Genomic DNA, 122,967 nt, shown 5'->3' with positions numbered 1-122,967 from the left:
GCAAATTAACGTGCATCGCTCGTCGAGCAGTCTACACGGCAGTCAGACACGAGTCAGTTTGACTTTTGGCTCTTGTCATTTGCCAGAAGATTGTTTTCCTTCACGCACCGCCAAATGAAACACGCTGGAAACCGTCACATGATAAGGTCCACGATGTATATCTGCCTACAGCATCCATTCTGGACTGATGAGTTGTCGCCGATCGCTTCGGAATTACCAGCATCGTCTTGTTTTTGAATACAACCGGATAATTGATATCGTTTTTAGAATAACGTTGCACATCTTGACATCAAACGCACTTACTTCAAGACGTCCGCCCAAACTACCACTGTCGACCACATCAGCTCGTTTTGTATGACTCTTCGAATACCCTGATTGGCCGCTAAAGATTGCCACAAACGGTTGACGAAATTTAAATGATGACTTTAGCAGAATGATTTATACGCAGATTTGAATATCCGTTTAATAGTTCCTACCGTTGCAATAAAACGTATCTTCCGGTCCTCATGATGGACTGTTTCCTGATCCTGACCTGGTACCGCGCGGCACCAGGATGCATTATTTTTCTTTCGCATCCGTTTTCAGGTTCCATTATTCCATTATCATCACTTTGTTTGGAGAGTCATAATTATGAGCCTACGACTGGAATGGAAAGGAAAAGCTATTTAGGACTTTACCATATCGAATAGCTACGATTGCGTATGATTTTGCCAGAGTTTGTCGATAAAATATATTCTTTAAAGATTATTATATTTGGCTTATCTTAAGATCAGTGTATAGCATAAACTTTGAGTCATCTTCCGTGTCTCAAACTGGCTGGAAGCAAGCTAGAATTTCTAAATCAGTTTTCGTACTACACTCCTAAAGAGAGGGTTGAATCCATAAGTCTTGGTGTCGGTTTTCTGGCCCGTGCAAAATGTGCCAAAACAATACGAGCCATTGCCGGTAACGCGAGAAAGAATTCGTTCTCCACGGTGCTTCAGGTTCTCCTTGCAAACGATCCAATTTAAGGTGTACAAAACACTTGCCAGCGCAGTGAAAAGCATCGACGTTGCACTCCGACCATTGCGCGAAGGAGTGCAGCAGTGCATTGTGCATTGATTACTCTCCTAAGCATTCAATCACGGCTCCAGCTCCTGGACCTGGACGCTTGGCTTGCGCTGGTGGCGCGTGAAATAGCATCCCAGGCGGAGGCATTACAAGCAATTCTCACCCGGTAACCGATACAAATTACAGCCTTCCAGCTTGCGCCTGGATGGCGAAGGCTAATGCAATTGGGAAGCTCTGTGTGTATGTCCGGACTTTCTCTCGCCTCCATTCGCGCGTCCTGTTTAAGAAGAAGCCAGCAGACAGGCAAATTGACACGACAGGCGCTGAAAGATCCGACCAAATCCGGCTCAAAACGGCATTCGTCGGACGCAGCAGTAGCCAAGATGCAAGATTCGGAACCACTGGCGACCACCATTCTTTGCCTTTGCCACTCACACTCACAGCCGGGAACGGGACGAATGCAAAACGAACTTGAGCAATGGAGTGGCGCTGAAAATGTACTGTTGATTGGAACGTAATTGTAGTACACGAAATTGGAATTGATTTTACGGAGCGGGTTGCCGTTGATGGCTCGAGACCAGGCGTTCGCCAGTGAGCGCAGTGTATACAGCACTTTACACACCTGGTGCAGAGTCGCCAAGTATGTTCGCCAAGGTGAAGACGCTAGCACCAACCGGCGGCATGGAAATTTGTAGTTTGCGAAACGCACACGGTGAATATCACCGAGCCAAATGATTCTTCAAAAACCGACGCCAGTTTAACTATACGTGAATCCAGGTGAAAAAAATCGGAACAAAATGTTGCAAATGACATGGAGGAAATATTCGTGAAAAATACGACAGAACCTTTTTTCCACGTCTTTGGCAAAACGAGCGAAGTTGAAACATACTCGTACACAGAAATAAAAAAAAAAATATCTTACAAAATCATTAGCAATGATTTTATCAGGAAGATATTATCAGGAGTTTCATAGCGCTATGTTCCTTCAGCTCAGTCTGCTGACCCTAAGATTAATAGACTTCAGAACGCTGCAATCAATTATGCCCGATGCAGAGATTTGATTGTTAATTTGTTAGTACCTCAGCCAAAACGCCATTGATTCTGCAAACAAAATCATAAAACATATCAAACAAATTGAAACGATCTATTTAACATTTTCTGCCTCAGAAAAACAGTACTTAGGGATAAAATGGCAGGGTTCCACCATAAGTAAATAAAAACAAATAAATAAATAAACAAATAAATGATAAAATATGACACTTAAATATCACACACATGTTTGTTTATCATATAACTATTATATTTTATGCGCCGTCTTTTTTCTGGTCAACTTTCTTCTGCTTCAACATCTCACGGCCAACATATTCGGTGTCGAACAACCTTCAATGTATCGCCCTAAGCTGGAACCACCGAACCACGACCTGGCCGCCCGGTATTTGGGTGGCCAAACTTTCGTAATAATCATGTCAGTAACGCTCATTTACAGACCTTCATACGTCCGCGGAGGCCAGGTCTCCACAGCTCCAGCTAACTGGTAATCAATTTTAACATTCATTTGCTTTCCATCAGGACAACCGTTCGAGCGTACGATGAGATACGCACGAATTGGCGGGCACCACATGCGGCGGTGTGTATCGCAGACACGTTTTGGCATGCCGGAAGGAAGGATTTTTGTGGTTTGCGCCTAAATGTGCTGAGCCCAATCGGGGACAAACGTCTCTTTGAACCTACTGGGGGGGGGCACACAAGGCCAGGCCCATAGCGACAGTGCGGAAATGGTTTAGTAGTGAGTTTGCCCTGAAGTTTAGTGAAATTGCCCTGAACTTGTCCTGGAATCTGTATTGTTCAGAAAGGGGATCACGATGGAGTTATCCAAAGAGACAGAGAGAGTCACACTTGGTGATTAATATTCCATTTAATTCAATTTAATTAATTTAAGACATGCCACCATAAAAAATCACGTTCAAAGGAGCAAACTCTGACAAAGTTGACAAAGTTGAGAGAAACAAAGTTGAGAAACTGTCCAGTATGTTAAAAATCCACTTGTAAGAAGCTAGCTAGAAGTTCACAAACTCCTATCGATTTCAATTAGCATTATGCGTAATCGTCAACAAATTGTTGGCACAAAGGCTTTGTTGGATAATGCTTCGGGCCTTTTAAGGAAGTCCTTCCCATATGAAACGGTAAAGAGATCGATCGAGATACACGGAGGATACTGTCGGAGATACGGAGTTTGGTTCGTTTACTCCACGATTAGTATAAACCGAAGGTAAATCAATTCTTTCCATTCGTTTCAAATTACCTCACACAATAGCTCAGGCATAGCTTCCCGCGTAATTATTCACTAACCCGATTCTCGTTTTGCTTACAGTAGACCCATTCCGTCGAAGCTAATGCACGATTCCGCACCGTGATGATCAATCACGCCAGCTGACAAGTGTTCGGCAACACACACACACACACCCGGTGTGGTAACTATTTTTTACTTCGACACCCTGCGTAAAAGGCCAGGCCCCAGGCAAAAACCCATCGTACCTATTCGAAGGTTTTGGAGCATTTCCAACAAAACCCCAATTAACGTCTCGTGTAATCCATTCAGCGCACCCTCCATCAATGCCAATTCAAAAATTCACTCCACAGCTCCAAAATCGATACAATCTCCGACCGACCGGGGTCGGTCGGGGCCTGGAGCCCTTGCCAATCGCACGTCCCAAAGGGCCACGGGCAATGCGGGCCCTCCTAGGAAGGGCCAACCCACACGTCACAGCCGCTGCAGGTGCAGGCGCCGAAGAAAGAGGATTTGATTATTCATTCCGTTTGCATCCTTGCGCCACACACCGCTGGGCTGGGTGTGTCAGGTGCTCTACGGTGCCGGGAGACACCGTGGCCCCAAATTTTGATTCCACAACACCAATTAACAGCGACAAGGCCAACGTTTATTTATACCTCCACGCTGTGTACTCCACCGGGTCGGACCGGGAAGACTTTCGGCAAAGGGCTATCATTCGCGACGTCACCCGGGTCATCCGGGGGTCACCCGGTACGGGGGGACCAACCACTCGACGGCTCATTTCCACGGCACCGGCACCGGCATCCGGTGTTAATTGCTGAACTGTCCGACCTCGCGGTGGCCATTTTGCCCGCGCCCGCGTACAATTTTGATCAGATGAATTGTCCGTTCATTCCGGTGCCACCGGATCTCCGCGGGCCGAACAATTACCGGAATTGCATTCCGGATTTAAGCAGCACTAGCCACTAGCCTCCGGCAGCTCACTAGGACTGGAGGGGACGATCGATGGCGCTTTTTTGGCTGCCACCACTGCCGGCGCTGCTGTCGCTGGGACCTGGGGCGGCCCCCGCCCGGGTCAGCGTTTCGACCAACACAACACATGCACACAGTCAAGATTGATGGGCTGCTTGTTTAATGGCCCAAAACTGTCGTCCGATCACAAATCTTCACCGACGTGGCATGTGCCGATGTTGGGGCCGTTGTTAACTCGTCAGAAGATTTGCCACTTATGCACGCAGGTGATGCCTGATGCCGTTCGCATTGATTATTTAGACGTTCCCGAGACTAGCGTTTCGATTTTCATCTCACCCAATCCGACACACAGATGTCCGATCACACAATTTTCGCCTTGTTGATCACCAGGTCCTCCGTCTAGGGCAAGGAATGCGTCAGGTAATAGTCAGGTTGTTCAATAAGTTTTGCGGTTCAATAACAGAGGGCGCTGCTGCTACCAACCCTAATTTATTATGTTTTATTGGTACACTCTTCATATGAAAGTATGTGAAATTTAGCTTAAATTTGTCAATTCATTCTTTGTTCGCAAGCCATTTAGTACCGATGTTTCACAGTATTTTATTACAACTGAAAAACTCAAGTATCGTGCAGTGATTGAATTTTAATTTATGAGCGAATGTTGAAAGTACGAGGGCTGATCAAAAACTTTCGCGACATTTGAATTTCCGCGGGCTACGTATATCCGATTTTCGTTATTTGTGGCGTTAGGTTGCTACACATGTCAGTGACTTATGGTAAAAAATTCACCCATTTTAAGTAACCAGTCAATTTTTTACAACCGTTTTGCTTGGACAAAATTTGGCTCATCGTCAATACCGTCTTTATCTCCTAAATCGTATCGTACAGTCGTCCCTTCATGTTCCCCTTCAGTTTCCGGAACAAGAAAAAGTCACAAGAGGACAGATCTGCACAATACGGTGGCTTTGGCATCACTAGAGTATTTTTTTTAATCTTAGAAGAACGGACTGGGCCGTATTTATTAAATTTAGTTAATAGTTATCTTAATCTAACTTAACAAGATTATCTTTGTAGCGACCTCGTCGTAGTGTTATCGAGCAGTCGAGCAGCACCGTCGAGCAGCGTTAACGAGTATCGTCAAGTATTCATTGACCAGTTTTCTCCGCACAATCGAAGATTAGTTAAAACACTTTCTTTGTGACACTCAACGATATCGGACGTGCTAATCTACATCTCCCGATCTCAAATATAAAAATAAAGAAATTTCAAGATTTCTACATCTTAATCAATAATCACTAGAGTGTTGTTTAGGCCAAAAATTCGGGCAGAATCCACGATGTGTTAGCAGGAGCGCAACAGCCAATTTTTGGTTTCCCACAAATCCGGGCATTTGTGAAGGATTGCTTCGGGCGAATTGCTCATAACTTGCAGGAAATATTTTTTAATGGACCGTTCTATCCTTTGGCAACAACTCATGATGCACCACGACCCTGCAATCGAAAAAAACTGTAAGCAAAACTGTTTACATTCGGCCAAACTTGGCACATCTCGGCCCTCTGAAAAACTTTTGAACCACCTAAAGGAGCTGCTTTTTGTCTTAAAAGCTTCGCCATAAGCCACAGATAACATTTCAATTGCGTCCGAGCTCTTAATTTCGTTTTTCACACAAAATTTCATTAAGATTCTTTGCCATCCTTTTTTTGGAAGAGACAAAACTCGACGATGAGCCAAGACAAGTCCAAACAAACCAGCTGTCAAAAAATTACTGATTACTCAAAATGGCTAAACTTTTTACCATAAGTCACTGACATGTGTAACCACCTAACGTCAAAAAATATCAAAAATCATATATACGTAGCCCACGGAAATTCAAATGTCGCGAAAATGTTTGATCAGCCCTCGTATTTAAGGACTCTTCGCCTTCAATTATTTCAGTAGAAAGATGTGTTGCTGAAGTTAGACGTGGTCGCACAAGCGTCGAAGACCACCCACGTCAAGGACATCCAAAAACAGTAACAACACCTGGAAATACAGGATATCGTCGAGTGACTGAAAGAGATTTAGTAGAAACCATCGTCATCTCATCATTGGGCAGTGTGAGCAATATTTTGACTGAAGTATTGGGTTCCAGAAAGCTGTGTCCACAATGGGTGCCACATTCGCTAACATTGAAACATTCGAATGCCATTTTGGAGCGTTTTCGAAAGCATTAAGTGGATTTTGTGCGTCGACACATCACTAAGGTTAAGACTTGGGTCTATCAGCACGGTCCTGTTATAATAAAACGTGAACTCTTCCGACTTCCGACGATGGCACGACGTCTGTTAAACCATGAGTGTTGCACGTCAAACTTTACGTTCAGCCTACGAAAAATTACAATCGAATTCAACTGCTGCATAGAAGAGTGACCACGCATCACTTAACTCCGAGCTTCCGACTGTCACGGCTTCACGGCTGTTGTATGGACGTTCACCGTTCACCGCACAGGAACGTTCCGTGGCCGACGTTCCGCAAAGGAGGATTAACGCGACGCGCCGTGCTTTGTACACGCCGCTTGCCGCTACACCGCATTCTCGCTTCAAATTGAATTCGTTGTGCCGCAAATCCTTATCGTATCAATATTGGCTTTCCCTTCCGTAAGCAATCCGTTTCCAATCGTCTTCCGTCTTCCTTCACCGGTCCCGGCAGCCCGCGGATCTGGTGCCACGCACTCACTTATTTTCACCCGGTTTGCCGTTTCCGCCCCGGGCTTTCCGCCACGTGGCAGCGTAACGGTTCCGGCAACGCCCGAGCGCGCCGTTGAATTTGCACGTAGCCTACCCGAGTACTTCCGGTAAAGCGGTAAGCGGAAGCGAATTCAATTCACGAACATAATGAACGCTCTCGCGCACTGCTACCGCCCGGAGCTGGCCGACCGGCTTGTTCCGGGTGGCAATTTATCTTCATTAATAGTGAAAGTAAGTGGAAAGTCGTAGATCATCAGCGCGATGAGCAGTGCACCGCCGCCACCGGTGTACATCGGTTTGTGGCGAATCTCGGGCGCAGTTGTGTTTCACAGTTTGTGTCTCACTTCCGTTTCCGAATCGCTGCGAAGCCGAACGTTTTATGCCGAACATCGGGACCCGTTTCTTGGCCGTTCGGGGCAGGTTTCGTTTCGAGGTTAGCGTTCCAAAAATTTAACGAACTGCCGAAAACAGCTTAGCAGATGCTCCTTTGCAAGCGATAGGTCAGTAGAAAGAACCCATTCGGAAACCATTAATCAAACCACTGATCGTGATACGATTTCATTATTTGCACGCAATTTGGATTCAAAGGGGACGATAAAGTAATGACATATTCCCCATATTGAATATTTTTGTCTGTACGGCAAAGTAATAGTAATAAACAGGCATACTTCTGTCGTTCTTAGTACCAAATTCATGACAAACAGACGTAGGTCGATCGAAACCTTCGGACAAACTCAAAATGCATCCTTTACAGATAAACGTTTTACGTTACAGATGCACCTATAACGTAAAACGTTTATCTCTTTTCGATATGTTTTCAATGTCGATATGTTCAGGCTGTTCAATCAGTATTCCGGTACGATACGAGAAACACAATTTTATGGTTTTAAATAAACTTTATTATTATGTACGGTCACCCTGAACATCCATACACTTATTCCAACGAGATTCCAATTTATGAATTCCATCCCTGAAGTGAGAATCTGGGAGGTCTTCAAAATACGTTTCCACAGCTCTTATGACCTCATAATTAATTGAAAAACGCTTTCCATGCATGATTTTTTTTTAGGTCTGGAAACAGATGGAAGTCGCTAGCGGCCAAATCTGATGAATATGGTAGAATGCTCCAACAATTTGAACTTTAATTCATGGATTTTTGTCTTTATACACTCTTATTTTTTAATTTTTAATAAATTCAACCGAGTTGTGCCGAGTGCCGAGCGGCCGAGTTTGCCGAGTGCCGAGTTTGTGACGTACCTCAAACTGTGGTTTGGTACGAACTCCGGAATCCATCGGCTGCTGGGCATAAAGTATATACCAAACCAAAGAATCGGTTCGGGGGGGCTCTCTTAGATCCTGATCCAAACATCAACACGACATGCCGCTTCATAAGCAAGGGCAAGTTAATAGTAAAAACGGCACCATTCGCTTGCTCTAATCCTCTTCATTCGATCCGGCGAAGGCGTTGCGAAGCTTTCCCGGGGCTAATCTTCAGCAAAGCCTTTCCGAGGAAACTTTCCGAGGCCCCGCTTCACGCGGCCAGCAAACTTCACCGAAGCGTGACCGTTAATAAATGTATCGAAAGTAATGTCGAAAGGTTCGAAAATGTTTTTGTGGCAGTTCGTCGGATTACGATTCAATTAAACGCTTGCGATTTCGTCACACTCTTCTGCCGCACTCTGATCACTTTCATAACATTCTGGCCGGGCGGCTGGCCCCGAACCCAACTCGGTGTCTGTCGTCTTTACGCAAAATGCCACAGAATCAATCACGCAAGCGGAGGTATTTCCGGTGGGGCCGCCTTTTTTGGTTGTGGCGTCGTGCGGTCTCCAGTCTCCAGTGTGTGATGGGTGTGGCCAACATTAATGCAAAACAATGATCAGTTCCAGTTTGGCCAATTAATTCTCATTCACAATTCCGCGGTTTGCCTGCTGCGGTCACATGTTCTATCAATTAGCTGACTGCTGATTTGGCTATCTTCTGATTTAGTGCATCCTTGGCAGGGGTTTGAAATCGTGATTGCACACACAAATTGTAACGCCCCCTCCGGACCTTATTTGCAATGTGGCCAAGTTTGTTGTCCCAACAACCGACCAGCGACACAAATGGTCAAGTAGGTGATGCAGAGTGAAATTGTCTATCGGGAAATGGTCCCATTTTAAGTGTGAAAATTAATTTGCAAAATACCAAACCTTCAAACACAGTATGTTTTAATTTATGATTTTGCCTTGCTGTGCTTGTTTTTGTTTTGGTACGTTCTGTATGGGGGCGATTTAGATATCACATTTCGTAACATGGCTACTAAAGTTACTACAAGACTTCGCTACCTAGCCAATACCTGGCAAATACCGGATCCGGCTGCCGAAGTTAGCTTTCAAAAATAAATTGGAGTGGTCATTACACCGAAAACATAAGTTGTTCCTTTATGGACTTTGATTCAGTTTGGTCTCGATTTTGGACGCATTTTGATACATAATTCAGCACGTTAGTTTCTTTCTATGTTCTGTTCTCAAATAAGTCAAGTTCTGTAAGTCTGTTCTCAAATGCGAATAGGTGTGAAAAACCTTTCACAAACACCTTCTTCGTTCCGAGCAAAGGTACCAGAAAAAGACACACTTGGTAAAGTTTTCGTAACGGATGAAATTGTAACACGGAGATGTGGGGCTCGCTGGGGCAACTCAGTGACGCTGCGTTGTAGAGGCGAACGTGCTAGGTTTGTTTTGTTTGCATTCGAACCCTAATGTCCCGGACCGCACTGCAAATTAAGCGCCGTAAAGGTACGGTCGAAACAACTGCCCCATTTAGCTAATGAAGTTGCGTCAAAGCGTAATATGAAGAGCATCCCCATATCGACGGCTCCTGCGCCCGAAACGTGGCCCGAGTCGAGTGGCTGGCAGTGGATCGAATGGAGCTGTTTCGATTGTGCGCCAACGTTGGCATGCCGGAACCGGAAAGAGTGGTACCCGAATCGATTTCGTCCGCTCGCCCACTATTTGCCCGGAGTAAATACACCCGATGCAACTGGCACCGGACGGCGGCAAGCAGCACCGTGAGACCCTGGAGCACACCTCGATCGCTTTTAATGTGTTATTTATTTGTGCACACGGAACCCATCGAACACACCAAGAAACTCGAACAGCGGCGGATGACTTGGAACCGGATTCCTTAGGGTACATTAGGGTAAGGCTACCGCTGATTACAGTACATTGATTGGCCCGCTCTGAGTTGATCAGGCCAAATTCATTTAAAACCATCACCCGAAACGCACCGCTCGTCGTCACTCATTGGCGAGCAGCGGGTAAACGATGGTGCTTGAAAATCGTGTTCGAACGCCCAGCAATCGGACCGAGAAGGGCATCCTATGCAATCGAAGTGTTTTACTTACTTTGCCTAAAACGGTATAAGTAACTGTTTCATGGAGAGGTAAGCGACAAATGGACCAATTCATCCAAACTTAGCAAAACTGACCATACTGAAGTGGAAACTCGAACTCTCAACGAAATGCGGTTATGGTTGTCGAAGAGCATAAACTATCACACGATGTGGTCTACTTGCCGGTATCCGGCAAGTATCCAGCGATCAAAGTGCTAAGACAGCGCTAAGAATAACCGCCATTAAGTTGGGATTTCCAATACCCCAAGCTGAAGATATGTTTGCAAACTATATCATCAAAGTGTTCAATTCAAAGATGCCAACGTTAACCTCACGTTAACATTTCGCTTCGTACGGACCTGAGCTACGACGTCAGCAAAGGCGAAAGTTTTGTTCTATTGTAAACCGAGGACGAATGTCTACGAAGTAGTTCCACCCTTTTGAGTATCCTGCTGAGAAAATGTTGAGAAATGTTTCATGCTTTCCAAAGGTTCCTCCACAGCAACGCATGTTTTGGAACTCTACGTTATTATATGAAAGATTTTCCGACATTCGTGAAAACACATTACGTTCTGAACGCCATTCCCTAACCAAATGAACGAAACATTCTTGTACTCAACCATTTTCATTATTACTTACTATTCACTATTCAGTGTTTAAAGAGCTATCGTTAAACTTAAATCCAAAGCATGGACTTACCATATGTTGCAAAACAATCACAGAATATTGTAGTGAAAAATTCACACTTTGCCCGGGCTACAAGAAATGAAAAACCTTTCCTTTTAATTTCCAACGGTTACCGACCACTGGTTCCAAAGCGGGGGGAAATTGAATGACAAATATTGCACCAGTGTCGCAAATAATCAAAAGTTTACCGTGGCAATCTTGCTGTTTGCAGTTGCCATATATCGATATCGCCATCAAAAGACCAATCGATAGTAAACGCAAATAGCAAATAAGCACGATCTGCACAAGACCGAGCACCTCGAAACGTGGGGTTTCGGTAGGATGGAATTACAACTGAACTCGCATGGAACGAAATCTTCATCAGTGGTTTTCGATTTATCATTACGTTCCAAACCAACCAAAAATACTCGACAGTTCGAAGCACTGGTAATTGAAATTCAGAAAAATAAGGAAACAACAAGAAAATATTACTACAGCTCTACTTCAACTAAATTTCCTAAGTTCCCTATCGTCTGAAATTAATCATGCAATCTTAATTAATATTATGAAACAGCCTTTTTTGGACTTTTTCTTAGTCCCTGAAAAGGGTGAACTAGTCGAGTTCGAAGTTGGCGTTTTCCTTACGAGCCCAGAATCAATATAATTGCTATAAAAGCTTCAGTCGCTGGAGCTTTTCATCGCGTTCAGTACCCAAGAAACAAACTAAACGCTAAGGACACTCATTTCTGAGCTTTTATGGGGTAGGTGAAAATATCATCAAATTTCTGGATGCCTAGAAAATAGCATGGCCTTGATGTAGCTTATTCGCTCTCAACAGGTTAAACGGCGAGTTCGCCGTTCTTATGAAACAACATTCAAACAGTCTGAATGCGACTGACGCTAGCAAATATATTTTTGTAAGCAAAATATCAATGAAGGAAAAGCCACTTAAAGCTGAAAAGCAGGATAGCCTTTTACATGCTTTACTCGCCAATTTTCTAGAGCGGTTCAGAGTTCCAAATGTTGTCTAAGCTTTACAGCTGCATTAGAGAATAACAAAAAAACCAAAAGGGCACTCAATGTTCCGGAATAAAGTAAAATATGTGTAATAAATTAGAAAAACACTAGGAGAGTCGGATAAGGAAATTCTTCAGAGTAGAAAGCACCCAAGCGCCGAAATGACCCACATTAGGTAACCCCACAATTAAGCGATGCGGAAATTGATTCAATACTAAACTTATCACAAATAAAGATATAATAAACGATAGAAGATGGATGCAATGTATTTTAAAGCGTTACCTTCGTCCGGCTTGACGTGTTTGTCCATTGTCTACCCTCGTCGGGGAAGCCGAAATTGAATACCGTTCGGTAACATCTCACCATATGGATCACATTATTTGTTTTTTTATTGATTCCGATAGTTCAAACATATTTAAATTTATTTTTAATTTATTGTAGCATGTAGTAAGTGTGTTTTGCCTGTCGGTGTGTGTGTGTGTGTAGTTGAATGCGTGTAAGTGTTTGAGTTTTATTCTCTTGCCCTACTTCTTTCTGTACGAAAACCCCTTGCTCAGAGCCCTGTGTTAGTATCCTGTTCAATCGTATCCATTCAACTCTCGTCTATACTGAAGGCGGAAGGTTCAAGCGAGGAAAATCAGTTTAAAGCTATGGCTTTGGAAATGTGGCATGAGAAATTCAAGCGCCCAGTTTTCTGCCTCTGTTTTCACAACCGAACCGGGACTTAGATAGAACTCATGTGTGAACCACAAAAAAGCGGAAACATCCACGGTTGAAAGTCGTCATTACCTAAAATAAAATAAATACAGAAGCTTACAAGTGACAATCATGCCGCGTTTCTTCGCTAATGCCCGGGGTACACTGAATCCAACCAAGCACCACCACCGCCTTCGCAAAAAAGTCTAGTTCGAGCACTATCATAACGCGTATGTTTTGTTTCTCGTCGTTCCCCTTTCACGTTTATCATGCCCTATAGATCCAATTTTTCATCCCTTCGATTTTACGTCAAAGTATGAGTTCCTTCCCTGTGCTTCTCACGCCATTCAATGTGACTAGTAACGGCAGTAAGCTAGTGTTAGCTCAAAACTTCAGGATTTCTTCAACCTTCACATCCAAGCCTCAAGAACCTCAAGTAATCGTTCGCGCATTGAGTCGAGAACTGGAGGTCGTATTCCATTCTTCTAAACTAATTCTCTTTTCTTCTGTTGCTGTGTATGTGTGCATTTTTATTCTGCCTGTTGTTTATGTATTTCAGTTGCTTCGTCGTTCCAGTAGCAGCAGCTGCAGTGGGTATAGTTTTATATTTTTTCCATAATTTGTTTGTTTTTTTTCTAGTTATAATATAACAGATACAAATTACATTCCTGCCAGACGGTCCCCGTCTCCTTTCGATTAATAGCAAGCACAAAAAGACAAAAACTACTAACTACAGAGAAAGTCAGTTCCCTTCTTTTTTTCCTTGCTAGATGTCGGTGTCGCTCAAATCCACAACGTTGCCCGGTGCCTTTTACGTGCCCCTCATCTACTGAACTGAAAATTCCCATTATCTACTGCCAATATCGTTATCAACTCGCATCATGCTCTAGCCAGCGGCGACCGGTTTTCTGCACCACCCGTGCAAGGGGGGTTCCCGACGAGTGCTTCAAATGTAGCTTTTCTGCTCCTGTTAACTGGCGCACGACTGTCCATCGCCGGTACCACCCGGACCCGGACGGTCTTTCTTCGCCAGTGTCGTCGACGTCGCTGAGACTGACGAAGACGAAGAGGAGTTCGCCGGCGACGAAGAGGAGGATGACGGCGAAGGTTCAGAGGCTGCCGGTGCCACTGACCCCGTCGCTACTGTCGCTAATGATGATGAGGTATTTGCCGCGACCAACGGCGGTGCCTTGATTCCTTCTCTGTTCTCGGGTGTGCTTCCATCAGTGTTAATATCAATACTGGACATCACCGCAGTGAGTTGCTTTATGCCTGAACCGGTCAGTTTCTCTCCGCCAGTTCCACTCACAACGCCACTCGACGGTCCATTTTGATTATCAACGTCTTGACGATACCTGGTATCGCTCTCCGTTAAGAACCTCCGCGTCACGGAGGGGTTCGGTGCGAACCTATCACGAGCGCTTTTCACGACGGTTCGCGGCATAGAAGAGGAGGCAGGATCAGCGCCAACGGTGGAAACTACTGCAACCAATGGTGCCAGGGAGGACACCGAAGAGGAAGAAGGTTGTTTTTGTGAGGCCTCGATTTCTACCGCAGACGATGGTTCACCCCGATCACCCAGAGGGTTGAAATCATTCCCATCCGGGCCCGTTGTCGCGGCAGGTTGCTGTTCCGCAGACGCTTCTGACTCATGGACCTGGGGTAAAAAAAGAACAGCGCAGAATGAAGGTAGATATTCTCTGAAAACATCAACAAACATTCCAAGAGCATACCTCTGGTTCCGGACACAAATCAAACGCCATCTGCAGAATATCCCGAACGGACTGTGATTTTTCCAGCAAAAAGCCATTGGTATTCTCGTTACTTTGGGCGGGCGGTGACCAGGAATTGTAGTTGTACTGACTGTTGCCGGTCGTGCGATGCTTTTCCAGCTCCTCCTGCAACCACTCGATGGCCAGCGTCCACTGTTTGGCTAGCGGGGCGCACGTATGTAGCTTGTTGAGTGCTACTGAGCTTTTCGTAAACAGATGCACCATGCATTTGATGCACTGGTAGGCACGTTTCTGGTAGTTCAGCTTGCTGCGCCTTATAATCTCCAACAACCCGTCCCTGTCATGGTCGACACCTAATGGTGGTCGGGACAAACGGCGGGAAATGAAATGTTTTGATTACAGCACGCAACAACGTACTCTGGTAAGACTCTGTTACCTACCCAACAAAGCGTTCATGATTCGATGTCCCTGCCACGAGTCTTCGATCAGCAGAATGTGCAGCAGCAGATCGGTGTAGTGTTTCATGTCGTGCCAGTACACGTAATCGCACTGGTACAGCAGCTCCATTAGTATGATGCCAGAAAAATGGGGATTCTCCCAGCAGCTGTACTGCAGCAGCTTGAAGCTTTCCTCGCCAATATGCACATCTTCCAGCAATCGTTTCACGTAACTAAAAGGGCCGTACATCGTTAAAATCGTTCTAAAGCGACGAGCTTTGTTTGTGAAAACAACAAAAAAAAGAGGTTCTTACCCAGTTCGATTATACAGGTAATCAATACACTCTTCCGGCATGGGAATCAACGTACATTTCCTGGCTCCTTCCTCCACGAACCGGTGCTCGCCGTACTTGTTTGGTAGTGGTGGCGATCCATTAATTGCACTGCGGCATCGTGACGAAATGTCCATCGAGCGTACCAGCAACGACACGACGTGGTGCAGTTTACTCAGATCCGGATACTGATACTTTATTGTCGGACCGGTTCCATCGTCCATCGCTATCCGCATAAACAGCACGGGGACGTTCAGCTGCAAAACGGAAACAGAAGTTGTTCAATATTGATGTCCCTGTGTGCTCGCCTCCGTTTCGTCCGCACCTTGATTAGCTGGCACTTTTCGCGATAGCCCAGGCCGGCATACATTGAAAATAGGCTGAAATAGTGCGGTAAATGCTTGCCGTGCTCCGGCACGTCCGATTTCAGCAAGGCAAGCACGGCGATTAGCACCTGCTCGCAAAGATTAGAACCTTCAAAGTCGGGCAGCGGCTCATCCTTGGCCGAATAATGACAGAACGAGACAATCAACTTGGCGAAACAGGAACGTATATCGGGAAGTGGAGCAGCCAACAGATACTCGCACAGTCGGCTTGGAGGATCGAGCAGAACGTTCCGTGCGAACCACTGTCTTATAACAGCCGTTTCTTCCAGGTGATCGCGAAATATTTCGTACCTATTCGAAAATGGCGACGAAACGAAATGGATTAAGCGGGAATGGTCAGTCGAATTACATTATGAGTAGGGCAAACCATAGACAAGTAAAACGAATGAAATGAGAGGTGCCGAGACATTAATTGAACACTAAAGAGAAGAATGCTTATTATCATACATTTAGCACCAAACAAAATTATCAAAACGGAATAAATCGAAGAAAAACATTAAATGCCCAATGTCTCACTCACCAATCCATCACTTGTCCCCGAATAGTCTTCTTCGTTTTGAAGCCGGAGTGAAAGAGAAACTGCGATGCTAGCTGCACTTTGAGTAAGCATATTTCGTCCCACTTGTTGTCCTTCGTCAACTAAAAAATAAAATTTGCAACAAAAATATGTATACTTAAGGTGTGACTAAGATCGTTTATATTTATTAAACGTATATACAGTGGATGGCGAAAAGAAGTTTAGCTCCTGAACACTTGAATAATATGTGAAAATGTGAGTACATCTTCTATTTGAATGGCTCTTTTGAGACGTTGAATATTAGATTTAGGTTCTAAAACCAAAACTTGGACGATAAAACGACATTCAGATGTAATCTAGTAGACTGGTGCGGCCATTTGTGGGCATAGGTCAATTTGAGCACGGCAAAAACAACCTTCGTTTAAGTTGGAAGCTTGAAGTTTTCAGTTTTTCACCACAATTTCCTTCGTTTTGCTAGAACCCTTTAAATATCCCAAGTTAACCAATTAATAACGTAAATTAGTTATTAATTTGAGTATTAGTGGTAACAATGATAGGGATTTTGCACGAATTTTCGACAAAAGCGAGCAAGCAATCGGCAGCAATAATCAAGCTGTATGAAAATGAAGGTCGTGTTCATCATATTAAAGTTTGTGGCCGCAAGCAATCAACACCAAAACGAGTTAATAAACGTATACTGAATATCTCTTCCACAAACCATTTACAATCCGCCTAAAATATTGGCCAAAAACGAAAAACAGAAGGTATCCAACTTCCTTCCGTACATATCATTCGACGTAGGCTATACATGTTGACAAATTTGGCCTTGTTTTCAACAAAATTCCGCACCTAACCATGGCCAATACAAAAAAGAACGGTATTTTACTATCTGCATGCTTTGAAACCTCCTTTATTGTGAGAAAAGCTGTTTTGGAGTGATGAATCTTTGGTATGATTCACCTCTCATTATAACGAGTTGAAATTTTCTGCTATAAGGGACATGAATCATTATTAGGAAACAAATTACAACAGCATTATGTTCGAGGGATGCATTATTTACATGAAACATACAAGTTAGTGACCCTTCCTGGTCATGGTGACTCGAAAACTGGTCAAAAATCGACGAAAGAAAAATCATTCAAGAAGGAACAAGTCTTATAGGTGAAGATTTCCCCGCTCCACAGTATAGTGCGGCAATCCACAAGCCAGAAGTAGTCATGCAGTATGATAATATCAAAGTTTTAAGGTATTAACATCTTTGTCCAGAGCGGCCAACCACTGAAAACATGTGGTTATTCATGAACTTTGGAGTGTACTTTAAGATCCCACTCAATTTAACAGAATTTTCCAAGTTAATCAACACAATCTGTACCAAAAAAATACCTGAGGATTGTAGAAAAGGCCACATAACAAAACCAGGGTGTTTGGCTACACTGTTTGGCCGGAATATTATGTATTGCGGATACTAAACTTGTTTTCGCCGAAGAGAAATTTAGCTTGTTCTAAATATGTTTGGCTAAAGTTTTTCTCTTGTATCAATCATCCCTAAATACACTAAAACTAACATTTACACATCTTATTTAATGTTTTTGATTCATTTTTGATTGACTAAAGCAAATTTTTCATCCTCGTTTTGCCTAAAATATTTGGTGTTCGGAAACTTAACTTCTTTTCGCCATCCACTGTATATGTTTAGGGCTTTAATGTTGCCGAACAGAATCAACTTACCTTCGGCAACCAATTGGGAAGCGTTCTTCTCGTTGTGTCGGGGAACTCGGTGAGCTTTTTCATGAAGGTGAAAAATTCAGCCGAAAACAGCATTCTCGAGTGAAGAAATCGCAAGTTTTGGCTCCTGGATGATGTGGACGAGAAATGTGTACAAATCATTAGTAGAGCAACTTACGCCGCTTCCGCGTACTTGGCATACTAAGAGCTAGGCTGTACTTTGCTTTTCCGAACTTACCGAACACTGCGTTCAATGCCTACTGCCATGTCAAAGCAGTAGTGCTCGCTCTGCGCATAGGAAAGCGATTCCACAATCGGGCTCTGCTGCAACCAGGAAAATGCCGGGGGCTTGCGCCACCAAAACGCATTCTTTGGCGGTTTAGCGTAATAGACATCGTTTCGCGTGTAGAACAACATGTACGCATTCCACCAGCGCTTCTGCCGTCGGTACTGCATGCGCTTCAGATTGTTGTCGTATACCTCGCCCATGTAATCACCACCGAAACACTGCGCTTTCATCTCCTCGTCGTCGTCCATCTTGCATTCCGTTACCTCACCGTCGTCAAATTTGTACCACCTTTTCTTTCCACTGGCATAATCCCTGCACAAGACACAGAAAAAAAAATCGTGAGCACCTCTGCGCCCCATGACCCGCGCGCCTCCCTTACTTGTGCAGAATGTAGCTATAGTAGTGGCCCCCTGATGCTTGTCCGCTATGCACAACAATGCCCGTCAAATGGTACCGGGTGGAACCTTGATCTTCTTGCTTTGGTTCAACGTTGATCACCTCACCTTCCAGCTTAGCTAAACCAGATACTGGGAAGCGCAAGAAGAACGATCGTTACTCCGATTGTGGCTATGACGACTTCGGTCGGGGGTCGAACTCACCTGTGTACGGTTCCATGTCGAGTACACGCGGGAACTCGAAGTAATCGTTATATTTGATAGCACACACCCGTTCATAATCATATTCGAACCGCTTCAACTGTATTGCTAATACGGGCGGCAGTTTGCTTACGCACAGCCGCTTTACTGTTACGACCTGAATTACGAGAATGGAAATTATTCGAGTATTGAGAGAACGAGTGGAAGCGTTTAGAGAATACTAATTCACAGTTACGTACCTTTTTATCACATTTATCACAGTGGTACGCATCGGCACCTTCCAGTATCTCGCCCCGAACGTACTGTTCTAGCGAGTCCGTTAGCGAGCTATGATTTCTAATATCAACACTAAGTACACTAAACGGTTCATCTTTGCTGTACCGGTGCGGACAGTCTTGACAGATTTTCTGATCGCTAAAGCACCCACCAAGCGTGGCCGCCATCAGTTGCTTGCAGTTCAGCGCTTTCAGACCCTCGTCTATGCTTTCAAAAAGTGACATAAAAAACTCGACCGCGTCCTGCTGCTCGCGCAGATTTACTGGTTCTCCTTGCAACCTAGAACGAACGGACACAAAAGTCATGCAACCATGTCGGCCGGTTACGGACTGCCATTCGGTGCTCACTTGAAATGTTTCCATAATCCTCTAGGTACGTAATACTGCAATGCGCTATGACCAAGATAGCCAAAAATCACCATCACATACTTCAGAATTCCAATATGATAGTTTTTGCCTCCGTCATCCTCTTTGTGTGCAACGGCCTGGAAAAAGAATACCAAACCACGAAGGTATGTTACACCAACGTTTAACGGCATCCAGCGTAGTGCATCTTACCATCGACTGTCCATCTTGCTCTTCGTTGAAATCTTCATTCTCATTCGTAACCGCATTGTGCACGATCACCAGTCCGTTGCGCAGAGCCGGTACCATGTACAGCTGTTGGAGGACCGAATTCATGTAGCACGTAGCACCGGCATTCTTTAGCCCGCAGAATCCGTGCGCCGCCCGAGGAGCATCCGGAGGAAGATATTCCCATTCTCGCACGGGCTCGATATCGCCAAAAAACATATCGTTCAGTTTCTCGGCCACGATGCGCGTAAATTCGATCGACCCATGCGACAGCTCCACCAGGAGCTCCAGGGCCGCCGAAATCGTTTTGGGATTGCGACACACGGGCGGCGTTTCGGTGAAGTTGATGATCTTTTGGCGCCGGAAATCGATGTACTGAAATGACGCCTTAAACACAAACTCCTGCAGCAGATCCTGTAACCGAAAGACCGGCGATCGTTAAATCTGCTCATCGAGGTTCACGAAAACCCGGGACAGTCTTACCTTCAGTAGTGGCACTAGCAGCGGTCTCCTTCGCTGTTCCTCCGTGTAGACGAGGGCTCGCGTCAAACAGAGGTGCCCCTCCAGGATGTCCTCGTGCACGAAGGTTTTCCCGTGCTTGGCCACATTGCCCTTCACCCAGTACAGCCACTTGATCTCGTCGTGCAGCAGCGAACTGTTGCTGACGATCGGAAACATCGGATGGCGGCTGTTGTACTGCACCAGCTTCGCAAACAGCTGCAGGAAATCGGCATTCGTTTCCGCGTTATGATCCAACTGTTCCCAGATGGTGCGCATCTTGGCGATCGTCTTTTCGCTCAACACAATGTGATCGCCATCGGTCAACATGGTCAGCAGCTGTTCGTGGGCGATCGAGCGAATCCTAGCGCACGGGTTCACCACCAAGAGGGACAGCAAAAAGCTGTCCCACAGATTGGTTTCGGCCACAAGCTTCACCATCGCACTGTCGTTGAGGGTGAACGCAAGCGCCAACACCTCCAGCGCCATCTGACACACCTCGTAGCTGACCGGGGACGATTCGATTACAGCGGCCACAGGGGCTGGCTGCTGCAACGGTGTCACTCCATTGCTGCCCGGCTTGTTCATCACGGCACTGCTGCTCTCGCTGCTATTGGTGCTGCTACCGCCGCTACTATTGCTGCTGCAGCTTCCGACGCTACTATTGCTGTTCCGTCGTTTGCTTCCTTCGCCCGTTTCTTGCCCTTCCGGAGCTGGTACTACCGCTGCCTCTACGCCTTCGCCACTTATCTTACAATTAGTGCCTGCCTCCGCCGAACAGGGCCCCGACGGATCAACGACGCTCTTTTCCGTCGCCGTCGTCGTCGCCGGTTCCATTTCGCCGGGTAGGGCTTCCGTCTTCACTTCCGACCCTCGCACCTTCGGAATCTGAACATTCCACGGATCGGCGTCGCTCGTCGCACACCAACCGTTGGCGGCACGTAACGCCACTTCCATGATGCTTTTCATGCTCTCAACCTCCGGATACCGCCACTCGTTGTAGAACATTTCATCGAACAACGCGTACCCGCTACCGTCCGGTCCATCGACCGCCTCCCAGATGTAGGTGGAGAGCCGCTTTGCAAACGCCTTCAGAGTCTGCTCGCCGCCCCACAGCGCACCGTGCAGCCCTTTGAAGCGTCGCAGCAAATAGAACGTCTGGATGTTGCGCAAATAGCCGAGCGTGTACAGCAAAAATCGCACCAACCGCACCACACACCGGAAGATGGCACGCTTTGTGTGACTATCGGTGCCGCCCAGGCTGAGAAACGCCGGTTCCGTCAGTAGTCCCACCACCTCGTACGCCACGCCACTCCCGATCCAAGCGTACTGAAACTCCAGCAAAGCCATCAACTTTGCGGCATCCACTCCCGGCCCGGGGGTTCCGGTTCCGGTCGTGGTTCCGTCGCTACCAGTCGAGTTGGCGTTCGGGACAGCAGTTCCTGCGCCGGTGGCACTGCCACCAACCTCTCCGTGGTTGCCCACGTACTTTTCTAGAGCGAATTCTCCACCAAATGGCACTCCGTCATCGACGGCCGGCGGCGGGACGACCGTGGCAGGTAGCAGCATCGCTTCCAGCACTTCCAGATTGTACAGGATTCGCGCCGGTGGCGGACTGATGAAGAGTGCCCCGAAAGCTTCCTTCATCGGAGACGTACCAGCGGAAGGAGTGCCCTCCAGGGGTGCCTCAACGGTGGCAGAACCCAGAACAACCACACGCTCTGGGCGCGTCAGATCCTTGTGCAGTGGTCCCTCTTTCGCCTCTTGCCGTTTCACCGTAGCCAGCAGCTCGTACAGGGTGGCCATCGTTTGGCGGTCCAGCGGCAAAAGATGAAGCAGCAAGCGGACACTGTCCAGCACACGGCCACCGTCCTTCAGCTCGCTCGCCAGCTGGTACAGCTTGAGGAAAAAGTCGATATACTGTGGCTTTTGAGCGATCAGAACACCCGGTAGCATATCTTCCGGTTCCGAGGCCGGATGCAAGAATAGGTGCGAATGGAAGGCTTGTCCTTGCTGTGGCTGCAACGTTCCTGGCTGCTGCTGCTGCTGTGGTCCGGCATAGTTCGGATGCAGCTGCGGGTGCACCGTTGGATGCTGCTGCGGAACCAATCCGGGATGACCGAGTTGCTGTTGCTTCACCGCATCGACATAGTTCCGGGGCGGTGAGCCGGAACTGCTCTCGCTCGAACTATCCGGCGATCCGGTGGTCATCAAACCGGAGGTAATGGGTGTTAGCTTCGCACTGAGTGACATTTTGTCCCGTATGCCATAGAACGCCAACGTTTGCTGCTCGTCGGGCACCACCACCAGCTCGCCGGTCACGTTGTCGTACAGATCGACGCGAATTTCGTTCGCCTTCAGTGCCTTTATGCGGCGCAACAGATTGCGCTTCAGCGAGTGCATCGTTTCGTTGCTGTGGCTAAGCACCTCCACGTCGTCCAGCTGGCGCCCGGGTGTTTGGAACTTTATCAGCAGCTCGATGTGTCGTCCGCGAACGAACTGACCGAGCGGCAGATCGTACCGATCGCTCACGAACTTTCGGTCGCACTCGCGAACGTACTCGTACAGCGTTCGTACGATGCGACACATCTGCTCCGCAAGGGCCATTTTCTTGCGCTCGATGTCACCCTGGCCGTGTTCTTCCACCGGTGCCTGTTCCACGGCAGAGAACTGGGCAAGCAGCTCGATGCTCTGATGGGTGGCGCGTAGCTTCTCGCAGCATTCCTCGATGAAGGTTTCGTGATAATCCTGCAAATCGCTCACGGTCGTTCGTGGTCCGACGGCAGTGACCATTTCGTTCAATATACCAATCGACCGGTTTGCGATCTGCTCCGGTGCGTTGGTAATCACGCGCCACAGATAATCCTTGCCGATAAGCTCTTCGCCGAACCCGCAGGACGAACCCCGCTGGTGTTGGTGATGGTGTGCGTGTGCGTGAACTTTGGCCATAGGCATCAACCGATCTTCCCGCGTGTTGACGGCACGGAAGAAACGCTCGAAACACTTGACACCCCCCTCGGTCAGCAGCACGGGGTCAAGTTTTAGGAGATTGTTTTCAAAAAAGTCCCGATTGATGCCCGGATCCAGATCGGGGTTTTCGCCCATCAGCTTGCTAAACCACCGGAAACATTCCTCGCGATCACTGACGAAAGCCGCGTGCACGGCCAGTGCATTCCAGATCTGCTTTGCCTGATCCGCGCACAACCACAGGTGGCCGTCCTTGAGGAGAAACTTCAAAAAGTCCAACCGTTCCTGCAACTGCTGCGGATGCGCGTACCGGCCATCCAGCCGAAGCTTGGCCGGTTTCAGTGCAGGATCGGCGGCGACCAGCTCGCGGACACGCGTCATGTACCCCGTCAGGCTGTTCGTCACCAGAATGACCAGCTTGTGTTCGTTCTGCAGCTGATCGATGATCTTCTGCCGGTTCATGGTGTGATGCATACGCGGCGTGTGATTTGGCGTCGTATCGTACAGTGAGCAAATGTCTCGGATCAACCGCAACGCCGGCAGAACCCATTCGTCACGGCCTTGCAACTCTTCCACGCACTTCACCAGCCAAATGCCCTTCTGCGCGTCACGTTCCTGCGAGCAGCTGTAGTCAAGAATTTTTACGTGCGACTGAAGGGCCTGCTCAAGCACTTCGAGCGGCGTGTCCGGGCTGTGTGCCAGGTTCCAGAACATGTTCAGCACCTTCTGCGCCATCATACCGTTCTTGTCGTCCTCCGCCAGCCGGCGGTTTAGCTCCAGCAGCCGTTCACGCTGCTTCCGGTTCCCGGACCGCTGCATGCTTGTCTGGAAGCACCGGAACAAATGATCCAGCTGGTCGGCACTGAAATCCCACGCCAGTTTGGCCAGCAGATCGTGCACGTTCTTGGCGATCGCTTCGTGCTTGCCCTCCTGCGCGCTCCACACCGCGTCCAGATCGTCGAACGTGAGTGCCTTCTCTTTGATCAGAAAGCGCAAGATTTTCTCCAGCTTCTCCACGTACTGCGACTGGTGCAGCGAGTCCTTCAGCACGATCGCCAGCACCCGATTGGTGCGTATCCATTGCGCCATCCGGCTGGCACTGAGCAGATCGCCGCCTTCCTCTTCGGCGATCAGCCCGCGGTGCGGGTAGATCGAAACGTAGCTTAGCACGCGGTTTATCTCGTTCAGGGCATTCATCTTGCCGTTGAAGCTCGATATCTGCAGCACGCGCAATATGATCTTCAGCCGCGCCATTTCCAGCTCATTCAGCAGGCTCTCCTGGCCGGGGATGCGGCTCAACAGGGCACGGGCAAACTTCACGATGCCCGTGATGAAATCGTTTTTACCCTCAAACACCACCTCCCGCTTCAGTTCCACGTCCGTCAGCCCCTCCAGTACGCTCAGCACGAACCGACAACCGGGCAGCAGGAACCGTTCGATCGTCTCCGAGGCCAGATACTCGGCGCACAGCCCGAAAGGGCGCAACAGAGCGTACAGCAGTTGCAACGACATTCGGCCACTCCGCTCCGCATCACCTCCGCTATCCGCCGACTCGGTTGTGTGTCGTTGTGGTTGAGGCACCAGCTGCTGCTGCTCGATGGCCACCGTGAGGCGTTTGAGCAGATTGTCGAACCCACCGTGAACTCCGAATTGATTGATAAAGTTCAGAAGCCATCCGCGCGGACTTTTCGTTTCACCCGCGGGCAGTTTCGCAAAGCAAACCATCACCTCTTCCTGCTGCTGCTGCTTGCCGCCGCCGGCAGCGACCGGCGGCACCGGTGCGCTGGTACTACTGGCGGTGGTCACGCCAGTAGCACTGCTGTTATCACTGCTATCGGGCAGTGACGAGGACGAGGAAGAAGACGACGATGACGACGACGAAGAAGTGGTAACCGGATTCACCAACGTGTTGTTGACCAACGAGGGCTGTGCGGGCGATGCGACCACCGTCAGATTTTCCGGTTGCCGTGCAATGTTGTGCACGTGGAACTTGTTCTCCGGATCGAACACGATCGCCAACAGCTCCAGCAGTGGCTGATTATCACGCTCGATGTGCAGTGACGCGAGACGCAGGAATTTGCAGCACGATTTAAAGATGCACACGTGTATGTTGTTCTTCCACGACATGACCGCCTCGTCCGTGAGGATGTTGATGAAGGAGGTGGCCAGCTCATTCTGGTAGAACCGCACGCACGGTTCGCTGTCCCCATCGAGACCTAAACCGAATCGAAACCAGAAGAAAAGGGATCGATCAGCACCGAGGATCGGCATGTCGAGGATGGCTCCCGTGACTTGACTTACCGGCAATCGATAACTGGATCGCTGCATCGAGCAGACAGTCCAACTCCTGGGACGGTAGCACGGGCACCACCCAGCGGGAGTTGGAAATTTTTGCATTCAACGAAGCAAGCTTTTCCACCGGGAAGCTGCTGAGCAGTGTTGCTTTCATGTTGCCATTGTTACTATTGTGTCTGCAGATGTGAAAACAGATTGATCAGCGCACTTCTCCGATGCCACTTCTTTACACCCCGAATACCTACGCATTTTCATTCTGTTCTGTGGCGTTGTTGCTGTTGCTGTTCTGGGGTTCGTTCACTCTTGCCGCTGTTTCGACATCCTGCTCCATTGCTTTCCCATTGGCCCGATCCACAGATTGATTCACGGTGTCGAATGTCATAGTCGTGTAACAGAACGAAGCCGTGAATCCGTTACGACCCTTCTAAGAGTCGGTTTGCACTTCGGTCAGAGAGGTTACAATGCTGCTGTTTTTTGTTACTCTGCTCTGCTGTTTTGTCCTTGGTAGCCCTTGGCCTACCGAGAAAATATGAAGAAAAAAGACGATGAACCGAAGCTTCAAATAGCTTCAGCTTATGTAAATCATGCAGTAGGCAATGTAGAGTGTACAGCATCATTCATCGTTATTTTAATAAATCAAAGCAGGCCCCCGTCATAGGTGTGTATGTAACACCCTTCGTAAAATTCTTCGCGCCTGTACATGTTTTACACCAAACTAATTACATTTGCCGATTACGAGCGCGGAATTTGTGCAAAATGATTGTGCAATTTCCAAAAATATACATTCCATCGGAAGGTTATTTCACTGGTAAAGTTCTTTTACTACCAGCACTATTTTTAATTTCAATCGTGTCGTCAATGAGTTTTTTTTTGCACAATCGTACCGCACCTTTCAGGCGCGCGTCATTTTCGTTCATTTTCAAAGAAAATAGTTGGCCAAGATAAGGAAAACGATTTGCGTTTTCAAGTACCGTCAAAGATCGCTATCTCGAGATCACTTGCCACTATTTTGCCAAGGAACACACAGATCACGGCACGCGCCACGCAGCCACGAACAGATGATTAACACTCAAATGTTGCGTGTATATCGTAAGCCGATATGACCGAAAAATCGATAGAACACACAATATGCTTAGCCCACGTTCAAAGCGAGGCACCACCTGAGTGCGGCGGCGGCGGCGGCGGCGGCGGCTGTCCCTTTGCCAAATCTCAGCCTACTTTTACATTCCAGCCAAGTAAACAAATAACCTTCCAACGACTAGCACACACGGGGACAGGTCGAACTATCGCCGATGCCGTTCGATGCCCAGTTGCATTTCTGATTACGATGCAATACACCGCCGTCGCACCACATCGTTCGTCAATACCCGGTCTGGGGGTCGAATCACTTTTGCTCACGGCTCGGTGTCTTTCTGTACACAACCAACCAACACCACCACTCTCGTTGCACATTCGTATCGTTTCATGAAGTCATCGTACACACACTCAATCGCGTTCCACTTCCAAACACATTCTCTTCGGCTATCTCGCTTTCATACTGGTTGTTTCTCTTTCCCTCTCACTACCTTCGTCTCCGTCATTTCTTCTTGTGATCCTTCTCTTTCACTCTAGCTCTCTCCGTGCAGCCTCATGTGAAAACGGAGACCGGTCAAAATGGCCGACTGAAAATTTACGATTTTTCTTCACTTGCACTGGAGAGGTTTGGATGTTTATCAAAAATTGCTCGAAGGAGAGTGCATGTCACGAAGATGCACATTCATATGCTACGGGTACGAAGAATTCGAAGCTCACACATGTATTATGCGGCTCTACACCAACTATACCCACGAACAACCATTACTTGGTCAGTTTCGTGGCACTTTCGACGGATCGAGGTAGGTTCTGCATGGCCAAAAACATGAACGGTTGTAAGCAGGTCCCGTAACTCCCAATCGGTCAATGCACCACACCACACATCGTTCTGCCTTACAACGATTTGGCAAACTGGTCGTCTAATGTGCTTTTTTCGCCTCGAACTCTACACGCACGACCTACACTCGCGACACACACTCCCGCGCTGCAAACAAGCACACAATGAAAACCGACTAGAACCATACATCACTACAATCACGCACTTGGCACCAACATCCTCCAACCAAACATATGACACACTTGGGTGCAGCAAACTCCTTCGACCCATCCAACGAACGAAAAGTCGTAACCGAACTCTTTTCTATCTTTACCCTTTTTCATCTACCGTACACTCTTCGTCTAGCCGGGCAGCTAATGGAGCAATCCGTCGCACACTTCTTTTGCAATGTCGCTTAAAGGCGTAAAGTTCAAGAATGAACGAAACCAAACGTTCCTCAGTCAAACACATCCACTAATCCGAATACTTACAGGATAATGGTATGCTAGCGGGGAAACTGCTTGCAGCGCTATCAAATGAAGTCACAGCCCCGTATTAGAAAAGCTTAAAATCAACGAAATGCGTCTGAATTATCTTCATTGTTCGTAGGAGTCCTTTTTTTTAATATTTTCCCGATGCGGGAACCATCCTGTTTCTCCCCCTTACCCCTTACCACATACACAAGCCGCGGATATAAGCGTATAAACATTCTCAGCTCCGCTACGAGAAGCTGTCAGTCCGTCGCGATCCGCTCTTGCTCTTCACAGCCGGTTGATAGGAACAAACGGTACCGGTGGTGAACCCATGTGGGGCTACCCTCATGGACGTCGTCGGGTTGGTAGTCTTTGAGATGGTAGTCCAGCCGGATATATACGACATGTACTGCAATCTGCATTGGGCGGTGGCAGTACTCAACAATAGGCGGTTCAATGGTCATCGAGAAACTGCACAGGACCTGCTGCAGCAGTACGTAACCAAGCATAACGAGTTGTTTAGAGCGAGTTGTAAGTACCATCACATCGGCGAGCATGTGAAGGATGAGGTGGAATTGTTCGGCCCGTTGCCGCACATTTCCACCAACCCGGCCGAACGGGAACTAAGTATTCTCAAAGAAGTCGTTGATGGTACAAAGAGCGGTACACCGGTGGAACAGGTGGCAACGGGCCTGCTGCTGCGGGAACGAGCAGCAACGAGCAAAAGACGCCGCTTCCCTTACCGCACCGTAAAAGGAGCCAAAGTTCGACGGAATTTTATGTTGGCAAACACTGCATCGGATAGCTGGTTTCTCTGCTCGGATGGCAAAGTCGTGAAATTCGTGAAGGTGAAATCAAGCGATCCTTTTGTGGTGTATGGCAAACCGCTGGTGCAGCAAAATTCGTATAGAACTGATCCTATTGGCCTGAACGCGTGGTGGACAACGAACAACGAGGATCTGAACGAGGAACGTCAATATGATATAAAGGACATGATTTGTAAGTTATGTATGGTTAACATGCCTAATTTCACATCCTTTGTGCCTCTCCCAGAATCCTTTGAGTAGTGTTAATGTGTTAACATCGGTGGAAATACATGTACAAAAATGTAAATAATAAAATAAAAATACAAATACAAAATCAGAATAGTGTTCATCATCTTCATGGTTTAGAGTTAAGTTAATTCCTTCCATTTTCTCTTTATTACTTTAGTTTTAACTTTTGATTAATGATTATTATTTTGGGTGTTGCAAAGCCCCTATTAATTTTGCGTCAAATTGTTTACGTTCATAATTGATGCATTTGTTGCTGCTGCGTCTATTGGTGCTATTCATGGAGATGACCAGTCTTCTTCTTCGATGTCCGACAGATCATCTACGGTATAATAAACCCGAGTTATTTCTGTTGCTGTGGATGTTGTTTCTGTTGCGGATGTTGTTTCTGTTGCGGATGTTGTTTCTGTTGTGGATGTTGTTTCTGTTTCTTCTGTTGTTTCAGGCTGCCCAGGCAGCCTCAGCCTGCACAGTGCAAGGAATCCCGGCCACCAAACGCCATTGCTCCACCAGCCCAGGCCAGTTTTCAACTAAAATTTAAAAAAATCATTAGACTTATTTCGAGTAAGTAATATAATAAGTAAGTTATATATATATAACGTACATTTGTGTTCGGGGATTGCTCGGCCTGAATCCTTTTGAGCATCCGCTTCTCTTTCCGTACAATCAGCTGTTTTAGCCGCGCTTTTTCCCTTTTTTTTAAATTCTGGTATTCGCTAATCTGCTCTCGCCGAAGCATCATTTTTTCCTTGTTTCGTTCTCTATACTGTTTTTTGTAATTTGCAATTTTCTCCCTATTTTCTAAATAATGTTGTTTTGCATAATTTGCCATTTTCTCTCTATTTAACTTTGCTTTTGCTCCTCGAGCGCTTTCGATGCTTAGTTGATCATCATCCATGGTAAATGTTCATTAAATACTACAAACGATTACACACAGAAATATGATACAGAAATATGATAATGACAATAAATACAGCGGTCAGAAAGGATCCCAAACGTTGATGATGATAGGTGCTGAGGAGGATAAACGTGAAATATGAGTTCGCGTTTGACCTACCGTACCGCCCCGCCCCCGCTCCCCCCTTACCTGTCCGATTCCGCCACACGGAAAGGATCGAATGATCTTCGATCGATCGATCGATCTGATTTGCAATGAATGAACAATGAACACCGAATCGAACACGACAACACACAACACAATACAGAAATAGTAGATAGTAATATAGTAGAGAATACAGCAGGAAGATTACGCCAGTTACTGGTTACTAGTACAGCGCGCAACAGTACCCTGGTACTATTCGCAGTCGCTGATCGCAATGAATGAACACCAAATCGAACACAAACAACACAATACAGAAATATGATACAGAATACAGAATAATACAGAAATAGTACGAATAATTAGGAATTTAGGCTCGAGGTTCGAGAACACAAAACACATACGATACGATTTGAACAAGTTTGAACAGGAATTTTGCGTGCGTTTTTGACATTTGACATTGCATCGGTTTCGCCTCTTCGCCTATTTCAATTCGCCATTTCGCTCGCTTATTCAAATAAAATCCGTTAGTAAATAAATTTTATTAATTAAAGTAAATTTGAATTTAGGTGATTTTAATTCGTTATTCGTTTACTTATTAGTGATTAGTTACTGATAAGTTGTAAGAAAACATAAACATTTTACAATATAATAATTTTTTTATAAAACAATCCGTTTTCAACCAATTCTTAACTGACGTTGGGCGTCCGATGAAAATGCTACAGGCCTATTCAGTGCGAAAAGCCTTTTCAAAACAAAACACACTTCTATACAAACCTTAACTTTCAAATGTGACTGTGATGGGATGTTAAGAAAATAAGCTAACGAACATGACATTTTATAGTTATTATTTCCATGGGCAAAAAAAGAGAAAATTGGATACATTTTACAGTTTTTCTTTGATAAAGACGAAAATTCAAGCTAGGCCGTTGAAATTGTGCATGGCGTTTGTGGTGCCGATACACTAGCTAATAACGTGCAATTTTGGTTTCGTCGACTTCGGTCGGTTCAGTTATTTTTTATGTTAAGCTTAGGCAGATCCGTCGTCGAAAATTTCGATAAAATTACAAAACTAATCACAGTTGATCGGCATGTTAGTAAACGTAGCATCGCCCAGGAACTAAAGAATAACCATATAACAGTTTAAAGTCATTTGCGCAAAGCTGGATTCACAAAGAAGCCCGATGTTTGGGTGCCACACCAACCTAATCACAAAAAAACATGATGGAAAATGGCATACATACGACAGTATTGTGCGAAAACGATCGGTCTAAGCGTGGTGAAGGAACATCAACCGGTCGCCTAACCAGGACTAACGCCCAGGAAGGTCCTAATGGGGATATTGTGGGACTTGAAAGTAATCATTTATTATGTGTTCCTTTCGTGTGGACAAACACCAAATTCCGGAAGACTAGATTTAGGAAATTTTAATGCACCGGCGTAAATCTGTTCATCGGAAACATCTTAAATAGTTTTGAAATTGTCGCAAAAATAATGGATTCTTGTTCAGCTAACCTTATATCGTCAGTATAGAACAGTAAGTCATTCAGTGTTAACAAATTCAGTGCTAACAAACGAAGAAATAAACAAAACCAAGTTAAGTAGGATCAAACTAAGAAAAACTTTGGCGACCCTTCGTTCGATCACGGACCACCGATTGAATAAAGCTAACTGATACACATAGTTCGTGATAGATTTATACAAGGTAAAAGAATAGGACATCAGGAAACAATCCAAACATTTTCCAAAAAACGATCGAAAATGCCAAACATTGTCAAATGTATCGTTGTCTTTCGGATGAGAACATCCCGTTTTGTTTATTCATTGCTGGTTTATTGTTCGAATCATCTATTTTTTCATCACTAGAACAACGTTATATATATATAATATATATATAATATATAATTCTTATAATTCTCTTGTGTATATGTTCATCTTTATGATTGGATGCATACATCCGGTATTGTTGTTGCGATCATCGCATTCTAAGCCATAGTTTAGCGTTGATAGTTTCATAGATAACGAAAATCATGTGAAAACAGAGAGACTTGCTTTAACACTCACCATTCCAACACACCGTGCACATATGTTTCCTTTGCCTTTTACTGTGCCAAGCAATTGGGATGTAATTAACTTCTACTTTCATCGATGTGATAAATTTTTACTAAAGCATATTTTTACTCGCCCAGCCTCTCTCACTATTTAGTGCATCATTATGGCGTGTGACTAATGCAGCCAAAAACACAAAATTTTCAACAAGAATGCACCTTCCCAACCTTTACTACGAATACATCGAAATGCGCCAGATATTTGGGGCATTTTCATCGGCATTTTCATCAGATTTTAGTACATGCATATGGTACCCAATACATTCGTCCACGGTAAGTACACGTGCTTAATCCCTACGTTATCTGCCGTTTTTTTTCAAGCTGAACAATCGATTTTCGGGATAACAGTGAGGAAGAAAACACAACATGTTACATTCTACTACTACACGATAAGCCGTTCTTCGTTTTGGCAAAGTACGATGTATTCATATATAACTTGCGCTACTAGCCTGCCACGTGCACTGAGTGCATTGGCCCTGCTGGATTATTAATCGTATGTGTGTACAACAGTATTAATATTACTACATTTTGCCTCATCATTATGTATAAATACATGCACACGGAACTCTTGATTGGTGGATGGGTTTTTCATTTTCGTTCACCTGCGAAAGCATCCCCATTAACATGTTTTCCCTAAAATAATATTTGCACTTCATTGCGGGGTTACGAGAGATAATTAAGATGTACCCTACTCATGTCTTCTCCTTATTCGATAGCTTGGATAGTGCTGGTATTGTCGTGCAAGATCATGCAGGTTGAAGCCTGAATATTTTCCATTTGTTTGGAACATTCAGCAGCTAGCGCTTATCTTGCATGGAACAGCTTTCGTGAGTCCGATCAGCATGAAGAGGTGAAAGCATCCGATACGTTAGTGCTGTAAAGCATGTACAACAACTAAAAAAATATTGCAGTAGCACTCCTTTCATGACTATCAACGAGCAATTATCTAGTCTTCCATTCTTTTCAACATAATTTACAATTCGTTCATCATTACTTCTATTTCTCTACTGATATTTCTTTACCTATCACCACACACTGAAAGTAAGTTAATCCTTTCGGGATCTCTGTCCCACGCACTTCGCAAACGGGAATGATTCGAAGCTACTAGTATAACATGTCGAAACGCCAGTTCGACTATCTTTGCCAAATATGCGTACCAGAGTTTGGTAGCATAAAAAAACGTTTCACCACGGTGTTCCGGGTGGTCGGTGATTTTTTTGCAGTTGCTATTTGGAATGCATTCATTCTACCAACTGTTAATACCACGAGGAAAAGCTCGAATGCTTAGGTTTTAAAGTAGCACTTTGATCACATTTTGACCAACTTGTGAAGCATTCGTGCAATCAACAAGCGGACGAAGTCACTCGGATGGACGCTACCCACAACTGGCGGCGACACTGGGCATTTGGCAAGGTACCAAAGAGAAAAGAGTCACTCTTGTCGTTTGCTTTTGATTGTACTCACAAAATGGTTGAATCTTTTGAGTCAAAGGGAAGCAATCATATCCATTACTTTTCGACGATTGCGCATCGTTTCTGGGTCCTGCCAAGTCTAATCGGTATAGTCGAGTCGAGAGTTTAATGATTATATAAGTTTAACATTTTTATACATTTATACTTCACAATATAACATAATGGGAGCGCTTACGTTTTTTTCTTTACACTCGAATGTTCTTAGATTGAAATAATTTAAAACGTACCGCGCCGAACCCATCGCTTCCTGTACGCTCGCAATGCAATCATCGTATCAGCGGTAGTAAATATATGTTTTGTGTTTTCAACATATGGTAAGCTTATAGTATCGGTAGCTACATTATATTCATCATTATTATCCCTTTGCTAACGAGCTTGGTTTCTTGCATTTTACGTTGCTCTAGTGAATCGATCGGTCCATTCAGATTCATGACTAATTCATGTTCAGTACGAGTAAGAGTATGGATTCGTGACAGCCCAAGGGTGGACCGTCAGATTGGATCAGTTTTGGGTCTGCGAGCACAAAATTTACAGGGCTCCGAATGGATCAAGTTGAATGTTTGCACCTCCAGCGGTTTTCGGTGCCATACCCGATGCCGACTGTTGTGCCGCTCCTTGCATATGAAGCGGCTGTTGACTAGTGAGAACCGCCGCCTGGGTCGGAATGCCAGGAGCACCCATGGCAGGAGCCATACCGGGTGTTGCACCAGCCATTGTTGCACCCATCATGGGCCTTATCTGGGTCATGCCTTGCTGTAAAGTACAAATGGAAACAAAGATCGAAACCAAATTTAACTAACTTCAAATATACGTGTGTACGAATTAGCAAATGCTGTTTTCAGCATCACTTGCACGTTTATCGGACCCTAAAATTTGTCGGTAAAGCATAAGTTTACCTTATTGCAAGTGTGATTTGATAATAACACTCATCACAGTCTAAAGACGAAACGTAGTTGCTTACATTCTGATGTATCGAGTAATCGCTAGCCATTTAAAATCCTTTAAAGACATATATAGTTTCGGGAGTTACGCAAGAAATTAGCCACCTAGTCATGCATTAATTTACATCATACTCTGTCGGAGTAAATTATGCTAGAAGCATATTCGAAACCACATTTCTCCAGATCTGCATAACATAATTTAAGTACACAACGAAAACGATCGCAGAAATTCGTTAGCCAAACATGAATAAACAGCGATAGAGAGGAAATGTGAACAGGGTAACTAGCATTAGTCCAAATGGTTAAAAAACAACAAATAAGAAATAATATGCTTACCTGAATGTAAAATGCTGGCACTACGGGAAGGGAAGTGTGCGTAGTGGGATGTATTGTGCTAGGAACTGGAAAAACGGTCATACCTTGTGCCTGTACAGGATAACCCACATCCACCGAGTAAACAACAAGAAACACGCACACGCGAAAACATACACACATACACGCGTACATACATACAAGCAGACATACGGACCACAATAAGATAAGGACCATAGGTGAGGCGGCAGGTGCCACGCGCAATGATTAACAATAATCATACGTGAGAAAGTTGTTACAGATAATCAATTCAGAAATCCACCGAAAAAAGAAAAAAGAACAAAAATAAAAATGTAATTTATGTATGTAAACTATAAAATAATAAAAGCTGTTACATCATTATACATCATACATAGTATTTTTCATTTTGGTTCTTCACAACTTCAAACATGTTGAGTTCAGTGTGGCCACTACTATGGCCATCTCCTATCACGAATCTAGAGTAGCTCAAAAAAGAAAATGTATCTATCCACACATCCGACGGCCGTCGTTGTTACATGTTCGAAAACTTATTCTACGACGGCTTTGAAATGAAGAAAACCATCGGAAAAATATCACTGGACTTCTAAATATTCTAAATCCTTAATAAAGAGTTATGAATAGGAGAAATTCAGTTCATTACGTTAGCATACGGAAGGTTACAAATGTAGTTATGTGTTTGCTCACAACGGTTCCATTATTTTACTATGCATAATATGCAAATATTTAGAAACATTGGTATTGGATTGTATGTGAACACTCCCGCGGTTGAATATTACGACAACATTGTTACGAACTGAGCTGAAAATCACTGATAACACGTGACTTACCATTGGTTTATAACCACTCTGATTAGTAGCCGGTTGCGGCTGTGGTGACCACCCTGCGGAACCAGTTTTAGCCGAAGTTTTCGGTGAACTCCACTGAACGTTTCTGTGTAACGACAACAATCAACGATTATCTACTGTTTCAAACGATCAGTGGGCAATGTCACCAAACGAAATACCTACTTCCCACAGTTAGATTTATTAATGGTGAGACTTTCAGCTAACGATGCCAATGAACTGTCCAAATCTCCTGTCAACACCTTGCCTGATTGAACCGTGCTTGCGGCGGGTGCATTGGAACCTGCAAAATAAAAGGAGTATTTTGAAGGAATACGCACAAAAGTGACAGAGAAATCAGTTTTTACGTTGTTTCTTACCGTTTTGTTCAAGACCACCGAATACAGAAGTAAAATTGTTATCCGAAACGAAGGTATCTCCGCCTGTGACTGACTGACCGGCAGTCAGACTACCCATTCCGGAAACCGGTGCCCCAGTCATGGTTCCATTGAAACCTAACCCCGGATAAAATCAGTAACATTAAAACATTCAAGCACCAGCCGTATGTTAAACTCTATTTACCCCCATTGCCCATCCACGCAGTATTGGCGAACGCATTTTGCCCTGCAACCGGTGCGGAACTAGGGACGGTAGGGGCTGGAGTTGCGAAAACATCTGCAAACGGATTCCCGAGTTGTAGCAAATCGTCCGAAGCCTTAGAAGATGCGGCAGCAGCCTGCTGATCTGCAGCATGCTTGGGTGCTTCAAACAAATCGACGATATTATTCTGACTAGCCGTCGGTGACGACAGGAACGGATTGGTTAATGCGGTCGCCGTTGTTGGGGACGATACCTTCGACTGCGTACAAATACAAAACAAACGGTATGCGATTATTGTAAGAAATAGGAAATGCTCCTAGCTTTCAATCGTACCTTGTACTGGTTCATCGCAGCCTCTTCTTCGGCAAGAACTTGGGCCTTTAAGCTTTCATCGATCATACCATTTGTGGGGCTGTCGAATTTGCTCGATTCAGCTACAGTCCCGAAAGACGAGCTGGTGGTCGATAGTGCATTAACACCACTTTTTACATTCTTTTGATTGCTGTAAAAAGTCGAAAATTTTGCACATTTTAGATGCGTTCCAGGATGACGTCGGAAACACGGTGAAACTTACCTTGCCGTTTGAGTAGGAGTATTCGCCGCGGAACCCTTCTTACCCTCCAGAGCGAGTAGATGCTGTTCAAGAGCATCAAGCAACGAGCTCGGTGCTTTGGTTAAATCGGGAAGATCGCCTTTATCAATGCCAACATTCTAGAAAACGGATCGTCGAACATGTTGTCGGTTGTTTGTAACAAATCAACTGTAACATACGACACTCACCTCAGCCACCTTTAGAAACTCTCCTACACGGTCCATGCGGGTAAGAAACTTTTTGTACAGATCCAATGCGTCGCGGCACTGCTTCTTGTTCATATCGAAATACTTCTCCAACAAGTTAATAATGCCATCATTGTAGCAGGCAAATAGCCGTATCAGGTCGCGGAACAACAACATGAAACACATGTTGATAACTCCTAAAGCGTAAGAAAACAGTACATGCAGATGATTACGAACAGGGTTTGGTTTTGGGGTACTCCCGTGCTCTTACCGTTGGTGAGATCGTTCGCAGTGCAATCGAACTCCAACAGGGAGTCGAGCTGAGCCTGCAGTATAGGCAGCGTTTTCAGCAGCTTATCGGCATGCATGACCCTTAGCGAGCCTTCCTCCTTGCCACGTTTCATTTTGCAGAAATCGAAGGCCACCGTGCGGTACGATAGAGCCTTCTCGTTCAGATATTTTGCGTATCGCCGTATGAACGGTGACATGTCGTAGCCTTTATTTTGTAAAAGAACATGAAAGCAATTAATAAAGTAACGCACTACACTACTAGCTACTTTATTTTAATTAACAGATTTCCAATACTTTTTACCAGTTATTTCTTCATAACTGTTGTTTGCTCTGATAGTAAAAACAATCTTTGTATACATAATGCATGATCATGGTGACGCATGTTAAGCTTCAAATTTAATAACTACAGCTACTAAAGCATAACTATGGCTAAGCATCCTTTTCGCAATGGCGTATATGTTTTCTAATCGAATGAATGCCTTGCGGTTCTGAGGAACAAATAAATGAAACGAAATGCATTTGTGGGCATGCTAACTGTATCAAAAGTTCTCGCTTTCAACCTAAATTATAAACATGTACCGTTCAAATATTTTAATCGTGAAATAATTCCATGTGACTGTTTTTTCAATAACTCTAAAAAGCATTCCGATCGCTTGCTGTTGCTGATAAAACATAAGACCATTCGAAATCAAAGAAAGTAATGTTCAATATTCGCAGTAATTGATGGATTTGACGAATGCTTATATGAAGAAAATGGAAAGATGGTCAGAATGAGGATGAAAGTGAAAAGAAATAGGAGCTACTACTTACCCATACGAGCACCCACGGCACCTACGGTATCTCATCGCGCAACGGACAACGAAGGTAAAGACGGTTAGTTTCGGGAAAGAGATGTTTGGTCATAGGATTTGTTAGAAAGATGTTTGTCTTTTTGTTGTGCAGTAAAGGGGCGTAAAGTCGAGTAAATCCGCATGGCATTTTAGTCAACTAATCCATTGGGGCAAGCCAATTTATTGAAGTTAAAGCTAAGATATTAGTCGTTATTGGATTATAGTGAATTTAGTAAAAGTAGTGGTAGTATTACTGGTAAACGTATTGTGTGACTGTGGGAATGTGTTTATTCTACTCGGTCGCGTCGGCTAATTAATAGCTACCTTGCACACCGCCTTTGTCGAGAAAATTATTCAACTGGAAGGACGAGTTGCTGGACGCCAAGTATTGGATGAATCGCTAAAATTACAGAAAGATCCAAAAAGAAGCAAACCAAACGCCAGTTTCCGTTACGATAGGTTCACGTTTCTTTTGCCGACAATCATTTACCTCATTCCCGTAGGCCAGCATGTGGTGAGTTGTGATGAGTGCTTTGTAAACCACAACCCAGTTGGCGTTCTGGGATCGCTCGATGAGCAATGTAGCCAAGTGAGGAATCGATACGTTCGGCTCGTTAGTGCAGTGTACCAAATCTTGGCGTGTCATGGAAGGAAAGAGAAATAAATCACATTGAACAACGCTGCACTGGAAATTGTGTATCCCATTTTGAAAATGTTCTACTGGCCGAATATCTACTCGTAAAAACGTAGATAACTATGCAGCCATACGCCATGTCAGACAATCGGGCTGCTGCTGGTAACAAACGTAAAAAGCCAACATCCGAGCAAAGCCCCATTTGTTTTGCATCGTTATCATTCGGAGGGAGGATGTACGGAGTCAATGCCAACTGTGTATGTGCTGAGTACGAGTGCGACATTATCTTTCATGTTTCTTTTCCTCCTTGTATCAACGCATGTGTCGAATCCGCGCTGTAACAAAACAAAATCGTACATCGTCAACATGTGAACAAGGCGTTCGAAGCGCATTCGAAGCAGAAATGAAAAAATCCCTTTTTTCTGCCGTCCCCGGAGTCCTTGCAGCGATTATTCAACCGAATGTCTTGCGCTAAGCGTCCGTGGCGGAGAGAAATGGAGAGTAGTACCACGTTTTGTTGTCTGGCATGACAGATTTTTCCAGACCTAATCTCTGGGCGCGCGCGGAGAGGCCGCGACGGACGGCCGCGGCGGGATCATGGAGTTCGAGGGCACCAAATGTCAATAAGGCCAAAAACCCGAATTTATTGCAGACGACATAATAAACCAGCCATTTCGCAGCATGACTAGTCGCCGTACTTCCCGCTGACCCACACACTGTGCCCAGTATCTACAGTGCCATCCACTTACAGTCGAGATGTTTCTTCTTGGGGCCAATCATTTCCTCTGTAGTTGCCTTGCAGACGGATTTTGCTAGTCCTTGCCCAGCGAGACTGTGCCGCGCAGCCAACAACCTGTCATTGATCGTCTGGCCAGCCATGTTGCGCACGTTATCCTTTGGCCTGCAATCAATTCACACGTACTCGTACTCAATTCAGCAATGGTTCCTCAGTTTTCTTATTTCTTTCGCTTTATCACGTTTGGCTTTTACAACCACGGCACACTGCACTCGATAACGCTACTCACGCACAGCTCCAAAATTGCGACACACACGACACACGCGCAACGGCACGCACACTCGCATTGACGTTTAAAGTCTTTGCCTTGAAATTCTCACCGCAATTCAATCACCTGCCGAAATATTGGACTTGCAACGTACACGCGTTAACACACAGAGGAACACGATTAATCATCGAATTGTGCAACGCTGGCGAAGGTTGGGTCCGCTTTCTTTGCACAACAGTGCGTATACCAGCCGACAACGATGCGACTTCGTGTCGTAATGCTCACGATGATTCTCCTGGTCAACACAATCTTCTACACACAGAACGCATAGATGGAGTCTCTCCAATTTAGAGAATGAATTTTTCGAACTAGCAGGAATCCGCAGAATGCAAGACACGGCTTATGGCCAGAAATCACAAGAATCGCGTTTTTATCCACTTTGACCACCAATACATTTAACGTACGCACTCGCAGTTAGCCTTTAGTTGAATACACACTTTACAATCCAATTTGTTCTCTCAATTCTAAACCATTAGAAAAAAAAAGTGAAAGAAAGAAGAGAGAAGAGAGAGAATGAGTGTAATGACGTCCGAAGCTGGCCAGTTTGTATCGACCCAGAATTTCAGTTCGCGAACATTTGACATTTGAATCAAACCTCGACCTCGACGTTTTTTAGGTGATTCTATTTTGCTTTAAACTTTGTACATTTAGAAGTATCGACTAGTTTCATAACCGCAATATAGTAACACGTAAGAAAAGCTAAATATTTTGGTAAAGACTTCTCACCAACATACCTTCATTCAATTACCTTGGGCAGCATTGCTCGGTGACATTTCGTAGACGTTTTGGAATGTTTATGTTTTTTTTTCGGCTCGTGTTGCAACCAAAGAACATTTAAAGTGTCAACATAGCAAGTTAGAAGCCTAAAATGGCTCATTTTTACAAGAAACTGTTGTCGGAAAAGGTACGCATTGTTCCAATTTGAGGCATGTTTCATTGTATAATTGTTTCTTCCGTTCTCTAGGCTTGCAGATTGTTTGAAACGCATGTCCAAATACCAATGTCAGCACTGAATTTCTCATATAATCGAGACCGTCGAAAAACAGAACTGTATATACCGGCGCAGTATTTTGGACAAACTATAAACGAAGGAGTGGTTCGTGATATTTACCGCAACCAGGGGAATAACCAATTATTTAGTAGTGCTGCGATACATAGCCAATCCGGCAAACAATGGGTGCAGCTTTCGCTTGATCCTAAGAAGTTAGCTGAAACGGTTTTAGGACTGAAAGCTCAGCAACGCACGCCTGTTGCCGACGACTGCCAAACGATCGTTGTAGAGTTCAGTTCTCCGAATATAGCAAAACCATTTCACGCTGGACATCTTCGGTCAACCATCATTGGAAATTTCATTTCAAACGTGAACGAGTTTTTTGGCAACAGAGTAGTGCGACTCAACTATCTTGGCGATTGGGGTACACAGTTCGGATATTTGGCTCTGGGGGTTCGACTGAAGGAACTCTCCCCGGTGGAAATCAAACAAAATCCCATGCAGTGTTTGTACGAAGCGTACGTTCATGCGCATAGTTTAGCGGAAAATGATGCAAAAATACATGAAGCTGCTAAGGATATCTTCGCGCAAATGGAGCATGGAGCAATCGACGAACTCCAGCACTGGAGGGAGTACCGGGAGCATACGGTCAATGAATTAGAGGCACTTTACCACCGACTGGGAGTGAGGTTCAACAGCTACGAATGGGAGTCACAGTACAGAATGAGAAATATAACAGAGGTTGTGAACACACTTAAACAGAATGATGTACTACAAGACCAATCGGATGGGCGTCAAGTAGTGCAACTAAACAACCGTACTGTTCCCTTAATTAAAAGCGACGGTTCGGGAATGTATCTTTTGAGAGATATAGCCGCACTAATAGATCGTCATAAGCGGTACAGCTTTCACAGATCGCTGTATGTCGTCGAAAATGGCCAAAATGACCATTTCACTTCACTAAACGAAATTGCCGGCCTGCTCCAACTTCCTAACGCCCCAGTCATTGAACACATCAAATTTGGCCGCATACATGGCATGAGTACCAGACGTGGAAAGGTGGTATTTTTGAAAGATATCCTCCTCGAGGCTCAACAGCTAGTGCAAGAAAAGCAACGCAAGTCGCCCAACACTAAAAAGCACGTCATTGACGATCCGAATGTGTGCGAAATACTTGGAGCCAGCGCCGTAATTATCAACGATCTAAAACAGCGTCGACTGAAGGATTATGATTTCGAGTGGTCAAGAATACTACAAATGGATGGTGATTCCGGTATAAAGTTACAATACACGCATTGCCGATTGTCAAGCCTTTTAAGCACCCAAATCGTTCAAGAGGGTTTACCATCGATAATGTATGATAGTCAGTGGATTCCGGAACCGGAAGCAGCCGAACTAATTTGCCATATACTTAATTTTGAGCCCGCGTGCTCTCAAGCGCAACAGTCTTTGGAGGCATGCGTTTTAGTGAACTATTTATTTCGGTTATGGTAAGTAGGATGTGGTTCTTTTAGCTAATTAACTGTAATTGATTTTCTTTTTCTCTTTAACGACAGCAAATCGGTAAATCTCGCTTTAAAAGCGTTACCAATAAAACATGAACCTAGCCCACAGAAACGGATGCAAAGGATTCTTCTGTTTTCTCAAGCCCAAAATGTGCTACGTACTGCGATGGAATTGTTGGGCCTAAAACCGTTAGATGAAATGTAAGACTTGCCGTTACTGATTAGCGAAACAATAAATTTTTGTAATCTTCGAAGAACAGACGGACGGACGGTACAAATTTGTGAATGATTGTAAACTTTTTACACAATCATTTATGAGTACTTTCAGTCGCGGTTTCGAATAAGGTATTAGTATTTGAAGTATCGCTTCATGTGCGTTTCTTTACTGTGCAGCACTGTGCCCTAATTGAATTTGGCATCAATGCGCAAACTCAAGAACTGTGATTTACAGAACATCGAGATGCTGCGAAGCTGAGCATTCATCTTGCCAGTAGCTGAGCCGTAGTGCGTTTGTTATGTAGTGTTTATGGATTGAGCTTTTGCTATTGTTATCTTTTTGACGAAACAGACGTGTGACGCCTCCCAAAACCTGTTTTTTGAGTAAAACTAGCGTTGCAAAATATGGCTGTCGGAGGTAAGAGTATTTAAAATGGCAAGGAAGAAATAGCATACGCTAGTGGCTCAGGGCTGCATTTAAAAAATGTATGCAATTCTTATGCTCTTCTCTTACTCCTCTCGCATCTGTTTAGGGCGTGTTACCGGCCGTCTTGGGTACGGCAATGGATACTCAGACGGTGAGTTAAGGATTGTCTTTCTCGTTGAATAATGCCATCATTTCGTTCCTTTGCATCCCATTACAGGGCGTTCTTATGCAGGTATCAACGAGGAAATTATGTACGTTAGCATAGGAATGGGAATAATTATCGCTATTCTCATTTGCATCGCGTTGTGTTACATTGCACGCGAAAATTGTAAAAACAAGCGGGAATACTATATTACTGCCTAAATATGTGAGCTATGCAGATGCTAGTGCCGGCCTAATGTTAGTAGCGGTTTGTTTTAATATAATAGTTTATTTACCGTTAGTCTTGTGCTTTGCTAATTAGCACCAGCGAAACAAATAAGGAAACAAAAAAGTAGCAATCACCATGGAGACTGTGTTGGCTCCTGGTTTACATTAATGTTAACGTAAGAGTCTGTTTATTCCCAACAATAAGTAAATAACGTGTATCGGTTCCTTTTATATATTATACACGGCAAAGGAATGTGTTTTGTGAAAATCTTTTTCGAATAGTTCATATAAGACATATACAACGGGATGAATTGTAATCAGCGAAGGATTATAAAATACGACTAACGGTATATTGTGAAATATATAGGAATGTATATCAATAAAACAGTACGTTGAACACGAACTTCTGAAATTTAAAAGTGCCAATCCGATGCCAAGGAATCATCCGCGGCTCTCTTTGATCTTTGATTGTAATTATCAACATTTATTGTTAATAAACAGCTTATTTTCGACAAAGGTAATTTCAGATCAGTTGAGATATTTATTGAAATAAAGGTTTTCAGTGTTTTCTGTGCTTTTATTTCAGGAATTAAATTTTCAAATGCGAAGACATTCAATTCCTGATTGACAGCTCTGTGCTAGAGAGTATGAGTATGAGTAACACATCGTTCAATAAGTCCCGAGACTAGCGTAGAGATGGCACTGATAACGCCTTTTTTATACCGACGTTCGGAAGTACCATGAGGTGTGTCAAAATGTGATGTAATTCGAAGCATAACCAAGAAAGCTATAGTGGTAAAAGTGACGCTACTTTTGCAATGGTGAAAAATGGACCAAAACGAGTTTCGTGTATTGATAAAACATTGTTTTCTAATGGGGAAAAAACACTGTTCAAGCTCAGCAAGGGCTTGAAAAACGTTATCCGGACTCTACTCCGTCGAAACTGGTCAACTGGTAGTGCATTTACTATTTTGCACCAAAAATTGGCTATGAAAAAGATTTTTTTCAAAGGGGTTTCGCGTTTGCTCACAATGGAACAAAAGCCACCATGGCACAATTCTATCAAAACGATGACCAAATTCAACGAATTATTCTTCCAACTGCTTCCTCATCCTCCGTACTCGTCGGATCTTTCCCCTAGCGACTACTGGCTCTTTACGGATCTCAAAAAGATGCTCCAGGAAAAAAGATTTGGCTCGAATGAGGAGGTGATCGCTGCTACTGAGGCTCATTTTGAGTCAAAAGACAAATCGTTCTACAAACATGGCATTGAAAAGTTAGAGAAGCGTTGGAATGATTGTATTACACTTGAAGGAGATTATGTTGATGAATAATAAAGAATTTTGCCGATAAAATGTTGTTTTCATAGTTAATCTCGGGAATTATTGACCGATGTGTTAGGAGAGAGTATGGGAGTAGAGAGAGAGTTTCGCCGTACAAGAGATGACAGCAGAGCAGTAGAAGAGAGAACGTCGAACGAAGAGGTCGTTCGCGGAGTTCGCCTTCGATGGCTTTGGTTTCTCAGAACGATAGCGCTTCAAGGCGTTTTAAGCAGAAAATGTGAATTTAGTTCAGCTTGGAAGCGTTTGCTATTTTACCGATGTTTCGCTGTGCCAATAAATAAACTTAGTGGTCGCAAAATGTGCACGGGAAAACGAATGTCCCAATGAATTCTTTTTGTACACTTGTTGCGTGTTCAAATGCCTGTTGTATGATTTTTTAAAAAGAACTATTAATCGTTAAGTGAACATATCGTGCAGAAGCAAAAGTACAACGTAGAAACAGATCAATGTGCTAAGTTCAACCATTGTTCAGGAAATTTACATTGAAGTTCGTTACCAGATTCGTGAAAATTGGAAGAAAACAAATTCTCGGAATTTTGCCGCAGCTAGCACTCACACATCTGAAAGGAAACGTTCGTAGGTAAGGTTTGGCTGTGTTTGAAGGAAAGTGCCGCTGAGCGCGGAGAATGTATTCGCACGACGAAAGGCCGCATCAAATAAGAATACACGCTAGGAAGCGTACCTACACAGGCGAAGATTGACAGTAAAAACACTCGACACTACGTGGTGTGAGTGGATGCGTAGCATTGCACTGGGTTGATTTTGTTTTGATTCGAGGAAACCGAAGACCCCGCACCTGGCTGCCCCCCTGCACCAGAGAGACTGCGATGCTTAGTCGCGGCTACTTAGTTCGACAAAAAACTATCAAACATATAAACAACACAGCCGCTTTCGTTTAGTGGCAAAGTTTAATTTTTTTAATATAGATATGATAACGACAACCATCGTCATGCAGTAGTTTCGTGGTGGTGAAAGCTGTTTTGTGTTTTAATGGGTTTCAACGAACTAAGGATACACCAGTAGGAATTCCCTGGTCTTTCTAAAGCGAAGGTGGTGCAGATTGTTCCCTGGAAAGAACATGGAACCGTAAAAACATGTTTACTCTCCGTTCTTTTCTTTCCATTCCGCTGGTCGCGCATAGCACTCTTTTGTTCATGAAGAGAGCGGTGGAATAACTTTCCCTAAAACTTCTTTTTTGCCCACCAACGGTTGCTTGATACGGTTAGGCGTGGACACATGTTTCACAGGAAATGTATCGCATTTTGCGTATCCGTTCCGGCTAAGCCAATTGCACGGATCGTATGGCACAGCTGCGTGAAGAATCGAAGTCCTAAAAGTATTATGAATGCCTCCAGTCCCCGAACGTCTCACCCAGCACCAAAGCGCAAAGAATTGGTACACGTTTTCTGAGAATTTTAAAGCGATAAACCGATCCTACAGCGAGCGGCTGGTTGGCTTTTTCTTGTCTCGGTTTGCTTGGTTCCTACGTCATGCCTCGTTAACCTGCGATAAGCGAACACATTTCTGAAATATATTTTCCTACATTCCTTTGATGTTTACAATTGCCTCTGTTTCTGAAGGTTAAAACTTGATCTAGCGCTTAGTTTATACTTGTTTCAATTGTATTGCGTAAGTATTTCTCCTCTTTGCGCTTGCACATGATTATCCCAAAACGAATTACATGCTGATAACTCTGTTACAGTTTATTAACATTTAAATCAAATGTTATTTAAAAATGTCGCTTGGTAGTGGTAGTTTGGTTAACAGGACGTTCTTCATGGAATATCTGAACTGTAAAACACCGAGACTTTTAGATTTAAACCAAGCATTCATCTCTCCGAGTTTTGTAAACCAACAAAAGAATCCATCTCCTTGCGACACTTTTTTTCATGTAAATCATTTCCTTCATTAGCACTTGGGTTTTGACTTGCACTTCTACAATGGACCCAAAAGACAAAGAGATTCAAGGAATCTAATGATATACGCGTGATTGATTATTGGTATTGTGTCGACTGAACGGAAATACCGTTGAAATTTTGAGTAACCGTCATTTCTGTAGAAATGGATTCTTAGAAATGTGTAAAAGATTGTTGGTATCTAAAGATAACAAAGAAACAAAATTGATGCCTTTCCGTTTTTTATCAACTAATCAAATTTCTGATAGGAGTTTGGCTTTTCCAAAATCTTTGTCATGAGGTCATAATTGTTCAAACCACTTGCGAGGAAGCTTTCACGATTTGTAATATATTTAATTCACAAAACTACTTTCTCATTTAAGGACGACCATGGCTAGAACATTAGCGGTAATATTGATATGGTGGTTATGCAGTTTCAGCGAAGTTTCGAGTTTGGGTTGTAAGTATCGGCGCATTAGTTGAAACTATTGTGTTCTGAGACAGTTGTTTCGTTCCTCTGGTTGATTGTCTTTCACAGGGATCTTTCCCCAGGAGCCAATATACCGCGAAGTGAATGAATCGTTTCGATTGCAGTGCACCCTCAATGTGCACTCCCGTGACGCCCGCGGATCTGACAGCAGTAATCTAATGTTTTACCGGGCAGACGAACCGGTGCCTAGGGAACAAGTGAGGGTGAGTATTATTCGCCAATTTGTGTTACGCGTGGCGCGCGTTGTTCTCATTGCAATTCATTCATTTCTCACGCGCCGCCACCCGACAGATCATCAACACGACCACCATCGAGCTGACGGTGGACCGAGCGGTGCCCTCGAATGATTACGCGTACACCTGCAAACTGAACGACACGAAAGGTGTTGCCATACGCAGCGTCTACATCGGACACAAGCCGCAGCTGGTGCAGGACTTCCAATGCCGGGCGCCTCTGTGGAGTCATCAGATGAATTGCACCTTCACGCCCGATCCCAACTCCGTGCAGACGACGTATGACCTGGTGTTTCACTTCGAGCCAATTATCCAGAACTTTTCCTGTGCGTTGCGATCGGTCGAACACACGCATCTTAAAGAGTGCATCATCGATAGCAGTAACGGCTACCGGCACGTTAACGAGCACTATTACTTCACGTTGACCGCCACGAACAAGCTTGGTACGCTAAGTCAGCGCTTTGATATCAATCACTTTGACGTTGTAGTCCCGCACGAACCGAACTGGTGTACGATCGACAATTCTTCCATCACATCGGATAGCGCTGTAGCACACTGGCGCATTTGGTACAAGTATGCTTCGTTCAGACGAAATTTCACGTTCGAAGTGAAGCTACTATCGATCTTCCACGATGGTGTGTGGCAAGAAATAAGCACCGACGGACTGAGGCGTTCTCAGCTCGAGTACACTCTACCGTTGCTACGCTTGCCGTACGCCGACACGTTGTATGACGTGCGTATCAGAATGCGCACAGATTCTCCGGTCAAAGGGGAGGATATGTGGTCAAACTACACAAGCTGTTTCTTCAACACCATGTCCCGCCGACCGGACATGCCGCCCGACGTGGCCTATGGTATCTTTGAGAATGCGAATGATCATTTGTTTTTATACTGGCGAGAACTGCACAAATGGCAACATAATGCCCGAAATGGTTTCTACTACAACATCACGAAGCTCGGCCCGGATGGAAGGGTGATGTAAGTATGAGTCGTAACAGAACCAGGCGCGTACTGAGCGTCATAAACCAAGTAAAAGAATGATAATTGATTCCGATAGTTCCGATAGTTGAGAATGATTTGTGCTTGTTTTTTGTTTCCTCTAATTTAGCGAACACTTGAACGCAACCGGCGGAATGATTCATCTCCGCTATGTGCAGGACATGAACTACACTTTCGTGATTCGTAGCGCCAACGCCGATGGACTCTCGGAGCGCAGCAGTAAGGTATTGGTGCCAAGCAAACGGCATCGCCCGGAGAAACCCGAAATAGACAAGCTGCTGTCAGACTCTGGCAAATTCACACTCTCCTGGAAACGTCCTTCGCGGTCGGCGCCGATCACAAGTTACACGGTTTTCTGGTGCAACACGACGAGTAACTCGCCAAACGATTGTAATGGTTCGATCAACTTCACCACCATCGCGGCCAGTAGGACCACGTTTGAGCTGAGCGACGCCGGATCAACGCTTAACTTTGCGGTGGCCGCCAACATTGGCCACCTGTCGTCCGGTATGGTTTGGGCGGCATGTACCGCAACCCACAAAACCGACATTGGCAAACTGAAAACCTTGTGGATCACGGAAATGCTTGCGACGTACATCAATCTCAAGTGGAAAACGGAATGTGGTGACGTGGCGCACACGGGATACATGATCTACTACTGTCCGATCAGTTCGCCGCGCACGCTAGGTTGCAAGGAGCCTGAACGAGCCGTTAATGTAACCGATAAGAGCCAATACTACTGTCGATTGGAAAATTTAAAACCCTACGTCACGTACAAGATTGAGATCGCTATGTACTCAGAAACGCACATCGGTCCACGGAGCGAACCTCTGGTAAACACAACACGAGAAGCAGGTGAGTTTCGAACCGTTGATACAACCGTGTCAAGGTTTGTTCAAATTTGCTCGAAATACGGAAAATTATTAAATATGATGCATGATGTTCATAAATACTGACATAATAACTACTAACCGTTACCGTTTCGTTTTATTCTCCGTTTCAAACAGCACCATCACCTCCGCGTGAACTCACGCTTCGTTCCGTAACGAACGACAGTGTCACGTTACATTGGCTAGCGCCAGAGCAACTGAACAGTGGCAAGATGAGCTACGAAATCCAATACAACGGCCATTCGGTGCGAGTAAACGTGGAAGATCCAACCACGGAAGTGGAGCAAATACTACACGATCTCGATGCTTTCAGCGAGTACGACATTACCGTACGAGCGCTCACGATTGGGTACTCTAACGCAACGGGCCCGTTGCGAGTGCGAACACTCGTCGGCCAACCGCAAGCCATCGCACAGCCGAGCACGAATAGTTCGAGCGATTCGAAGCTGATGATCAACTGGCACAAACCGATCAAATCGGGAGGCTGTGTTGAGTTTTACGAACTAAAGATGAAAACGAAGGAATCCGTCGTCTACCGGCAACGCACGACCGAGTGTCAGCTGCGGCAGGCGATTTGTCAGAACCGTGAAAGTTCAAAGTACGAGTTTTCGGTACGTGCCGTTAACGTTGTCGGAAGTGGGACCGATTTCGAGGGGCTCTCATGTGCTGATCGATGGCTGGAACTGCAGCAACTGTGGCCAGCTCTCGGCCGTAGTATTGCCGGTGACGGTGACGGCGAGTGTGGTGGAAACGGATTGTGGCAGTACGATTCAGAGAATGATGGTGCGTTGGGCGAGTCGCACGGCAACTTTCAACTTTTGTACGGGCCATGGTCAGAACCACTGGCCCACTGGTGCTCGCTCGAAGATCAGAATGCCCTCACACCGATCATCACAATTTTGCTGCTGGGTGTTATTTTTGTACTTTGTCTGAGCTACTTTAAGGTTAAAGACGTATTTCAAGTCAAAGTGATTATCCCCGACGGGCTAACCAATATCACGGGGTCCGGCAAACCAGACATTATGGGCTCTAAAGGAAACATTATTTTTGTTGCCGATCAGACGAATCACCCGGCTGGTGGAGTATTAGTTAAAGAGGAAAGCTTATACAGCAAGGAACAGAAGCAGTGTCTCCTTTCGTCATCTTCCTCTTCGGGCTGTGGAGGAAGTGTTGCTGATCTTAGTGCCCAAGATCAGCGGTCTGCAATGGACTACTTCAGCAACAGTGGTCGCAGCGAAGACGATAGCACGAGTTTCTATGATCAGGAAGCCGAGCGACAAGACCTTCATCGGGTAGGCACTTGGCTTCCGGCGCGGAAATGTGATTGCGTGCCGAGCAACTTGACGTTAATCGTTTAAATTATATTCCTGACTCTAGTTTGGCGTCGAACCTTCGGACGTGTTGGATAATCAAATGGATTGCACAGAATGCCCACCAGAGTTCGATACTATCGGTACGATGGGCGAAAGCCAACACAAATCATCTGCAGCGGCGTCACGAGCCGTCACCTCTGGCTATGTTCCGGCCCCTTTGGCGATGAATGTATGTATACGATTGAACACGTTTTCCGAAGTAGCTTTTATGGCGTTTGCTGCTCTTATCACTCATGTGTTGCTATCGACCATTGCAGCCTATCAATGCGTCCGGGTACCTGAAACTGAGTACGCTGACAAACGGCGGTGTCAATATGATATCACCGGATGGGGGACCAAAATCCATTAACGCGAAAATTGTTGCCGCCCCGATTGGTATGATTGATGGTACTATTTCATAACCTCTGTCAAGCGTGTAATGTACTTTACCTCTTTTTCCACAGGATACGTGACCCATAAGCAGCTATCTGCCTACGGACAGCACTTGAAATAGAAGAAAGCGTAAACAACATATGGCACACACACACACTGATATGAAGGGAGGAGGGAGCGCGAATCTCTAAGTTGGGGCGTTTCCAAGAGTTGCATCACCAAGAAAGTTCCCAAGCATTTACCGCCCGAGCGCGTGCACTCCTTGCAAGCATCGACTGAAGTTACTAGTGGCAGAGAAGAATATCATTTTAGTTAACTTGGACATGGGGTTACCTTCGTTAGATCATTAAGCTAAGCTGCACACAACAACACACATATTTCGTAAACAATTTTTTGCTACTAGACGCTTACTAGACAATCTGTGTACTACGAAAAAACAACTCCGTTGACTAGTTTGTGTTCAGGAATCTTGGAGTTGTTTCTTTTTTTTAAACTGTAAATGCTTAAATTTTTCATTCTGTTCAGTAAAATAGTACATGCATGAATACATATTGTACATCTACCATATTTGTGGTGCTGCAACGGATTCTTGGATCAAGAATTGAACGACAGATGTAGAACTGGATGGACTTTTAACGGCCTAAGATCCGTCGGTCGGTGTCCACTGTTCGAACGTATGAATTTGTGAGTTCCCGATAACATTTACCCGGAACTGATGCTCCAAACACTGATTCTCAAGCACTTTTGAAAAACCTGCAGAGTTTTCGCACAGAGTATTCTCGCCAGTATTTGTAATCAGATGTTTATGTGTACGTTGTGTAAGATTTAGTGTTACGATCCTGAGATCCCAGGATGTCCCTTTTCATGCAACCTTTTCTATATTGTGCTATTCTAGCCGTTGTTTCCTTTAATTTTATTACTTTATTACAGAGAAGTATGATATATTAAAATAAAACAACATTAAACAGACTGCACACTATACCGAGAGTTGAGTATACACGCGTTTGTAAATGAGAAAAAGAGTCATACATGTGACTGAAAAAGACCTGCGCTGCATCGTGAACACTGCCGTTCATGAGTTGTCCTTACAGTATTGTTAGATGAGTTAAAAAAGGGGAAATACTTTAGTGGCGCAAGATCACATCAAGTAGTTGATTAAAAAGACCAAGTAGTATCATGTTTCCACCTACAAACAACACATCTTTATTGGGGTTTTTACAACGATTCGTCCTAAACTCAATTTTGCTTCCCTCCGCCGACATGCATCGATTAAAAAATAAACATGGCAGCTAAGATTCTTCCACGAAAGTAGAAGTGGTCGGTGTGGTGGACAATTTTGTTCGTGTGAGCACAGCGGGTAAAAGTGTGTCCTGTCATGGTTTATTTCTTTCGTTAGTCAGTTTCAGTTGGTGCATTTCAACGAGGTTCTAGTGGACGACAAGGGTACAGTTTGTTTCACTATACTATAACAGATTTGTGGGTTAACAACAGTTAGATAAAGGGCATAAAACGTCCATGCAAGGTTTTCTACTTTTGGGTTTTGTCTTTCACTGGCTACAGTCGGTGCTACAAAGACATAATTACACATTGTGAGTAAACTCTTTGATTTGGTTTCATAAGTTTTGCCTTTGGTGGCAGAAGATTCGTCGTAATACGGACATATAAATACTGTCTTGAAACTGCTAATCCTTAGCTCTGGTTACATTTCACAAACGCTCCTATTCTTGTGCCGTGCTGCGTGCTGCTTCGAACTCCTCACGCGCTTCTTCTTGTCGAGTCGTATTGTTTTGGTTTTTCCGAGCTAAAAAATATATAGCTTTTAAAAAGTTTTTTGGCATTAAGTTTCCTTTGATTTTATCATTCCTCTGTGGGTTTATTACACGCTACGGTTTCTTGTTATCTTTGTTCTTGTTCTTAGCTTAGCTATAATTTGTTTAAGTGCTTCCATATAGAGGCATTTTTTTAGTTATTTTGGTCCATTAGTGGTGGTTGAGAATTGCTATGTGCTTTTGTTCGTCTATTGTTCTCCATCCCGCACTGGTTGGGAAAGCAGTCCATGCTAATGTTTTAGGGGTTCGTTTTAGCAGCGTTGGGAGTCACAAGTTTCCCCTCGTCTCACGCCTGTATGTATCGCTGACGTCGTTTCTGGCACTTTTCGTATGCAAGATATATCAACGCCAGGGTGATCAGTATTGCAATGGTTACTGCCATCCCAATACTAATCCAAATAATTTCTTCATTAATCCCTCCGTGATAAGATCGGCCTGAGAAAAGGAAACGGAGAGGGAGTACACAGGATCAGATCAAGGGATCACAGGGTCGTTTACTTCGAGTAGATTCTTTTGCTACTAGAACGACTTACCGCCGGTCCTGTAGTTGGTGTTGGAATACCCCATATTCCCGGCTACTCTCCCTACTGCCATTTTGTTTGTTGTTTTGCGTTCGCCCCTGGTTTATGTTAACTACAAGCATAAATACACCAAACACGCTTCTGTGAAATAGAAAACGGCACCTCGTCCATTCGCTTACCTTGACAGATAGAACGGAACGTTATCCGTATGTAATTATCTTCAACAACCAGCACGGAACTTTAACTCAAACGTCGACGAATCTGTATTATAATGCAGCACTATAAAATGGGCGATTTTTATCAACAGCCGATGGACATTCTGTGTAAGAGGATCCCCAATCAGAAGCGATTAGCGGCACAACATGTTACTTGTTTTCTGAGCATAGAATGCAATTTTGCAATATATTTCGGGTTGTTCAAGGTGAGTCGTGAAATAATTGCTTTTAATTGGGCTTTCAGAACACGCACAAAATAACAAACAGTATAAAAAGAATGGAAGCAGGTCGAAATCGTGTTAAATGTTACTGACGTCTGACGTTGTAGTAAATGCAATCGTATACTCGCCCACCGCCAGCGTTTCCCGAACTGATTTTTTCCGTATCTTAAAAGGAAGCGTATCTGCGCAGAAACTGTCCCTCGTGAAAGGAAGTGGAAGGAAGCTGCGATTCATCACGAGAGCGATTCATCTCCAGCGAGAGCAGTCTCGCATCAACCGTTTTGCGAGCAAAGTTAGCAAGCAAACTTTCTATTGTCGGAAAAATAGAAAATTTAAAATAAAATGCCACCAGGAATAGGAACCATTAAAATCGATGGTGTGTTCCTTCTCCAAAACCGATCAAATGGTGTCAATAAGAGACAAAATCTACAGAATTCAAATCTCTAATCCTATCTTAAACAATTCATGTTGGTATCTGACATGGTCGAATGTAAACAAACCATCAAAATGCGTGGAAGAGCAATGAAAAAGCAGCTTCTCACATGCTTTTTAATTAATCTTCCATCAAAGATGAACCAATGTTTTGTAATTTTCTTTAACATTTGAAGTATACTTTGAAGTGCAGCCGATGCCTAACTTTGAGCTCAAAATTAAAAGGATAAATTGTCTATTGATTGTCCACACCACTGTTAACCTTTCGGACGCTCTTGGCAGAGTTTAAAACGGTAAACTTCGTTCTGACAAAACCAATCACCTCCACGAAAAGCATCGAGAAAGCATAAAGTGATGGTAAAACTGTTTGAAAATCTATTTTCACTGTAACAAAAACTTCTTGTAATATTAAACGGATCTCTTTATTACGCCGCACTGCCTTTGTTATATCCACGTCAACCGCACATCAACCGTCTCGGTATCACCGCTTTGCAAGGCCACGATAAGCTGATACAGTTCCATTGCTGGTCCCAGCTTGAGTCCAAATCTAGATAAAACATCGCTCCTTTGCAGAAGCAGCAATGATGCGCCATCTATTTCCTAAAAAAGCGAAACGATACGGGCACAGCAACAACGTTATGAAGTCCAGGCAGATGAATATGAATGATTTATGTTACCTGTTCGAGAAATAAATCGCCCCACGCTGGACAGTGTTGACCAAAGTAGCTGCATACGTCGTTGCAGGTCCACAACCTTATTTCTTTCTTACAGTTTGCAGATGGCAGCTCGTCTGCTTCCCGCTTGCAAGGGCTGAGACTGTAAGCAGATCCATCATCGTCGCCCACATCATCACCACCAGTTTCGTCGCCCTCGTCAGGTTCAACCTTTACGTTTGACGTCAATAGGCGCATGTTAACGTTGGAAGCCTCTCTGGCCGTCACATCGGACCCGGGATTGCTGAGCTCCGTTTCGCTAAAGCCGGCAAAATCGTGCTGCTGTACGGTGTCCTCTTCAGTTTTCACTCGCTTGGTTCCCACGGGTCTGCCCAAAGTGTGTGGCCGCGGTATCTGCTTGTTGGCTGATCCAGCCTTAAGATTGGCGTGTACGCAGCCGGGACACGTCCATGGTGAAACGTGTGACTTGCGCGGCAAACGACCCGGGCCGTTTTTACCACAAATTCTACAGTGCCGATATTTAGTGGTTGCTTGTACAGCTGATGGCCGTTCAGTTCCCTTAGTCGATGCACTCTGTGGGCCATCGGTTGACGAAGAGGAGGACGGCGTTGTCGTTCGTTGTGGTTCCGATTTCGGTGTTGTTACTGTTCGCGGATCGGGCTCACCACGGCGATTTCGTTTTCGCGGCACATGATGATCAGACGGGTCGAATACAATTTTGGCTTTCTATAAGTGGGCAAAACAAAGTCACATCGTAAAAAATAAAAGCTAGTAGATAAACATAAACATCCGAAAACAAACGCAAACGCGGGTCGCAAGGGTCGCAGAAAAGAGGAGGCTTATTACGGGAAACACATACCTTGGGCCGAGACCCAACGCGAGCGGTTATACGATCGCCCGCGTTACTCCCGTGATCGACGGCTAGTTGTTGTGGTGCTTTCCCCATCGGTTGCTGGTTTTTTCTGCCTCTTCCACGCATCCACGAACGGCTGGAGCGGGGGATTGTTTTGGTGACCAACCTTGCCACGACACGGCTACGGTGGTCACGTTTTCCTTTTCCTGGCAAAAGTTTAGCGCAAAGAATGATGCACCGGAAGGATGCACATGCTGGCCGAAACTAAAACCGCACCGCAGGAAGCACGTATCTTCCCGCGACACAAATCAATCCGCACTCGTTGGTTCGAAATAAAATATTTCACCTTTATTGCAAAACTTTTAGAAAAACTTTACAACCAAGGCTTTTGTTCCTATTTTGAAATCAATCGGTGCTTGGCAACTGCGAACCGATGAAGAACTCTTCGGCAGAGCGAACTGACGCGAACTGACAGTTGCGAGTGCCAGAAAAAGGACCAATGCCCGCGCCTTGCGGGCTAGTACCAATCGCAACAACTTCAGCACGATTTGAAAACTATCCCGCGGGTAGCGAAAAATTATGATTGAGAAACGAGATTAGAATAAACGGTATAGGAAAACAAAGCTAAAACATATTTATTAGCGTTAGTGTACCTTCTAAATAACTTTTGCTACGTTTATTTGAGTGAGCCTTTTTCCGCGAAATTCATTTCAAAATGGCGCTCTGTATCATGCATTGTTTTTTTTTGGTGTAGAAAGCTGAAATATGATCTTCGGATGCAAGTGAAAACGAGTCGCTGTGGAGATTGAAATATTTTGTCGCAGTTTAATAATTTTAACAACTTAGTACGCGCCGCCACTGTCGAGTGTTATGCTACGGTAGCAGATTGCCAAACGAAAAAGGAAATCAAGGAAACATCACACCTTGGCAGGAGTGTGGATTAATAGATGAATTTGTTTGATGACGGCATCCAGTTGCTACCACACGAGCTTGGCGGTTGATCGTCGTAGTCATCCGACTGTCGCCGATTGTTACCACCATTGCCGAGCAACAGGAGCGGCATTTTGGAAGCCTTTTTGTTGCGCTGCTCCTGCTCCTCGCGATGGTACGAAAGATTATCGTCACGGACAAACTCCTGAAGCCGGACGGGCAGCTCGTCTAGGGCGGGAAAGTTTTCATACACGCCACTGCCGGCATCGAGGCCGGTATCTCCCGCGGCCGATGTCTGCGGCTGTGAGGAGTTACCGTTGTCAACCACTAGCTGATAGAAAAGAATGTAGGGTGTGTTCGGGTTCGGTATGTTCTGCATCTCGCTCGTCGAGCACTCGGTTACGTAGTTGTCGTTGAACTTGCACCACGTGCCTGCACCGTCCTGCGCGTAGGTGTAGTAATGTCCCGCGTCCATGCTCGTACCGCAGTGGACGACGACGGCGTAGTTGCGATAGTGCAGCTGCCGTCGATGTCCATTGCCGTCCGTTATGACGAGCGAAATGTTCTCGTTGTGCAGTATCTTATTCATCAGCTTGGCGCGCAGCTGACGATTCTGATCGTACCGGAAGTGTTTGATCGTAAGTATCAGATTCTGGGGCGGCACCGTCACCGTTACGGAACGATCGCAATCGCGTAGCTGGTGGCAGCGATCGCAAAAGTACTGGTTTTCACCAACTAGTTTCTCGGACGAACAGTAAAAATCGAGCAGTTTCTGTACGGAATGTGTACCGTCACCCGTTGCCGTCAGCGAACTGTCGTCCGGAAAGGCGAGATCGAGCGATCGAAATGCTTCGATCGTGTGGTTGGTACTGTTGCAAACAGTGCACCGACACCCAACCGACAGCCGCCCTTCGAACGTTTTCTGTACCAACGTTTTGGTTCCGGCGTCCACGGTCCCGGATGCGACATTACCGCCACCGTGTAGCAACTTTTTCTCCTGTTCGTGCAGCCGGTCCAGCAGATAGCTGAGAAACTCCGATGAATCTTGCTGGTAACCAGGCGCAAAGCCGGGTGGCCGCGTTGAAGCGAGAACTGCTCGCGGTGTAAGCTCGGGTCGTCGGGAATGAATCAGTAGAGCGAGCAGTTGCTGAACTTCGGAAAACGGAGGCGCATCGATCTGCTTCAATAGAATTTCCGTGCAAAACCTTAAGTGAACAAGTGAGTATGGAAAATAAGTTGTAGACGAAGGCGGAAAAGGTTGTTCGGTCATTGTAGGTAGTAAGATACACTTACTGCTTCGTCATAGCCAGAGCTTGTACCACGCTGTTCATGTAGCACGTGTTACCCAAATTGACCAAACCGACGCGAGCATTATTCGGACGCATCAAGGAAGCATCGGAATTCAGTGCACTTTCGTAGGACTCCGAGTAGACGTGCCGTAATCGACCACTCTCCTGCAGGAAAAAGACGCCATTAAACCACTTTCGCCCGGACTGTGGACTGCCCGTTTAACCCGAGATTGCCGTCACATTACCGATTGCATCGCATTTCCGTACGGTTCCAAGCATCTGATGACTGGACCAAGCTGCTTCTGATAGTATGAAAAACGCGACAGGTCCTTGTAGTGGTTCAGCTTTTCCTTGCATACGCCAAAAACACAGTCCGATTTGCCCATCGCCTAATGGAAGAATGGAACGGTGTAAAACGGTTCGCAAGTGTCACGCACCAATCAATTGGCCTTACCACCAAACCCTCTACCATTTGAACGACCCATTCGTTCAGATTCGGGGCGAAGTTCATTGTGCACAGCCACTCCATGAAAACACTGAGAATTTTCCTGATATGTTCGTCGGTCATGTTTTTCGACAGCAACCAAGCGACACCCTGCTTGGGATCCATTAAGGCCAGCATGATCGTAGTGTACGGGGACGGTAGTTTCTTCACCGTCAGCGCGTCGCCATCATACAGCTTTTCGAGACAATCCTTTACCAGGTCACGGTAGGGTTTCCGCTCGATCAGCTCCTGGAACTGTTTCATGATTTGTTCCGCCAACTTCCGAGCGCTTTTGATTTCGCACGCCTTGATCGGCTGATCGCCCGCAAAGAGCACCACAATCCAGTCACAAATCGTCTGGTACGGGATGTTTGCATTGTCATTGTTAACATTTTTCAGTATATGATCCAACAACTTCCACAACGAAGCCACGGAATCGTTGGCCCCGCTGCTTCCAGCAGCTTGGAACGACGACGAATCGGTCGTGTTTTGATTGATCGCCATCCGAAGGCGTTTGTCTTTCGCAGAACGTTCACGGTTGCTCGGCGACGTGCCCGGAGATAGCGCAGCGAATTTCGTAGCCCCCGATTTACGCTAGCAAAACTCAAATCAAAAACCAAACTAATCAATGCGCCTTTCCTTCCCTAATTACAAATCACTCTCTCTGTGTTGTGTGTATTCTGACAAATATAGGTCTTTTTTGGTGTGTTGTTTTCTTTTTTCTTCACTCTTCTTATTTGTCATGCGAAAAGTGCATCCAATACGTCAAAACGGGTGCAACAAAGTGCAACCAAGTGCAAAACACGGTGAAGAAAAACGTTTTTTATTCCATTGCAGGCTACTTTGATTGCGGACATGGAATGTAGCAGTAATGGAATGTAGTAATAAATTCACGTTTGCGTTTTATAATCCAAACATTCTTCAATTTACTCGACAGCACTTGGTAGCCAAAAACCCTTGGTATATAAACCTTGGGATGCATCTGCGCAGAAGCGTTTTGTAGTGCCGAGTTGAAAGTTTCGATTGGAATCGTGGAGTATTGTTTATCCGCGAACAGTTCGCATAATGTATGTGAATTTTGGCCACCACCAACCCATTTTATAAAATTATTCAGTGTGCGGTTAAAAGCTGGAATGGGCAAAGTGTCATGCAGTGTCAGCAGGGCATTCGTGAATCATTTTCCACAGCCGTGTTTATCGAGCCCGTTTTGATTCGGCAGCGTGAACGGAATGCAGCATATGATGCAATCGCCTGCAGTCGCGAAGGCTTGCGAAGTTTTGTATACAACAACAGAACAAACTCTCAACAACAAACTCCCGCTCACCGATGCATCGTAGAAAAGTGAAAGTAAACCGCGAGAGCAAAACAGAGAGCGCCGAAAAGGCCGTCCCCCCATTACCATGCTGCCCAGCGCAGGAACAAGGGTTGGTCGTCGTCCGGTTCGCCAGTGGCACAACAATGATCGTCGAAAATGGGATAAATACTATCGTCACGGTGTTGCCGAGCGCGAACCGCAATTAGAATATTAGTGTTTATGGTGAGTAGGAATGTTCTGTTTTAACGGAAAAGCAGCCGACGAAAGCAAAACAAAAAACCAAAAATACGTTACACCGTTCAAGCGCATTGTAACGCAATTGAGAGCATAATATATAATATCGATTCGCCCGAACGCAAGCGTAGTAGGTCGAAAATTTGGCCAGAAGCTGTGAAGGAAGCGGTGACGGCGAGTGATACGGTCATTCGGTAGGGTTGGTCAAATGGATGGCTGTGGTTGTTGTGCACCGTGCGAAAAGTTTGCAGTTTTCAACGCAATCCGGTTTACAGCGGGACCTGCGGCGACGACAACCTAGGCGATACGCTCACGGCGGCGGCGCTATTGCTGGGCGAAAGGTTCTTCGTGCCTGTGCCAGCGCAAAAGGCACGCCGGATTGGAGTGGAAAACGAAGATGCAACGGTAGGCATTGCTGGCTGTGTGTGCCCCTCGCCCCTCATTGCGGTCGGATACATCCACTCCATCTGCCAACGCACAAAATTTCCTTGCCGAACGATTGAGCATTAGTGCCGCCGCGCGATGCCCATCGTTGCGGCATAAGCGAAGGGGACCTACTTATTATTACCCGCCGCGCATTCGCCATTCGCATCCCCTTCTACTACTGACGGCGGCGGCGGGTGCACGCGAAGCCATCCGGGGAACACTCGTGATCGGTGTTGATTTTTTCCGTAAATTTTAGTCTCTATTGCCTCTCGCAGCTCTCTTTCTCTCGTAGCGCACCACTACTTCATCGTGCAGCGTGTGCATCTTATTCCGCGTCAAGAGATGCGCATCGTGCGCATAGCTAGCTAGCGCTTAGCACATTCGGTGGAGGTGCGCGCGCGATCAGTGGTCCTTCCCGGCTGGGAAAAGCGTAGCAGAAAGAGGAAGCCCTCGTGCAGACAAACGCGGACTCCAAGTTTAGTTGAGGGAGCAACGCACACAACGGTGCGATTTGCGCGCATCGTTTAAACGATAGACGATCGGTCTTCGCATCGGTACGCCACAAGAGGCGCTCTTCAGGCGCGTTGGAAACGGTTTTCTGGTTGTTCGGTTCATTTGGGTTTTCCTTTTCCTAAAGGGGTGAGAAAAAACACGAGCGATTCGCTTCGACTCCAACCAGTTCCCTCTCTTTCGATCGTTGTCGTGCTTTTGTTGTCGCGTACTCCGCGGAGCGCGAGCCAAGTGAAACATAAAACAATAGACCCATGATGCTAGCGGCGGCGAATGCAATGGGTGCTAACCACAGACACACATAAAGCTGCTGCTGCTGCTCCGATTGTGGTCATGGCTGGTGAGTTGCAGGAGAAAGAGTCAGAAAGCTGAAGCGAAACAGAGCCGAAAGATACCAAAAGAGACACTAGAGCGAAAGAGGCACAACGGATATGCAGCGAGATTCAAGTCCCCTGCTAGGCACGGTAACTTTTAGAAACAGCAGACAACAGCAACAACTCGACTGGACGACACCACGCAGTGCTTTAACAATTGTTCTGCTAAGCAACGCGATGTCCGAGCAGTGCTAGTAACCATCCGCTAGTTCAGCAAACATTTTGCCTACAGACACATTCCATTAGCCACAGGATATACTAGTGAACATCAGTTGCTTGTTGCCTATACATACGTGTTCCCCTGGAGTGTAATGAAATAGTTCAAAACGTCCTGTAAAGTAACCGTCGGTGCAGTGTATCAGGGGTAGACATTTGAATTTGGGACGAGTTGGGATTTTCGTGTATTTTTGAAAAGCGTGACGCGCGGTAAAATCATCACTTTGGCGCCATCACAGCACGTGCGACGACTTTGGATCGTATTAGGCGAACTGTTTGAAGGTAATGTGCTATTTCATGTTAATGAATATTAGTGCAAGAATCGGAGGAAATATACGGAATTTTGTGCACTCTCACCATTCGCTGCAAGAGAATATTGGGTTTCAAAACGCGACTGTACTGTTTTGAATAATGTGGATGCTTTTGAGGTTAAGTAGTGTTTTGAACGCGAAAGGCGCATCTACGACAAGTATAAACCAACAGCACAAGGTTACACGTTAATGTACTTTTGAGGTAACGACATTGATGTGCTAATAAGAGCTTTCCATACATGCTCTCTACGTTCGGCAAAGGTCTCCGAATGGTATGGTCGAACTCATTATAAAACCAATGTCTCCCAGAGCCAGATATCGAGTTCTTCTCTTGAATTTAAAGACGGAACGTGCATTACTGGCCAAAAAGTGGATGTCATTAATATCTAATTAGCAGCAAACTAAACAATACGTAATTAGGGCTGCACGATTTCTACCAACAGATCTTTGCGTTAAAAGCAGTGCGGTAACTTGCGGTTATAAGGAGTTTGATTTTACTAATAAGATACTTTCAGTGTGAAACAATCTACTTTCGCCTCTGAAACTATGTGCCGAACGCGCCAACCGGAGGAGAAATTTAGACAGCGTAACTTACGGCCGGATTCTCACGATTACCAAACGGTTTTGGGGGATGCCTATCGCTGGTTAGGAAATGATGGGTTGAGTGGTGGAATTTTGACCAAATGCTCTCAGCCGCCTTAACAGACGGCCGAAAAGCATCAATAGCGATGGGTAGGCATACACAATTTAGCGTGCGGAAACGTGAACCGATCGAGTTGTGCTTGCCCGTTCAGCAAGTGACTGGTTGCAAGGAAAGCGTCTATAATCGATCAAATATGTTATGATAATATCAAATATGTACTTATTCACGTCAATTTGAGTAACATATGTATTGTAATGTATTATATTACAAAGTTGGAACTCTAATCGTTAGTTTTCCCATTGTAGCACCATTAGGCTACTTAAATGTTACTATTTTGGCATTGATTATTGATTGATTTACAAATGGCTCTAATACTTCTTACTTGGTACGTCGAAAATGATAAATTGCTCGACTTCCAATGCTCTAATACAGTTGGGTGCCAAAAGAAGAAGCTAATTGCTGCCATCTATCATGGTCATTGGAACTGCGGTACACGCTGTTCAACCAACATTCAGTATACGGAATCGTCAGAATAGAATTGAACGTATAAGCTTGTTATACATCACGGTAACATTATACACAGCTTCTTAGCCAACATTATGTTTTTTGTGTTGCCAGTTCTATAATATAGATATGAAGATTGTTTCAAACTTACATCTAGTGAATGTAAAAACAAGAGTGTATAGCATCGTTTGCCATAACGTAAATTATGCGTTCACGCACAATCTATGGTGCTTCGGTGGAATCTTTTCTCGGGTATCGTGTCATTAAAGAAAACTCAAAAGAATCAGCAATGGGCATCATCCTCCGTGGACTCGCGTGTACTCGGCACGGTATTGTTCGCGGAATAATTACTGATCCAGTAATGGAAAGGGTTTTGTGCCACATTGAGTAGTTTGATTGAGCGTCGGAAAAAAGCGTAACGATCCGTTTCTCAACCATGCAGACTTCGTGTTGGCGGAGCAGCTCTCCACAGTGCTCGTGGTGGTCGTGGTCTACCATTCCAGCAAATTCGCTCGTTGGGCCAATGATTATGCTGCAGTTAAATGGATCATGGTCAGTAGGTGCATCGCCATCGATCATTGGAGTGAAACGGAAGGAAGCGGCGCACATTCTGCACAACTTGTAGCACCATTTTCCGTTTGTTGGTGTACATATTTGCTCCCACTGCTGCTTCCTTGGGGTAATTAGCCGAATTGTACGCTTCAATTCTTTTACGTAATGAGGTCAGACGATTGATCCATCGATCATATCGTGTTCCAATGTTTTCGTACTTTTAGTCGATGTAAGTTTTAGTTGGAAATGTTTTACGCGTTCTTTAGTATAAACAATATAAAAGCTTAATCATTTTAATAACGCTCTCGAACGCTTTTATCTTCCAGCGAAACCAGCAAGGTAACACTAGAATCTCGCAACTACGTGATAGCTGCAACGATGGACCGTACAACAGATATTTCGGTTGCGAAATAACGTGCTACCCGGCAAACGAAGCTAGTTGAGCTGCGTCGTCGAATGCCTATCGTGTGTGTGCGAATCGATGTAATCGATTTATCCGACACCAGCAGCAGCAGAATAGTCATAGCAAAGTCGCCATGAGACGGAATGTGAAAGTATTTGGTCTCATCTCCATCACCTGGATCGTGGTGGTCATCTACTACTTCCAGGGTGACTACTATCACAACGACGGCAACCGAGCTTTGCGTTTGCGCAGCAGCAGCACAGCAAATCAGCTGAGCAATCAGTACAGCCACAACGGTGGCCGCCTGCAGCACGGCATGGCACTGACGCATCGTGACAACGAACATCTGCGCCAATCGAAAAATGGCGAAAGCAGCAGCTTGCGAATGAGCAGCAGTAGTAGCATCAGTCTCCTTAGCAGTAGTAGCAATAGCAATAGCGTACTTAGTTATAAATCACCACCCCTGACATGGGACTATTTTGACGAGGCGAGCTACATCCAGAAGGGAGGCCTACAGCGAGGCGAGGATCCGTATCTGCGAAATCGGTTTAATCAGCAGGCGAGCGACGGGCTAAAGAGTAACCGCGAGCTGCCCGATACGCGCAACGCCATGTGTCGCCGGGCGGTCTGGTCATCCGCCGCTAGTATCGAGTCGCTGCCAGCGACGAGCATCATTATTACGTTCCACAACGAAGCGCGTAGTACGCTGCTGCGGACCGTGGTTAGTGTGCTGAACCGCTCGCCAGAACGTCTCATCCATGAGATCATTCTTGTCGACGACTTTTCCGACTTCCCCGAGGACGGTCAGGAGCTGGCGAAGATTCAGAAGGTGCGCCTGATTCGTAACCCCAAACGTGAGGGCTTAGTGCGTTCGCGTGTTACCGGTGCGGCTGCGGCCACCGCCAAGGTGCTCACCTTTTTGGACAGTCACTGTGAGTGCAATGTGCACTGGCTCGAACCGCTGCTGGCACGGGTAGCCGAAGATCCGACACGCGTCGTCTGCCCCGTGATTGACGTGATTAGCATGGATACGTTTCAGTATATCGGAGCGTCGGCCGATTTGCGCGGTGGGTTCGACTGGAATCTCGTGTTCAAGTGGGAGTATCTGAGCGGGGCGGAAAGAAAGGAGCGACAGCGTGATCCGACCGCCCCAATCCGTACGCCGATGATCGCTGGAGGATTGTTTGTGATTGATCGAGCATACTTTGAGCGGCTGGGCACCTATGACACCCAGATGGACATCTGGGGCGGCGAGAACCTAGAGATTAGCTTCCGCGTATGGCAGTGTGGTGGATCACTGGAGATCATCCCATGCAGTCGCGTCGGCCATGTGTTTCGGAAACGCCATCCGTACACGTTTCCGGGCGGAGGAAGCGGCAATATATTCGCGAAAAACACTCGCCGCGCAGCCGAAGTTTGGATGGACGAGTACAAACGGTATTACTACGCGGCCGTACCACTGGCGACGAACATTCCCTTCGGTGACATCGAGGATCGGTTGCGGTTGCGTAGTGAGCTCCAGTGCAAACCTTTCCGCTGGTACCTGGAGCACGTTTATCCGCAACTCAGCATTCCCGAGAGACGCAACAACGGCAGCTTGCGACAGGGTGCCCTCTGTCTGGACAGTTTAGGCAACATGGCAGGAGCGATTGTCGGTCTGTACAGCTGCCACGGTAACGGGGGCAACCAGAACTGGGTGCTGAATCGAAAAAGCGAAGTGAAACATCACGATCTCTGCTTGACGCTGGTCAAATTTGCCATCAACGCGCGCTACAACAGTGTCCTAATGAAGTACTGTGACGGCTCGGAGAACCAGCAGTGGCACCTAAAGGACGGTGGGTTGATCCAGCACCGGAAGATTAACGTGTGTCTCGATTCGCGCCACATGAAGGAGCGTGGAATCACGGCTGAACGGTGCAATTCGGCACTCGAAACGCAGCGCTGGAAGGTAGTCGCAGAGTCTTAGGAAGCTCGGGAACAAACCGAGGTTGGGGGCGAATGTGGTGAATCCTTCAACGTCTCTTCCATTCGGTGGCGTAGAGTAAACGAAGATGTAATCTGTGTTCTTTGTTGTTATATGCATACATTCTATTTAAAAAATTACAACCGATTCCCGATTCAATGGTATTAGATAGTACGAAACGTAGCATTGTGAAACACAAATCAACCTGAATGGTAGAGATTGAGCATGAGAAGGCAGTTGATTTTTTTCATTAACATCACAGCCTCATACCGTAAATATACAACCACACCAACCCAATTTGAGGAACATCCCGGTAAAAATAAAAAGAAAATCGAGAGAAGCACACGAAAGATCGAGCAACTCTTGATGTGCAAGCAAGAAAACCATGTTTCTTTCATTGTATTCCTTCCGTGGTCTCTGGTAAATTATACCATGAACAAAGATTGGAAGCAAACTGAACAGGAATATCCTACAGAACCTCTCAAAATCGTACAAATTTTTGTACTTGAACCAAGCACGTGATGCGCCGATCTACACATCGCCGTTAAATCGATCTTCCTATGCGAAAGACCTACCCTTAAAGTGCATCAACTTCAATTCAAAACATTTAAGTTGATGATAATACGACTCTACTTGTTTTCAAGGGATCATATATTGAAAGAAAAGAATCGATATGGTGGTTTATTACCGCACCAGCGGAACAAACTATTAGATGCTGAATATGCTGCTGGTTTCGTTCCATTCCCGCAGACTATCTGTGGAAACTGCCTCTGCTTAGAAAAATAACGGCAACTGTCCATGTAGCAACTGCGTCGAACAGTTAGCTTTACGCTATTTTTCAAATCAATTTAAAGTATTAGAAGAACATCGATGAAATAACTTAATCGTGTCTATCATGCCGATTAATTGAAAAACGTTGGCGGATAACGAGTGATAAGATGATATAAGCTTGCAGTAAACAAAACATTTTTTTTTAAATATACCATAATTTCATGTATACATGTTGCGGATTAATCATAATTTGCAACTATACAAGTAAATGCATATTTAATGCTTTCAATTTGGGTTTGATGAAGTCCGACGTCGTCGCCTACTTTGCTCAGCAAGGCCTGTGTGGAACTTTACCAATTATCGAGGGCAAAGAAAATAACTGAGAAGATCGCTTTTATGGGTGTACAATTTATTATTATTTATTAAAGGGCATACATTTATCATGTTTTGAAAAACGTTTCTAAACGAAATAAAAATTCTTGTGATTTGCAGTGCTTAGGTTGGAATTCCACGTTTATCATTTAACGATACTTAGCTAAACAGGAAATTACACAACTGTTCCGCCTGTCCGTTTTGGCAGCTTAATATCGACACGATACATCACTACGGATACATCCTACGAATGATGTCCGCAGCACGAAATCTGCGCGGCCTACGCTAGCGTCGAGTAACGACAACGTGATACTTTCTTACACTTGGCGTTGCTCCATCGAGCGGCACCTCCGAAGGAAGTGGGTCTCCCTCCGGCAGTTTCAGATCAAACGACTGTAGCGTGGTGGTTATGAACAGGAACAGATTGCTTCGTGCCATCAGCTCACCCATGCATCGGTGTTTGCCAACGCCAAACGGATGGTACTGCGACGGGATATGTACCTTACCGTCTTTCAGGAACCGTTCGGGCACGAACTGAGTCGGAGCGTTCCAGACGTTTTCGTCCAGCATCATGCCGCGGAACATCCCGATTAACATAGTGTCCTACACGGGGACACGGAAGAGACTGTGGTTATACTAACGCAAGCTAAGGAAACTTTTTTGGGTGCAAGAACAAACGTTCCATTCTCGACCATTACCTTCGGTATGTCGTAGCCGCACAGTTTGGTATTCTTGAGTGCTCGGTGCGGAATACCGAAAGTATTCGACATGAACAATCTCAGCGCTTCGTAGGTAGTTGCCTCGCAGTAGGGCATGCTGAACGAACGAAAGCAAAAATGCGCGATTTATAAATCACTTTCAGACCCACGTTGCTTGCTGGCAATTCATGGTCTCTCCCGTACTTACTTTATGCGGTCCTCCAGTACGGGTGTTCGATTACGCCCAATCACTTCGTCGATTTCAACCTGAAGTCTGCGCATCACTGTAGGATTGCGCACGATGTACAGAAAGGCAAAGTCTAGGGTCTTGGTAGTCGTTTCCGATCCGGCGATAAACATGTCCAGGCACACGGCTAGCAGCTGCTCCCGCGAAAAGCTGTCCGACGGGGCGTTGTTGTTGTGCAGTGTCCGCAGATAGATGTCCATCAGATCGCGCGGCTCATCGTCGGGGTTAAAGTTGCGCTGGTGCCGTTCCACCTCTTCTCCAATGAATTTATGCATACACTCGTGTATCTCCACGAACTGGCGGTAGCCCGAAAGTCGTGGGGCCACAAACCGGAGGTACGGAAAGTGACTGAACAGTGCTCCCATCATGTCGATGTTGGTGAACAGCTCGTGCAGCAGCGACTGCAGATACTTCAAGTCGTCATTGTCTTTGCCGTACCGAACTCCGGCCATCATGAGCCAGAGAGTGTTCAGCACGTAAACGGAGAATGCGCCCTGCATCTGCACGACGGCCTTCCCGTTGCCCTGCACTATCAGTCCCTCGAAGTCTTTGCGAATGTGGGACGCCTCGTTCTGGATGATTTCCGTCATGCCCTTGCGTGCGAAGCCAAATTCCTTGAGATGGCGCACGATGAAGCGACGCTGCTCCTGCCAGAACTCCTCGTCCGTAAGCAGAACTCCACGGCGTAGGCCCCACGTACGAGTTTCGTAGAAGATCCCCGTCGGTCGCCCATCGAAGTCCTCATTATTCATCATTTCCTTCAGCGAATCGCCGCTGATAGCCATCACCGCCATATCCTTGCCTATCTTAAAACCGAGCACGCCACGGTTTTTGGGATACCGGGCCGCAATGAGCTCAGCGCCCTTGCACAGCATGCCCGTGGCATTTCGCGCGTTCATGATCGACAGCGCACTACCAACTATCGGATACCATTTGGGACCGGGTGGGAAATTGGGTGGTTTCAAGTTGTCCAAGTGCAGCCATAGTAACAGCAGCACCACGCAGCATGCTACAAAGTACCACATTGCTGTTGGGATTATCTGTCGCTGTTTCTATGTTCCCGATTGATGTATTGCAACAAACTACAATAGGATTATAAAACGAAAAAGTGTTTCAGAAACTACGTAACAGTTGCTCTCTTTGTTGTCTACTGGCTATTATTGGTTTCTTCAGTTGAAATCGGAACATACTTTTAATATACAAATATGGAATTAGTCGAAAAAACGGCAGAACTCAATATTGCAATCAATAGTGGAAACTCCGCCATTATAGACGATGCACAGCTGAATTTGTTGTGCCCTTTATATCACTGAGCAACTTTGGACGCGATCGTGTTAACCGAACGAACGTACAAAGAGAGCTCTATCGTTTGGATTAAAGAAAATTGCAAAAAGAAAAAACAAATTGCTCATTACTCTTGGGGGGCGGTTGAAAGACTGACTTTCGGGGGCGGTTGAAAAGTATAGAAAACAAAACTGCCAATAACCTTGCCTCGTACGACACGATCATACGGCGGGACGATCACGCATGGCAGGGTGTAAATTGCAACCAAACATTCCCTTACATAATGCATGTACATGCATTAAGACACATACTACACTACTTTTACTGCAGCTCTGCCTTACATTACGCAAGATGATGGTTTTGCGAGCCGTGAGCGAGCTTGCACTATCTGTTGGTATGCATTACTGCCACACGGCCTTTCTCATCTTTCTTTGCTTGCTGTCTGTGGTGCCTAAGAAGTTTCACCACTTTGCAATGCAATGCAGGAAGCAATTCAATGCTAGATATTAGGAAAAAGTGCGATCGATGTAATCCGAGATTTTACCAGAGATCCTAATAATGGTTCAAGTTAATTAGAAAAGTTTATTATCAGACTGGATACCTGCTCTTTCCGATAGAAAAAGCAGGAGATACATAACTGGGCACCGATATTGTCACTGCTACGAGCTGGCTTAATGCCGTTGCGTCACTTTTCGCCAATGTTTTATGTAACGGAAAGATGAAGTGGCAGAAACGGGTTCTCGTTAGCTCCTTGCTGGATACCATGCTCAAAAGTTGGGCTTCCCAAGTACGCGGAAGACACACGTTGAGATAAAAATTAGCGCTCGCTTCTCGCTTTTCGGTGTTCTGTTGAAACCTGTCGTGTTCTTCAGGATTATTCCATTTTTTATACATACCATCAATCACGTGATGTAATTTTAGTTAAAAAAATTCACTCCTAACAGTTCCTTTCACGAACAGTTCTCTGCACCAACTTCAATTGAGACGCGATTCTTCCGCAGATCGGCCACGCTGCAGCGTTTAATCCATTCATACGCGAAACGGTTAACTTTGAACTCTGGCGGTGTATCGACTTGAATTCAAAAATTTAAGTTGATAACAATTACGGCTCTTCCCATTCTAACAGATTGAGAAACCTTTGGGGAATGTGAACAGAACATTAGTTCACAATTATGCACTTTTTTAATTTCTCTTACCTCATTTGTTGACAGTTGAGTTATTTTTTGGTTTTGTTTGTTTGTCGGACGTAAATTGCTCTTCAGTAACAATCTAAGGAACAAAAAACAAACTCAATCACACACCAAGTAATTACGGGCGCGCATTGTGCAGCTATTCTTTTTTGAACTATTTCTAAAATTTAGCACACTGTTCACCTATGTTTTTAATCGAACATGCACTTTTCGCTCCTAGCTACACCTTTGATAAACAGAATTGTACTAATTTTGCGGAGCCTTGCTTCGGGCGGTAATATAGCATTTTCCCCACTTTCTTCAAACGCTGTTCAAACTGCTTCGGCACTCGTGGTCCACTCGGTGCGGACCATTGCAACATGGTTCGTTGATATTGGCGGGCCTGACCAGCAGAACAACATTAGTGGACCGGGTGGGTTGAAGCAGGTGGGCAGGGTGGCAGTACATACACAGGTATCAATGCTGAATGCTTCACTTTCATGGCATCCATTCTCCAGGAACATGGTTCAATTCCTTTAGTTTGCAAATGGGTAATTTTACGATCAAGTTACAAGTGACAAAAATGTGCTGTGACACGATAAGTCAATCGACCCAGACTTGGTCATTTGAGAGAAACATTAAGAGAATGGGATTATTTTAGAAGATTAACAAATTAACGATTACGGGAAATAACCTAAGTAGGTTACAGGGAAGTCGCTAATGTTTGTAAAAGGGTACTGCTAATACACTAAAGAAACGTCGTCGATCATACCTGGATCTGTGTCGTTTTTTCTTCCAGCACGGGTATTATGTGAAACTTTAAATTTTTTTTATTGTGAACTTGGAAGAATGAAGCTGTTGGACCAATCATTATTGGTGTTGGATTATTATGAGATTCTTCTTTGGCCCTCTGCCGTGAAAAGTGATTCTTCTTCTAACCCGGCAATTCCAACCGCCGAGCGGCCTTGGCCCGTAGCAAGGACGATGTTAATCTCTGTTGCTTATGGTAACGTGGTGTTTTTACGGGCTGGGTCACACTGAACCCCTGTCAAGCTGATCTAGGGAATCAAACCCAGGCCAGCTACGTTACAACGACGAGCGCGTTACCGGATTATTCTATCAACGGGGGCAACATGAGATTCTGGAATAAAAATATAGTTTTGTTTTATCACTGAGTAGTCGTAGATTGTTAAGTATTCATAAAAAAAATACTTGTTTATCTACATCAGAAGGAGAACCTTTGAGGTACTTTGTAGACTGCATAGTTTTGGTCCCAATAAATAGTTCTATAAACATTCGGATACATTTCATGCTATTTATTATGTTTTTCATACAATTTTCAAGAAGTACACAAGTTTATCAAATACATTGTCCTGCATTTGCTAGTCTATGGCACCGCCGAAAAAACACCGCAGGTTAGGCTTGTTGTTCCTCTGTCTGTTAGTGTATCAAGTTTTTAAACTAAACCTCAAATGTAGAAGAATAGAAGGTAGAAGGATGGATAAAATGGCGTCTTCCGTTAACTAGCTGCCTTCCTCATCTTATGAGTTGTTATTACACGGTCATTAGGTATGTTTTCATTAGACAATCTACGTACTTTTGTTGTTTATATGCACGCTCAGGATGGTGTATAGCTTGCGGCGCCTTTTCCCATCGGCTATATATTATCGGCCCTTTTAATCGCACAACACTCTATATTAGTTTATAACTGTTCCTTTCACAGACCACCTCTATCACACTCACGTAACGGGTTTCGCTTTCTTCTACGCACAATATTCGACTGTTGATTTGACTATATCCTCTTCAATTGCAACAGTTTTTGGAAATTCTTAGTGTTCAGTTCTCTCTCATAATTGCACAATGCATAGCAAGAATAAAACCTCTGATCTGATATAATTACGTCAACATTCATATGTGTGTTTGTGAAAGTGTATATTTATAAATATATTTATATGAATTTTATCAGTAGTTATTTGTATGTATACCGTCACTTCCCCCTAAATGTTCACGTCCCCTCGCTGCTTACTCGCTTATGGATAGAGAATAATGTGAATTTAGAAAGCGAAAACTTTAGGAAAATGAGCACTATGTGGCTGGAATGGTATGGATATGAAACTTTACGTTGACCTACTGGTCCAGCTACATTGTAAGGACAGTTTGGAACGGATTGGGGTTGTATTGATAAACGTCTTCGCCGAAACAGATCGCAAGACCTCTTAAAGTTTGATGACTATACTTGATGTGGAATTAAACGAAACAATAATACAACAACATTTTACTGCACTTTTTATCTGATTGTTCCGAGTGTTTCGCAGAACTTCTGAGAGGCTGTGAATGTGAATTCATTCGGCTTTGTAGACAGAAGTAATGAAAGACAATCCTTTATGTGCCCTAAAACGAGAGAAATTATTTACAATATGCTTGAAATTCTTTAATATCGCAAGGTAAAAAAAGTCTGCACTGTGTAGTTATTCAACATACCGATTTTTTGGAGTTGTGTGATTGCGGCTGAACAGCTTTTTCAATATATTTCATGCCAGCCGCAGGTCCATCGTCAGGATTTGATGACTGCAAAGGTGCCCCACTTACCGGACCCTCCTCTAGGAAGAGAGGATTCTTTACTTCCATTTCACCAGTCTGAAAATTAGCAAAAGCAAATAAAATTAGAAATAAACGTCGCATATACGATCAATAGAAGGCATAGGATTATATAACAATTACCGGTGCTAGGCCAGGACATTCGTAAACGGTGTAGTCGCCCTCCTCATTCTCATCCTCGCTCGGCAGTTCGGAGTGAATAGAACTGCGCGTCGTGTTTTCCATAGCAATGATCTGCTGCTTCTGGTGCTGATAATGGTACATTTGAGCATTCTGCGCCAGCTTCCGGTCACCAGCGACAGCCGGCGATGAGTCGCGATTCGGTCCAGTCACACCGTACGCCGGATACTCAACATCAGCAGCCGCCTTGGTACGTTTGTGAAGCCTGCGGAGAATGGTAATTAGTTGAAGGAAACCTACAGCTTACAATCAAAATGGAGGGTGATCTACTCACGAGTACCATCCAAAACCGATCGAAATCAGAGCCGCGGAAATGGCAGCACTGACCCCGGCAATTAACGCGATCAAATACATGCCAAGTCCGTTCCCGAGTTCGATTGGCTGTTGCACGACGCCGTTGGAGTTGCTGCTGCGATTCAAAGGACCATTGCCGGCCGAGCCGGTTAGGTTGCGGGTGTGATGGAGCCCTTTGCCTACTTTGGCCCGAATCGGCGGCGGTGGCGGTGGATGACGGTATTCCTGTATTGGTTCTTCACCGAGCGTATCTTCTCCTTCGGAAGCGAGTGCTTTCATGCCATCGTCTGCACCGGCACCGAGCGGTTCAGAAGAGCTGTCATAGAAAAGCGATCCGTCGGACTGATCGTAGAATCTAGGATCACTGGGACCTACAGCAAAATTGATGGGCTCGCCCGAATCGATCTGGTTGTTGAATGGCAGCTGATACGTGTACGTTGGTCGATATTCCTCCGATATCTCATCGGGACCGCGGTATGACGGTACAGGAATACTTTTGCTACCAGGCGTGTGCAGCCGTTGCAAATGTTCCAAAAACCGTCGCCTTGCCTGTTGCTCGATTAAAATGTTGATCGTTTTCACTAAATTATCAGCCGTATCGTGACCGTCTGTGCGAAAACCACAAGAGCAGAAAACGTGAGTTGAGTTGGATCGTTAGAAATCATTGGAATTCACTTTATTTTACCTTTTGGTGTCCACGAAACCGGAGACATGGGATGCAGACGTCGACGATAACCTTATGAAAAAGGGAATTCAAATACATTACGAAATAGTCTATAACATTTTTTAAGGTACATATTGTAGTGTGTGCAAAGAAAGAACACGCATCCCTTACAACAAAAGTAGCAATGTTCATTACTTTGCCTCCGTTCGTTTAAAGAATAACTAGGTCACGTATACTCAGGTCGTCTGTCCCTTTTGCTAGTTGATCAAAAACAAAGGAACAACAGACAAGGAAGAAGACAGTATGGTAAATAAACAGAAGTATTGTTCGTGTTACATGCCCTTTGGCAAGAAACTATTTTCTTAGCGACATTATTGATTCCAAAGAAACTGATTAGGTGTCTTACAAATACATGCAACCACTTGAAATATGCCAAACATATGGCGTTCTGGTTTAGGATTACAGTGGAAGTTTTGCACCATGGAAAACTCCAGCCGTTGTTTCCGATAACTAATAGCAACAAGTGCAATTCATAGTAGTGTGTGAATTTCGGCATTGTGACGATTTATGCGCAAACACACGCGCTCTTAGCAATATTGTGTATTGCTTTGTTTGGCATCGTGCTGATTTATTTGATAATTGGCTCGGACGGCTATCGACCACTGCAGAAGTTTTGTATTTAAAAGTAATAGAAAAAGCACAGTCGACATTAACTTAGGGTCACTTGATGCATCCTGTTTTGTGCTACTCACCTGAAATATAGTCATTGTCGGTCGTCGCCATTGGTAGGATCAGAAAGATATTCCATATTGTTAGAAAGGACAAGCGAACACGGCTAAAGGTCATTTTCGCATCGAATGTGCCACTGCTGCGATACCCAATTTGCTGCGGAAAATCCGTCAAGATTTCATTTTAACACCACTATTTTCCACGAAGCCGACCCAAACGAGCGCCGCAAGCTGGTCTGGCCCAATTTCTCACCACTATACTCACTGCAGCGGTGGCACTTCCGCTATGCACTGGCTCGCCTCGCCGAACGCGAAGCTATGAAGTATGATATGGCACCGTCGTTATCAGAGAGTTTCGTTCAATCAGGAACACTGGCGTGAATGAACGACATTTTTTCACTTTGCAACTTTTACAAACACATCTGTGAACTTATGCGCTTGCTGCCCAGCGCTTGAATTGGCCAACGGCACATCGAGGCAAACGCAATTGTTGCTGGGCTTCCTTTGGGTAGTCGTCTGCTGGCTTGACTCGTGGCAGAGGCAGCAACACCGATTGATGGGATTTTCGCGAACAGGCTGCTCATCAACGGCGATGAAAACATTTGCGCAGACGCAGCAGGTCCTTAAACGACGTCAGATACGATAAATTAATTTCATTCATACCGCGGCAGTGGTTTGGATGCGGTTTGGTCTTTCCTTTCACTCTGGCATGCTTTTTCGTGTTAGTCGTAGTGTTTCGTGCATGTTGAATTTACACTTCCGGTCGTGCTATTTGGTACACTCTGGCTTCGTCGTTGCCAAACTAACTACTAACCTAGTATTTATCCATTCTTCTGCATTCGTGTTTTAGACCAGCTTCAGTTGAATTCAAGTTGATTAGCACGATTCATTTATGTTCCAAAACATTTTATTGAAGTAACAAATTGAAATGATAAATCGTCCTGATAACGGAAATTATAATGTGCTAGAGTGTTGGAATTTGCATTCGTTACATTCATTACGTTTAAAGCCAGTCAGGCACCTTGGTTACGTAAAGTCCGGACGATATCTAGCCGATACGGGAAAACCACCACCGCTCAACTAGGAATAGAGGTTCCTAAAAAGAGGGCGGAGGGCCAGGATTGTCCATCGCCCTTTATTGGGTTGGAGCACAGGAGCTAGCCGATTTGAAGGGCAATTTTTCCAGATGATGGCAATTTGCCAGATGGCATATTCTGCTTGCAGAACTGCCGGATAAACGGATCATCGAACACAACATATAGCTAAATAGGATAGGTGTCGAATCGAGTATGAACACGTGATTCGCGATTTGGCATGCGAATCGACTTCATCGAATGGCCTAGTGTCCAGTACGCATGATAAAAATAGAAAATATTTATCTTTTTGCTTTGCATATTAATAAAAGAAGAAATGGCTTTTACCAGCCACTTTTTCAGTTAATTTCCAATTTTTAAATGGAAATGTTCGTTCTGCTCGTTACAAAGTTGCATGCAACGCACAACTGTTCGTGTCGTCAGTAAACTTCTGTCTAACTGTCATCCACCGTTATGTGCGTGATCCCACACGAACCGCTCGGTTGCCACTCCAGAGTGCATTGATTAAAAATTCTCTGTGTCTGCTGCTGGTGCTGGAAGTTAATTTAGCTGATTTTAGCCTCGAGGGTTGTGGTAAAATACCTTTCTCCTGAATGTTCAAGCGGTTATAGAAAGTTGTTGTGCACTATGGGGTAAGTGGTGAGGTGCGGTGTTTATAATAAATTTTCTCGCCCTGGTGCGTGCTGGTTAAATGTGCGTAAAACACATCATGCCAGTCCCGCATACCCCAGCCAGATGCGTATATTGCAGATTGGGAGGAAGTTTTACTCCCACAAGAGAAGGGCGTGCAGCCAGGAAGAGGGCGTCGAAAGGAAGTATCGTGTTAAGCTTTTTGATAGTTAATCGTGGATCGTGTGTTGTGTCTGAATTGACAGGGAGCAACCAATCTTCACTTGTAACGCTCATGTGTTCCACATAGACCCGAAAACAAAGCGCACATGGATAACGGCAAGCTCGAAGGCCATTGCGGTGAGTTTTTTCTACGACTCGTCCAGAAACTTGTACCGAATCATCAGCGTCGAAGGAAGCAAGGTAGGCTGCGGTTCCGGATCTGTCAACAGTTCACTGGGCGGCCGAAATTCACAGACGAAAATGTTTGTTATTTATCAAAACAGGCTGTAATCAACTCCACCATTACACCGAATATGACATTTACTCAAACATCACAAAAATTCGGCCAATGGAGTGATGTTCGTGCCAATACCGTCTATGGGCTCGGTTTTGCTTCCGAAGCAGAACTTGGCAAGGTAAGCAGGCGGCCATACTAAAACCATCCGTCTGCCAAATTCATTACGCTATTTATCATTCCCTCTAGTTCATAGTGAAATTCCAAGAGGTCAAGGAAGCCACGAAAGATGCCCTTAACAAAGCTTCCGCCAATGGCAACTCGGCTGTGGCCTCGGCGAATGCCTCGCCCATCACCGCTCGCGCTTCGGCCAACAGTGGCGATATTTTTGATTCGGGCAATCTAGAACCACCGCTAGCCCCAGCTAATACCATCAATACGACGGTAACTACATCCATTGCTGCGTCGCTGTGTGTTCAATCATTCATTTTGATTCGTTTTACCCGCAGACTTGCAAAACCGATAGCCCTTCGCATAACATAAGTGAAACCAATGCTAACAATCTGACTAGTGAACTCAAGCAACTGTCAATTAACAATTCGTCGTCCAGCGATGGCACGGTAACATCGACCACAGAACAGCAGTTGAAGTACGAGAATGAAAGATTGAAATTAGCCCTCGCGCAAAGGTAGGGATCGATCGGTCATTTAAGAGGTGACGATAGAGAACCCCCCTAATGGCTTCGTTTTATTTGTAGCTCTGCCAACGCCAAGAAATGGGAAATCGAGTTGGCCACTCTAAAAAGCAACAATCTGAGGCTGACGAGCGCCTTGCAGGTGAGATTTACCGATGGCCACGACGAATAAATGACAACACGTTATCAAAATACGCCTTTTTGTGCCGTACTCTAGGAGTCAACGGCCAATGTGGACGAATGGAAACGACAGTTGCACTCTTACAAAGAGGAAAATCAGCGATTAAAACTGCGTTACCAAGATATAGAGGCCGCGGCGAAAGGTGCAGGAACGGCAGCACCGGCCGCATCGGGCGGTATTGTCTCAACCGAGCAGACAGAGGAGCTACGGCGGGAGATTGTTTCCCTCAAGTCCCGCATCGAGGGTCTGGAAGGCGATCTCATGAACCAAGAGGTCGAACTGAAGGCGGCCAATAAAACGCTCAAAGAAAAGCAGAACGATCCGATGGTGAGTACGCAAACTGAGCAAACTCTCATGACCGCCAGTTGATCACCTGTTGGCAATTCTAGCTGAAGCAGATGACCAATTTGTGCGGCCAGTTTCATGCGCAAATTAGCGAACTCAGTGGCATTCACAAGGAGATGGAGAAGCTGATCCAAGCGCAGCACAAATCTACTTGAGACACGAGTACGACAAAAGCAACGACCGGCTCGACGGTCAGCTCGAGCTTGAGTGGTGGTGTTGGTCTTTCCAGCGCCAAAGCGGTGGCCAAAGCTCCCACAGTGAATACTTTCGACTACCGGAACACGGAAAAGATACCACCAATGCAAAACGACGAAGAAAATGCCGAAAAGCTCGAGGCTGTCAAGTGTAAGCTTTCCAGTGGCAGCGTTCCCACACCAATCAGCAGCAGTGCCGTGCCGGATTCGGGCAGGCATTCGGGCAATCTGACCACGCTGCCAGGTGGAGTGCGGGCAGGCTCAACGATAGTTTTAATTAGTACGAAAGTAAGTAGCGCTTCCCTGGCGACGGACCGCAAGAATGCGCACAATGCGTTAATTAAAACAACCGGAACGCTGTACAATCTTCCGCCGGCCACGGTTGACACAAAACTACTACCGCTTGAATCGATGCCATCTGAACTGGTGGTACCGCCAGCCGTCCTAGAGGACATGGCGGCAATGGCGGCAGTCCAGCACCCGAACAACAGCAAAACCGCCACAATTCTCGTCTCGAAACACAAGACCAAAACCGGGCTGCCGTTGTTGTTGAAAAAATCCAAAAAGTAACCAGATCGAAGACTCCGTTGGCCCTGGGGACGCGGGCATTAGCCCATATTGATGCCCAAACATCGAAACTCGAATGTAGCGAATGTAACCCGACATTGTCTACATTGTGGCACAAAACTCTCACACAGACACACATGAATACTCATGCATTTGAAGGTGTACAAATTTTAAGTATTGTATTTTTTAGAGCATTTTTTAACACCTATATGTTGTTTTAACCAGTTTTTTGAGATACCGGTATGTCACTTTGAACTATCTTTATCACTATTTTGTTGTGCACGAAATGCTTACGTTAAGGTAGAGCTTTTTCTACGTTTAAACTTGTTTCATTCTTCACTTTTAAACATTCCAAACAATTGCCATGCCACTATTGCCAGTATTTGTTCGTGTGCCCTTAAAGCGTTTCAGCGAAACAAGCATCTCAAACTCGTATCTCCCGTTTGCTGTCTCAGCAATTCAATTTAATGTATAGTTACAACATACGGATATACGTTTTGCTCAAAACCGGCGGCCAATGAGCCGTCCCCCATGTAGAATCCACTTTTTTTTGCAGACAGTTACATACTCGTTATGTGGTTGACTTCACAAACACCAAAGAATTGTTTTAATTTAAAAATATTTTGACGAAACTTGCAAAAGCGAGAGACGGAATCGTTTTGCTCTGTTTTTTTATATTTGATTAACTCTGACAACTGACCTGATATTTTTTAAGTTAGCGTAAGTATTTTGTTTTTATCACGCAAAAGTAACAGCAACACGTTTTAAAAATCGACACGAAGGAGGGCAACGCGAAGTAGAGAGATATAACGAGATGATGATCAAAACATAGCCGGATAAGAATGAGCAATGAGGAAACGGAACGTATTCTAACGGAAGAGGCGCGGTTGAGGGATATCGTTACGAGGTTTAAACAGTTATAAATGCATAAATGTAGTGTGTAGCGCGTTAGCGAATGTGAAAGGTCCAGATTATGGCGGTTGAATTAAGAAGACGAGAAAAATTTCCTATACCAGTTGTTGAATCGAAATGCTCTTCAATTTTGCGTACGCATGTGAAACACCTAATAGTATTACCGCCTATCGCTACGGTACAATCTATCACTTTATTATTAATAGCGACTGCGAGGGTAACAATGACTGGGCGAGCACGTGAAGGAAGGTAGTGGTCAGCGTCAGCAAGAGCTTGTTTGCTTCGTTTCCTCTCGCGCAGGATCTAGTGTCTATGGTCAAATTGTGTAGTGGAATCTCGCACCATTTTATGGCCCCCTTTCAGCGACGGCGAAAAATCGAAACCAAAACGGTTCTACCGCTTTATTGCAACATTTGTAACGGAGCTAGACAGAACCCGCGCGCACGGGTTAATACATAATACGGCTGGATCCATTCATGTCGTTTTCGTTTGGCTCTGTTTCGTGGAACCGAATTCCGAATTCTGATCGGACGTTTATCTGCAGTTCCGTGTATCGCACCGAAAGAACTCGCATTCCGCGAGCCGGTAGCCGCCAATACCTCTCTAGTGGTGCCCTATTGTTCCGAGTTGTATTTGATGAATGGTTTTGGTACAGTTTGAACAACATACGAGGCGATCTCGCCCAAAGAGTCACGATCGCCTGGATGCGAGCTAGGCAAACGCGCACAACGATACTCCGATCCTGCAGAATATTTAAACGACAAACCCTCATCCTCATTAGAGAACATAAAAACATTATGATGATGTGCGATAGATTATCGGGATCCTTTGTTCGCGCACATCTAATGATCTATGATTTAAGCGATGGTATCGATCGCAATGACGGAACAAGAAGAATAAGCAGAAAATGAATCGTAAGCAAACTATGCGTGTTCAACAAATCGTAAAGAGAAGTATGTTACAGCCAAGAAATGTATTTAAAACAATAAAATCATATTATATATACAATCTCTTTCCCTTGAGATAGCCGGGAACCGTGGGAATCTTTCACGTCCTTGCAAAACCGCTAGCAAGATGAAACAATATTAAAATAAGTATAAATGCAAAAGAAAAAAAATAGGGAGCTCTGATGTAAGCAAATATGTTACTGCGCAAATACTCCTTTTTACAATAAATTGAAAACCTGTTTGTCTACAGTATGTGAGAAAAAAGCTATAGCACAAACTGCGATCAGTGAGTGATCTCTAATTCGAGTTTTGGTTTGGTACTGGTTTACATTGGAGAACCCAAGAGTTTTCTTTCACTAACGCGGATAGACTCACAGCTCATGTGAACGTTACATCTTCATTTATTTCATTCTTTCATAATTCACTTGCTTATGATTTATTGAACCGTTTTACAAATGACAAATGATTAGTTACTTCGGTTTTACAGAATTGAAGGGGAAAAGAAAACAGAAATGAAACGGAACAGTTGGGCGATTTGCACCGCACCACAGTCGAGAGATACACGTACAGTAAATCTACACAGTTCTTACTTGCTAAAAATATGAGGTATATTTAAATTTGCTGATATTTGTATCTATTGTTTCGTGTGGTTTGTTGAGGTATATTGTGGACGCGACACGTGACGCGCATGTGACGACGGCAGGATACAACGAACGTCGAGTGACGTATTTTGTGGCTTTTTCCGATACTTGAGCGATGTACGGCCGAAACTTGGTATGGCCAAGCAGCAGGCAAGTATTTGCCGGAATAGATAATTTGGGAAACATATCCGGGTACATAACTGGAAGCTGGACACTAATGTTGGGTCTTATAGTTCCTCGTAGAAAAACATGAACAGTGATGCCTCATTAACAGTTGCAGCAGTTGGCACCCAAGTTACTGACGCACATCAGCATTCGGAAATGGAACACTTTTCCTAAGCCCCAAATGTTGTATCTCGCAGCCACAAGTGACGCAGTGTCGCGTTTTGGCTATTGCATTGTGTTTGTTGGTTGTGTGTGGTAAATTTTGATTTGGTGTATATGAAAAAATAGCTATTGTTGTATTGTGGTGGAACCCGTGGCAGTTACTGTTGTGGTTGTGGTTTGTTTGCAGTTGGTGTGCGAGAGGTGATCAGTTGGTTGACTATTGTTTGGCTATGTGTGGCACGTATCCAAAAACCGGGTTGTGCACAAGGGCACAAGTAGGCACGCAAGGCTGTTTGTGGAAACATTTAAATATACCGTCATGGCGTAGAAAAATTATAATTGAAATGATGCGAAAAAGGAATCGGTTAACTGTAATGATGAAATGATAAAGGAATCCGCGCTGTTGGCGGTTGCTAACAATTGATGATTGATGAGTGAGAAGTAAAATGAAAAATCAACGACCTGAACGATTGATCGCTGACATTTAGCGGACCCTTCGGCCCCCAGGTAGGACGAAGTGGTCCGATCGTCGATCATTGGTCGAAGCGCACGAATGTTTACTTTGTGTTGCAATTTTACGGGAATTTGAGAAGCTTACGGGTGTCGCTAGGTGGCCAGAAACCATCGCCGACAATAATGATGCAGGTGCAATAGTAACGAACAGAATATCGCCGAATCGCCGGGGCAGTTTGTGTTACGCAACGAAATCCAACGGGCGATTGAAGCCCCCCTTGCGATTCATGTACTGCCGGTACTTGCGTTTCAATATAACATGCACTTCGCCTACGTCATTACCTTCCACCTTCTTCCCTTTCGTCGTGTCGAACCCACAGAAGCCCATGGTCTTTAGCATCTCTTGCTCCTCCGGCGTTTTGCCTTCCAGCTCTGATTCTGAAATCATCGGCTTCATTTGTGCAGCACGCCGGGAGGACGTTGAGGGCATCGGCTTGTCAAGGTTGCGCTCGTATGACCTGCGGTCGGGAGAAATATGTCCAAATTAGCTCTCTACTTCACTTTTCCCCGTGCTCCGTTCCTGGAAACTGTCGGAGAGTTGCTCGATGCAATCGGAGCGCCGTGTCGAACAGACCTCTGCTTTACTTTGATTAGCAGACGTTCTGGACGTTCCGTTTGCATTCCGCTACTCGTGCAGTTTTGGTATTATTACAACTCATACGCTACTTCTACTTTTCACCTCGATCTCGAACGCGATCTCGATCTGGATCTGGACTTTCGCCTGCCTGTTCGGTCCCGCTCTCGATCCCTTTCCCGCTCGGATGAACGTATACGGGGCGGATCACTGAAAAAGATTAGAGTGTTTCCGGTTAAGCATATCCACTTTGCGGAACCGTCAGAATGCAATTGATCGAGCTACAGTTACCAGTGTACGTATGGAGCATTCGAGCGACCGTAATCGTTTGGCACGGTGCCAGCGACGCTTGCGAAGAAACTTTCAAAGCCCTAATGAGGGGACTTAACAAACCAACATACGAGTCAATGTGGGTCAATCAATAGGGAGATGATATCCGGATGCAGAAATTGCCACCCTATCGGAACAATTACCATGACGATAATTGCTTTACAAAAATCATAATCAAAAGGATGGAACCGCATAATGCAGGATGCACCCCTCTCGTTGAACTTCAAAGTAAACCGTTTCTCCAACGTTCCGGTACCAGTCGAAGGCATCAAAGCACCCCTTCTTTAGACATCGGTCTTACTACAGCATCTCAGCTAATCGGGTGCTACTTCGATATACGCTTGCGCGTCGACCATAGGCAGCAATTCGAGGCGAATTTACTGCAAACTTACCGCCCAACGGATCGCTCCCTTTCGCCGCGTTCTCTGGAGCGTTTACGGCGTCGAGGCCGCTCCCGTTCCTTCCTACGCTTGGGAGACGACGGCATCTTCGCGGGAATGGTGCTGCAACATAGAAATCGAAAGTAATAGATGAAAACAACAGCGGATACTTCCATTTGATTCACAAGGCATTGAACAAATCTTCCGCTTACTGTGCTAACACATCGAGAGCATAACCTAACAACCACTCAACATAAAAATCGAAAGTTTAGATGAAAACATAACCTAACAACCGGCTTACTCTGGCGCAACATGCAAACCTGACTTCGTTCAACCTGACCTGACATTTCTTCACAGCAAAGTCCGAAATGGGTTGGATGAAGTTCCCTTTTTTACTGTCAGAATGACGGTGCCGTAAAAGGGAATAACGATTGAGCGCAATATTTCTGAGCAATTTTATTTCATCAGCGTGTCAACACAATCAAATTAATAATACGAGATAGCGTAAATGATAAAATTACTATCTATATATTCATAAGCTAAAGAACATTTGTTTTACTTTCATCATTAGGCAAAGCGCCTTGTTTCAGTCACCAAATACAGGTAACTGAGCAACAAATGGAAAAAGAAACGAACTGTCAAATGTGGAACTGGGCAAAGTTCGATCTGAAAATGAAAAGAAATAACATTATCATTCCCCAAACATCGTAGCTAGTCCAAAAGTGGAAAACTTGAGCGCTCCGTTTTTAGTCTTGGAGTCGTGCAATGACTTCGACAAACTTCCGAAACACTACGTTAAATGAGGAGAGAGTGTTTGGCAACTTGATAAACAATCCCGCTGGAGTGCTACCGATGACCAGTCTTCCGCCTGCATTACCACCAAGGCCACAATTTTCTGGAGGCGGGGGTGATATGATGTACGGCAATCGTTATGGATTCCCTGCCCAGTCTGGTTTTTCTGGATACAATCCGTACGGAGGGTTCTCTTCGATGGATTACTACGGCGGGCACCGTAACTATGGTGGATTCATGGGACAAGGAGGCTACGGGGGCTACGGGGGCTACGGTAATCCAGGCGGGTTCAATTACCCTGAGCACAGGTTTGAAATCATACAACAACACTTTGACCAAATGCCTTTGCTAAGTGCTAAGTTTTCCATTCCGTAGGTTCATTCAGCTGGCGGAGGAAAGCTCACGGCCTGCATTCCAGATACTTGAATCGTTGGTGGGGGCTGTGGGAAATGTTGCAACGATGCTCGACTCAACCTTCTTCGCAGTTACAAGCTCATTCCGTGCGGTGCTAAGCGTAGCAGCCAATTTGGCGCACTTAAAAGGAACATTCGCGCAGTTCTGGTCATCGCTAGCCCTCGTTAGAGCGGCTGTCTGGCTGTACAAAAAGTTAGTAGACTAACTGAAACGGTAGTACCTTGCTGAAACTGTTCTATGACGCATTGATGTAACATTGCAGGATGCTATACAAGCTACGGATCACGAAAACAGACCCCGCATTGGAGGCGTTCAAAGAGGCATTCAATCTATCGAAATCTGTCGATGGCACAGGATCGAGCACTGCGCAAAAACATTCTTCTTCACTGCTCGCAGCTTTGTTTATGGGCTTTATGCTTTCTGTTCCCTATTTGCTGATAAAGCTGTTCGCCCCAAAAATGAACGAGGACACAAGTAAGCGATAGGAGCGAATCTAGCATTTTGATGACTGAAATCACTTTGCTTTGTTGCATACATTTCGCAGTGTCTGCTGATCCTAGCCGATGGATTAATCCACTAGAAGTGAACGTGTTGCACAACTTCGATGCATCCAATCCTCAGGAATTGACGATTCGTGCCGGACAAATGGTGCTACTGGCTCCGAAGCAAATTCAGTTGGACAGACACTTGTTAAACACAGGATGGGTACTAGCGGCGGCAATCGACCGTAAATCATCTGGAATCATTCCTTTAAACTATGTGCAAGCTTTGAAGCAAATGGGAGAGGCTCAATAAGCTTAGCGCAAACTATGGGAAGGGTAGCGTACCGAGGGGCAATAAATTTTACAATTCTAAATCAACGTGTAAAAACTGCGTAGGGTAGTACCAGCAGCGAGCGTGCTATTTGGGCAAAGGTAATACGAAAGAAGCAAAACATCTTGACTTATCTCCACCACACAACATCCGGAGGAAGATAAAAAGCGAATAATACCAACCGTTAAAGCACACTTTTATCAGGCCGTTATCTAAACAAAGCTTTCCATCGTGCTGGGAAAGATTAACGTGCTGGCGATACTGTTGCCAGTTACTAGTAGAGCGATACGGCCACATGATGCACGCTTGCTTACTAGCTGCGGTAAAATGTAGTTACCATTACTCGTGGGAAAAATAACGTGAAATTCAGCGAACTATTTTTATAGACACAAAATCATCTAAAAATAACGGTCAAATTTTGTATTGCGCGATGCCCGTTTTCAACGTTCTGGCAGCACTTCCATTAGATCCACATTTTATTATTTGTACAAAATGTCTAATTTCGCCGATTGCTAGATTTTGAGCAGCTGGTTTCGAATGAGATAGATTGTGCCACCAACAAAACACAGAAAAGGAACGGGTGAGACTTTGATGATAATGTTATTATGTATACGCTGAGGGTCGAAGGCAAGGCATCCGAATTGCGGCATAGTTTAGATGGTTATCAACAATCTGCTGGAACTGTGGAAGTACCAGTGGGGTTTTGTAGTCCACTTTAATTGCTAATTGACAAAGAAGAAGGGAACAACACGCAGCCGAGAAACGAGAAAATGACCATGCAAAACAATGCCCCGCCCTGTTTGTTGCTGGCAGACGTCCAGAATTACAATCCGGATACGTTGGATCTGTACCAGGATCTAGAGGCACAACAGTACTGGTTCGAATGTTTTACCCAGATGCTACTGAAGTTCGAAAGGCAGGCATGCAATAGTCAACCGACCGACGAGAGCGCTAAGCCTCGAGCAGCGAGGTTCCGTCAGTACTGTCTGGAAGAATTCAACAAACTAAAGGATGGCAAAGGGTAATCAATTCGGAGAAGATTCCGTCACCACAGTGAGATTATAATTGTTCCGCTTTCAACAGAGAGTCAGCCTCATTGGGCATAAGAAACCTACTGAATATTATCGAAAGTGCTCTAAAAATGCACGGATTCGATGATCCATGGAAAGAGCAGAAAGCAATAGAAAACAACGCATCGGTTAGTCTGCTGAAACAGCGGCTTCATCAGCTGGATGCGCTGGCTTGCGATCGAGAAAAGTGGACGGAAGTTGTACGCGGAGTATTAGCTGGTAAGTTGTGGTTGCTAATCTCGCAAGCGGTTACTGACACCTGTATGTTTTGTTATGTATTTTGGCAGGAAATATGTTCGATTGGGGTGCTCAAGCTGTTACAAAGATTTTGGAAACAAACAACAGCTTTGGCCTCCAACAGGCGCTCGATAGGATACAGAAAAGACCGTGGCTCATTGACGATTTGGACCGATGGTTAAAAAGGATGGAGGTTTGAGATTTGATGGACGACCACGACGAGTGAATTAACAATTGACCAACGCTTTCTAGGACACGCCCCACAGATGTGCCACCATTTTTACCGATAATGCAGGCATCGATTTTGTCCTCGGTATTGTGCCCCTGGTACGTGAGCTGCTGAAACGAAACACTAAAGTACTGCTGTGTGCAACGATTAACCCAGCCATCAATGATATCACCTACTCGGAGCTGGTCAATGTGATTGTAGTTTGCTGCGGGGAGTGCGAGATCTTGCGCAAAGCCTATTACGACGAGCACCGTTTGGAGTTGCTTGGAAACGATCAGATCGGGCCGTGTTTGGATTTTCGAATGCTTTCGAGTGGTAAGACAGCACGAGCTGGCACAATCAAAAGCGACACATTTAGGAAAGTTTTACTGTAATCGTACCCATCATTTATATTCAGAACTTTGCGCTGCAATTGAGAAAAACGGTGTGGACCTCTTAATAATAGTCGGCATGGCGCGCGCTCTACACACCAACCTGAACGCCAAGTTCTTGTGCGAGGCGTTTAAGCTAGCGGTTGTCAAAAACGAGTGGCTTGCCAAACGGCTAGGCGGCGAAACGTTTTCCGTAGTGTGTAAATACGAAAGCTAATTAAACATTACGCATATGTGATGAATTAATAGATGTATATTAAACAAACAACAAACACAAATTTAAACTCGAACTACAATAAAGATCGAACTTGTTGTTTACATCATTTCTACACGGTGCGTTTGCTTTAACAAGTCAACTAATTGTTCAGCGAGCGTGGTTCGGATGTTAATCGAGTTTCACGGCAAACGACGCTCCACACGAACAACCCTGTTCCGCCCGCGGATTACTGATCACCCGAAAGCCGGAGCGTATCAGTTCTGTGTGGAAATCGATGGTCGCTCCGTTAAGGTATTCAACGGAGGCACTATCAATAGCTACCCGGGCGCCGTCTCGGCTTACAACAGTATCATCGTTTTCAAGTTGTGTATCAATTGAAAATTTGTACTGAAATCCGGAGCACCCTCCCCCTTCGACAGATACCCGAAGGAACATGTCGTTCTTGCAAATTTGCTTCAATCGATTAACGCAGGTAGTGCTGAGCTGTACAAGAGTTGTGTCGGAAGCTTGTGCTCTGTTGGAAGATAAAAAACGGTAGAGAAGCGTCGCGAGCCTCGTAGGCAACCTACAATTAATAAAAACAAACCGTAATCATTGTAAACCTTTTGGGTTTCAATAGTGTTTCCCGAATCGTTCCTACCGGCTTTCAGCAATTGCATTCATTTTGACTCTGTTTATAATAGTCTCACACTGGCCCAAAACAAATGATGATTTTAATCGCTCATATTAAGCGAATTGCATAAGTAATTCGCGAATTACGCCGATTGCTTTTACGTTTTCCTGAAAATTTACTCACTCTGTCTGTTTTGGTGCCACAATCCGTCATACGCGTATGAAAGTTTGGTATAACAGTTTATAATGAAAACAATAAATTCTCTCGAAATCGAAAACCACCGAAATCAAGAATGACAATTGATTAAATTCAAAAACTAATACACGTTTGTCGCTGAAAATTGATTAGCGAAAAAAGAGCCAAATGCTGGAACGACCGACTCAATAACATAAAATAATGTCAAGAAATTAACATATTCTTTTTTTTATATTAGATGGAATAAAATACATTATTTAGAGAAAACGGCTACGAAAACCGGACGACGGGCAAACTACGACAAAATGTAGCAAAGTAGCTACGGATTCTGTGTTTAATCGAACGCAGGCTCTAAGGTCTAAACAGAGCAGAATTTGCGTTTTTGTATAAAAGCAACAACAGTTTGTATTTGTTTATTTCAAGTTCTGCCACGAGATGTGGGAAGGTTTGCCCATCCCTAGCGACGGGATGGGATGTTCGGTACATACGAGTGATATTTATAAAGTAACGGTTGCGACGCATGCGCAGCGTTCGCTCAGTAGCTTGTGGTGGCAAGAAACATTCCGGTGGTTGGTGGGTTTCAGGATTATTAGAAAATCTCACTCGTTTATTTTGGCCGGAAACAAAGTTATGTAAGTAAATAAAAAACACCAAGTGGTAATCTGTTGCTCCACCGACGCAGTTGGCGGACTTCGTTTGCGTTTGTTTCGCGGCTTGTGTTGCGTTTTGTGTGCCACGTTTTGAGCGAATTTGGATTGATCTGTGAGCCGCGTCTTTGGTGTCGTTTGTTCTTTCGTGAGTTTCTCGGGGTGATCTTTTTTCACTGGTAATGTGAGATTCTTGGAATGTTTTATACTTTTCCCTACTGTTGCCTCTCTGGCGACGCACTACTCTCGCGCGTTTATCGCTCTTATGCTCACGCTTTTCAAAGCAATTCTACTCCATGGAACTAAGCTGGTCGGTGGCCGTCGTGGACCGTCTTGTTGAATATTTTCAGTTGTAGACCTGCGTGTGCCTGCTAGATGGCAATAATTTGTATTTTTTATCCAGCCATAGTTTGCATTGGAAGTGCTTAACTACTTGAAAGTATCACAGCGCCTTCGCAGTCGGCCGTTACACATGAGTAGTGGCGATTTGTAATAACATAGTGTATGCATACCATTTCTCCGACCGTGCCCGAATGAATCATGTTTCGAGTGTAGACTGCTTAATGTAGACGTTCCTTTGAGTGACCCCATCGTGTGTGTAACCAAACCCTTTTTAAAGCATAACCATTCGCTAAAGTAAAGCCCATATTCGAGAGCTCGAAACAGATCGCGGATGTAATCCGGACAGCTATTTTAAACAACAAAACACCAAAACCTGCTTTAATGAGCCCTTTTTTCCGTATTGTTTTCCGTAGCGAATATCAAACTGGCTCACCAATTTTGGTTCTCATTTCCGCCACCAGGGGCAGCTGGTGGAAGTTCTTCAAGTAAGTTTTCATCCATCGGCAAATAAATGTTGGTATTTGCCGCTGCTCCCATTTGATTACCAATATACGAAAGAGACTACTTATCCTTTCCTCTGCTGTCTGTTTGATATTGTGCCACACTGCAAACAGGGCAAGAGAACGAAGAAAAGCAGAAGGAACGCCAGAAAAATGAGTCCTCCGATCGCGAGCAGCACCAAAAGCAGCAGAAATTGGACGCAGCTAACTGTAAGGTGAGTCACAAAGCTCCAAATGGTGTTTCTATTGTGGTACTTGTATCCCATATTTTTCGTGTGGAAAAGATGCAATGTTAATGCACTTTCTTCCTCAATTCCTAGCGAGAGGCACGAGAAATAAGGCAACTTGATAATGAACTGTTAAGTCAGCGAAGGGCGCAGGAAAGGGAACGGCAAGTTCAGCTGGGCAGTGAGCGTCAGGCGGCAGCAGCGCTGGCTGCGGCGTCAGGAGCACCGCCCTCCCTCGCCACATCACCTCCGTCGCATAGTTCCAGCGAAAAGATTGCTCGTCAGCAAGAATCCTACTACGAAGGAACTGCATCGGCTACACCCTGCAGAGGAGCACCATCAATTGCGGAAGAAAAGTCTCCACTAGTCGGTGCTAAAACGCCGCTTCTGGAAGAAAGTGCGTACGGTGGACACACGACTCCGCTGGTTGAAAAGCTGCCGAGTGCTACGGCCACGCCGAAAGAGGTAACTACTAATGTCTCCAGGGCGACTCCACACGTCGTTCATACAGGTGAATCCAAGATAGAATTGCACACCTGTTGCCAAATTTGGGGTCGACCGCCTCAACCTACTATTTATGCTCAAACCCCCTTGCTACATTATTTACCATTTGCCTCGCGAAAAGCCTTTTGCCCAAGAGCTAAAACGGGCGCCACTTTGTTTTGTACGGTACGGAAGTAGCATGCCCTGCCAAGCTTATGTCCTTTCCACTCCAAAGACGGCTCTGAAAGTCATGTGCGAGCGTGCCTGATGGCATTATCGACCGTTTCCGTGAACAGTCTCGCTGCTGTCCACACCAAGAAAAATGGCAAATTGCCAGTAGCACTTTAAATTATGCATATGAATGTTCAGCACAAAGCGGCTCGGCCAACACAATGGAAACCGATCAATACTCTGGTGGTCAAAAGAAATAATGATACAATTGGCTTAACACCCCTAGTAACGGAGTTTACAATGTTCAGGTGTTGTTTTGCGATGTAAATGTTGTGGCGCAGGTGTTTCAAATTATTCCTTTTTTACCGTACTTAATCACATTTTATTGCACTCAAAAGAGCCACATGTTTGGAATAATGTGTGCAATACTTTTTAAAAGTAGGATTCAAACATTTGAATCGCAAAACGTAGTGCTAGCAGTAGTCTTAAACTACTGATGCCAGTAGCTGGAATGGAACCGTTCTTTCTCTTTGTCCTAATGGGATTTTGATTTTGCATTTTATGTATTTTTTGTTTTTCAGGAAGAACATCTGATTCCTGGCTTTGTACCGACCATTTCGCAAAAATTGCTGCCTAAGGATTTTCCGGACGCAACTCATTTACAAGAGTTTCCCAAGGGACGCCAGGACTCGACGGAAAGTGAAATCTCGACAATATACTCGCAGTCCCAATCGGATGCCTGTCATAAGATGATGTAGGTTGAATGTTTGATTCCTCAAACTGCACGCCCCCAAACCAGCCCCTCATCAATGCCTTTTTCTGTCCCGGGGACCAGGGGAACAATCGTGACGATGAAGTCAAATTATGCTAACGATCCTACTGCTACTACCTTGGCAGAGTGCAATATGAAAATGGCAATTCATTTCAGGCCTGCTATTTTTGCTCCAGTTTGTACTGCTTAGCCAATCGTAGCCAGTGAAGGCTGCATGTTCGGTACAATCCGTTGTTCGTCGTAAACGGCGCCGGTGTCGAACCTGTAAGGGTTCATTTCAGTGGGCCACCCTTTCGAACAGTGGCAGGCTGACAGATGAGAATGAAACCCACCCGCTGTTCCATCTGCAGGAAAGAAGCACGTTTTCTCTGTATCTTTCGATACGCAAAGGTCCTGTGCGGCTCACGGCCGAACCTGGGGAAAAAACCGAACAACTGCGGGAAAGCTCAGTTCATTTCTTTGAGAACGTGCCTCGCTCTATCGTGCTCAGCTACTCCTTAGGATTGTGCCACCTGTTCTCTCAGCAACTCTTCCGATTCCAGAGTCCAGTAGAATAGGATATGTTGTGCGACCGCGACCGCGAGAGGTATTGGAATAAACATTATGGAACGGAAATTTCAATGCGTTCGCAGCCTTCGTATTGCCGCAACGTCGTGTATCGCTTCCGTCTAACGAAGTGTTATGTAAAACTTTAATTTATTATTTCTTTCGTTCCGGTTTGGTGTCTAGTGGTCAATTACTATGCGTGCATTGTGTGCCTGTTTGTGTTTGTGCGCATAGATGTCCAGTTAATCGATTTATAACCGAGTTACCAGCAGCAGTTGCAGGAGAAAGGCCTAAAGGAGCAAGTGCAAGTGCCATCAGTCAGCATTTGAAGCATTCGGATAAATAGTACCATCAGCCAGAGTGTGTGTGTGTGTGTGTGCTGGTGAAAAAGTAATGAAAACGATGACGACGATATCGGCAGTGGCGCTAATGATGATAGATTTGCCACGGGCCATCGTTCTTGGGCCCCGTAAATCCTTTGTTATATAAGCGTTATTATCCTTAACTTATTCATAGCTTACGCACAAAAAAATCGATGTTGCTGCGTGTGAGCTATTGGCGGATTGCGTGTTACTCCCACGGAAGTGGGACGTCGCTCTGGAGTGTGTGTCCTGGAAGTTGAACGTGAAGCTGCAGATCTGGTGAAAATGTTAGCAAAACGAAACCAGAATCGTAATGTTCCCCCCGCTATGCGCTTAAGGAGGTCACCGAAGCCTCAATGTCGCAATCGAGGAATGGGGTTTCTTTGTTGCGTTGCAAAAAAAATTGCCAAAGTGATTCCGCATTTAATGCATTAATAAACAGAGTCCCAGATTCGTCGATGCGGAAAAGTGCCGGAACGCAGAGGGCGAGCAAAACAGGATAAAGGATTTACCGCACAAACATCTGGGAGAGTTTCTACAAGCCGCTCTTTCTCGCGTACTAGCATGGCCTATCGGGCTGCACCGTTTTAGTTTCAAACAGCATTCAAAATTACACACGCATTCCCGTGCCAAAATGTTCACTCTCTTTGTCTACTATCTTACTTAGCCTACTATCTCTCACGCAGTCGGCCATTCGCTACGCCAGATTCTCTCCAAATACTCTGCTTGTTAAATTCAACTGCATCAACATTCTCGGTGTTCTCGATTTCTCTCATGTTGACCGTGGCATCTCTTTCGGTTAGCCGCTTACCGGCAATGGTGCCATTTTGTCTCCATTAAGTACGCGCACTGAGTTTGTCACCCTTACTCCAAAGTTCGATCTGCGGCTCTACACGACACTCGCATCGTGTCGTCGTCGTCGTCGTTCGGAAAGTAGTGCAATTTTACTCGTATGCGACATTTCTGGTTTCGTGGTCCTCCTGTCACACGCTTCAGTGTCCGCGGTGTCGAGCAGCGCGTTAGTGTGCGTTGGGTTTGTGCAATATATGAGCGTAGTACTACATAGTATCGCGGGCCGCGGAAGTAGCCACGTCAACGGTTAGTGCCGTCATCACTGCTGCTGCCGCCGACGTCGCCATTGTGTTGTGTTGTTGTTCCAGACACCGAGACACCATGCGATATGCTAATAAGCAGTGCCTGATGCTCTTTTGATATAGATCACCGATAGAGGCGTCGATAAGTGAATTTTGGTGGACAGTGATAGGGTAGAAAAAAGGACATTTCCGGTATGTCGATCGTGTTATGTAATGTTGCTTCAAAAACTAATAACGACAATAACGTTAACAATGACAATATTAGCGAGGATTCAAATCCGGTCACAATCTACAGGTACACATGCATAACGAAATATGTCCCAATTATTTTCGGACGCGCTCTAGTCGTGGGATAGGATCGCTTGATGTTAGATGAGCGGTGATGGAAAATTGGAGGGAAATAATTCTTAACTAACGGCCGTTTGCGGGTGGCTCGTGACTTTGCATTAATGGCGTTACTGCTTGCCGTATGTTGGAGAAATGACAGTTTCTCAGAAACGTTCTCTGCGTAGTGAAGTGCTCTACGTGCTTTGCCGGGTCCCGATTGTCGCCAACAGACGGAGGAGGTGCACAAATTTCGGCACACGAAAACTTGAATTCTCATCTTTTCCGTTACCTTACGTTTATAATTAGATATGCTAACAGTATGGCTGAGTGCGGTATGGTTAATATTAGCCCCTGTGTTCGGACCGTTTAATCTGCTCTCTCCTTTGGATGGTTGCCGTGTTAGTCCACATATTTTCGGCATCGCTTTACGCGGCGGCCATACGCGGCACTTGAGTATCACTTACAAAGTAACAGCCAACATCAACTGTGGAAATCTAAGAAATCTTGGGCTAACTTTATAAAATTGCTGATAGCACCAAGCACCATTGCACGATTAAATCAAAGTTTGGAACGGCAGTTAAGCAGCCATTCGTTCCACATTAGAACCTTTGTTTTCGGATTTGCAGTTGAAATCCAAGACATTTCCAAGAAGTTCCTGGTCTCCAGCATTCATCCTTTCTCACTCCTAGCCCCTTAGGTGTACTGTAACATTAGTAACTGCAAAGTCGTTGTTAATGGGATTCTTTCTTTCAATCCCTGCGCTGGACCGCTTGTTTGTAGGTGCCGTGCTCCTATAGCTTCACTGGATTGTATGGAGGAATTCAGTGGCACCACCGCTCAGCTTGATTTTGGTAAGTAAACTCAAACAAAGGGGGAAAGCTAGGGAACAGTATGGCTATAATGAATTTCGTCAAACATACATTTACTTGTTCTGGACACTTTATCCTAGAAGATTCCACAAATATCAATTAGAACTGATAGCTACCTCAGCATACAGCATACAGCATAATATCGGATAATGTCGTTTCAGGTCGTTCTACAAGCCTGGGGTCCAATCCGGCGATTCAAATACGCAGCAATGCGACAACCACACCTGGCTTACGTTACAAAAACCTTGGCAAGAGTGGACTGCGCGTTTCCAACGTCGGTCTCGGTACTTGGCCGATATTTTCTCCGGGCGTTTCCGAGGAACAGGCCGAAGCAATCCTTCGGCTGGCGGTCGAGAGTGGAATCAATTTGTTTGATCTCTCCGAGGCACATTCTGGTAGGTGTGCGGCAACATGAGTATGTTGACGTCACACACACTGTACAAGCTAACCGAATGTTGCCTGATCTTGTAGGAACACGTGCGGAAATAGAACTTGGAAAAATTGTTCAGAAAGCCGGATGGAAACGTACCACTTTTGTCATAATAACCAAAATTTATTGGAGTACCAAGTAAGAGCTGAACAGCTGCCTGAAAGCTGCTCTCAGAGCGGGGCTGCAATCATGGAGATCTATTTTTAAATTTTGTCCTGTGTGATTCAATTCGACACTTTTCCCTGTCAGGTCCGAGGAGCGTGGATTGTCGAGAAAGCATATAATCGAAAGCGTTCAAGCGAGTCTCCAGAGGTTGCAGCTACCATACATCGACGTCATACTGGTCCACAAGGCTGACTCAATGTGCCCTATGGAAGGTAAGCCGTCACTACCCGTGACTCGGTCATTTTCATTATCCAATATTATGGTTTTGTTTTCAGAAATTGTCCGTGCTATGAATTACGTTATTTCGCAAGGGTGGTCAATGTATTGGGGTACCGCCAGATGGTCGCCAGTTGAGGTAATTCACAATTCGTTGGAAAGTTTTTCCTCGTTAGTATCTTATCGTAATGCATTGTTATGCACTGTTTCTCCCAGATTATGGAAGCTTACACCAATTGCCGTCAGTTCAACTGTGTTACGCCGATCGTGGAACAGTCGGAATATCATATGTTTTGTCGCGAAAAAGCTGAGCTTTATCTGCCGGAGATGTATAACAAAATTGGCGTAGGGTTTATGGCCTGGGGACCTCTCTCGATGTGCCTGGGCGATGCACAAAACGGTGAGAAGCTCTGGATTCCGAAAGGCTCGCTTAAGAGTAAAAGCCAAAGCTATTCATGGATCGAAGACGAGGTGAACAAGGAGGTAGGTGTTCGTGCTCGGCAATCTTACTGTGATATGCGATGATAATACTCTACTCATGTCTTGATTTTTTGTTTCAAATATATTATTTTATTTATTTGTTTTATTATCGTTACTTTTTCGGAAGAACCTGCAGGACGAAGTTCGTCGGTTGTACGATAAAGCGAGAGACATTAGCAACTTGGCGGAAAAGTTGGGTTGCAATGCGGTACAGTTGTCCATTGCGTGGTCTCTCAAGCACGAACCACTACAATGTTTACTTCTCGGAGCCACGTCACCCGAACAGCTGCACCAGAGTCTGCAGGCATTGCAGGTAGGTTCCCAATATTTAAACAAAACCTATACTCAATGCTAGATGTACACCTTTTAGACGATAGTTAAGCCCTTCTCTCCTTACAGCTTCTGCCCCGATTGTCGACTGGTGTGATGCTGGAGATAGAACGCATTCTTGAAAATAAACCGGTGCGTCCACCAGCGATATCTACGCTTGCGCTTCGGTGACAATCAGCCTGCCCCCCGGGGCCTCCCAGCGAAAGTGGAGTTCCTTGTGGGGCAGAATCGCCGAAAGAGGAAGACATCAGCATGGGTGAGGAGCAGAAAGAATCGCAAAAGATTAGCTTCTGCGAAATTCAGTGACAAAACGAGAATTTAGTAACCTGTAACCAATTTGTAAACGTCGCCACTAGTGTTACGGAACGTAGCTCAGCACTAATGCTTCACGACTGCTGCTCCATGCCTGCGCAGCAGACTCAGCAGCCTCAGCACCAGCGCCATCTGCGCACTCAGCAGCAGCAACAGCAACGTAAAACGCCTCTTCCATCGGTGCAACATTCCGGCAGGCAGCGAAAGTATCACCAAAGCGCACTGCCAGCGAGCCTACTGCGCTTAGAAGCAATGAGTGTCAGTTTGGAGAGTCTTCTGTTCGATCAGGCTGGTTTAGATAGCAAATTTAATAATTCCACTAGCGCTACTGGTACGATGCAGTCGACCAACACTACTATCAGCACTACCAGCGGTGCCAGCGTGGGCGTTGACAAGCAGACGCGTCAGCTGGTACAGTGTCTGAAGTCAATTGACACCACGCTGCTGAAGGAGCGAAAAAATAGATATAGAATTTCCTGCAGTTTCCGAACGCTGGACAGCAACTGTAAGTCGCTAGTCAATTTTCTGCGCGGCAAAAGTTCAAACGCTGTGCCATCGCCGAAAGAAGCGGTTAGCGATTCCACGGCCGGCTCAGCAGTAGTAGCGCATCAGCAGCGGCAAAATGGGTTTCGAATGTTACTTAATCGGAAACTGGTCAGTGAAGGTGGAGAAAACGACGACGGGATATAGATCATTACTGACATAGATATCTATACATTGATCATTACTCACGGAATGCACTACTTGTGGTAAAATGATTGAACGAAACAGAATGGATGGACATACGAACAAGCACAAAGGAATTCGTCCGTACGCTTGCAGCACGGATGGCTGTGAAGCTACATTTCACTGTAAACACGCCCGCCGACTTCAGGCATGGCAATGAATTTTTTTAAGGCTAGACGCGACTTGTTGGGGCGAGTGCGAGAGTGCCACTCTGAACCAAGATTTGAGTGGGACATGTGTCCCAAGAAGTGCACTAGCCTATGTAATTTTATTTTGGATCGTACTCTACACACTTATTGCATACTTCAATGATTGTTTTCCAGGTCGCGTTTAAACCAGCATCGAGACTATCTAGTATCTCGGACTTCCTTACTTCCATACGAAATGGAGCTCTCGCACTGCTTAGCTTGCTTACTTTCATACAAAATATGGCTCTCCGCTCTTCATACCGCCAATTGCTCTCGCCTTTTCAAACTGTCAATTGCTTTCGCTTTTCACTTACCGGTTGAAAACTGCGGACTGTGGATTGATTTAGTTGCAGAGTTAAGTTTGAAAGACCATGGACACGCCTCGGACTAGCGGCCTTTGGTAGCATGTCCGAATATGGTAGAAGTAATCGATATATGATAAAAAATCGTTGACAAACGGTTGAGATATTGACTACGGAACCTAGAGTGTGTTTCTTTCTTTCCTTCCACCAAATGGCCCTACTCTCAACTGAAACAAAACTGTACCAGAAAATCTTTTCAAACAAATAATCAAACAAAGCGCTCAATAGTAGCAGGGAAGAGTTTAAAGAAAATTTCAAATCCTTCGGAAGCTAACAAAGCGGACATATTGGCCCATACTGGCTAAAACGCTATCCGTAAATATGAATACACTGCAATATTGAGCATCAATATAAATTAAAGCAAAAATTTGAACAACAAAAATGTCAAGAGAATAATGGAGGGACAAATAAGTTATGTAAAATACGAGTATAAGAAAAATTAATTCGTGGATCTAGAGCTGAATATATCTTAGGGTAGGCCTAAAGCTTGGCTGAAAACATGTAAGAACACTAACTCAATAACAATTTTCTTATACTTGCTATACCACATTGCTTCTGAATTTGCTACGAAAGGCTCGTGATTGATGAAACATACAAAATCGAAACAAAAAAATTCAAGAACGAGGAATTACTCAAAAAAAACAGATAAACGTAAGTCAGGAGTAGTACTGAAATGTAGTTGAATATTTAACAATCTTGTGAACATGCAGCAGTCCAGCTGATACGCTTTTCGTGATTAGTAGTTACACCGAAGCATGAACGATAAATGCAATAAATAAGTATAATTAAACAAAAAAATTACATAACAATCATCCAAATCGCAAGGCAAAGCAAATAGTTAATGAATTCTCTATTTTTCATCTAGCAATCTATTGAAAGCAATTATAAAGGCGCAGCATATCATCAAACGTTTAGTTAAGGTTAATCGTTTATAGCATTACAGTTTAAACACCATTTATTCAGTGATATTACGCAAATCTGTCTTCGAGGTGCGAGAACGAAGGCAATCATTTGAGATCGTCTACCTGATTGTGTTAAAACCAAGTTGGTTAGTTTGGGGTGTGGGCTTACTGAAGCGATGTTCACTTTATGAAACAATTACCGGCCACCAATGGGACAAACATTATTTTGTAGAAAATAAGCTAAAGAAACCTGTTAACTGTGACACAGACACAGAGAAGTTTGAATTCTATACTACATGATGCTACACAAGCAAGAGCAGAACAAAAACATCAACGGGTGAGAACAACTACCAGTAAATGATATGGTGATAAACAGCTAACAAAAACGCGAAATCAAACGTAAACGAAATCGTTTTGCCAATCGGATTAGCCGAGCAGCCTCAAGTGATTTTTTACAAGCATTAAGCTACTACAATATGGATTAGTTAGCTAAACGATGGATAATTAAGAGATTAAGAGTTATATCAAAGACACATCGTAGTGATAATAACAAATTTTTGTGCTACACTTTTATTGTTTTGTTTCCGTTTCTCAGTTCCCATTTTTCTCTCCACTGAATATGCCGTCGATAAGTGTTTTAAAAATCATATCCCACCAGAGGTGTTAATGATGGAAAACATTTGTTTAATGGCTGATGTGAGTTTACCCTTTTGTCGACTACAAAGCACATGTGTTCTAACCAACAAAACAAAAACAGAACAAACGCAGTCCAATACGAAAGTTAGCTGGAAATAAATGCTTGGTCACACTTTAACGCTGCACGATAAGCGAGCATTGGGTTTGGACCATTTGGACGTTCACTCTGAACGTTTCTTAACAAATTCTTCGAAAAAAATCTTACACACGTACGCACATAATTGAAAAACAGCATTTTTCGCAATGATCTAGAGGAAAATTCGCAAAGTGCATCTAGAGGAATGAGAATCAAATATAACACATCCGTCGCCTATAAACATATGAAAAGAAGATTATTCCATCCTGATCTAGCATTCATCTTACGATGCCCGGTATCGTAGACTTGTGGTTTGCTGATAAACGTGTCTCTGCACTGTTTATTTACTGTGCACTGAGAATTTAATCACATCCACAAACTAATAAAATAAAAAAAAACAACATCGTACGCTAAATGGAATGGAGAATAATAATTGGAGGTACAATTCTTAAAATGCAAACGGAAGAATAGGGAGTAGTCACGAAATCTGTGCAAAACCAGTTCTTGTCTCAAAAAACCAATTGCAAAACTTAATGTAAGAAACGGAAACTGAGCCCAGGGATATGGGAAACTTCTAGGAAGATGACGGGACACGACCAGGAAATAGGGAGATGATGTTGCAATATCAATCTAATAGCAATCAAATTCAGTTAGTTTTTGGTACTACATCTCGACTCGACTCGACATGTTCGACGGTACCAACCCTTTTTGCAGCGCAATGTTGCAAAAAATGAACAACTATAAAAATATAGATATGTTTGAAAGTAAAACCTAATGCCGCCATACAATAATTTACTATCTTCAGCTCTGCCAAAAGTGCATCTTTTAGAATAACTACAAATCAAAGAAGAACGCAATGAATTGTGGAATAGTAGGTAGTGGGCACTCTTCAGAACAAACTTACAAACAAACTCTACAAGATTGTGTTGATGAAATGGCATGAAAAGTGTGTTTCACATCATGTTTACCTTTGCACATACTAATGGAACAAACGCAAATATCGACATATGGAAGCAAACCAACAAACAATAAATGATGTACATACATCACTCTTATGAATGGTTTAACCGGCATGTTTAAACAAGATAAATACGATATACTAAAACAAAACTATAAAAATGAACAAGAAGGCACTCAAGTATTTAAGCAAAAATGGGAGCATAATTGAAGTGCAAGAAAACTCGGAACGCGAAGCAAATATATATAATTTAAATTAAAACATAGACACATTTTCAAATGCCAGCTAGGATACGTTAAATTCAGGACGCCTCTATGCAATGGCTTGAGCAAAGAGGTTACCCAAAAGCAAATGCTGCAAACGCAAATAGCAGTAGACACTAAGAAAAATAAAACAAAACTAACGACACCAATCGTAGCAATTGAAGTGTTCGAACACATTCGAAGTGAAGGGTGAAAGTATCATGAAAAGATGAAGTAGCGTACAGCAAGTAAAACATAAAACCAAGCGCGAGCAAAAACCACTAGCGAAGTATGTTTAGGCGCAGGCGTTTTAAGAAGCATTCTTCTGGTAGGGATGATATGTGAGCTTTGTTTTAGGTTCAAAGTGCTGTTACTAACTCACCACTAAGTAGTTAGTTTTCGCTAGATAGTATTTGTTTTGAGTTCTAAAGCAGTGCTGTTTGCACAGTCGCAGTTTGCCCATAGTCTACATATGTTGCCCTTACTTACCATATTTACAGACAGTTACTGCGCAATCAGAACCGTAATCATTCAATATAACATGGCAGCTAATGATGGTTTTTAATTTAAAGTTTGTTACAACTAAACAAGTATTGCAAGTCGAACTCTAAGTTGTCGAACTCTAAGGCAAGCTTAGCATCGGAGAAGTAATAAACAATTAGAAAGAAGTAAGGATATTATTAATAACATTTAAGCAAAGCAGAAAATCTTACGAGACGTAGCTACGAACTAAATGAACGGCTAGTTACACACAATTTCAAATTTTACAACCAATCTCGTTTAAGAGGGTTTAATTCTATGCAAAAATGTAATAATGAACATTTAACAATTGTGATAAAGAAACAAAAAAAAACACTACAAACTTGCTTGTACATCGTAAATAATGTTTACAAACTATGTACATCACGCGAACAAAAAACGAGAGAAGCAGATCGGCTTCAAAAGGTTTATCTTTATCAATTTACATAAATTTTGGATTACTTTGAACTTTAATTAATACAATTGAGTGAAACTCATAATTGTATTATGAATTTTGTTCGGTTTTTATAGTTGTTTGCCTTTTGCAACCATTTCTTTTCTTTTGGTCAATTGTTTGGTGTATGACAAACAGCGGTTGATAATAGGCAGAGATAGCACAAACAAACAATGGAAATTGTGGTATGGAGAAATACTTAATTGTTTGGAATATTCATTCATCTATGGGCTCAAGAATGCAAACAATAAATACTAAATTTAAAATGGGAGCCGACATGGAATGCCTTTCCAGTTACATTGGAAACATACGATCGTGATTAATGCTGAACGCTGAAGCTACACCATTGTTCTTTTGCGGCATCTGTTGTACACAAAAGGCAATAGTCAAACACCGGTTGTTCTAACTTTGGCACATCGATCGAGTGTTTTGGAAATAAGAAAAATACGCTAATCTGGATTATAACAAGTGAACTAAACGAAATGGGAAACGAACAGAACCAGAAATGAATACACCCAGCCATCCAGCCAGGATCAGGCTAGGCCTAGGCTATCCTAGGCTAGGCCTAGGCCTAGGCTTTACTATCGATAAAGTATATACATCTATATATACATTTCGAAACTAGGAAATTTCTTCTTGAATCCGAGTTTTCTAAGTTAAACAAAGACGTTTTAGACTAATACAATTAAATCCTATTACTGCTTTAAACTTGTTGAACATAATAAAAAAAACTCTGAAAAATAACGTGCAAATTCGGTTGCAATCACAGTTTTACCTCCATTTAGTCTTCTTTTCCGTTCTTTTTTCTTAGAGAAATTATACATTTGTGAAACAAGTCATAATTTTCTGAAATGTATCGCAACAATTTTCCTCAGATGTTATGCGTTTCACAATGTTCAGAAATCATTCTTGTTTTTAGGAATAACCTTCAACACATTCTTCGTTTCGGCTCCTATCGCAACTATTGACTGTAAAAGGAGTCTACGGATCGGCGTCTTGAGTCACATGGTAACTTAGGCAAATACGGTGCTTGCAGAACGATGCAAAAACCTCGAGGAAGTTAAACCAAGAATTGTCTCTCCAGAAATCCAATCGTTTTTGACGCACAGCATTAAGCAAACCTCGCCAAACCAAATAGTATTCTTTGCTGACAGTTTGGCCGGTTGGAAAGAATTCATAATGCACCAAACACACACGAGAATCGAAGACAGCAGTTCCCGTTATTTTTTTGCCAAAGTAGTACGTCGGCTTCTGAGATCAGCTGTGTAGCTTCAAGATCAGAGTTATTTTTATCGTACAACCATTTCTACGTTTTCGTGTTTCGTCATCACATCCGAACTAGACATTTCAGAACGTCAGAAAAAGCCCTACTTACCAGACATCCAAACGTTGAGTTTGATTGATTGATTCATTGATTTGATAACAAACCCTAACGATGTAAGGTTGTCTTTTTATCCTACTCGTACGTTTGCATAAAAGACATGTGTTATTGAGCCGCTCGTGTTGTATGGAAGAATTATACTTTGTGGTGTTCGTGCCTACTGTGATAGTTATGACTTACTTCGCATGATCGAAGATGTGCCAAAAAAGTTTCAATGTTGAATTTTCAATGTCGCTTGCAGGCGTTGCACAGTTGATCTACCGTTGTGGTACAATTCGAACTTTACTGTAAGGCCGGGAGCTCGCGTGTGTCGCTTTTTTAGTTCTTTTCCGCTGAATTGTTCGTAAAATGTCGGGTCTGTCAATGTGGATAAAACGATATCCAGTTGTACGAGGAATGATCACCTACAGTATGCTTTGGCCTACTGGCTGTTTCATCCAACAAAAACTGTCGGGAAAAAAGATGAGTATGTTAACGTTTGATTCATTCTCACTGTCCATCTTTTTAAAATAACCCTTAATTGATCAACGCAGATGAAATCGATTGGAAAAAGTGCTGGCGCTTCTTCTTCTACGGAGGTTTCATCGTTGCTCCGTCGCTGTATTGCTGGATACGAGTGGCTTCCATTATGTGGCCAAGACAAGACTTGAAGTCAGCCATTGCCAAGGTTATCAGTTTTAGCTTAGTGCCATTGGAACCCTCCCGAAAATCATTTGATCTACTCATTTTGAACGTTTTCTGTTTTCCCCAACTAATCGTACATAGGCTCTCACGGAACAGATCAGCTACACTCCAATGGCCATGACTGCATTCTATTTTAGCATGAGTCTCCTGGAATCCAAAACCGTCGAAGAGTCATTTAACGAAGTAAAGGTGAAACTCTGGCCTACCTACAAAGTAAGTGTACGAACAATCAAAGAAGCCACCTAAACATCCAAATAATATTTTGAAATAGTGAAAAAGTTTACTTAAATTTACATTTTGACCTTGTGGCTTTTGGTGGTGGTGTGGTTTTGTGGTTGAAGGATTATAATTTTGAAACGCTTCTTCATCACTCTTTCAGGTAGCCCTGTGCATCTGGCCACTGATACAGACTTTTAATTTCTCGGTCGTACCTGAAAAGAACCGCGTTCCTTTCGTTAGTATGTGCAGCTTGCTTTGGACCATATTTTTGGCATACATGAAGCAAAAAGAGCAAAGTGAAATGGCAGAAGGAATCTTGGTGAAATAGAGCGAAATTGCATATACAAGGTGCAATTCAAAAATTCCAGGACTTTTATTAAAAAACGAAAACCATTGATTTTTTTTGAAAAATTTTATTGGTCGGCTTCAAAATAATCCCCTTCGGATTGAATACAGCGATTTGCACGTTCAAGAAGATTATCGAATGATTTTTTTAGGCCATCTTTTGGTACAGCGTTGAGAATGGTGGTCGCCGCCTTTTGAATGGCATCAACGTCAATATAGCGTTTTCCTTTCATGGCCAAATGAAGTTTTCCGAACAAATAAAAGTCGCACGGTGCCATGTCAGGCGAATAAGGTGAATGATTGATGCTTAAAATGCGATTTTTGGTCAAAAAATCTGTCGTGAGTGTCGAACGGTGAGCTGGTGCATTATCATGCAATAATCGCCAGCTTCCTTCTTCGCGATATTCTGGCCGAATTCGTCGAATGCGTGATACCAAACGCTTCAAAACACTTACATAAAACACAGCGTTAACTGTTTGGCCTGTTGGAACGAATTCTTTATGAATAATACCCTTGGAATCGTAAAAACAAATCAACATTGACTTGATTTTTGACTTTTCTTGGCGCGATTTTTTCGGATTTGGCTCGTCTGGATGCTTCCATTCGCTGCTTTGTCGCTTGGTTTCGGGATCATATTGAAAACACCATGTCTCATCACCAGTCACGATCGAATACAAAAAGTGTCGGTCCTTTTTGGCCTCTTTAATGATGTCTTTTGAATGTTGAATTCTGAGGTCTTTTTCGTGTTGTTTCAATGTGTGCGGAACAAATCGAGCACAAACCTTTCGGTAGCCCAAATTTTCTGTCAAAATACGAAAAATCGATGCTGCAGATATTCCCAATTCTGATTCCATGTATTTAAGCGATGATTTCGGCTCTTTTTTGATGAATTCACGCACAATTTCCGTGTTTTCTTCGTTCACAATATCTCTTGGCCGCCCCGACCGTTCGTCGTCTTCCAAGTCCTCCCGTCCCTCTTGAAAACGTTTAAACCACTCGTGAATACGGCTACGAGATAGACAATCATCACCATAAACATGTTTCATCATTTGATGAGTTTCGGTAAAAGTTTTACCAAGTTTAACACAAAACTTAATATTGGCTCTTTGTTCAATGCTCATTTTTCGACCGACACAATAAATGTACTGTCACATTTGGCGCGATATCTCAGCTTGTATACATCCAAATGTCATAAAAATTTGACAGAACATTACTAATGGATAGACAAACAACCGATACAAATTTCAAAGAGATGGCGCTACTAGAAGATGGGAAATTATAAAAGTCCTGGAATTTTTGAATTGCACCTTGTAGTTACAAACACATTATATAGTAATTTTCGAGAATTTATGCGCAGTATTGGTATGGTTAAATCGAAACGTAATTTATTGTGAAATACATGGCGTGGCGTTACAATCTGCAAAAAGGCATGGAGAAAATCACCGGCTTTATATTTATTAGATCACTACGGCAAGCGCAATACACCACACGACTAATTGCTACAACCAAGTTGGCAAACTGTCATTTTTAATTATCTAACTAAATTTTACAGAGGAACGAACAACGTGACACCAAATTAACTTTGTGTACCGGCACTTCCTAACTGGTGGCCACCTCAGGTCACTCGACGCAACTGGTTGGAATTGGCCGCCAGGAACGAAATGGTGAGCGCTATTTCGACGACACTTCGAAATCGAAAGAAGTCGTAGCCGGTGTAACTCAGCGCCAGGTAGTACTCCGATGGCTCATCCGACCCCTTCTACTAAACACATAAGCACGCAAACGGAGCAACACAACCGCATACCTGGGACCTGGAAGGTGGCCCGACGTTGTCATAATGAAATTGACCTCCTTTCTCTAATGGCAGTGCTCATGCAGGTGCCTCTTTGCATTGCTTCATAGCCCTATGATGCGACGGGCAGTTTTCGTTTGTTCAACAAACACGTATGTATGCGTTACTTTTTGAAGTGTCTAATATAGGACTTTGAAGGTTAAGACATCGCGATCATCGCTGATCACTTGCACAGCACTTGCACTGCACTTGCCGCCGTAATGTAAAGCTTCGTATACAAACTAGTCGAACTTCTACGGATAGCGGCTGAGCTGGGAGGATGTGCTTTTTATTTATTTTACTCTATCCGCCAGCCACTCTTCTTTGCATATGTGAGTGCGAACGTGTGAAATGTACTACCATGGTGGAATCGCGCATTCTGTAAGCGTTCGTGGTCATGATGCGCTGCTTGCGGACTTGAAGTTGAATGAAATCGCGAATCGCTGACCGTGTGAGCGAACCGCGGTTAGTGCGGTCTTAGTACCTTGCGTTAGTAGCAAATGGCTTCCACTTATCGGTCCGGAAGTGACCTTAATTCTAAAGTCGAAGTTAACGCTATTCGTGGCATCAGCTGCGAGGCTGCAAGAGCTTGAAGCTCAGTTGCAAGTAATCACTGACTGCTACAACAAACTTAGCTTTGGGTTGCCGCAGTGATTTTGTGTTGCATGGAGTTTTTTATAGTCATGGTTCGTTTACGTGTAACGGCCACGTATAAGCCAAGACTACTTGTTGGTTATTACCAGAGATGCCACTAAAATATTGATTACAGTGATGATGGTCACAAGTATCGAGGTGCCAATCTTTAGCCGATGGATCCATTGGCTGGGCTTTGATTTTGGATGGCTCTGTAAAAAACAAAAGAAAACGTGGGAATATTGAAGGATACCGAAAAGTGTACCGAGAAAAGGCAAACAAAACAAAACGAAGCGAAAACGTAAATTATACATGTTTGTAAACATTATCCTTCTGATCGGAACCTTACCTTAATTATAATCACACCACTCGCGACGACAAGGAAGAAGCAGTCCTCGAAGCAGCTTGAGCAGGTGCGGCCATTGATCCGCGATCCCATCAAGATACTGCTGCTGGGGGCCGGCGAGTCCGGGAAAACGACCATCATCAAGCAGATGAGAATTCTGCACATCCAAAACAGCTACAGCAATCTACAATGGCAATCAAAAAACAATAAGTAATCATATCCAACTCATTTGGTTTATTTTTTGATATTCTTACCTTGGGGGCCCGCGCACATTTCGTTCCAGGGCGAGTAAACCACCACAGCACACCAACAACCACCACACCACAGCAACGCTGAATTAAAAAAATGGCACGGCTCGGGCGACGAGATGACATTACGAAGGAAGCACAAAGGAGCGGTTTGAGGCACAAACATTGTGTAGGTAGGCAGAGTCACTACGCAAAGCTTACAAACTATATCGCTGACTTGATACCTTTGTGCTTCCTTCAAATTTTTTATGTCTTTTGCGACGAACACGTTCAACGTATCAGGCACTTCGACTGGATGGGAGAACGACATCTCCGCCGCCGTTGCCAAAGGTCGTCCTAAGACGACCTGTCCCGATGCCAATGCCTTTTGATATTTCACAACTTCGAAATCATCGTTTTTGTGAACCAAAAACCAGGCATTGGCATCGGTTGTTGAGTCGGTCTCATGTGTCAACGAGAACTTCTCCCTTATTTCAACCCTACCGTTCGCAAACGTTGGGTAGGGTGTTAAGGGAAGGCAACGACGCGCTGCCTCTAGAAGCAACAGGGCCTTTACCACTATTTGGACCACTCTAATGTGGTCCCGCTCACTATTACTGTACCACTGTACACTATTTACTTTGAGTTTGAGGCCGATTAGATCGGCCTCAAACTCATTAGTCGAGTGGCCCGGCAAAGGCCCAAAGTCTAAGACTTCGTCCACTACATGGAGGAGGCAGTGGACGGAGCACGGTACAGACCCGACTATTGTGTAGTAGTCTGCAACGTACAGTTCAAATAATTTTCGTGCATAGTCCAACAACGTCTCATCGCAAGTGGAGTTGCAAATGGCAACCACCCAATGTAACTTACAATAGAGTTCAAAATCGCGTGGGGACAGCACTTGCTGAAAAACCACGTAGCCTACCACATCCAAGAAGTACCCCCACATTGAAGGGGTCCAGAGTCCAATGTTCGTGTCGAACTGCCCGCCTTCCCGTTCATCCGGAAAGTTGACCTGGCACAAAAGATCTTGAAGTTTGTCAAAATTGACATTTGACATAAGATCTTTTGCCGTAAATGCCTTAAAAAAAGTTTGCGCTGCACCTAAGTGCAGCAAATGGCGGTCGTCACTGACAAGTACATCCCTAATGATGTCTATATTGCGCAGATAGACCAAAGGGGTCATCTGCGTAGGATCACCATATGTACGATATGTTGGATCGTACACACGGCCCTCGAAATCAGCGTGCGTTCGTGCGGGCCATGGTGTGTCGCTGTGGAAGGAAACAACGCCATCGTCATTTGTTGTGCCCGGGTTGAGGCACTTGGGGCACCCAAACATTCCCCATTGCGGGACCGTCTCTGTTGAAAAACAATAAATAAGTTAAAATTTAAATGAATTACCCCGCCAAGAAACCTACCATTCATGCGAAAACGTGCCTCAGCATCTCCAAGCACCGCTCTGACAGTCACGTTGGGCATGTCGCGCAACTGCTCGCAGAGCGGGCCGAGTAGCACGTGCGGGTTTGGGGGTTCGCTGCCACCAAACACCGTAAGAACGAAACGTTCGCTCGGTGGTTAGGTGGCTTCTCGAACTCGCCCCATTACCACCCACGATTGTAGTTTCGGATTGCGCATGCATTTGAACGGTACCCCATCGATAAAGATGTCCAATTCAATTGGACCTGTAGCGTCTGTAACGTAATTGCGAATTGCGTCTTCTGTAATGTGATGGTGTTACGTTATAATATATTGATATATATTAATATAAATATCTATTAATAATAATAATGTATATTTAAAATATAATATGTATATTTAAAAGTAATAAATAAAGGGTTCTGATAAAGTGATAAATTTTAACAAAGTCTAATGAGAATTTAGATTCGGAACATGGGCTAGGGCGGTGGGTGTGGAGGGGAGGCTATTGGATGAAGAGGGGTGTAATCTGATTAAAGCAATCAAAAATTCCAGAAGCTTGTCAAGACGTCGTTGGGATGCTAATAAAATTTTAGAGGCGTACTTACCGACATTGCGCTGCCATATGGCCGCCGGCTGAGAAAGGCCAGGGACATCCTGCGGCGTGATATCGTACGGACTTTCTAGCACGGTCGCTCGTGGCTTGGACGGTCCCGGTTGTTGCCCATCGTTCGGAGTCGGTCGTGGCTTGGACGGTCCCGGTTGTTGCCCATCGTTCGGAGTCGGTCGTGGCTTGGACGGTCCCGGTTGTTGCCCATCGTTCGGAGTCGGTCGTGGCTTGGACGGTCCCGGTTGTTGCCCATCGTTCGGAGTCGGTCGTGGCTTGGACGGTCCCGGTTGTTGCCCATCGTTCGGAGTCGGTCGTGGCTTGGACGGTCCCGGTTGTTGCCCATCGTTCTCAGTCGCGCGCCGCTTGGACGGTCCCGGCTGTTGCCCATCGTTCTCAGTCGCGCGCCGCTTGTTGGCGTTGGATGACATGCTAGGAAGGTAAAACAATTACAACCCAAAAGGAAATTACTAGAAAGGCACCACAAAACTAACTAAGGCTAAAGCTTAAGCTGTTATCTGCTTTAAACGCGCTTAGATTGTGCATTAAAATATTTTATCCCAGCGGGCAAAGTCGCGCGACTTTTCCTCATTCCACTCCGTTTTTTCCTGCTTCACCCCCCCCCTTGCTCTTGGTCCACACTTGCTTCAGGTCTTGCGACGTCGTCGATTTATTTCAAACGCCTTCCATTGACATTTGGTTGCAATAAGGTTACCATCTAAATCCCTATCCCGATTCCCTTCCGCAATCCAACATACCTTCCCTAGTACTATAGCTTTCTTTCCTCTTCTCCACACCGAGGTACTACAGCAAAAATAGATCAAAGCCCGTGCCTCACTCAAGCCTCTTGTTCGGCGAGCCTATGTTCCCATTTGCATCTAAAGGTTAATCCAATTAGTTAGGTTTTCAATGTTATATTTATGTTTATAATAAAGATGATGATGTAACGTTTTAATTGTGTGTTTGGAAAAAAGAAGCAAAAAAGAAGTCTGTAAACACAGCTGGGAAACGCGCAATAACTAACTCAATTAAGTAAGCTAGAGTAGCTCTTAATGTACTGAAAATAGTGCCGTTTTCAATAATTCAACTAGCTCTCGTTTAATGAGAAAGTTTCAGCAGCCTTCTAACTAATGACTTCGCTGGGAATGTCATTCAAATTGCGAAGCACACGGAGCTTTCTTAGTACATAACATCGGAGGGAGCGCGCGAGGCTCCCCCCCAACGCTGCCGTCCCACCCGTCTTTTATGCGAATTGTATAATTGTTTGCATGCAGATGTATGATAATTTATCAACACACGCACACAACACACACACGCGCGACATCCTCCGTCGCTAGCAGCGCAATCGACGCTCGAAGCTTCTCACGACCGCGCCACTTCCGTTGTCTGCGCCTGCGTGCCGATGATCAAGATTCATCCTTCCTTCGATCCGTCCGACTGATCGATGAATGACCTCTTCCTCGACCTCGCTCATATCTTCCACTATCCGTCGATTTCTATGAGCCTTGATGCTTCGTCCTGTCACTATTTGCTTCCCCAAATAATCGTTTAGCTCGATCACGGATCTGAAGCGCTTGGCCAAAATCTTCTCCACTGTTTCGGCTAAATTCGGAGAACCACGCTCCTTTAATACACGTTTAATACACACGTTGACATCTGGCTTCAGCTTCAGAGCAACGTTGCTTTGCTCCGATTTTCTGCCCGTCACAACGAATAAACCATCAGCTGATGATGCGCGCTTTGCGTTAGGCTTTTCAAGCCTACATACCGCCGGTATCAATATACCGGTCTGCAATCCTGCGCTTCATCTCAGCTGCTTTGCAGCTCGGAAGTCATGTGCCGCGACGCGCCGCTATCCATGTGCCATTCTATTGTCTTGCTCTCCCCGTTCTGGCTTCCGGGAATTCTGGCAGGACTTTGTCTCTTTGCTCGCTGGGACTGGTGCACTGGTTTTTATAATGGCCATTCTGGCCGCACTTAAAACATGCTACCGGCTAAGATCTTTCTTCTTATCCGCCTCACGGGGTTTTTTATGTTTTCTCATACTCCAGGAGTCCTGCGTTTACTCTGCTTCTGCGAAGACCACAATCGTTTGCAGATCGTTATAACCGGCCACGAATAAGCGAAGCGGAGCACCACCATTAGATCATTTCGAACCTAAGACATCTAATCATTCGCTTTACCACCGCGATGGCAAACTTATTTAATAACGATCACAACCATCGCGACTCTATCCGGGAATAAACCGGGTTGCGGTTTTTCACATGAACTATTGTACAGACCTTTCTCACAATGGCGACAGCCGTTTTTCAATTTATTTCTAAAAAAATTCAACCTCACATGCAACGGCCGAGAACGCTTCGGGTTGGTCACTTCTCCATACTACTAAATGTCGCGTCGCGTTAAACTTCTGGTGGGTTGTCTGAACCATTATTCTTACCTTTCTTCGGAACGGATTTCTTCGACAACACTATTAACTTATGCGTATGCGTTTCAATGTCTAGTTTCTGCTAAACGAGCAGTTCTGCTAAACGAGTTTCTAGTTTCTAGGATTTTCACCAAAATATAACAATCATCCAAATCCAACCCAATTCCACTGTACTCCAAAATGCGACTGGCGTGAACTAATTGGTTCATGTGTCGGTTTCCGGTGAAAATCCCGAGTGTGCGTGAAGCCGACAAAAACCAGACAGTTGCTCGATCGTCCTTTGTTCGCGGACGTTGATTTGGTCGTATTTGTTGATATTGGTGAGAGATCGCCAAGAAAATAGTAGAAGTTTTGTGTAATGCAGCAGATCACATAAAAAAAGCGAAGCAAAGAATTTCGAATCGTTTTGTATTCTTGTAGAGTAGAAATGAAAGAAATCGTTTTAAGTACTTCCAGTTAGACAGTTTTATTGACTTTCGACAGACACTTTCGAGATTTAACGCTGTGGCCACATTGTTTTTTCTAGTAGTAAACGCTAATGCGCCCCGTATTTCGACATGTATTTCGCGCATGGCCCGATTGATGGCGGCACAGAGCGCAAAGTAGCCCGTTTCGCATTCGCCCGGGGTCCAGAAGCAAAAATTGAGCGTATCGATTAGGAACATCCAATCGACAGCTTTCGGATCGTTCGCCGTCGGGTGGCTGATGCTGGTAGAAATTGTCCACGCTGATCTCCTTCTCCCGGATGCCCTGGATAACACGATCGGCCAATTTTTCGATCGCACCATAATTAACTTTCACGTACCGTGCTTCACGATCAGCTCGCTCGATTCGGCCGGTTGCAGAGGACACTATGCACCGAAAGAAGCGTCCGACGAGAGTTTTTCTGACGTGTTTGACATTCGAGGAGGCGACTCTGGCAGTCGCCTTCCTTTACAGAACCGTCACGGCGCAGCTTCTCGGTCACGTACGCTTCGGCCGAAAACTTTTCTGCCTCCTTTATTTGGTTGATCAGTTCCGCCTGGAACAGTTTCTCCTTCCTTAGTTCCCGTCTTTGACGAACCTACGGGGAATTTAAAGCGCCTTAGCTTAGTCCGTTTCGATCAGTGCTTACCTTCAGCCACTCGAACTTCATTCGCTTGCGGAGCATTTTTAGCTTATGTTTGCGCATTTTACGCCTCCGGATCACGATAAGACGAGCGGCCTGCTTCCCACGGTCATTCGGCTGCACGATACCCGTGTTCAGATTATAGCCAATCAGTTCCCCGGTGCCCGGCCGTTGGATCGGGTTTTCTATGATCCGCGAAACCAGCGGAATGAGACCAGAGGATTGCGCCGTACGCCGTTGCCAATTTCGAGCGCTCTCATCGTCGGTGGCCGTAGCTTTTGCGATGGCGGCGCGTACCGTTCCGGGATTCGGCTGAAACTTGAAAATTAATGTTGTCTGTTCTCTAGATTCCGGCTTGGCGTTCGATTTCCCTATAGTAACTCAAGTCGACAAATAACATGAGATTTCCCTATAGTACGACGGATTTCGTCATTCTATTAGTGGGTTGTTCAACATGTTTTGGAAAATACGATTTTATGGTTTGAAATACTGTTTTTTTTCGGTATAGTCTCCTGTAATTTCCTTGCCAAAACCTTCAAACCTTTTGGGTCGATTGTTAACGATCGATTGTCGATTCAAACCTTTTGGGTCGATTGTCGACATGTCGATTGTCGATATGTCGATTGATTATAGAGAAATTTTGTGTCAACATTGTGAAACGTCAACATTGTTGTCATTAGCGGTCAACATCAACATCAACATTGTGTTTGGAAGCGCTTTGGAAACGGCTTTGGTAAAACTTTGGTAAAACTTTGGTAAAAATGGAAGTGAATCGGCTTGATAACCGAACGAGGGATCGCACCGAATATCTGAAGTTGCTGTTTGCAAATGAAGCAGCTCTACTAAATATGCAGGGTAAGGGTAAAGGTAAAAATGAAGACGAAGAATACAATGCTTGGAAGGAAGCTTGGCAGCACAGAACAAATTTAACTAAAAGAACGCAGGTAAGGTAATTGATTGAGGACGATTGAAATTTTATTAATTATTATCTCTTTCAATTAGATTATGCGCAGCCTCAAAAAGTACCGCTGCGCACCGTACAGTGCGACTTTCAAACGATATTTAAACTGGCCCAACCCTTTGCCGCCCCAGGTATTTCTGATTTTATCGTTTTATTTCTAATATTAATATACTTAATCATATTAATTATATTTATTTTTCCAAGACGCAACATCACACGGCAGCATCAGACGACGAAATGGACACCCCTCTTTTGGAAGAAGGAGAGTATTTAGTAGAAGAGGATGGAACCTCCCATCCCTTATTCCAGGTTACCCCTTATTCTCCCCCTCAGGTGACGGAGGGAGAAGAAGAAGGAGTTGGAACCTATTCCCACGCTACCCCTTATTCTCCCCCTCAGGTGACGGAGGGAGAAGAAGAAGGAGTTGGAACCTATTCCCACGCTACCCCTTATTCTCCCCCTCAGGTGACGGAGGGAGAAGAAGGAGTTGGAACCTATTCCCACGCTACCCCTTATTCTCCCCCTCAGGTGACGGAGGTTGGAAATGATCCCGAGGCAGAAATGATTTGTGTTCCGAAAGCTCGGCTTGCAAAACTGGAAGAGCAAGTCCGGACGCTTTCGGAACAATTTTTGAAAATTCTGCCCTCCACTCCTCCACTTCTGCCCTCCTCCTCCTCCTCCTCCTGCCCTGCTCCTCCACTCCACTCCTACAACGCATCCGAAATTCCTCAGGCAACCGAGGAACTCGTGTTGCCGGTACCAAACCTCGATCAACTGATGTTGTTGGACGATCTTGCCAAAACCAACAAAGCTCAAACGATACGCCGAGTTCGACTGTATTTGCACGAAAGCACAAATAAGAAAGTTCGGAAGGCGTATCGTTTGAAGCAAACCGGCGACCAGATGTTCCGTTCGGTTGTCTACTGCCTACTTTCGAAAACATTTCTTCATTCTTGTGTGTGGGAGAAAAAAACCAAATCAAAGAACATCCTCTTATCTAAATACGACGATGCCATCGACATACTTCACGGGGCAATAGCTATGGAGTTTGACACGAATTTTAAGCTTGAACAATTCAAAACAAAGCTACAATCTCTCGTGAAGTTTTCTCGATAGCTCCGATCTGAGCGCCGGACATCTGATATTGGCCAGTTCTGTTCATCGTCACGCGAGCCCCAACACACCAACCCGAGCTCCGAGAGCATTCCGCAGCAAACGTTTCCGCAGCAAACGTTGTCCAGAAAACGAAGTTTGAACTCACATATAAATTTCTGCTTATTACATATTATTCATATTCATGAATTAATAATAATAATAAACTATATATAAAAGAGTACCGCGTTATTTTCTCATTATTCACAACTCAAGAACGGCTGAACCGATTTGGCTGAAAATTGGTGCGGAGGTAGCTTAGATCAAAGGGGGTAACAAAGGATACTTTTTATAATCCGATCGCGTCACAATGTTTTTTTCTTCATATACTAAGACGAGACAATCAGAGCGCCCAACAGCAAGCAATTGTCCCTCTCGTGCATGTTGCCAGATGTTTTGGAGGCGCAATGATTTTACTGTCTGGAAATTTCCGCCAAACACTGCCAGTAATTCCAAGATCAAGGGGCTACTGACGAAATGAACTTATTCTCTTCTTGTTGAACCCCTCGCCACTTTCCAAATGGTGGCTCCCATACAAAATTAGGGTAAATTGCAGCAAAATTCGTAAAGTGTTCAAACAATTTGAGTCAAATTTAGCTGGTGCGAGTTTTGCCATGTATCCAACGGGAAGCGGGAAGGAAAGCCAATCGGATACATCACCGGGAAGCCCTATCATTCGGAACAGAGTAACGGGAGGAGGAAAGGAAAACTGAACAAATACGTCACCGGGAAGCCCGATCGTCTGAAAAGTAGAAGTAGCGGGAAATGCAAAGGGAAGCTGATCGGATAGTCGAACACCGAAAGTCCTTCGAAACGTCGGATAAAATTAGGATGAAAATGAGGCGCAGCCACGCGCGCCGGGAACATCAATTTCATAATTAATATGAATTCTGAACGAATCTTTTTGAAACACCTTTATATCAAAATAAAAAAAAATTAAATTTTTTGCAATTTGGAAAACAAATTCGCAATCTGAAATTTTTTGCAATTTATTTAATTCTAATTTTCAATCTGATTTTTCTCAAATCATATAGGTGCGCCATCTACCCGCCAAACCAGGTAAATTCGTTGTCAATGACAGTTTCACCGGAAATAGTTGCGAGGCTGTCAAAAGGAAACTTGACTTTTTGACAGCTGTCAGCGATGCTGTGTTTCATTCTCTCTTTCCGGCATCTTTACGATCCGAACGTGAACATACTTCTTAGAAGTGTTCAATACTTTTTAATTTTGCTGTGCATAACAATTCATCAGCATGCCACCGAAGTTCGACCCGAACGAGATTAAGCACGGTACGTTTGATGGGGATGTTTTATCGTCCCGCCAGCAGTGCATACCCTTTCTTCAACCATAGCCCCGACCGACGGCATTTACCGTGACCACGTATCGTACCGCTCGGGCTACCTTAGCAATTCTTTCATTGATTAGCGTGGCCAGCACCTGTGGACGGATCAAACGGTGGTTTGATGTGAATCAAACCAAGCTGATAGTTTCGTTTTGCTCTAATTGCAGTTTACCTCCGGTGCGTCGGTGGAGAAGTCGGTGCCACTTCCTCCCTCGCTCCGAAAATCGGTCCTCTTGGTCTGGTAAGTGCACGCGCAGTCCCATATCTTTCACACACAGGATGTTAAACAATGCTTTGTTTCTCTTGCAGTCTCCGAAAAAAGTTGGTGACGACATTGCCAAGGCAACTGGTGATTGGAAGGGTTTGAAGATCACCGTTTGCCTCACGATCCAGAACCGACAGGCTACGATTTCCGTTGTACCATCGGCTGCTTCGCTGATCGTGAAAGCGCTTAAGGAACCGCCACGCGATCGTAAGAAGGTGAAAAACAGTGAGTATCGAACGGTTGATAACACAGCTGGATCGAGTCCGATAACAATAGTTTGTGTTTTCTTTTCTCGTCCGATGCGTATCGTGTGATTTACCATTCTTGCCATAGTTAAACACAATGGCAATATCACCTTCGATGAGGTCGTCAGCATTGCGCGTGTTATGCGACCGCGCTCCATGGCAAGGGAGCTATCGGGAACCTGTAAGGAGGTGCTCGGAACGGCACACAGCGTTGGTTGCACCATCGATGGCCGTGCCCCACACGAGGTAATTGAGGATATTTCGTCCGGTGCTATCGAAGTACCATCGGAGTAAGCAACACACCTGGCCCGACAACCGATTGTTCTTTCGGCGAGCGTGTACAATAAAAACAATCTACAAATAACAGCAAAACAAGTTTATCGTTTTTTTTTTACTTTTGTTTCGTTTAATTGATCGCCACCGTAAATCCTCAGCACACTAGTCGGTAGGAAATGTATCTTCCGGCAGTTTCTGACGGGCGGATAATTTTCACCACTTGTCCGCGCTTCAGACCGAAGTAGCGAGCCACCGGGTCGCCTGCCTGTATCCTCATCAACATGTTTTCTTTGAGCTTGTAACGGGCCAACAGTTCCTGTTTCTCCTCTGGTGTCATAACGACGTGCTCCGGAACTAACTCGTGCTCGGTGATGTTAATCAACAACTCGGACTCGAGAAATTGTTCTAAAATATACTTCGGTGCCATGTCGACGAGGGATTGTTTAGCCGATGGTGTCATGCCGGATTGCACCACCACAATGGCCCGGTGAATGTTTTCCTCCTGCATTCGGGTGCAGTATGTTTTGATTGTTTTGATGCCAATCTTCGGTTCGTCGGGGAAGAAAACAAACATCTGATCCGTCGGATCGTCGTTGTGTGCCACCAGTACGATCAGATCTGAGCGTGCCGGTCGTTTTTCGCTAAAATCATGCAATTTCATCAGTATCGCGACAAACCGAGCGTAAGAATCGGCCTAAAACACTTACCTTGGTTTGTCGCCGAACTGTTCCTTAAATTGTTCGAGCGTTTGATCCAACTCATCCTGCGTTACCAGATAGCCACGATCGTGGCTTAGTTGCATCACGGTCTTTCGGATGCGCCACAGTTTGTACGTTTCCGCATCATCATCCATTGTCGCAGCTAGTATGAATACGATTTTCTGTCAAGAACACAAGATTCCGGTCTGCTTGCTAACCAAACAAAGCTGAAGCCGAACACACACGAGACAGCTTGGTAGAGGGCAGTGCTGCCAACCAGAACTATTTACAATTACAGGCTCTCAAGCAAGGTGAATACATAAACACACATAACTTTTACTTGGTTTTGTTTCTATACCCCAGCGTTTAACCATTTAATTTGATATTGTTATTGCGAATGTCCATCCTTATGGTCATAATGGTTAAAGTACGTTCAATTGAGCTAGGGTTCATTTTATTGGATTTTTATAGTTTTGGTCCGCAATTCAGCAAAGCTTGACCAAACGTCAAAAAGGCGCCTCGGCAGCCCTGTGATTTTGCCAATCGCGCTTTGGTTTGGCTTGGTAGTCGAGAGTGTTTTCATAAAATTGATGTTGTGTGATGATTTCTCCAGTTTCTGAGTGACACCAATTTGCGCGCCTATACGAATTGTAACTGTAATCACTTGCGATTTGTTGAGTCGCACGTCCATCGTTTGCAAGCTACACCACTTTTGCCGCGATTGGCGAGCGCTCCTGGCTGGACGCTTGTGTTACGCGCAACTTCCCTCCGCGGGTGGTGGGCCTAGAAGCTAAACACCGTAACACAATGACAGGCCAGCAGCAGTATTCCCTAAGATGGAACGATTACACCAGCTACATTACGGGTGCGTTCGATGCACTGCGCTACGAGGAGGATCTGGTGGACGTGACGCTGTTTTGCGAAGGCCGCAAGATTCGTGCCCACAAGGTGTTGCTGTCGGCGTGCAGCACCTACTTCAAGGAGATTTTTAAAGAAAACCCATCACAGCATCCTGTGATTATATTTAAGAACGTCAAGTTCACCGATCTGATGTCGCTGGTGGAATTTATGTACCAGGGTGAGGTCAGCGTTCTGCAGGAGTCGCTTCCCTCGTTTCTCCACACGGCGGAGATGCTATCGATTAGGGGACTGGCCGATACCAACAATGAGCAGCAACAGCAGCAACAACACCATCATCTTCCGGATCAGCCGACCTCGACCCTGGCGCAGCAGATATTGCAGACCCAGTCGCAAAATATGGCCACCAGCGCTACCATCACGACCGCGGAACCCGTCTACTTTACGCTCCCGTCGAGCTCCACTATCGTACCGCAGACGAAACTCGAGACCCAGCCATCCACAGCGGCAGCTCTTCAGACCTCTCAGCAGTTTGTTAATAAAATCACACTCAAATCCAGCGATATTGCGACCGCCGTGGCCGTTCCGATTGGTCAACCACAAACTCAGCAACAACAACTGGCAAAGATACAAGTAAAGCCTGATCCTCCCGTAGTAACGGCCGTCCCGCAGCGCACCGTCGGTGCAGGACCAACGACGCAAGGCCAGGTCCAAACCAACCAAACTAATCAAGCGGCCACACTGCAGGAGTTGGTGGATAGCGTCGTTACGTCGGCGCGACCAAAAAAACCGAGGCGCATCGTGAAGGCGAAGGCGCAAACGGTCAAGCAACCGGTCGCGGGAACCTCGAGAGGCAACGTCTCCGGTAACACCCGGACCAATTACAGCGAAACCGGAAACCAATCGGACAACGGAATGGAACTTTACAGCGACGGACAAAGCGGGCAGGAGCATGATCAGGTAACGACGTACACGGACTCGGTGCACTCCACTAACAATGATGTGAAAATTCAAATATCGGAGTACATCAACGTGGGAGAAGGCCTAAATGCGGCTAGTGGCGACAGTGGGTCCTACACGCAGCAGGAAGGTTACGAGTTGGTTGGGGATCCCATCGCCGACCGACCGGAAGGAGACGAGCACATGGGACAGAGCTGCTTCGAAATGGAAATTGTCGATATGGACGGTATGAACGGCATGTTTCCGGACGATGGAGCGACGGAGGAACCAAAAGTGAAACGAGAAATGGCGGATGAGAGTGCTGGAAGTTCCAAGGACGAAGCAAAGAAATTCAAGTGCAAGGAGTGTGAGAAATCGTTCGCCACCTGGAAATCGCTGGCGATGCATCGCCACATTCACAGTGGTAATACGAAGTGCAAAATTTGCGGCGCGGTACTCTCACGTACCGCCAATCTCAAACGGCACATGAAGCTGAAGCACGAACCCTAAAAGCATGGGCGGCTACGATGATGATGACGATGCGTGTAACGGAAATCGCAGATGAAGGCTAGATTTGTTTTCATATTTTTCCGATTACACCTGAACGAGATACGCATAGTACTTGTTGCTATAGCTTCAGCGTTTACTGATACTTCTGTCAGAATGTTTTTAAGCATCCTTTTTATCTTTGTATCGTCCTGTGTGTGCATCCGTATATTGTTTATTGATTATTAACACTGAAATAACAAAATTGTAGGTATGGGTAAGAAATAATTATCTAAGCCTAATAAGATTGTACGAAAAGGTATTAGATTTAGAAAGTGTTTGGCTACATTCAACGGTGGAAATATTTTCATTTGCATCGAATGCTCTTTCTGATCAGTTCAGCTAAGGAAGCATGTCGTTGGCCATCAGAACGTGTTTTGACCGTGAAACTGCGAACCAAGAATCACAAGAAAGCTGCAGAGAAGAATTGGCAGTAGACTGCTTTCCCTTACCGGTACCCGTTCGCACCTGATTTTGATCAAATGTTTAAATTCATTAATGTTACTGCTCATTGATCAGTTTCAGCATTGACCTTTATCGATCTGTAAGACACGTCGGACAAAGATCTGACTACGGACTACGGTTTGTGAATGTGGTATATTTGAAACATTTTACGTACTATATTGATGAAACATGTTCGATCTACCATATTGTGGTAGAATGTCTGAACTGCGCGGAGTACCTATAATTAATGCAAACGGTAGAAATAAGGATATAGATTTTGAATGATTGTTTGCGAATGTAATGTAAAATAGTTAAATAAATGTACAAAAAAAACCCAGTTTGCTACATAAGTTTTATTTGCTAAGACGCCTCTTTCGTAAAATTCATGTTCCTCGCACTTCAACTGACCGACACGAATTCTCGGATCATCCATCTCGTATTTTGCTTATCGATGTGTTGCTGCGAAACAACTGCTGGTTTGGTTTGGCTAATCTCGCAGTTGTCCTAACACGCCGGCGATATCAGCCACATTTCAACACGCGAACATGGTGGAGATCGCAGATCATTCATTTCTTCTTTCGCTTATCCGGCTACAACCGCTGCGGTCAGTCTTGGCCTGCCCCAGAGACAATGTTTATTTCAGTTGCTTTCTGTAACGGTGTGTTTTTTTACAGGCGAGGTTGTGAGCCCCGCGTCAACCCCCACCTGTCACGCCGGTGTCGGCGACGATCGTTATCGACTACTCTATGACTGTTCGCTTAGCAGTGGACAATTTAAGTACATAGTGGCCAGTATGCAAGGCTGATAGTTGTAGAACATTAAAAAAACCATGCAGAATGGTACTTATCCAGCAGCCAACAAACTGGTTGGTTAGAAGAACAGTACAATAGCATTTCAGGTTGCATTCGCAAAGTCTGAAGTCAAAAAGGCTTCGAAAGTAAGTAACGAACGCAATCATCCCAAGGACGACGCATAAACATTATCAGAGTCGCAGCGGCAGGCGAAGTTAAGCGGCAAATTGCATTTGCACCCAGTGCATTTGTTCCGAGTCAATGTGCCTATGTGTGCATGGTTGTTCGATCGAATCCCGTTGCCGTGTGAGTGAGATTAGAAGAATCCCGTGCGTAGAAGTTATGTCCGTCAATTGACCGTAGAACGAAACACGGAAAATACAAAAAAAAAATCCAGGGTGAGTTCGTGTGGTTCTTGACATTCCAACAGCGTTTGTCTGTCATGCGAAACCAAAACATTGAATCTATTTCCAAATGAAACGAGACCGCAAATCATAATCGCAGTGAACAGCAATGGGTGTGCGATTTTTACAATCGTTTATGGGGCGCCAGGTGCAGGACGGCGTATATTACGTTCAGATACCACGTGAAATACGGTAAGCACTCGACAGCGCATACGAAACTTCATGCATTCTTTGGGTATTTTTGTTTCCTAATTCCACAGCAATTCGGCTGAACGGCGTAAACAAAAACCGTTAATACTGATTGATCTGATGGCTCTGCATCATTTGTTCAGTGGGGACAAGTGCAGCGTGTTGTGCGGATCGCAGGTTATGCTGTGTGAACAGCAAGCTGCCCAGTTCTTCTCCCAGTTGGTGGAATCCGGAGCAGAGCTGGTGTTTTTTTGGGACGGCAATGTGCAGGAAAACAAATACGACACATGGATGACGCGACAAAATGAGAAGTACACGAGAATGATCACTATTATCGATGCAATCAATCGAGGGCAAGCCTTGCAGAGAATTGCCAAAGCTCGCAGTAATCTTATTCCGAGCAACACGTGTATACAGTTGAAGCTCATAGCTGAGAGGTATGGACGGGTCATCGTATCGTTTCACGCCGAATGTGATCAGGAATTGGCTGCGTATGCCTTGGAGCACGAAACGTTGGCGATCATTTCCAATGATACCGATTTCCTCATCTTCGAGGGCTGTTGGCAGTTATGGTCAGCGGATATTAATTTGGAAACGCTTCGCACACGCGCCTTCAGTAAGGAAGCGCTTCGCCGGAAGCTTCAATTGAGCGTGCCTGGCATGGCACTATGGGCGACGCTGTCCGGAAATGACTTTTACAACTACGAACAGTTGAAACCATTTCACCATACTCTTGGGTCGGAACAAGGTC

At 44.8% G+C, this 122,967-nt stretch overlaps 23 protein-coding genes across 27 annotated transcripts in view; 13 read left to right on the top strand and 10 right to left on the bottom strand.

Moving 5' to 3' along the window:
- Positions 1–13,648: 13,648 nt before the first annotated feature.
- On the bottom strand, positions 13,649–25,794 carry LOC128275532 (probable ubiquitin carboxyl-terminal hydrolase FAF). The gene is made up of 17 exons (XM_053014074.1): positions 25,658–25,794; positions 25,419–25,588; positions 21,015–25,333; positions 20,136–20,954; positions 19,638–20,066; positions 19,428–19,564; positions 19,044–19,359; positions 18,808–18,961; positions 18,588–18,735; positions 18,158–18,520; positions 17,923–18,046; positions 16,198–16,316; positions 15,617–15,968; positions 15,274–15,548; positions 14,963–15,192; positions 14,523–14,875; positions 13,649–14,446 (listed from the first exon to the last, which is right to left on the bottom strand). Exons 1-17 carry the CDS (start codon positions 25,792–25,794, stop codon positions 13,760–13,762), a joined length of 9,132 nt encoding a protein of 3,043 aa, XP_052870034.1. The 3' UTR covers positions 13,649–13,759.
- Positions 25,795–31,698: 5,904 nt separating this feature from the next.
- On the bottom strand, positions 31,699–39,683 carry LOC128274371 (phosphatidylinositol-binding clathrin assembly protein LAP). Of its 3 annotated transcripts, none has more exons than XM_053012547.1 (14): positions 39,442–39,683; positions 38,549–38,691; positions 38,383–38,458; positions 38,039–38,068; positions 37,209–37,433; positions 36,941–37,134; positions 36,735–36,871; positions 36,494–36,662; positions 36,143–36,419; positions 35,941–36,075; positions 35,747–35,864; positions 35,567–35,669; positions 34,722–34,811; positions 31,699–34,197 (listed from the first exon to the last, which is right to left on the bottom strand). In XM_053012547.1, exons 1-14 carry the CDS (start codon positions 39,569–39,571, stop codon positions 33,973–33,975), a joined length of 2,052 nt encoding a protein of 683 aa, XP_052868507.1. In that variant the 5' UTR covers positions 39,572–39,683; the 3' UTR covers positions 31,699–33,972. The 3 variants fall into 3 exon arrangements, with proteins under 3 accessions (XP_052868507.1, XP_052868508.1, XP_052868509.1); XM_053012548.1 differs by having other exon boundaries at positions 38,039–38,059; XM_053012549.1 differs by lacking the exon at positions 34,722–34,811.
- An 897-nt stretch (positions 39,684–40,580) lies between these two features.
- LOC128273441 (probable arginine--tRNA ligase, mitochondrial) lies at positions 40,581–42,464 on the top strand. Its single transcript, XM_053011407.1, has 3 exons — positions 40,581–40,660; positions 40,721–42,237; positions 42,304–42,464. Exons 1-3 carry the CDS (start codon positions 40,625–40,627, stop codon positions 42,455–42,457), a joined length of 1,707 nt encoding a protein of 568 aa, XP_052867367.1. The 5' UTR covers positions 40,581–40,624; the 3' UTR covers positions 42,458–42,464.
- Positions 42,465–42,752: 288 nt separating this feature from the next.
- LOC128273780 (uncharacterized) lies at positions 42,753–43,584 on the top strand. Its single transcript, XM_053011818.1, has 3 exons — positions 42,753–42,886; positions 43,002–43,046; positions 43,113–43,584. The coding sequence occupies exons 1-3, from the start codon at positions 42,874–42,876 to the stop codon at positions 43,256–43,258; spliced, it is 204 nt and encodes a 67-aa protein (XP_052867778.1). The 5' UTR covers positions 42,753–42,873; the 3' UTR covers positions 43,259–43,584.
- Positions 43,585–46,892: 3,308 nt separating this feature from the next.
- On the top strand, positions 46,893–51,827 carry LOC128270592 (cytokine receptor-like). The gene is made up of 8 exons (XM_053008002.1): positions 46,893–46,962; positions 47,041–47,195; positions 47,284–48,203; positions 48,334–49,079; positions 49,232–50,406; positions 50,492–50,656; positions 50,745–50,862; positions 50,931–51,827. The coding sequence occupies exons 1-8, from the start codon at positions 46,893–46,895 to the stop codon at positions 50,978–50,980; spliced, it is 3,399 nt and encodes a 1,132-aa protein (XP_052863962.1). The 3' UTR covers positions 50,981–51,827.
- A 390-nt stretch (positions 51,828–52,217) lies between these two features.
- On the bottom strand, positions 52,218–53,510 carry LOC128273350 (uncharacterized). Its single transcript, XM_053011292.1, has 3 exons — positions 53,389–53,510; positions 53,222–53,321; positions 52,218–53,123 (listed from the first exon to the last, which is right to left on the bottom strand). The coding sequence occupies exons 2-3, from the start codon at positions 53,280–53,282 to the stop codon at positions 52,975–52,977; spliced, it is 210 nt and encodes a 69-aa protein (XP_052867252.1). The 5' UTR covers positions 53,283–53,321; positions 53,389–53,510; the 3' UTR covers positions 52,218–52,974.
- Positions 53,511–54,521: 1,011 nt separating this feature from the next.
- LOC128273831 (sterile alpha motif domain-containing protein 1) lies at positions 54,522–55,730 on the bottom strand. The gene is made up of 3 exons (XM_053011886.1): positions 55,611–55,730; positions 54,755–55,477; positions 54,522–54,677 (listed from the first exon to the last, which is right to left on the bottom strand). The coding sequence occupies exons 1-3, from the start codon at positions 55,728–55,730 to the stop codon at positions 54,522–54,524; spliced, it is 999 nt and encodes a 332-aa protein (XP_052867846.1).
- Positions 55,731–56,382: 652 nt separating this feature from the next.
- On the bottom strand, positions 56,383–58,944 carry LOC128272802 (ubiquitin carboxyl-terminal hydrolase 35). Its single transcript, XM_053010681.1, has 4 exons — positions 58,278–58,944; positions 58,069–58,212; positions 57,828–57,988; positions 56,383–57,739 (listed from the first exon to the last, which is right to left on the bottom strand). Exons 1-4 carry the CDS (start codon positions 58,809–58,811, stop codon positions 56,545–56,547), a joined length of 2,034 nt encoding a protein of 677 aa, XP_052866641.1. The 5' UTR covers positions 58,812–58,944; the 3' UTR covers positions 56,383–56,544.
- Positions 58,945–60,023: 1,079 nt separating this feature from the next.
- LOC128273647 (polypeptide N-acetylgalactosaminyltransferase 2-like) lies at positions 60,024–66,171 on the top strand. The gene is made up of 2 exons (XM_053011662.1): positions 60,024–60,261; positions 63,719–66,171. The coding sequence occupies exon 2, from the start codon at positions 63,929–63,931 to the stop codon at positions 65,759–65,761; it is 1,833 nt and encodes a 610-aa protein (XP_052867622.1). The 5' UTR covers positions 60,024–60,261; positions 63,719–63,928; the 3' UTR covers positions 65,762–66,171.
- Positions 66,172–67,186: 1,015 nt separating this feature from the next.
- Positions 67,187–68,871, bottom strand: LOC128273648 (probable cytochrome P450 303a1). The gene is made up of 3 exons (XM_053011664.1): positions 67,808–68,871; positions 67,600–67,717; positions 67,187–67,504 (listed from the first exon to the last, which is right to left on the bottom strand). The coding sequence occupies exons 1-3, from the start codon at positions 68,869–68,871 to the stop codon at positions 67,187–67,189; spliced, it is 1,500 nt and encodes a 499-aa protein (XP_052867624.1).
- A 2,743-nt stretch (positions 68,872–71,614) lies between these two features.
- On the bottom strand, positions 71,615–75,283 carry LOC128274423 (neural proliferation differentiation and control protein 1). 2 transcript variants are annotated; one of them, XM_053012623.1, is made up of 7 exons: positions 75,017–75,283; positions 74,788–74,920; positions 74,057–74,107; positions 73,352–73,979; positions 73,021–73,282; positions 72,781–72,936; positions 71,615–72,690 (listed from the first exon to the last, which is right to left on the bottom strand). In XM_053012623.1, exons 2-7 carry the CDS (start codon positions 74,879–74,881, stop codon positions 72,682–72,684), a joined length of 1,200 nt encoding a protein of 399 aa, XP_052868583.1. In that variant the 5' UTR covers positions 74,882–74,920; positions 75,017–75,283; the 3' UTR covers positions 71,615–72,681. The 2 variants fall into 2 exon arrangements, with proteins under 2 accessions (XP_052868583.1, XP_052868584.1); XM_053012624.1 differs by having other exon boundaries at positions 75,029–75,283.
- A 1,106-nt stretch (positions 75,284–76,389) lies between these two features.
- Positions 76,390–78,325, top strand: LOC128274424 (homer protein homolog 2). The gene is made up of 8 exons (XM_053012625.1): positions 76,390–76,489; positions 76,733–76,889; positions 76,973–77,104; positions 77,173–77,367; positions 77,433–77,611; positions 77,681–77,759; positions 77,835–78,125; positions 78,188–78,325. Exons 1-8 carry the CDS (start codon positions 76,485–76,487, stop codon positions 78,296–78,298), a joined length of 1,149 nt encoding a protein of 382 aa, XP_052868585.1. The 5' UTR covers positions 76,390–76,484; the 3' UTR covers positions 78,299–78,325.
- Positions 78,326–81,675: 3,350 nt separating this feature from the next.
- Positions 81,676–83,854, bottom strand: LOC128273049 (U4/U6.U5 small nuclear ribonucleoprotein 27 kDa protein). The gene is made up of 4 exons (XM_053010961.1): positions 83,741–83,854; positions 83,541–83,651; positions 82,924–83,028; positions 81,676–82,702 (listed from the first exon to the last, which is right to left on the bottom strand). Exons 2-4 carry the CDS (start codon positions 83,633–83,635, stop codon positions 82,426–82,428), a joined length of 477 nt encoding a protein of 158 aa, XP_052866921.1. The 5' UTR covers positions 83,636–83,651; positions 83,741–83,854; the 3' UTR covers positions 81,676–82,425.
- Positions 83,855–84,201: 347 nt separating this feature from the next.
- LOC128272936 (peroxisomal membrane protein PEX13) lies at positions 84,202–85,583 on the top strand. Its single transcript, XM_053010823.1, has 4 exons — positions 84,202–84,628; positions 84,696–84,926; positions 84,997–85,208; positions 85,279–85,583. The coding sequence occupies exons 1-4, from the start codon at positions 84,294–84,296 to the stop codon at positions 85,527–85,529; spliced, it is 1,029 nt and encodes a 342-aa protein (XP_052866783.1). The 5' UTR covers positions 84,202–84,293; the 3' UTR covers positions 85,530–85,583.
- Positions 85,584–85,856: 273 nt separating this feature from the next.
- On the top strand, positions 85,857–87,761 carry LOC128271424 (4'-phosphopantetheine phosphatase). Its single transcript, XM_053008957.1, has 5 exons — positions 85,857–86,568; positions 86,631–86,836; positions 86,905–87,047; positions 87,107–87,398; positions 87,481–87,761. Exons 1-5 carry the CDS (start codon positions 86,318–86,320, stop codon positions 87,669–87,671), a joined length of 1,083 nt encoding a protein of 360 aa, XP_052864917.1. The 5' UTR covers positions 85,857–86,317; the 3' UTR covers positions 87,672–87,761.
- LOC128271425 (iron-sulfur cluster assembly 2 homolog, mitochondrial) lies at positions 87,693–88,474 on the bottom strand. The gene is made up of 2 exons (XM_053008958.1): positions 88,312–88,474; positions 87,693–88,236 (listed from the first exon to the last, which is right to left on the bottom strand). Exons 1-2 carry the CDS (start codon positions 88,332–88,334, stop codon positions 87,840–87,842), a joined length of 420 nt encoding a protein of 139 aa, XP_052864918.1. The 5' UTR covers positions 88,335–88,474; the 3' UTR covers positions 87,693–87,839.
- Positions 88,475–93,773: 5,299 nt separating this feature from the next.
- On the top strand, positions 93,774–96,638 carry LOC128271578 (voltage-gated potassium channel subunit beta-2). The gene is given in 9 exon segments (XM_053009162.1): positions 93,774–93,815; positions 94,731–94,801; positions 94,981–95,214; positions 95,291–95,387; positions 95,499–95,626; positions 95,690–95,769; positions 95,847–96,170; positions 96,247–96,423; positions 96,510–96,638. Coding segments are annotated over 8 exon segments (1,182 nt in total). The 5' UTR covers positions 93,774–93,815; positions 94,731–94,761; the 3' UTR covers positions 96,612–96,638.
- A 6,774-nt stretch (positions 96,639–103,412) lies between these two features.
- On the top strand, positions 103,413–105,937 carry LOC128271734 (mpv17-like protein). Of its 2 annotated transcripts, XM_053009360.1 has the most exons (5): positions 103,413–103,722; positions 103,790–103,923; positions 104,022–104,153; positions 104,320–104,503; positions 105,818–105,926. In XM_053009360.1, exons 1-4 carry the CDS (start codon positions 103,605–103,607, stop codon positions 104,485–104,487), a joined length of 552 nt encoding a protein of 183 aa, XP_052865320.1. In that variant the 5' UTR covers positions 103,413–103,604; the 3' UTR covers positions 104,488–104,503; positions 105,818–105,926. The 2 variants fall into 2 exon arrangements, with proteins under 2 accessions (XP_052865320.1, XP_052865319.1); XM_053009359.1 differs by having other exon boundaries at positions 104,320–105,937.
- Positions 105,938–113,905: 7,968 nt separating this feature from the next.
- LOC128270590 (uncharacterized) lies at positions 113,906–114,953 on the top strand. Its single transcript, XM_053008001.1, has 5 exons — positions 113,906–114,050; positions 114,109–114,198; positions 114,272–114,532; positions 114,596–114,823; positions 114,879–114,953. The coding sequence occupies exons 1-5, from the start codon at positions 113,955–113,957 to the stop codon at positions 114,951–114,953; spliced, it is 750 nt and encodes a 249-aa protein (XP_052863961.1). The 5' UTR covers positions 113,906–113,954.
- A 1,434-nt stretch (positions 114,954–116,387) lies between these two features.
- Positions 116,388–117,446, top strand: LOC128269661 (60S ribosomal protein L12-like). The gene is made up of 4 exons (XM_053007043.1): positions 116,388–116,508; positions 116,729–116,802; positions 116,871–117,051; positions 117,160–117,446. The coding sequence occupies exons 1-4, from the start codon at positions 116,472–116,474 to the stop codon at positions 117,363–117,365; spliced, it is 498 nt and encodes a 165-aa protein (XP_052863003.1). The 5' UTR covers positions 116,388–116,471; the 3' UTR covers positions 117,366–117,446.
- A 48-nt stretch (positions 117,447–117,494) lies between these two features.
- On the bottom strand, positions 117,495–118,257 carry LOC128273527 (DNA-directed RNA polymerases I, II, and III subunit RPABC1). Its single transcript, XM_053011508.1, has 2 exons — positions 118,055–118,257; positions 117,495–117,988 (listed from the first exon to the last, which is right to left on the bottom strand). Exons 1-2 carry the CDS (start codon positions 118,198–118,200, stop codon positions 117,502–117,504), a joined length of 633 nt encoding a protein of 210 aa, XP_052867468.1. The 5' UTR covers positions 118,201–118,257; the 3' UTR covers positions 117,495–117,501.
- A 392-nt stretch (positions 118,258–118,649) lies between these two features.
- Positions 118,650–121,101, top strand: LOC128271977 (protein abrupt-like). The gene has a single exon (XM_053009678.1). The coding sequence runs from the start codon at positions 118,853–118,855 to the stop codon at positions 120,350–120,352; it is 1,500 nt and encodes a 499-aa protein (XP_052865638.1). The 5' UTR covers positions 118,650–118,852; the 3' UTR covers positions 120,353–121,101.
- An 899-nt stretch (positions 121,102–122,000) lies between these two features.
- Positions 122,001–122,967, top strand: part of LOC128272886 (uncharacterized) — a 2,238-nt gene continuing 1,271 nt past the window's right edge. The window contains exons 1-2 of the mRNA XM_053010768.1: positions 122,001–122,219; positions 122,288–122,967. The exon at positions 122,288–122,967 is cut by the window's right edge and continues 158 nt beyond it. Coding sequence (XP_052866728.1) covers positions 122,137–122,219; positions 122,288–122,967 — 763 coding nt within the window. The 5' untranslated portion in view covers positions 122,001–122,136. The remainder of the gene's footprint in view (positions 122,220–122,287) is intronic.

This window comes from Anopheles cruzii, chromosome 3 (assembly GCF_943734635.1).
Source record: "Anopheles cruzii chromosome 3, idAnoCruzAS_RS32_06, whole genome shotgun sequence".
Taxonomy (NCBI): Eukaryota; Metazoa; Arthropoda; class Insecta; order Diptera; family Culicidae; genus Anopheles; species Anopheles cruzii.
Note: the sequence above shows the minus strand (reverse complement) of the source record. Positions and strands in the feature narration are given on the sequence as shown.

Bases quoted from the DNA above. Each gene is read 5' to 3' on its own strand.
- LOC128274423 (XM_053012623.1), bottom strand. From the start codon at position 74,881: ATGACCTTTAGCCGTGTTCGCTTGTCCTTTCTAACAATATGGAATATC. The intron at 73,980-74,056 runs GTAAAATAAAGT...GTTTTCGCACAG, and splicing joins GGTTTCGTGGACACCAAAAG to ACGGTCACGATACGGCTGAT. The intron at 72,937-73,020 runs GTAATTGTTATA...GCTAATTTTCAG, and splicing joins AATGTCCTGGCCTAGCACCG to ACTGGTGAAATGGAAGTAAA.
- LOC128273049 (XM_053010961.1), bottom strand. From the start codon at position 83,635: ATGCCGTCGTCTCCCAAGCGTAGGAAGGAACGGGAGCGGCCTCGACGC. The intron at 83,029-83,540 runs GTAAGTTTGCAG...AATCTTTTTCAG, and splicing joins AGGGAGCGATCCGTTGGGCG to TGATCCGCCCCGTATACGTT. The intron at 82,703-82,923 runs GTGAAAAGTAGA...TCCCGACCGCAG, and splicing joins AGATCGCGTTCGAGATCGAG to GTCATACGAGCGCAACCTTG.
- LOC128269661 (XM_053007043.1), top strand. From the start codon at position 116,472: ATGCCACCGAAGTTCGACCCGAACGAGATTAAGCACG. The intron at 116,803-116,870 runs GTAAGTGCACGC...TTTCTCTTGCAG, and splicing joins AAATCGGTCCTCTTGGTCTG to TCTCCGAAAAAAGTTGGTGA. The intron at 117,052-117,159 runs GTGAGTATCGAA...TTCTTGCCATAG, and splicing joins TCGTAAGAAGGTGAAAAACA to TTAAACACAATGGCAATATC.
- LOC128273831 (XM_053011886.1), bottom strand. From the start codon at position 55,730: ATGCGTGGAAGAGGCAGAAAAAACCAGCAACCGATGGGGAAAGCACCA. The intron at 55,478-55,610 runs GTATGTGTTTCC...GCCCACTTATAG, and splicing joins GCGTTGGGTCTCGGCCCAAG to AAAGCCAAAATTGTATTCGA. The intron at 54,678-54,754 runs GTAACATAAATC...TCGCTTTTTTAG, and splicing joins GCGATTTATTTCTCGAACAG to GAAATAGATGGCGCATCATT.
- LOC128273648 (XM_053011664.1), bottom strand. From the start codon at position 68,871: ATGTGGTACTTTGTAGCATGCTGCGTGGTGCTGCTGTTACTATGGCTG. The intron at 67,718-67,807 runs GTAAGTACGGGA...TCGTTCGTTCAG, and splicing joins GTACTGGAGGACCGCATAAA to CATGCCCTACTGCGAGGCAA. The intron at 67,505-67,599 runs GTAATGGTCGAG...GTCCCCGTGTAG, and splicing joins GCGGCTACGACATACCGAAG to GACACTATGTTAATCGGGAT.
- LOC128270590 (XM_053008001.1), top strand. From the start codon at position 113,955: ATGCAGGGTAAGGGTAAAGGTAAAAATGAAGACGAAGAATACAATGCT. The intron at 114,533-114,595 runs GTGACGGAGGGA...TCTCCCCCTCAG, and splicing joins CCCCTTATTCTCCCCCTCAG to GTGACGGAGGTTGGAAATGA. The intron at 114,824-114,878 runs GTACCAAACCTC...AAACCAACAAAG, and splicing joins CCGAGGAACTCGTGTTGCCG to CTCAAACGATACGCCGAGTT.
- LOC128271977 (XM_053009678.1), top strand. From the start codon at position 118,853: ATGACAGGCCAGCAGCAGTATTCCCTAAGATGGAACGATTACACCAGC.
- LOC128275532 (XM_053014074.1), bottom strand. From the start codon at position 25,794: ATGACATTCGACACCGTGAATCAATCTGTGGATCGGGCCAATGGGAAA. The intron at 25,589-25,657 runs GTAGGTATTCGG...TCACATCTGCAG, and splicing joins ACAGAACAGAATGAAAATGC to ACACAATAGTAACAATGGCA. The intron at 19,565-19,637 runs GTAAGATGCACT...TTCTTTTTCCAG, and splicing joins AGCAAGATGGACAGTCGATG to GCCGTTGCACACAAAGAGGA.
- LOC128273527 (XM_053011508.1), bottom strand. From the start codon at position 118,200: ATGGATGATGATGCGGAAACGTACAAACTGTGGCGCATCCGAAAGACC. The intron at 117,989-118,054 runs GTAAGTGTTTTA...GCATGATTTTAG, and splicing joins CAGTTCGGCGACAAACCAAG to CGAAAAACGACCGGCACGCT.
- LOC128273647 (XM_053011662.1), top strand. From the start codon at position 63,929: ATGAGACGGAATGTGAAAGTATTTGGTCTCATCTCCATCACCTGGATC.
- LOC128272936 (XM_053010823.1), top strand. From the start codon at position 84,294: ATGACTTCGACAAACTTCCGAAACACTACGTTAAATGAGGAGAGAGTG. The intron at 84,927-84,996 runs GTTAGTAGACTA...GTAACATTGCAG, and splicing joins GCTGTCTGGCTGTACAAAAA to GATGCTATACAAGCTACGGA. The intron at 85,209-85,278 runs GTAAGCGATAGG...TACATTTCGCAG, and splicing joins AAAAATGAACGAGGACACAA to TGTCTGCTGATCCTAGCCGA.
- LOC128273441 (XM_053011407.1), top strand. From the start codon at position 40,625: ATGGCTCATTTTTACAAGAAACTGTTGTCGGAAAAG. The intron at 40,661-40,720 runs GTACGCATTGTT...TCCGTTCTCTAG, and splicing joins AGAAACTGTTGTCGGAAAAG to GCTTGCAGATTGTTTGAAAC. The intron at 42,238-42,303 runs GTAAGTAGGATG...CTTTAACGACAG, and splicing joins AACTATTTATTTCGGTTATG to CAAATCGGTAAATCTCGCTT.
- LOC128271734 (XM_053009359.1), top strand. From the start codon at position 103,605: ATGTCGGGTCTGTCAATGTGGATAAAACGATATCCAGTTGTACGAGGA. The intron at 103,723-103,789 runs GTATGTTAACGT...TGATCAACGCAG, and splicing joins ACTGTCGGGAAAAAAGATGA to ATGAAATCGATTGGAAAAAG. The intron at 103,924-104,021 runs GTTATCAGTTTT...AATCGTACATAG, and splicing joins TGAAGTCAGCCATTGCCAAG to GCTCTCACGGAACAGATCAG.
- LOC128270592 (XM_053008002.1), top strand. From the start codon at position 46,893: ATGGCTAGAACATTAGCGGTAATATTGATATGGTGGTTATGCAGTTTC. The intron at 49,080-49,231 runs GTGAGTTTCGAA...CGTTTCAAACAG, and splicing joins AAACACAACACGAGAAGCAG to CACCATCACCTCCGCGTGAA. The intron at 50,407-50,491 runs GTAGGCACTTGG...TCCTGACTCTAG, and splicing joins AGCGACAAGACCTTCATCGG to TTTGGCGTCGAACCTTCGGA.
- LOC128274424 (XM_053012625.1), top strand. The intron at 77,105-77,172 runs GTAAGCAGGCGG...CATTCCCTCTAG, and splicing joins CCGAAGCAGAACTTGGCAAG to TTCATAGTGAAATTCCAAGA. The intron at 77,760-77,834 runs GTGAGATTTACC...GCCGTACTCTAG, and splicing joins GGCTGACGAGCGCCTTGCAG to GAGTCAACGGCCAATGTGGA.
- LOC128273780 (XM_053011818.1), top strand. The intron at 43,047-43,112 runs GTGAGTTAAGGA...ATCCCATTACAG, and splicing joins CGGCAATGGATACTCAGACG to GGCGTTCTTATGCAGGTATC.
- LOC128274371 (XM_053012547.1), bottom strand. From the start codon at position 39,571: ATGGCTGGCCAGACGATCAATGACAGGTTGTTGGCTGCGCGGCACAGT. The intron at 38,692-39,441 runs GTAAGTGGATGG...TGACACGCCAAG, and splicing joins CAAGAAGAAACATCTCGACT to ATTTGGTACACTGCACTAAC. The intron at 38,069-38,382 runs GTAGCTATTAAT...TTGCGCGATGAG, and splicing joins CGACAAAGGCGGTGTGCAAG to ATACCGTAGGTGCCGTGGGT.
- LOC128273350 (XM_053011292.1), bottom strand. From the start codon at position 53,282: ATGGCAGTAGGGAGAGTAGCCGGGAATATGGGGTATTCCAACACCAAC. The intron at 53,124-53,221 runs GTAAGTCGTTCT...TCCTTTTCTCAG, and splicing joins CACCAACTACAGGACCGGCG to GCCGATCTTATCACGGAGGG.
- LOC128272802 (XM_053010681.1), bottom strand. From the start codon at position 58,811: ATGGCGATCAATCAAAACACGACCGATTCGTCGTCGTTCCAAGCTGCT. The intron at 58,213-58,277 runs GTAAGGCCAATT...TTCTTCCATTAG, and splicing joins AAATGGTAGAGGGTTTGGTG to GCGATGGGCAAATCGGACTG. The intron at 57,740-57,827 runs GTAAGTGTATCT...TGTTCACTTAAG, and splicing joins GCTCTGGCTATGACGAAGCA to GTTTTGCACGGAAATTCTAT.
- LOC128271424 (XM_053008957.1), top strand. From the start codon at position 86,318: ATGACCATGCAAAACAATGCCCCGCCCTGTTTGTTGCTGGCAGACGTC. The intron at 86,569-86,630 runs GTAATCAATTCG...CGCTTTCAACAG, and splicing joins AAACTAAAGGATGGCAAAGG to AGAGTCAGCCTCATTGGGCA. The intron at 87,399-87,480 runs GTAAGACAGCAC...ATTTATATTCAG, and splicing joins TTTTCGAATGCTTTCGAGTG to AACTTTGCGCTGCAATTGAG.
- LOC128271425 (XM_053008958.1), bottom strand. From the start codon at position 88,334: ATGAATGCAATTGCTGAAAGCCG. The intron at 88,237-88,311 runs GTAGGAACGATT...TATTAATTGTAG, and splicing joins AATGCAATTGCTGAAAGCCG to GTTGCCTACGAGGCTCGCGA.